Source organism: Ochotona curzoniae, unplaced genomic scaffold (assembly GCF_017591425.1).
Source record: "Ochotona curzoniae isolate NIBS_2020 unplaced genomic scaffold, NIBS_Ocur_1.0 contig_3190, whole genome shotgun sequence".
Classification (NCBI taxonomy): Eukaryota; Metazoa; Chordata; class Mammalia; order Lagomorpha; family Ochotonidae; genus Ochotona; species Ochotona curzoniae.
In genome coordinates this window covers 23342647-23486825 of record NW_024465751.1, presented here as the reverse complement: position 1 = coordinate 23486825, position 144179 = coordinate 23342647, and positions in this window count along the sequence as shown.

Below are 144179 nucleotides of genomic sequence, written 5' to 3'. Positions count from 1 at the left end.
CTGTAAAACCTTACCTCTGTGTTTGTAATACGGAGAAAAGTGAAAGCAGTTTTAAAACTGATTCCTAATGATTTATAATGGTTTGCTGTAATTTGAGCCAGAAATTCAATTAAAATGTATGTCTAGTTTTGTTTCAAGATCTTTAGTTAAAAATTCTATTAAAATTCTATTTCCTTCTTGCATTAAATGTATCTGTTATCTGCATATACAAGAAATATAAGAAAATTCTATCACTTATTCCCCAGTCTCCACAAATGCTTTAAAAAAGCATTCATTTTTATTTCATAATTCTGCTAAGATAGCATGTGGGATTTATATACAGTAGAGAAGACTTACTGTATATGCTATTTTCTTGGTAAGGAAAGAAATCTAATACTGAATACTTTAGGGACAAGCCAAATGCTATTTGCCAATTTATCAAAATAGGGGAAAACAAATAAAATGCAACAGACGTTTTTGTCTCCAAATTATTCACCTAATGGGATGTCTCTAACGGATTTTAAAGTATAGCAATGTAGAGCAAGGAGTAGCAGAAGTGGTGGGATGTGGGGAGTCAGACTGGCCAACCTGCCTGAAAGGAATATGAAGAGATGAAAAACTCTGAAAAATTGTTACAGATATGAGGGGGTTTTTTTGTTTTTTTTTTTTTTTAGAAAATTCTGCATTTTGTTTTCTGCCATTTTCTTAAACTACATTAACTCTTGCACTAAGTATCAGATAGACACATTAAAAGAGCTGATTGGTAACAAGCATCTCTGAATACAGATGATAATGAAGCTACAATTATTGAACATAGCTGCAAATATTTTGATCTCCTTAATACTACAGGTATTAGATACTGATATTATTATTATTTTTACTGATGTTGTTGCCCAGGAGGCAGAGTTTCACAGATCAGCAAGTGAACAGGAGCCTTTCCATTTGATTATCCAGCAGGGTGGCAGGGTGAGTTTGAGTGGAGCCAGCGTCAAGTCCCTGGACAGTTTTGACAAAGAATGAGATTTAGTTCATGTGTGCACTGGCAAGAAATAGAGAGGTTTCTTTGGTGTTTCTCCTGTACTTTGAGGGTAACAGTATTGGGATCCTGTTTGCCTTCCTTCTCATAATGAGTTGGAGACTCAAACAAGAGTGCAGGACTTGAGGCATGGAAAAACCAAGTGTTCTCAAAAAATTCCAGGCTGTCAACAAGGGTGACTATTGAAGACTTGGTCACTCAGATAAATTAGAGAAAAAGAACAGAGAGAGTAAGAAAGCTGAATTGTAAACAAAACCATGACTTTTTATTTACACAGTCATGTGCAATCTAATGATATCTTGTTTGATGACACACCACGTATGCAATGATAATCCCAATTGGAGGCAGGCGTCCTGATATCACAACACATTGCATTGTTCACTGCAAACAGAACTACTGTGTGCTTGTCATGTTGAAGTGTTGCATCAACAGTTATGTGCAGTATATAGTTCTTGCTCAGAACCAATTACTATGCTAGCTGCTTCTTAAAAAAATAATTACATAGAGAGAAGGAGAGACATAAGAGAGATCTACTGTTTGTTGTTTATTCCTGAAATTTCCACAATATCCAGGGCTCAGCCAAGCTGAAGCCATAAGCCAGAATCTTTTTCCAGGTCTTCATGTGGGTGACTGGGACCCAAGCCTTTGGACCACCTTCTGCTGCTTTCCCCAGGACATTAGTAGGAAGCTGAATGGGGAGTGGACCAGCTGAGACCCAACCCTGTGCCCATATGATAGGATATCGGTATCTCAGGTGGCAGCTTAAGCAACTATGCCACAATCATGGCCCGAGTACGTGCATTTCCAGTTTTTAAATTTGCTGTAGTACAAGTATTATTGTGCTCCAACTTATAAAAAATGTTTGCCACAAAAATGTACCTGGTTATATATCAGCAATAGCATGTTTTTACTACCTCATTTACTTGCCTCAAGAGAGGATGTGAAATGGTTGACTCCTACCACTGGGGTCTGGGTAAGGACATTCTATAATGTTTGCACAATGATGAAATCACATAATGACACATCTCTCAGATGTCTCTCTATGATTGACTGTACACATAGTCAACACACACATATGACATAAACTGTCTATTGGTTCACGCCACACATTTTTACAATGGCCTTAGGTCAAAGCCAGGAGCTCATGTTAGGGAGTGGAGACTCAATTATATGAGCCAGCACCACTGTTCCTAGTGCCTGCATTAGCAGGGAGCTGTAGTCAAGAGTGATACCTGGAATTGGAACCCAGGCACTTTGATGGGGGATGTGGTGTTCTGGAGGACCAGGGTAGATGTAGGATGGACTAGGCTAGGTCCCTGCCCCTACTGAGCCATTTGTGAGATGTGTCTGGGTGTGGACGCACCTTAGCTTGGCTGAAACATGCAACAGTAAGAACAGGAATGGGTTGAAGGCCAGTCAGGAAAGACCACTGTTCCTGCCAGGACAGGAGGTGGATTAAGTAGGGCTAGTCCATAGACCCACCGGTGTGTGTGAAATCTGGCATTGGGAGAGGCCCTGATGGAGGAGCTTGGGAAACTCTGACAGGACACAGTCCCTGCAGGTGAGCGCAAGAACCACAATAGTGAGCAGCCCAGACCAGGCCAGAGAAAAGTACCCATCGGCATACATTTGGCATAGTTCAGGGGCGGACCAGGTTGAACCAGTTCACATCACTTGCTGGTAAATCTGAGCACCAGAACAGAGTGTGGGTCAGGCCAGGTTCAGTCACAATATGTACCAGTGCACATTACAGCTGGGATTGGGTGCTTGCTGGGCTGGGCTAGGCTGTAACCCTCACTAGCATGAGCTGGAATTGGGGGAGGGCCGTGCAAGGCCAGGCTACAACACCCACTGGCAAACGCTGAGGTGAGGGAAGCCATGCCAGACTGGACCGCTGCACCCAACCAGAACATGAGAACTTGGGAGGGAGGAGGCAAAGCCAGGAGGGGGAATGTGGATGGCTCCCCTGCTGGACCACCACTCCAACTGGAGAGTTAGAATGGGGGGGAAGACCAGACCAGGCAGGGCTACAACACCATTTGCCCTCATGTGAGCTAGATCAAGGAAAAGCCAGGCTGGGCCAACTGTTCTGACTAGTGCAAGCATAAGTCAGAGTGGATGAGGGTTGGTTGGGCTTTGCCACAGCAACAGTTTGCAGATGCTGGCATTGGCGACTGATTCTGTCAAGTTACCCACTTGAAGAGTGCATAATCTGGAGTGAGAGTGGCCTCGTAGGGGACTAGTGGATTACCACTCCCACTGGTTTGCATGAGAAGCAGGACTGGGCAGCGGTGGCTAGAAAGAACAGCACCCACCAGCATGTGTGTGGGCTGGATAGTTGGGCTGGTTGGGTTGAAGTAGGCTTCAATGCCCATTCACAAGTATGAGAACTGAATTAGGATGTTTGACAGACTGGACCAGTCTTCCATACATTCTGGGAAGCATGGGAACCAGGGCAGGGGGTGGAACTGATGGGAGTTGTTGGGGGTCACTCCAACTAGGCTGCAGCTCCCACTGGTTTGTGTGTGGGCCGAGTGTGTGTTGGGCAGAATCAGACTGGATGGCAACAAACATTGGTTTGTGTAGAAGACAGGGCTGGAAACAGAACTGACCCAGCAATTGCAACCACCAGCATGTGCATAAGTTGATTGGGGCAACAGTCTGTGCTGGAACCTATATTGGCATGCACACACAAGAATCAGATCTGAGATCACCTCAGAAAAACTACTTTGGGGATCCCCTCAAAATGAACTGCTGAACTCAGAACCCCAACCATGAAGAGAAGAGCAGGTTTCATGGTCAGACCATGGAGAGCATGTGTCAAAGCTGAGCCTTCTCAGAGGCTCAGATGGAGCAGTGACAGCATATCCAGGTGCACTTGGAGGATATGGCAGTTCATAGGAACCTGTAAAGGACACCTAGTACCACAACAGAGGACGGAGAGCAGAACAAATTGATCACTTATCCTAGCTATGTATTGGCAGTGAAAATCTGGGAAAATGGACACTCTAAGGTGAACTATGTCAGCCAGTAGATTTTGGAGATATTTCATTGCTCTTGGAATGGTGAGATTGGCAGCAAAGCAGAACTGTTGAACTATTAAAACCACTTGAGCAGGACCCTTGGAGCATGCCCCACATTGGGCACCCTGGGTGGGTGGGAGGCTGGGTGGGGCTTTTCCCTTTATCTCCTTCTTACCCAAGATGCAGGAAAAAATAATAATGATAATGTGGAAACAATGGTCTTATCCACTTTCCTGTAGCCCTTGACCCTTTGTGCCCTAAAATCAACCATGTAAAGATTATCAAAATAAAATAATTACAAAAAAAATGTTTTTGCTGGGCCAAATTGGCCAACCAAATGGCATTGTAACCTAACCAGTGTCTACATGCAGTTATATTTATGTAGTTGAATTTTTTACTAGAAAAGGGTTTGAACCATTCTCTACCATATGGAACCAGGCCTGAGATACCCTAAATTATGGAAAATGTGAGTCATGTAATAGATTAATTGTTCAACTGTATTCCTAATGAGGCAGAAGCTTTTAGTTTCTTCTCAAAATATATCTTTTTTTTTTTCTTTCTAAAGAAGGTAGATTTTACAAAGAGATATGGGGAGACAGAGAAAGAGGTCTTTTCATATGCTGGTTCACTGCCTAAATGGCTGAATGGTCAGCGCTGAGCTGAGCTGAAGCCAGGATCCAGAGCCTTTTTCTGGGTCTCTTGTGTAGGTGCAGGGACTCAAGGAATTGAATCATCCCCCGCTGCTTTCTTGGGTCATAAAGTGGGAGGTGCATAGGAAGTGGAGCAGCTGGAACTCACTGTCATCCATTTTGGATAGAAGATTAGCTTGTTCTGCCAACATATCTTCCGTTACATAACAAACTTACCCTATCCTGAGCATGAGCACATTTGAAAAGGGGACTTTATGAGCCATCATTATTCATTATAGAATTTTGACGTGGTGTGAGTATCTTGGTTGTATGTTGTTTTCTCCTTTCTGCTGTAATGCATAGCACTTTGATGGATACTTCGATTAGTTAAATACTCATTCATGTCCTGCAACTGCCTTCAGAAAAGACTATGCAATCTCTTAGTTTAATGGGAGGTCACACTGTCTGTGACATCAGAACTTTCTCTCCTATTCTTAAGCCACTTTGTTTTTTTCTTGATGAAGTTGAAGTCTAGACATGATTTTATCTTAGCCTAATTTGTTCCTTCAAAGTATTTTGAAGTTTGGTATTATTGCTTTCTTCTGTTCTATTTGCATACATTTCACAGTCATAAATGGCTCAAAGATGGTCTGATCTATTCATGCAAACATCTACCATCCATACTGTCACAAATTGTTTTCTTTAACATTAGATCACTGTGGTTTGAAATGACAACCTAGTAGGCATATCCTCCAGAGCACTGAGCTTCATAATTGTGAGGCTTGGTGTTAGAGTACTAAGTGAAACAATAAATGTATTCTTTGGGTTCATAGTCTCAGAGAAATTTTGCCAGTAATTACTTCTTACTCTTCATTGTGTGATATGAGACTTGCTCCTGGTTTGTGGATGAGAGTATGCAATTTTGGCCTCCTTTGATATAATATATTTTCCTCTGTGCTTATTAGCAATTGATTTTATGTTCATAAACTGTCCATTCCTGTTTCCCCCATATAGGTTTGTGATATTTTCTTTATTGCTTTGTGAGTGTTTAGTAGATTAAAGAATTGATCATTTGGTGTATTTGTTGCCATTTTTTTACTTTAACTTTCTGTAAAGTTTTGAACTTAGCAATTTTAACATTTTTAAACATACTTCTGTCGTATTCTTTGTGAGTCCTTCCATCAAATATAAGCTATGCAAGTCTCATCAACATAAGCTATAAAAGTCTCCTTATCTTTAGAGACTTAATACATATTTGTTTATAATTTTTTTGATTTGGGGGCCCCCATTTTGGTCTGTATTTAATCCATTGGTCCAACTGAAGTTTGACAACGAAAAAAATATTTTTTCTTAAATACTTCTCAGTTCATCTAGTACCTTTAAAATATTTTTACATTATGCTCTGATCAATGTTACATTTCATCCTTTGAAATCATTTTGGCATTTGCTTAACTCTGTTTCTGAGCTGCTGATTTTCTTCATTACTTTTTCTATCTCCTCTCTGCACTTCTTTACTCATTGTAGCTTTATAAGATTCTTAGTTTACTAGGATACTATGGTTTGAATGCCCCCTCCAAAAACCATGCTGAAATACAGGTGGCATGTTGCAATGTGAAGATGTAGTATCAGTAAGACGTGATTAGACTGTAAGAGATCTGCCTGCAAGAATGGACCAATGCTGTCATCATTCTGTATGGCTTAGTTGCAAAGACATTGGAGTCTGGATGATGAGTTTGAGTTGAGATTGATTTCCTTGCTCTGTTGAAGTACCTCAGTATCAAAATCCCAACCATTTGCTCATGGCTCATTGCTACTAAGAAACTGTGTTGAGCTTGCAGGCCAAACAGCCTGTGTGACCTTTAGCGGACTGTTTTTATGAATCAAGGCCAACCTATGTCTGATTATCTCACAGGTGGCTCCAAGTAATAAATCGATGCTTACCTTAGTTGCCAGAGGCATGGGCTGTCCAGCCAAGAGAGGTAGGGAATGTGTAGTATTTCTTCTCACCTTACAGACTATTGTGAATTGCACTTTTTCAAGCTATTGTGCACTGCCCCTATAAAAACCCCATGGATGCTCTGTTCAGGGCCACATTCCCAGTAAGGGGTGTTGGTCAGATGCCTGCTCTCAACCAAGAACCCAGGCTCGGATGTTCTGGGCTTGAATAAACCATCCTTGTGCACCTGGATCGACTTCGGACTCCTGGTGATTTCTGGGGATCTCAAAATCTGGGCACAACACTGTCTTCTATGCTGCTTTTCCCATCCAACTTCTGCCATGTTGTGGGACAGCACCAAGTGCTTCACAGAAGCCAGCACCTTGCTCTCAAGTTTCTAGCCTGTTTCAGAGATGAATAAATTTCAAAGAAATAACTTCCAGGTGGGCTAGGAAAACTAGTGTCTCCTCTTCTACGAAACTTCTTTTTTCAAAATTCTTTAGTCACTGTGCTGTGTATTTTTATTTTGGCAAACATTGTAATTTGTGGTTTTCTAAGTGTCTCTCATGTTTCAGGCTTCTTCTCAGAAACTTTTATTGGGGATATTGGCAAGATTTTTGACTATGTGTAAGGTTTGGGGATGCAAGGGAAACGAACATACAAATAAAATGTGATTCCTTTATTCAAGTAACTTACACTGTTGTGTTTATCTCTGTTTTTAGACTGAACTTTGGAAGGCAAAGCTTGAGTCTTGCTTCCTGTGTGTGACAAATACCAAGTGCACAGAAAGACAATTTGTTGAATGAACACACACTGACTTCCATAAATTGAAAGAACATTTTAGTACCCTCTAAAGGCAACAGTTCCACATACCTCATGCTCAAGCTGTCATTGTCCTTACGCTCTTTCTGTTTTAATCAACCAGTTCAGTTTTCTCTTCTATCCTACACTTTTGGAACCAATTCTAGCAAGCTGCAATGTGAATCTAGATGTTTAGTGGGATAAGTTAATTTTAATACTGATTCATTGAGAATGGGAAGAAAGAGTTAACCCAATTTTAATCTAAGATTCCCTTTTTCTATTTCTAATCTTGCTTCATTTTAATCTCATCTCTGATTACTTGTGATTTTTTGAGGGATGTTCACAAAGTTTACAGAAAATGGGAAACATGAAAAATCATTCATATTTATAATGTATTTTTTTGTGTGTGTCAAAATAAATGCCTACTAACTCATCCAAACAGGTCTGAACAGGATTTATTTGAGAGGCGAAGAGGAAGAAGACATTCTCTTACAAGGACCCTGTACCAGAGCAATATGTATTCTATTAAAGCTCAGTTAAGAAAAAAAAAACAGTTTATGGTGGGGTATATGAAAATATTGACTGCTATTGGGAAGGTATTTTGGTGCAATGGGTTGGGCCATTCCGTGTCAGAGTGCTAGTTCAAGCCCTGGCAATGGTACTTCCAAACCAGCTTCTTGCTAGTGTGCCATGGAAGGCAGTGCATTACAGCCCAAATACCCCAATCCCTGATACCATCATGAAGACATTAAAGGAGTGCCTGGTTCCAGCTATGACCTTGTCCAGCCTTGGGTATTGTAGGCATGTGGGAAATCCTAGGATGAAAGATCTCTCTCTTTCTATTTCTAACTCTAGCTTCTTTCTCTCTCCATTGCCAACTCTGTTCCTTTCTCTCTGTCATTCTGCCTTTCAAACAAATACACATTATTTTAAAGAAATCATTGATGACTTATGACAAAAATTCTAGGAATAGTGACTCAAATAAATCATCAGCTTACAAATGAATAATTTTAAGAAAGGATAACGCAGTGTTGAAAATGAAGCCCACAGCAGCTGATCATCATGTCATTTTGTGAGAAAATAGAGACTTATTTGTGCCCTAATTGAAGAGGACCAATGATTAATAATGGAAACAATAGCCAATGTGTTACAAACAAGCCTTCTACTGAGTGAGTTTCAAAACTCTTGTGCCCAGAACAACTGCTCCATGTACAAAAGAGCTTTCTTTTTTTTAAGATTCATTTTTATTATTTTTTTATTGGAAAGGCAGATATACAGAGAGGAGAGACAGAGAGGAAGATCTTCCATCCGATGATTCACTCCCCAAGAGAGCCCAACAGCCGATGTTATGCCGGTCCCAGAAGCCAGGAGCCTCTTCCGGGTCTCCCACGCGGGTGCAGGGTCCCAAAGCTTTGGGCTGTCCTCGACTGCTTTCCTAGGCCACAGGCAGGGAGCTGGATGGGAAGCAAAGCCATCAAGATTAGAATCGGTGCCCATATGGGATCCCGGGCGTGCAAGGCGAGGACCTTAACCTTTGTGCCACTGCGCCGGGCCCGAAAAGAGCTTTCCATGGAAATTTACACAACGGGATCAAGATCCTAGAGCAATTCTATGGAGACTGTAATAAGATAAATCATGGCTTTAGCAGCATAATCCTGAAGACAAGGCATGATTAAAGCAGTGGGTACCAAGAGGTAGAAGCGACCCAGTCTAAGCAAAAACAGATCAGTCGGGCTGATTTAGCTTTTCTGACTTCTTTTCTTCTTATCTTAAAAATCTTTAAAAGTTGCATGAATATACTTCATTCCTCAGCACCTCAGGTCTTTATACTTAGATAATGCTGCCTTTGTAACTCGATGGAATTTATGTTGAGAAATTGTGTGTGTGTGTGTGTGTGTGTGTGTGTGTGTGTGTGTGCAGATATCATCTTTTAAACTCCATTTTCCATCAACTTAAAAAATTTCCTCATGTAAGCACAGAATTATGAAATATAAGAATGAGTTATACATTTTAAGAGGGAGTAACTTGCATTAAGGTCTTATTTTCCACTTCTTCAGAATTGCTTCATCAGGGGAATTGCAGTTTGCTGCAGAGATATGGGAAAATGCTAGGAGTGGCAGGGGTGGAAATGTGAACACCTGATTTTCTTGGACTACAGACAGTGTGGCTAAGGTCTCTGACATAGCAGCCCCAGATGGAGAATGGGTGTAGGACATGAAGTCAGTAATTGAGGAGAAAGATCTCCGAGTCCTGTCTGGACAGAGTGGGCTGAGACATAAACTGCTCAGCTGTCTGCAGTGAACCAAGCATGTGAAGATCAGAGCGACCATGGACGTACAAAGCTTCTTCCCAACCAGTTGTCTGTCACTGCATAAGTTCAGCTTTTTGTTTGTTTGTTTTTAAACAGATTACAAAATACAGGGCTGATCATGCTGCAGTCAAAATTGTTGTCAGCCAGGAGATTTGGAGCTTTAGAGAAGAAATGATTTGATTTGGAATAATTTTTTGCATGCTATTTGTTATCCCTGATAGTTAGTTAAATTCATTTGCGTTTGGGAAGCCAGTTCTGCACAACACCTGGCTCAGGGCATGGCTCAGGAAAGGCATTCGTTTATTCTTTCTAAAAATGCTCGCCAAGCTTCGTTTTGCCAGATCCTGTACTAGATGCGGGGTATAAAGACATGTGTGCAAGTCAAAATGCAGCTCCTGGGACCATGGAACCTTCCTCAGTGAGCTGGTCTGACTGAAAAAAGTTTTAGTCACGTAAGAAGTTCTCCTCAAGGATGAAGTTGACTCAGAAGTAAAGTCAACACCAAGGTGTGTGTGTGGGGGGGGTGATGTCCTATTTTCATAAATTTTATATATTTTATTATTAGTTCATACTTTAATTTTTCTTGTACTTTTCTTGCTTCTTCATATTACCTCCTGTACTTTGATTTTGAGGTTGGCATTCCTATTTGATACATCTTCTTTAAAGCAGATCACATTGTGCTCATCCACTTATCCTCTGATTGGCTCTTTGGCTGCTTCTGTGCCTCACCCACTTTGAATTATTTTTCCATCAAGCTGCACAAATATCTCTTCCAGAACCTGAATATGTATACCCAGAAGAGGAACTTCAGGAACATGTGGTAATTCTATTTTAAACTTTTTGAGAGACAGCGATACTAATGGGCTGCACTAGCTGTACCATATTACACATTCCAGTAGCTCCACATCCCTACCACCACACATTTCTGCTTTTGTTTCGTTTTTGCTTTGACAGCAGCCATCTTAAAGGGTGCAAAGCAGTAACTTGTTGTAGTTTTCATTTACATTTCTCCAATAATTAATGATTGCAAATCTTTTCATGTGCCTGTTGGTCATTTGTGCACTTTTGGAGAAACATTTATTCAGCTCTTTTGATCATAGGCACTTATGTTTTTATGTAATTTTTAGTTTGAAAGCCATATTGACAGAGAGAAGGAGGGAGAGTCAGAGAGAGAGGTCGATCGAGATATTCTGTCCACTGATTCTTGCCCCTAGATGTTCACAATGACCAGGGCCGGGGAGGGACAAAGCCAGGAGCCCCAAGCTTCACTGGGCCTCCTGCACAGCTGTTTGTGAACTGTTTACTTCACTCTCTACTGCTTTCCCAGGTGTGTTGGCAAGGAATGGTATCAAAGCAAAGCAACCAGGACTTGAACCGAACCTGCTGTGCCACAACACTGGCTCCAAAACCCTAAGATTTAAAAACTTGTGTCATATCGTTCCTCCAGGTTTTCCACAGATGAAATTTAATTTCAACGGTTAATGTTTGCCCCTTCTGTGAAGGCCTTCCTGTCTTTCCTAGATATAATTGGTGGCTTCCTTTTCTATGTTTCTGTTTTCCAACCATAGATTACATAATCTCTTAAAGCAATTATTTCAGAACATTGTAATCATCCTGTTAACGGATGTGGTTCCTTCCATTTGCACTTAAGGTCAAGGACTATGTTTTATTAGCCTTTATACACACATACTATATGCTATGTTACTTACGCCTTGTAGACATTTCTATATCTAGCATACAGCAGGCATTCAGTGAATTTTGTTAGGTGAATGAATATATATATATATGCCACTTTTAATGCCAGTTTTAATTTTTGTGCCTATTTGACTGCATTATGGCTATTTGGAAAACTACCCAATAATGTCTACTAAGGGTATTCTGCATTGTTGTTCAGACTACAATTCACTGCTCTGGTTGAATATGAAATTATTTGAATTCCTGAGTTTAATGTCAGGGATACCAGATAAGGTCTGAGCACTATGTCTTTTAATAGTAATTCTAATGTAGGGCCAGGTTCAAGAACCATGAAAAATCACTGAAAACTGTGATTACAGAGCCTATTGCTGAATTTCACCTTTGTGGCTCAAAATGAAGCTGGTGTCACATTTTAAGGAACAGCCAGTATGTACATGGAAAGTGGTTTGTAAATCCACTCTTTACCTAACTTCTTGATGTGATACAACCCTCTGCTCTGTATCTCTCCTTCCTCATCATTAATCATATTTCATTCCAGTTAATAGTGCAGAAATTTTGAGGGATGTTCCTTTTTAATTTAAATTTGAAGAACATAAGTTCAGGTGGTATTAAGCCTGATGGTTTGGATCCATGGCATCAGGTAGGATGCATGGCACATCTCCAAGTCTGAGCTGGTTCCCTGTGTACTGTTATCAAAGTTTGCCAAGAGATGTTGGTAACCTCTTTGCACTGTTAGATGGGAGTTGTATAATTACTTGTGGCTTTGCTTCTTTTATTGTCTCTGACTTTAGCCTCTGCATTCTTTTAATGTCAATTTCTGTACAAATTAGAAAAGCAAGAGTTAAGATGTAGAACTTATGTGTCTGGCCACAGCTGTTCAGAGCAATTCAGTGTGTCAAGCTAAGGTCAAATGAATAGGAAATGTCATTACTAAATGGTAACATTTTCTGAGGGCTTTAAAGAAATTCAAGTCCTTTTAAAATCTACATTTATTTTATCTTTTTTCAGGGTTATAGGTTGCACTTCTAGTTCTTGTCAGAGATTTGTACATTAAAATGACTTTAGATATTCTACAAATCAACTTTCCATGCAGTTTTTTTTTCTAGGAAGCTCCAGTAGAATGTATGCTGTTTTGAGACATAAACTTCTTTTATAACTTGATAGGATGCACATTTTTTTTTGTTTGTAAAGCTAGGGTGACATATGCGTGTTAATCTCTGATATATTAGTGAAAAAGATTGGGGATGAATTCATGTTTCCAGATTCTATGAGCTGACTTTAGATATCAATGTACTGTTTTCATGGCTCATAAAATTTAACATGCCATATCACAAGCTCAGGAGACATTTATACCTGTGTGGAAGGCAACAAAGAGATCAATATGCTGTACATCTGAGCTTTGCATTGTATATACAACTTTCACAAATAGTAGAGTTTTAAATAAAGCACATTATGTGTGGTTAAGTCAATGATGCAACACTTAAGGTATAGAGCTTATAAAAACAAATCGAAGGCCAACTTCCCCATATGGATTATTTTCAAGTACTTGGAGGAACATTCCCATTCCGTCTCTTATGTCATTGATTTATTAGCTTCTTTTCTTTCCTCTGTTACTTGCATACTCTCCTGCCAGGATTTGCTGCACCTCCCAGACTTACAAACACGTGCTTAGGCTTCACTGCTGGGGAAACTGCAGCTAAGATAGTTAACAATGGCATGCTTGTTGTTGTTGTTATTGTTGTTGTTGTTGTTTTAGGAATTCAACTAAGCCAATTAGAAAAGGAATATCCTAAGACACCCTGACTTTGGCTTTGAGCAACTCATACCATCTTCCTGAGCCACAGATTTGCTATTTATAAAGTTAGCACCTGGGATAAATATTCTCATTCTGCAATTCTGGTATTTTAAGACTTGAAATTAGGGATCCTTTTACTCTCATTAGATCCTTGTTTCAGCAACTTATTGCTGACTGTTACTTCTCTGCCTTGTTGAAAATAATTTTCTCTCCTGTAGAGTTATTTATTTATTATTAAAGAGGTGCTTAAAATTTACTAAAAATGTTTAAAAGTTTGAAAATCAGAGAGAGGGAGAGACAGGCAGAGATCTCCCAGCCCTGATTGCCTACATTAATCAAGGCTAAGCCAGCATAAGGCCAGGAGCTTGATTTCTGTTGGAGGGGGGCAGAAACTTAACTATTGGAGCTGTCACATCCTACTTCCCAGTGTGCACATTAGCAGGAAGTGCCAGTGAGTCAGGAGTAACTGGGTCCCAGCACTCCAATACATGTTACAGGTGCCCCAAGCAGCATCTTTAGCTCTGTGAAAAACATCTATGCCTCTTTCAGAATTTCCACAATATGTGCTGAATGAATTCAGTAGGTACCCTGTTACCACGTGTCATTACTCAGAATCAGGGTCTCATTTCTTCTCATGCCCACGCTCTCCTGGGTCGATAGTCATGGCTTCAGCTTCAAAGCAGCCAGGATTCCAGGCCCATTTTCCCAAAAAAAACCCTACCCACTATCTTCTACTCCCTCCTAGATCTGTTCTGTCTTAATGCAATCGAATTTGCCTCTCTGTGGGGTTCCTACAGTTACTCCCTACATGAGGCATAAGCACAGGCTCCTCTATCTGATTTCATTTGTACAGTTTAATAAAAAGGGATTTCATACTATACTGAATAGATATGTACAGCATGACAGGCTGATTCCACAGATGAAGCTGGTGCCTTTTCAGGTGGTTGAAATAATTGTGAGAACTGCCAGCATGGCTTGCCTTCAGGGAGATGGAAGTAGAGACAAAGGGGAACATAAAGTGAGGAGGGGGAAGGAGTATACTTTAGATGTTTATTTTTTTTTAATGCAAACATGGCTGTTATTTTCCATGGTGTGGCTGAACTGGAGAGGACTGACTTGGGTTTCCTGAGCACCTGCAGCTCTGCAGTCTGTCCTCCTGGCAGAGAGAAATGCATTTCCATTCTGGGTATTTGCTTTCCTTTGCTTGTAGCTATTTTTAGATTTGGAATAGACACACGGAATGATAGAAAACTATGGGTAAAGCCTCATGGGGTCAATACGACATCACTGTCACACAGAACGGGCTTCCTGGAGAAGTGTTGTCACTCATTGTGATTTTCAGATGGTTTATCTCAGTTGATCAAGGATCTGACATTCAGGATCTTGGGATTATGGCAATTGTATCAGGCCTCTTGCCATCCACGTGAATGAGAAGCAGATGTACAAATGTATGTGAATTTGATTGGACTCATGACTAGGCTTTGAAGCACTGAAATTGGAAGGATTTTGAATGAAGAACCCTGTGGAGGAGCCAGATTTCCAACAGTCAAATCAAGAGAGGTCCCATCCCCCACCATAGGAGTGGGATGAAGATGACAGTGATGTCCAAACCCAACAGAGCTACACATGTGGGAACGGTGTCCCTTTCTCAGGTTCACTGGCATCTGGAGTGACTTTATGATCATTCAAGTTACTTAGTTCACCTTGATGCTGAGCTAGATCCACTTTGGTTGTATTACTTTCTTGAACTGCAGTGGTCACACAGATTAGCAGATCATTTTTAAGCTATTAATCTTTCAGGTTCAAGTCTGATCATAGAATATTGAGGTGGATAAAGAAAAAAGGATTTAGAACACACACAACCCTCAGATTGCATCAAAGTCTGGGAGTCTAGATTCAGCCAATCCACGGAGAGTTCTTTGCAAATAGCCATAGTTCAATTTTGACACAGCTGCAGATGGAAGATTTAATATATACAAACATCGTGTTATCATATTGTTTTCCTTCATTACATTTAAATCCACTCATATCCAGTCTTCTCATCTTTTTGATTTTCATATTTTTATTTCATGTTAGTTTACTGGTGACAATAATTCTCTTCCAAAACACTTCCCAGATTTCCTGGATCTGTAATGTTAGTCGGGAAAGGGTATCTGGATAGTTTTGGTCAATAAAGTAGCCATCAGTCCTAAACCATTACTGTACTTTCTCCTCTGTTTTGGAGTATAGCAATGACACATGTGATGGCATATCTCTATAGTCCATGTTCATAAAAAAGTATGAAGCATGACTCTTTTCTGATGCACACTGGGCATATAATGCAGCGAGTATCTTGGTCTGTCTTGACTAAATTTATACCTGAAATAAGGTATTGCAGAGCAAAAACACAAAAATATGATACTTGGGTTTAATGGCCTGGTCATGGTGGGAGCTGAGTAAGTTGACACTGGGAACTAGAAAGCTGTCAGTTGTTGAGTGCTAGCTTCCCAATATATCAACAAAACTGTTCCTGAGCCAAGGCTGAATTTATTGCTTACTGCTTTAAAAGAGAATACAACCCTGAGAGAGTCCTTTGGGAAGCATTATGACCTAACAGGATAGAATTGGTGGACATAATGAAATGTGAATGAATAATGGTAGCAAGTGTGTAAGTAAACAGCCTTTGTTACCTGATCTCTACCCTAGCTTTGTTGCTGTCATGGCAGACTTTGAATAGGAAGGTGGTATTTTTAAATCAGATTCATTAAATAACACTTATAAAGTACAGATTTTATAATTTAGTTGTTCCACAATCCCTTGACAGCTATCTGTATTTGAACTACCTAAATTAAATCTTGTCTTTCTTAAGGAGACTTCTAGGGAGATCCTTTAGCAGCTAGAACCCGATCTCATGATTTTATCAGTTCTCAAGCTACAGAGACAGGGCTCTTGTAGTCTATATAATTATTGTTTTAGCCTGGGAACCCCGCTGAATGGCAAGATGGGATTTTGTTTGCTATACAACTTTCCTTGCTTCTCATCTTCATCAAGAGAGGGTCTTCTGGGCACAGATTTAACAACTCACAAGCATATCCTCCTGCAATTCTTCTCAGGTCCCCCAGGCAGAGCTACTCAAACATTACTTTGTGCTTACATTTTATTTTCATTTCTTAACTTACATTTACTTACATTTCAACTTCAGCATGTAGCATACCTTATTTAAAAGGAAATGTAGGGCCCGGCGCGGTGGCGCAAGTGGTTAAAGGTCCTCGCCTTGCACGCCCGGGATCCCATATGGGCGCCGGTTCTAATCCCGGCAGCCCCGCTTTCCTTCCAGCTCCCTGCCTGTGGCCTGGGAAAGCAGTCGAGGACGGCCCAAAGCTTTGGGACCCTGCACCCGCGTGGGAGACCCGGAAGAGGCTCCTGGCTTCGGATCGGCATAGGATCGGCCCGTTGCGCTCACTTGGGGAGTGAATCATCGGACGGAAGATCTTCCTCTCTGTCTCTCCTCTCTGTATATCCGCCTTTCCAATGAAAAAATAATAAAAATAAATCTTTAAAAAAAAAAAAAAAGGAAATGTACCTGCTTATTTTGTCTCCAACCAAATAGAAGCCATTCAGCAACAAGTGATTGTGAGGCAGGGATTCCAGCTTCTCCCACTGGGTGATGAGAGCAGCCTTCTGGACCATGCAAAGACTCTTCCAAGGTCTCCTTCAAACAGCACAAGGCAGACAAAAAACAAACAACGATAAAACCCAATGTTCATAACCAGTTATGCCTCCATATACTAGCTTGAAGAAAATACAGAAGACATTGTCATCTGGGCTACTTCAATAAGATTATGGGTTACTTCTCTTGAGGAAGGGATATTTCTTTTTTTAAAAAGAATTATTTATTTTTATTGAAAAGTCAGAGTTGCAGATAGGCAGAGAAACAGAGAGAAAGATCTTCCATCCACTGGTTCCTCCCTAAGGGGCTGCAATGGCTGGATCTGAGCTGCTCCTAAACCAGGAGCCAGGAGCTTCTTCTGGGTCTCTCACGCAGGTGCTGGGTCCCAAGGCTTTGGACCATCTTTGACTGTTTTTTCCAGGCTACAAGCAGGAAGCTAAATTGGAAGTGAAGCAGCTGGGGCATGAACCAGTGTCCATATGGGATCCTAGTGCGAGCCAGGCAAGGATTTTGTCACTGTGCCACCATGCTGGGCCTGAAAAGCAGATGTTAATTTTGTTAGGCAGGCATTATTTGCCTCTTTGTGTATGAGGGGTGAGAAAATGATGCCTTCTTGTAGAAGGTAGGAACTTTGTGTTACTGCATGAGGGAAGAAATGCAGAAATAAGCCATGGAAGCAGACCAGCATTTTCACACTATAATTTTTGTTCTTGTTCCATAGTTCTGGTGAGTGGGTATTTTGTGTGGAAAGAACATGAAAGGTCTTGAAATTTGCTTAAAGTCAGAATTAAAGAGAGGGAGGTGGGAGAGAGAGAGAGAGCTGGAAGCTGGATCAGAAGTGGAGGAACCAGGGCCTAAGTTGGTGTCCATAAGGGATGCTGGCACCATGCTGGTAGATTAGTGTGCTATATCACTATGCCAGCCCCACAAGACACTCTCCTAGGTTTAGCTTAATACTTCAACACTAGTCTCTTCAAGGTTCTATGGTTTCTCTTTTTCTCATACACACACTCACATACATTCATATATTACAAAATACTGTATTTACACAATGGGTCACTATGGACCTATGTACCACCAGTGACAAGGTCTCAGGATGACAGAGAACTTAACAACCAAATAATATCAGTAGCTGTCAGGGGATGAAAGTGTCTGAATTGTTTATGAGCTTTATATTGCCTTATCTCAAACAATTCATGTAGAGAGTTGGTAAGGTGTTCTAGGGCCACTCAAGTCTAAAATCCATATTTTAAAAATGTCTTCCAATGAGCAGTGCTTTAAGACTACACACACACACACACACACACACACACACACACACACACACACACACACACAGTTTCTATACAGCTTGGGGCCAAGGCAATGGCTCAATTGGCTAATCCTCCACTTGCAAGCACCAGCATCTCATATGGGTGCCAATTTATGCCCCAGTGGTTCCACTTGTGGCCTGGGAAAGCTGTGGAGGATGGCCCAAGTGCTTGGGATCGTGAGCACATCTGGGAAACCTGGAAGAAGCTCCTGGCTCCTGACTTGAGATAGGTTCAGCTCTGGTCATGCGGCCATTTGGAGAGTGAACCAGCAGATGGAAGATCTTTCTTTCTGTCTCCATCACTCTGTGAATCTGCCTTTTGAATAATTTTTTTTTTTCAAGTACTGACTGCTTCACTTCTGATGCTTTCCCTGCTTATGTACCTGGGAAAGCAGCAGTAGACAGCCCAGGTATTTTGGGTCCATGCATCCACGTGAGAGATCCAGAAGAAGCTCCTGGCTTAGGCTTGGTCCAGCCAATCACTACAGCCATTCAGGTGTTGAACTAGCAGATGGAAAATCTTTCTCTGACTTTTCCTGTAATTCTGTCTTCCAAACCAACATAAAAATCTTTTTCTTTTAAAGAAAAAGAGAAATTAATACATCTACTGAGTTAAGAAACTCTTCAATAACCAGCCATTCTCTGTCATTAAAAATGGCGTATCTTTTGAGGCCTGTTCAGCAGATGTGTCTCTGGTGCAAGATTTGGGTGCAATTTAGCCTTCCTCTTTTACATAACTGGAGTAGACTCCTAGATTGAGGATATTTCCTGTCTTCTAGAACTTAAGGCCATTCATGACCCTGCCATTTAGATGTGCAGTGAGCTGGAAATCTTTCTTCAAAAGGCTGCCCTAACATTAGCTACTGTCAGGCAGGTGCAACATGTCCAGATGCCCACATCTTTGCCACAAAACTGGAAGCTGTGCCCTGGAACAACCTGGATCCTTCCCTGTATATGGTTTCTCCACTTCAGTTCACCCAGGTAGTACAGGAAAGTTCACCTGCAGGGCAGAAAGTATTGCCATGATTTTAGAAATTACACACTGGTCTTTTTTATGTACATTATAAACAGTAGATGCTCAATGATAATTTGAAGCTGTATTAATCAATAGCCAATATTTTTAAATGTCTAGCTATAATTTACACAGCAAGGATCTTTTCACATGTCCATTGATAAAGTTTATCATTTGCTTATTCAATTAAGACATCTGAAATTTGGCACAGTATGAGGTCTCAATATTTACTCAATTATTACTAAGTGTTAGGCATTGTGGCAAGTTTTTTGTGTGCATAATGAATCCTTTAATCACCAAAGCCTCTTGAGTTGTGATAATGATGCTGTTTGTAGCCCCCCTTTCTTAACAGATGAGAAAGATGAGATTTAGGGAAATTAAAGTAACTTGTCTGGTATCACATATAGAATAATGACAATTTCTAGCTTTGGCAATGAATAAGCAGGCTTTTTATTTTAATTTTTTCCTATGGCTATACATTTTATTTGAAAAGTTTTAGTGGATTATAAGCATTTTTATTGTATTTCATTTTTAAAATATCATGACAATGATGCTATAATACACAGGGTTCTGTTTAAATTGGACCATCTAGGGTTGTTAGTGGTTGGCACTGTGGTCTATGAGTATCTGCCATCATACCTTTCAAATAGAGTTATCAAAGAAAAGAGTAAGAAATATGTTCATCATTTTACCCGTGGTGATCAATGCCATGTTTTCTCGTGACAAATGATGGTGCTCTTAACTCTGCACCTGCGATCTCGCAAATAAGAAAGGCACTTAACTACTTCTTTGCAGCCTGAAATAACGCAGTGGGAAAAGCACCATTTCATGTTTCTTCCTCTCTCGGGTTGTCCATCTATAAAGTGGGGACTATGAGTGAGTGACCTTAAAGAGAATGCTTTTTAAGTGTTCTGGAATGTACTCTTCAGATAGGAAATATGACTCTTTTTCCCCATCTGGCCCTCAGTGAGAAGGACTGGGCAACAAATTTCCCAAATTTTTGCCAGCACGAGCAACTCTGAACGTTCATAAAGTGCTTGCAGTGTATCACTTGCTAGGCACATACATTTGGTTTGCATCTTGATGAAGAAGGTTTTTTTTTTTTTTGAAAAAAATTCTCCCTGTTTTCCTGGCATAATATCCTGAACAGCAGCAAGTGCAATCTGTTGTTTGTTTGAAAAAGATGGCACAAAGGGTGTACATTATGTGTGTGTGTTTGTTGAGGAGCAGGGAGGCATTCTCTCGTAAGATCTGTTCTCAGGCCAGTAAAATAAAATTCTGAAACACAGAAAGCTGGGCTACTTATTATCATTTCGTAAAGGCTGAGGTTTAAAAAGATTTACTGAATGCGCTATTTCTTTGGTGAACACGTAACAAAAGAAAATCTACTCTGTTATTCTCCTCTCCCCTCTGTGGCCATGTATACACATGTATACACACATGGAGAACATCACAGCAGTATGGGATTTTCAGCTCATAGACTTTATTGCATAATTTTTCTTGCATTTTTATCTTTTCATCTCTCAGTATTCTTAGACCCTTCCCCTATCTCTGAAGTCAGGTTTTCTAGAGAGCAGAGAAAAACCTGTGAGCTGGTGGAAGAATTGCCATAGCAACGTGGCATTGAGTCTTCCACCAAAAGTCTCAGCCATGCTTGTCTTTTGGTTATAGCCCGCGTAAGGGACTATGCGCATTGTTCTAACCTCTGCTTTCCACTGCCCAGTGAGATGTGACTTTACCTGCTCTTCTATTCAGGTGGACCCACACTGCTGCCCACCATACATCATTGTGATTTGGAGTTTCCTTTTCTCCCCACCAAGCCAGAAGTACTCAATGTCAATGTACATGTATATTTCAGAAAACAGACCTTCCTCACCCATGGTTGGTACTTGGTCACCGAAGATGGAGAACTGGGGCTCCTTCTGAATGCATATGTCATTTGGAGGAGAAACAGAAGTTTAGATAAAAGCAATGGCAGTTTTAAGGTAATAAAACAAGTATTTGCCCTTCATTTGGGAGATTGGAGTTCACATCTATTTTCTTTTCTTTTTTTTTTTTTAATTCTTTTTCTAAATTTTGTTTTCTTTTCCAGTAGGGTAGGAATAGAAGTGAGTGTGTGTGGCGGGGGCACAAGGCAGTGAAGAGAGGCAGGGAACAAGAAGGGGAACATCTCCTGCCATGGTGGCAGGATGGGGGCTGCCAGGGCAGGGGAAGGGAGCAAGATGGAAGATGGCAGAGAGCCAGGGAAAAGGGGAAGACACGGGCACACACGGAGGCTCACTTTATACAACCGGGTGGGCCTGGAAGGTGTTGTGGGAGGGTGTGGGGAATTGGTTGGGAGGGACTGCGGGTGGCCACATCTATTTTCTGTAAATTTTATAGAGCTGGTTCTCTCTCTCTCTCTCTCTCTCTCTCTCTCTCTCTTTCACTCTCTCTCTCTTTTTCTCTCTTTGTGCCTGTACACACGTGCTTGTGTGTGTGTGTTTAACGGAAAATTGAGATTCAGGTATACTGAATAATACAGATTAATTCTAGTAACATGATACTGAAAGTATGCTTGGTGACACAAACCAGTCACAGAAAGGCAAACATCATGTTTTCCTGTATATGTGAACAGGTAAATTAGAATGCAAAAAAAAATTTAGGAATAAAATGGACTCCTATAATATGATTGTTGTGGTGGTCCTTTTTTTATACTCCTGTTGCTTCCTACTTCTAGCTTGTTAAAAAATTGTGATTAGTTGTGAATTAAGTCTGTGACTATAGAGTATATTAAAGTTATTGCTGTGGGGTCATTGCAATGGCTCAACAGACTAATCCTCTGCTTGCTTACAAGTGCTGGCATATCATATGGACACTAGTTCATGTCCCAGATGCTCCACTTTGATCCAGCTCCCTTTTTGGGACCTGAGAAAGCAGTGAAGGATGGTTCAAAGTCTTCGGACCCTCCATTCACATGAGAGATGCGGAACAGGTTCCTGGCTCCTGGTTTCGGATCAGCTCAGCTCCAGGTGTTGCAGTCATCTGGAGAGTGAATAAATGGATGGAAGATATTTGTCTTACTGTCTCTTCTTCTGTCTGTAAACCATCTGCCTTTCCAATAAAATTAAATAAATCTTTAAAACTTATTTTTTTTCTTTGCAAAAGTTAAAGAAAAGAGGAGGGAGCTTGAGGGAGAGTGGGTGGAAATATGATTATCTTAGAACTGTACCTATGAAAAATGAAATCTGTTCTCTTTATGTAATAAAATGTTTAAAAAGAAAAATAAGCTCCAAAAGATTATCTATTTCATGATAGAGTTCAAAACTAAACTAAAGCTAAATTATACTATTTAAGCACACTGTGATTATAGTATGCTTCTTAAAAAAGAATTTTATTTATTTTTATTGGAAAGTCAGATATACAGAGAGGAGGAGATATAGAAAAGATCTTCCATCCAAGGGCACCATGGTCAGAGCTGAGATGATCCAAAGCCAGAGCCTCTTCCGGGTCTCCCATGCGGGTGCAGGGTCCCAATGCTTTGGGCCATTCTTGACTACCTTCCCAGGCCACAAGGAGGAAGCTAAATGGGAAGCAGGACCACCGAGATTAGAACCAATCTATATGGGATCCAGACACATGCGAGGAGAGGACTTTAGCCACTAGGCTACCACTCAGGGCCCTATAATGCGCTTTTAAACAATGGGTGTGCATATGAATTGAATAGAGGAGGTAGGTATATAAGTTATTGTTAAATTTTGGATTGAGAGGTGAACATATGAATATTCAATATCCCATGTGAAATACCTTGTCAAGACAATGCCTGGATCAGAACTGATGGAAGACCCTGAAGCAATCATCATGGCTAGTCCAGTTTCAGATATCTCTTAGCTATAAAAAAGAAAGCATTCCTCAGCTATAGCTACTGGTGCAAGTTACCTAGGCTGGGTTACAGTTATCTTGCAAAATTAACAGTTTGAGTTAAATCTTGTTCTGGGCCTTGGTATTTTTCATGCAGCACAGGCATCTGGCTGAGAGAGCACCTTTCAGAGCTAGACTGCAGGCTGCAAGCTCGGTGCATCAACTCAGGGAGGACCACAAGCCATCCTGCAACCAGGGCTACCTGTGGTCTTCTCGTTAGTACTGTGGATGCTTTTATGTAACACTAATTTTCAGGTACCTTAAAACATCACATGCTTCACGGTTACAGTTAACAGACCTGCTTCTAGATCTTACAATGGAATACATTAACAAAGAAGCACATAAGTTGTTAGACCACACAGTTGGCATTTTGACAACTATATTTTAACACACTCAGTTCCCTCAGTAATCCTATTTTTCTGACACAAGTTTCATACGTTTCACATACAAACAAATGTGCATATATAGAGAAACAGGTAACCCTGTTTTTAGTGGATATAATAGTTTGGGTAGCCTCAGAAGTTTGAAAACATTAAAATCTATAGGTTTTTTTTCTCCTCATTTTTCCAATATGCTACAATTTTTATGTTTATTTTTCCACTGAAAGATGACCTACAGTTGTTAGAATATGATTACCAGTATGGTATTTTTATACATTAATTACCTGGACAAAAAGTATGTTCTTTACTTTTTCAGTTAAACTCTACAAAAGAAAGCAATCCTTTCAAAACAGATTTAATTGCATGAAACATTTAATTCAAATTCTAAAATTGGTCTTGAAAATTCTTTGTGAAACTTTCAGGGTCTGAATGTTTTTGGGATCTTTCATTCTCTCAATGTGGAGAATGGGATCATGGCTGGTGTAGAGGCATAGTGTCCTAATCCTTCATGTGCAGTGCTGGCATCCTACATGAGCACTGGTGTATGTCCCAGCTGCTCCATTTTGATCTGGATTCCTATTTATGGCTTGGGAAAGCAGTGCAGGCTGGCTCAGGTCCTTGAACCCCTGCAACAATGTGGGAGACCTGTAAGAAGCTCCTGGCTTGAGATTGGCTCTGCTTCAGCCATGGTGGCCTTTTGGGGAGTGAACCAGTGGATAGAAAATCTCTTTCTCTTATTCTGTCTCTCTACACCTCCCCCTCCCCAGCTCTGTGCCTTTGACTTGTAAGAATAAATAGATCTTTTTTTCAAAAATGAGGATCAAGGTGCAATTGACATCCCACATTGCCAACAACACATGGACCCTTAAAATATGGACCCTTGTGGCATAATGTGTTGGCATTCTTCTAGGCAAGAGTCTATAAGATCGCTAATCACTCATTCATTCATTTTCCTTGGTGATTTATTTGAAGAAATTATTTCTTTGAGAGGCAGAGAGAAAGGGATAGAAAGAGTGCTTTCCCACGTGTTTTTATTCTAGTATTCGTAATAGCCAAAGCTGGGCTAGAGTTGAAGCCGGCATTTGGTAATGCCTTCCGGAGTTCTCACATGGGTGGCAAGAACTCGAGTATTGGAACCTTCATAATTGGCTTCCAGCATCTACATTAGCAGGAAGCTGGAATGAGGCACTGGAACTAGGGATCAAATCCAGGTGTTTTGATGTAGGATGTGAGCTTAACTGCTGGGCTAGCAATCCACCCCTCCTGGGAGACTTGGAATTTAAAATTCCTATAAAATTACTATTTTTCTCACCAGGTTTTAGTGTAAATAAACAGCAGATGTGCTAGACACCAATTTAAATACTTTTCTAGCAGGTTACAGAAGGAGATTAATTGAGGGTCTGTTGATGTGAAGAACTGAGGAGTTTTACGAAAAAAAAAAAATTAATCCCCAGGAAGGAGGAAGTAGAGATAGTACATGAGCTGTGCCTTGAGTAGATCTCAATGAAGATAACTGTAACAGAGCTGATTATTTCTTTAATTCCCTGGAAGCTATATTCTAGCCTCTGACAGAGAGTAGCAAGTGCTACACATTTTGGCTGCCTCGGTATCCATCCCTTCCCTATAGTATAGCATCCTTATTGTAGATATGTCAGTCTCTACTGCCCAAATGAAGCAGCATTATTTCTTTCCCTACCATAAGGACTCATTTCCAAGAGGGGCAGAGGGCAAATCGTGGCCAGTACAAGTGAATCTCAGGCCCTGAATTTGATAATAGAGAAAGAAAAGTGCTCTTTTCTGGAAAAAGCTATGTATGGATAAAACATATGGACTTGATAAAATTGCTTGTCTTATGTGAAAGCTAGCCTGAGTCCAAGTCTGATCACAAAGAGACCATGCATTTATGGATAGACAGAGCCATGGTCAAATGGGGCTGGAAGCCAGTTGCACTTTGGGGTTGTTGTGATACATAAACGATACAATATCTTGACCATCTATATCGTGTTGTTGTTATTGTTTTTATCAGGAGCTCAAAATATTGCTTATTTTTACCACTCAAATTCAAGACTACAGCTTGCTAAATTACAGAAAAAGAGAAGAGAATAAGTGGCAAGAGAGCATTCCAAACCTGCAGGTCCTCTGGGGAAGTTTGTTCATAAGACCATACTATGAATATCTCAGTTTTACAGATTAGAACACTATGCATAAAAAAATCTGGTGATAAACCTCAAGGCCAAAATTCAGAATAGAAACCGGATCTTTGGATTCTGCGCTTAGCACACACGGAGAACACAAATATTGGTTCTTTTAAGTAATTGAAGTTTTACAATCTGGGGGCATTCTATTAAATTCTTTTAGATTTGGGACATGTATGACTTAAGTTCCCCCTGAAATACATTCACAAAGGCTCACTAGCTTATCTGGAGTTCACTGTCTTCTGTTGTCATTGGATGAAGATGAGGAGATGTAAGTTATTGAAATAACCTCAATTCCCAGCCGAAAAATTGTGCTCATATTTCAACCAAGGAAATTTTGCTGTTTAGGAAGAAGGCTAGTTTATGGAAGCTGCAATGATTCATTTAGCATTTGCTTCATACTGGGCATTATGTTAAAGATCTTATATGCATTATCTCATTTAATCTTTGCAAAAAGTTCAATTATTATTATGCTATTTTATATGCATTGTTATGTTAGAAATGCAGCAAGAAATGTGTTTAGACAATGTCACTGTGAGATTTAAGACTTTAAGAATTTTAGATTACTCTGGGGCAGTCGTGTATTATATTTGACATGGTTGAAACCATCATGGCCCCACCCTGGCTGCATGCGCATTTGCTTTAAAATGATTTCATACTTTTTATGAATTTGAAAGTTATTTGTGATGCTGCCACTGTTCTTATGAAATTTTCAATATTGGACCCTCTCAGTTTGAATAATACATCACAATTTTTGAAAATTTGCCTTCAGTAAAGGAAACGAAGTTAATTTTTTTCAGAACATGCTGCTATTTTATACTTAAAGTAATTTGATTGAATGCTTCATGCTTCATTGGTTGACACTGTATATTTAGGAGCCATAAAGAACAGAAGGACATTGCAATTCCGAATAAAAGTAATGAAGAATAACTTTGTGTAACTGTCTATCATTACATTTTTTTGCAAAGGTTGCAATAATGGCTTTGTAGTTCTTCCAGGATATTTTAGAGATGGTTAATTATTCAATCTCTTTTGCAGGAACAAATATGAACCTCCTATAATGTAGTTATCAGATGTTTAATAAAACAGTTGTATGTCTTAAATGGAGCTTTTATAATACTTTCTGGAAGAAAATGTCACTTTTGATTGAAATTATCCAATTAAAACTCCTTCTAGAGAAGAACTGAATAGAGGGGTTGAAGTAATTTGTGGTCAAAGTGGTACAATATTGCCAAATAAAGAGCCAATGGGTAAGGTATTGATTAGGGAGGGTTGGCATGATGGTGCAGCAGTAAGTCTGCCCCTTGTGATGCTGACATTCTAAATGGGTGCCAGTTCATGTTCCTACTGTGCCATTTCCAATCCGGCTCCATGCGCATAATCTCGGAAAACCAGTGTAAGATGCCCCAAGTCTTTCAGCACCTGCCATCCACCTGGGAGACATGGCTGAAATCCTCCTCATTATTTAACTGGTCTGACCCTACCCTCGCTGTTGCTGTTATCTAAGGGAGTAAACCAAGAGATGAAAAAATGTTTTTCTATCCCTCTGTCTCTCCCCCTCTCTGTATTGCTCTCTCTCTTTTTTCTCTCTGGAAATTACTCTAAATAAATAAATAAACAAACAAACACATACAAACATACATACATAATTTTGAAAAATATGTTTGTTGGGGAGAAGAATAAGCCAGATGTTTGCTTTTATCTTCAGATATTCCTGAGGTGCATCTTCTCTGTATTTAGTGTTACTCCCTTTCTTATTTTGTTCTTAGATCAGGTGGATCGTAAGTGTTTTCTTTTTCTTTCTCCTTTCTTGTTTTCCTTGACTTCACACATAAGCCCAGAAACAAAACAAAACAAATACAAACCATGCTGTGTCTTTTTCTTGGTTAACTATCTAAAACAACTGTGCTCATTTTTCACAATTACATATACTAGACTGTAGCATCACACCTTGCCAATGGTTCTTGTCATCTCTCACGATTCACAGATTTCCCACGTTCAAGGTTTCAGGTGGATATTAGCTTCTAATTAGGCTAGCCATTAGCCCACTAATTTGTTTAAAAGTTTTATAAACCAAATTTACTTACAACAGGAAACCTTTGTGTGGTGAGAGTTTCCTATTTACAAAAGCTGCATGATGAGCTGGAAAAAGTTGGCATTTTTTTCACAAATGGTATCAAATGCAAACACGTAATTAACTTATCTTAGCTGTCCTCTCAGAGTGAGGCAGCTTCTGCCAATCTACAGAGCTTCCGAGACAGATAAAATAGATGGTGCCACGCGCTGGCTTCGCTGCCTGTGGTATCTCTTTCTCTATCCTCGTGGAGATAGAATTGCTTCTCATCACCTTCAAATCCCCTTTAAGCTCCACTCGTTCCCATCTCTACGCTCCATCTTTGACGGCTGATCCAGACGCAGCTTCCAAAGGGGGGGACCCATCTTCACTGAGCACTGAACTTGGCTCGGCCTAGTTCTTGTCTAGAGTACAGCTCTCTCTGCAATCTGTCAGCAGGAGAAGCAAAAGTGTCAGCACTGTTTTCCCCAGATGTATGTTTTTACAGTGACATTTTCATGCAAGCACATAAAAATGATGCGGACTGAAGCTAATTCTTGAAATAAGCATGCGTGTGCCTTTCACCTGACCACTGTGCTGCTGAATAGACAGTGACCAGCCAGAGTTGAAGAGTGAGCTAGACAAGGTCCGGTCCAAGTCCTTACTGTCATGATCGTCTCTGAATCGGAAGACCAAGGGAAAATTACCCACGCCATGAAATCCTTCTGCCATAGCTGTGGCTTCCTCTTGTATTTTCAACACCTTAAATCCCATTCATCAGCAAACCCTGTTTTACATCTTAGGCTTTTTTTCCTTCTCTCAGTCTGTACTTTAGTCTGTGTTATCAGCAGCTCTTGCTTGCCTACAGGCGTTTACCCTAAATTTCTGCTTCCCCCCAGCTTCCTTCCAATCTGTTCTGCACACTGATAGAGTAATAAGAGTCAACTTCTAATTATGCTGCCCTCAACAGTGGCTTTCTGTTGATTTGGGGCCTTAAGACTCACCGTCTACAGTGTTTACCAGAGCCTGCTTTGGGTGTTCCTCCCTCCACCCCTTTTGCTAAGATTGGGAATGTAGATTCCCAGAGTCCCCATTTCTTTGTGTGGTCCAGGGCTAGAAATTGCTGATGACAGGATTGATGTGAGATTGACAAGGCAGAAGAAAAGGAGAGACTCTTACTCCCAGGCAGCCATAGAATCAGGCATTTGGCTTTATCACACACCCAGCATCTGCACAGATCTTTCTGGAAGATCTTTCCAGATCTTTCTGGAAGCTCCCATTCTGTGCTTGAGGTGGCATTTCAGACTTTGCTTCTAGGGTGTCTCTCCAGTGATACTCCTGTGCTTCGGGCTGGAGCCAGTGGTAATGTTTCTCAGATGTTCTAGCTGCAACTGTCTAGATTTTCAGGTGTCTGCCTTTTCTGATTTCTCTGTAAGCTCTAGTTTCTATATGAAGCTTGTACTTACTAAGTGTCCTGCCAACTCTCTGAAGCATAAACATTTTTAATGTCATTCTTTAGCATTATGGACTCTTCTCTAGCACTTTCCCCAAAGTGTTTACCTGATTTCCAGAAAGGCAATAAGTTAGCTACAAATGACCCATTCAGGCTTGAATGCAGCTCTCACTTTTCCACAGGATTTTTTTTTTGAACCCCAATTTTATGTTCTATGTTTATTTAGCATATGCTCCTCTTCAAGAGTGCCTTTTCCACGTCACATAAATTCCATCGGAGTAGAGACTAAGTCTATTTTCAGACACTCCAAGTTTGTTGAATGAATAAATGGGTTATTTTAACTCTGGCATTTGAATCTGCCTGAAGAGTTAGCAAGTCAGATGGATGTAATATGAATCCATGTGATTTGCTCAGTCTTCCTTGCTGAAACGTCCATTTTCCCTGTAGCTCAGTCTCAGTTTGAGAGATTGTGTGCTAGCTTTAACACCTTACTTTTAAACATCTTCATGGGGAAGAATAGCTTTTAATGAAAAACGGTGTTAAGTTTAATTTGTTTGAATTATGACCTTTACTTGAAAAGCCTAAGGGCACAAACTCAGTAAAATATACTCAGAAAGAAAACATCTGAAGTTCTCATCATTGAAAATTAATAAAATATCAAGCAGTACACAGGTGGGAGCCATGTCTTCCCTACATGGGAGGCAGACTCATTCTCTGCTCAGGGACACTTTTTTCTCTAAGCAATGCTTTCATGTATGTTACAACTCGGTGATTGGAGGGGGCAGTGCTTCATATTTGAATATTACATAGCACACGCTAGAGAACTGCACCTTCTCGTAATTAGCATTCTCTCCTCCACCGCTTCAAATACAAAATCAATTGCTAATATGGCCTACGGCTGATTCTCAGGATAATTTTGGCTGGAGATAATTACTTGAGCTATTATTGTCTCCTTCTATATCCTCTTTGCTTGGAAGCCAGGCCTTCACTGAGCACTGTGTTAAGACATGAGTGTCATGGTAAGTCCCCAGTGTGAGACCCATGACAAATCAGGGATTGAAGCCAGATAATATCATCTCCTCTTCAAAGTTAGGGATCAAGCGGGAAGATGCAAGATCGAGCTTAATGACAGCCTTAAGCCTCTCTCTCTTCGGGGGTTTTCCCTGTTTTCCTATCGGCCTTCTCTTCTTTTCCAAATTTATCAGCTTTCTTTTTATCTAAGGTAGACAATACAAGGCTGAATAAAAATATGCCCCTTCACTCAAGTCTCTTGGAGTGTATAGAATATTGTTCCAATAAACATACATGTCAAACAAATTTCTCTTTTTTTTCTGCTTTTTAAAAATTGTATATACTTGAATGGCAATGCCTTTGTAATTGATCCACTTTGTTCTATTGTTTTTGCTATTTTGTTCAACCTACAATTTCTTTTACTTTGATTATCATTAAAAAAATATTGCGTCAGAGACAGGTCTATGGTCTCTTTGTTAGGATACTGGTTAAGACACCTATGTGGTATACTGGAATGTCTGGATTATATTATTACTCTGGATGTTAACTCCAGCTTCCTGTTAATTCAGATGCTGGCAGTCATTTGGTTCCTATCACCTACAGGGAGACCTGGATTAAATTCCAAGTTCCCGGCATTAGCTGTAATAAGGATTTGATGAATAAACTAGCAAATATGAGCTCTGTTTCTTTTTCCCTTTCTATATGTCTCTCAAATAAATGAAATAATAAAACAAATTTATAAAAATAATGCATTAAAAACATTTATCTTGACTTCTGAGGTTTTAGTATCTCCTTAAAGTTTTCACCCAGAGTAACTGCCTCATTTCGCTAGCAGTCCCGCTAGCACAGCAGGCAAGAGTGTCTTTGATATGGACAGTTAGAAGCTCATTAATGACTATGTTGTCACAGTTACACATAGTGATTTTCTTTGCAGTTTACATGCTATTTGATGTCAAACCACATTATTGGAGCTTGTTGTGAGCTTTTTGTTTAGTCTAGTTCAAGATTCTCGTTTTAATATTTATTTGCAGAAATAGGAAGCTGCATTTATCAAATAAATTTCAGACTTAGGGAAAAATGGCATGGTGAAGGAATTGCTTTGTTTATGCTCATTTGTACATTGACAATGTATGATTCTCTCTCATATGCTTCAGGTAGTGCCTCAGGGATACATGCATGGCTGCTTAAATTTTAGCAAGTAAAGCTTTATTTTCTGAGGGTCATTTCTGTTGTGTTCAGAAAGTGGCCTTTTCCGATGGCCTTGGGACCACTGTATTTGGTTGTGGTAGTGGCACAAGGAAGTCAACAGCTTTGATTTCAAAGAAAGTTAGCTGTAGTCATGCACAGACACGAAATACAGCAAGGATTTAAACATACTAACTGCATGGTGAGTGAGGGAAAATGTTAGGGTATATTTAGAGGCCACAGACATTCACCATGGAGACAAGTGACCAGAAAAGATTTCTGAATTTGTTGTTAAAATAATCATGTTCTAGAAAACATTTTGCTCAGTTGATCAAGAATAGCTACTGTTGAAAAGCTTCACTATTTCAGAATTAACTGGGAAAATTCCAGCTGCCTTGGATGTGGAAAAGACACTGAAGCAGAGGATAGATGTTTTAGACAGTTTTTATTAAAATGGAAAAGAGTAATTCTTGTTAATGAGTAAGGTAAATGCCAACAGAAATTAAAGACCTGGAAATCAGAGGACCATCTACAAACCATATATACAAAACTACACAAATGGAAACAACTGAAATAAATGCCAATGCACAAGAAAATAAATGTAACTTATCAGAGGTTAATGCTTTTTCTGTGTTGCTCATGTGGCAGCTTACTCTATGGTTCAACAAGAAGTAAGGACTGGGGACCAGACACAGCATGTGGCTGTTATAATCCGCACTGAGTATTGAGTGCTGAGTACTGCGGTCTCTAATAGCTCTCTAGTGTGCTGACCTAACTCAGTCTTACACACACGTGGCAGCACATACTAGTGCATGGATGATAAAAGGGGAGGAGTTTGGAGCCTCTTGGGATCTGGCATTACTTTTGGAAATCAATATCATCTCTGAACATTGCAGAGAATAGGGGCTGAGGGAGACTGGAGCTCCAAGGAAGGAGACATTCTCTTGTGGCTTTTGGGGGCCATTCTCATGGAACAGAATGTTTACAGTGTGCATATTCCTGGCAAGGGTTTTGGAGGATTAACAAGCCCTGCTGATAGGAGAACAAACAGCTTAATCCTACCAGAGCACCTGCCATGGGGCGAGCTGTGCTCAGCATAGTAGTGAAGCCAGGCTCCTCTCCTCTAATTTGATGCAACACACCCTGGACTCCCTTGACTTGTAGATGTGTTGACTGTTTATTTTAGTGAGAGAGGACCTTTTGCAGTATCTATCAATCACAAACAGTCTGGATAACATGCTTAGTGTCAACTCTGCCAGAATATGCCTTGTAGGACACAAAGATCATGCTCCTTCAATCAGTTAAGTTCCCATCTTTGGTAAAGAACTTACAGTTTCTCATTATCGGCCCATGTTGCTTTCTGTACCTTGTGAATCTTACCAGCAACTTCTCAAGTTTGGGCAAGAAGCGCATTTGCCCTTCCTTTGCTCTCAGATCATCCTGTGCTCAGTTGTAATTCAGGAGCTTATTCCTTTGCATGACTTTAAGCATGAACTGTGAACTTCAGTTTTGCACTCCAAAACTAAACTACAGTAATTCTGCTTTATCATGTTATATATTCATTGCTCATGTACATTATCTTGGATATTCCTTGTGATAGATCAAATTATTGAGTCCATACTTTACTACCCTGGGCCCCTACCCATGTATCTCTACCTTTCGCCATATTCCTTTTCTTCATGAAGTTTCTTGCAACATAGGCAGTTACTCCTCTTCCCTTGGCTCCTTGATCTCAATTATGTGATTCGGTTTAGCCAGAAGTACATGGATGTAACTGCTAGTGAACTTACTCCATGGGTGGACTTTCTCCAAGTCCCACATATGTTGTTTGCCCTTTTGCACTTAAGCTACCATGGTCAAGAGGCAAGCTTATGCCATGTGAGGTCCACTTCTTCCACCTAGACCTTGGAATGAGCACAAAGATGACAAGCCTTCAGTAAGATGCTTGCAGTTACCACAACTGAAAGCAGGAAGACTCTCAGTGAGTTGCAGGTATTTGCTAACCATGTGCACTACTGCTTTCTGCTGTTCATCTGATGAACTCTTCCTCGTCCTTCAGGAGCCAACCAGAACTTCTTTTTGGAGGAGTCTATTGGCATGCTAAGTTTTGGCACTGCAGGACACACACTCCTGGAACTTGTAATGAATTTTAGAAACTCAGGGTTAGTGCCTGCAATCTTTTTAAATCCAGATGCCAGTGCCAAGGTTTCTCTTAACCCTTTCTTTTTGCCATCCTCAAACCCAGTCAGTTGGGTGTCATGTCCTTACGTCTCCAAGGCTATGGGCTTGTGTCACTAGTCTTTGTGGTCATTGCCTGATTTCTACAACATTCAGAACAAAACATTTTTTTCAAGAAGATTTGTTTACTTGCTTGAAAGGCAGAATTACAGTCACACAAAGTGAGATAGATGGATGGAATTAGATGGATAGATAAATGGATAGGTAGGTAGTAGGTAGGTAGATAGATAGATAGATAGATAGATAGATAGATAGATAGATCAATAGATCTTCCATCCACTGGTTCACTTTCCAAATGATTGCAATGGATGATGCTGGATCAGACCACATCCAAGAGTCTCCCATGTTGGTGACTTGAACCCAAATACTTGGGCCATTTTTCACTGCTTTTTCAGGTGCATTACCAAGAAGTTGCAGGAGAAAAAAAGCTGGGTTAAGCTAGTATAGTCAGAGGCTTAACTTGCTATACCATGCAGCAGATACTTCCTCATTACCATATTCTTTATACCATAACCAGAGTCAACATTCTGAAACAAAGCTTCATTAGTTTCTTGTGTATTTACCTCCACCTTCCTCAGTAGCTTGTATTTTATGCTCAAATACTCTGTTTAATATATTCATTAAAATTATTGAATTTCTAGTGAAGCACAAATTATAATCCCTATAATGAAAACTCTGTGTTTTTAAAAATTTTATGGTACAATTCAATAGGGTCTGGGATTTTCTCCTCTTCCCCCCCAAATTCCCACTCCCGATTGGTTTTCCCCATATTATTACAATACTATAGTCCTTCATAAGCAGCCATAAGCTCAGTTTGTTATTTAAGTGTACCCTGACACTGCTGGTACAAACAATGTTAGACAGTCCTACATTCCATTGTCTAGATATGTCCAGCAGTTTGTTTGGGAGTCCATCTTTGATTTGGAAGTAGGGATGCACACTGCATAGTATCTTCAAATCTGAATATGATAGTCTCTATTTTGCCATCACTATACATTCCCTTAAATGAGAAGCCATGAAACAAAGTCAACAACAGGTGTGAAGTTAAAACAAAAAATTTACAGCACCACGGAGTCAAAAAACACACCACTGAATAACCAAAGCATGGATGAAGAAAACACAAAAGCCTCTTAAATAAAATGAAGCCACCGTGTGATCCATGAGCCAATGATGAATTTGACAAAAAAAAAGAAATTATTTGGAAGAAATGAAAATGAAAACAAGAACATCAAAACACATGGGACTCAGCAAAAACAGTATGGAAAGGATTGTTGATCTTAAAATTTGCATGATGACTGCCTTATATCTCCCTAGCCATCAGAGAGATACAAATGAAAACCACACTGAGCTACCACCTAACTCCAGTGAGGTTGGCCTACATTTAGAACTCAACTAACAATACCTGCTGGCGTGGATTTGGGGAGAAAGGTACCCTCCTTCACTGCTGGAGGGAGTGTAGGCTAGAACAGCCACTATGAAATCAATATGAAGAGTGTGTAGAGAATTGCAAATATGATCCATCCATTCCACACCTAGGAATATATCCAAAGGAAATGAAAACTGCATGTGAGAAAGGGATCTGTAACCCTATATTTACAGCAGCAGAATCTACAATAGCAAAGACATGGAAACAACCCAGATGCCTATCCAAAAAGGAATGGTTAAAGAAACTGGAACATCTACTCATAGAATGTTACCGAGCCATTAAAAAGAATGAAATTATACCATTTGCAACTAGATGGTCCCAACTAGAGACCATTATACTTAGTGAAGTCAATCCCCAAAGGACAAATACCATTTGTTGTCTCTGCATTTTGTTTCTGCATGCTCATCTTATCCTACTACAATCCCCACTCTAATATATTGTACTTATCTTCTAGTCTCAGATTGCTCTGAGAAACTTTCTCTAATATGTATTATGTGTTTCATGGGTATTTTATTCACTGCTTATTTTCTAAAAACATTCGTTGCATATTTAACAACATGCTTTAAAATATTAATACCCTTGAGCTTTAAAGTATTTTCTAATTTAAAGAGCTATATAGATAGCCACTTATTCCAGTGTGTGTATATGCCCATGCTCTGGGTGTTGCTGTTTGCTTTCAGCCCAAGAGAACCAGAGGGGCAGACTGCACTGTGGATTTTCGCCTAATAAATGCATGCTGTGTGTGCTTCTATGCCAGCAATCTCTTGCCACTGTATCTTGAGTGTTCAGCAATATGGGTTGTGTATTTTGTTCTGGCTTCCCTTTACACCATTTACTCTCTGCCTGGGAAACACTCTTGACTTACAACAAATGACAAAAAGATGTGCTAGTGAAATGTAAGTTTTACAGCATTGGGAAGACTTCTCCCTTGACACTCTGCAGATCATAAATATCAGTTCAGCCCAGAAACATTGACTGATTACTGTATCAAAGAGACATGAAACCAACATGGCAAAAGCTGTGGCATGGTTTGAAATGATTTACAGAGTGATGCAGAAACTGTCCAAGCATCATGCCTGGAATGCATTTCCTAAGTGACTTTGTTAACATGACCCCATGCAAAACTGATCTACTTGATGCTCTCATTTTCAGTGTAACATCTTCCACTCCAAATAGGATTCCATACTGAATCATAATTTCCTGGTTAGGTCTCTCCCTCTCCAACAAGCACAAAAACCACATGAGATCTGATCTGATATCTTTACCATTCTCTGTCATGCTCCTGAACCTCTCTTGTGTTTCATGTAAATACATATTAGTGGACTTTAAGAAGTTAATGGAAAATGGGAACTAAAAGGTAAGTTTTTGTATAAAAACTTTTTGAAACTCATCAGTCGTTTTCTTAATGTAATTGGAGACCTCTCATTCTTATAAAGTGAAAGATGAATGAACAAAAGTCAGGAAATCATGTCCCTTAAATCAGTGGTGATCTTGATGGCTCTTTTCTACCTAGTACACATGTCTACTGAGCATATTGTACTGCTGACCATGGAAATAAGCTGTTGTCATTCTAGGAGTCTGCAATGTCTTAGCAGCAGACTATGAAGCAATCATGTGTGGTTGTGTAAATATACTAATGGTTTCAAGCATTAAACACACAAATAGCATTTTCAAAGTTATGTAAAATAGTGTGTTCTCAACTCTGGTTTTCCTTTTCTCTTCCAAAGGCAAAGTCCATGTGAGGTGGAAGTAAGATTCTGAGTACAGGAGCTGATATTGTCTACCAAAGGTTCAACCAAGGGGTTAAAAAAGTGTAAAGATTTTTTAGAGCAAGGGAAGAAACCTTTTCTCAGTAAATCTGATGATATGCCTGTAATTAAGTCAAATAGGTTAAAGGCTTGTTATGCTAGCATTAACACGTAATTCATCCATTGAATTACAATGAGATTCATGTAAGGATTACACGTAAAATTCCATGTAATGAGATGTATTCATCATCAAAAGCTTTTTGCCCTTTAAGAAAATGTTACAATAATTATCCCATGAACGTGAAAAGTCAATAGAGGTGAAAATGCATGTCTTTTTATACCATCATTGTGATTGTATTTATATTGGCAAGGCCTAACCCTGCTGACATTTAACTTTCCAGGGAGAGGACCCCAGCTGCTCTCTCTCCTCTGCTCTCACCCTTTCCTCGTGGGCAGTCCAAAAGATGCTCTTTGCCCTCATTCTCATCTCTACAGAGATACAGAAATCAGAATTTTGTTTTCCCAACTTGCAAAACAGATAAGTTGTTACGTGATTACTCACCCTGCTGAAAGAATCACTGGGGCCTTCCTTTAAAAATTATTTTCCTTTTTAAACTGCACTTTTATTCAAATAAAGACTAAGCAGGATTTGAGATAGGAGTTTTATAGATGATTTTACACTTGATGTTAAATAACCCCAAATTTGCGTAATGTGTCTTTTAGATTATTGGTGAGAAACAATCTAGTCCTTTGAGGATGCTTACATGGAGTTCACTGATTTCAGAGTACAGATGTGTTTGGGGAAAGCTACTACTAGATAACCGTTTCAAGTACTGGGCTGCACACATAAACACTAACCTGGGAACAGAAGTCCTTGCTCATGTGTCAGCTCTATTAAAAGTAAGCACTCAAATCATAGTAGTCTATGATTTTTCAATCAATGAAAAATGAGTTAACTGAGTTTGATTCATTTTAGTATCTATATGTGTAGCTATATGTGTTAAGTCTAAGCAATTTAAATTAGATGTTCTAGCCAAGAAATAAAGTAGTAACAGGTGAATCTGTGTGTGTGTAAATGCATTTAAAAGCTAAATTTAATAGCATATAAGTATGTTATTAGTATTTCAACAGTGTCCTTATAGCTCTAACTTTAGTTACCTCATGAATACAATTAGTTTGGCACTACCATTTCCCATGAATAAAGTAATACAAATAGCCAAAGGTATTGTATCTTTCTTGTACTCATGAATTATTTGAAGCAACATCTGTTCATTCAAGTGAAAAAAAATTCAGGTAATTTTGTTTAAATATGCAGAATAGTTCACAGCAAGATAATCTTACTTTTTTTTTTTCAAAACAAAAAATTTAGACATGCTTTGTTCAGAATCTTCAGTGAGATATTTATAAGTTGTTCCAGTATGAAATACCCTTTACTTTTGGTTTCTTAGTAAAATCCCTGTCACTCACTGGCTCTTGCTCTCATTCACGCTAATAAGGAAGAGTGTTATTTGGAGTATCAGTGTCTAATTCGATGTGAATCTTTCATGTATGAGCCATGTGATGTCTTATGGTATGTCTTATGATATGTTAACATTGTGTTAATGTCTCAGCTTATTTTCTTGGTTCAGTAAGGAGCACAAAGATGACCCAAAGTTTCTGTTATCATTTTTCTTGCAAACATAACAACAATAACAATAATAATAGCTATTAATACTAGATAACAATAGATTATTAATAATGATGTCATGGTAAAAATGTGATGTAGGAGAAGTTCACTCAAAAGACTTTTGAATAGGATGACAGTTTATAAAGCTTTATGAAGATCTTGGAATGTGAATTAAGGTGGTTAGATGTTTTTGCATAGATGAGAATAAACAAAAACCATTAAAAATATAGCAGTAGTAATATATGAAGTTTGTGAAGACTGATATTATCTTAGAAAGTAATGAGAGTTCAACTTGATTATGTTGGCAAGTGTTGGAGCCATAAAATGCCCTAACAAGGAATTTTAGGGCATAATTGTGCCATAACCAGAACAATGCATAAGGAAATCATATCTATCAGTTATTTTATAAGAGGTCAACAGATTAATCCTGTGATCATACTTACTAAAATTTGTGAGAACCTTAACTGTGGTGATAGAAATAAGCCAATGGGGAAAAGACAGAGAAATATAGCTATTGATTTGGTTGCTATATGTAATGTGGGAAGAAGTGATGAAAGGAAAACACAGAGTTTGTAGCCAGTGTTGAAGTTAAGGACACTTAGACCTGGACTAGCTGAAGCTCTTATTATTTAGGGAGTAAACCAACAGATGGAAGATCTCTCTCTCTCTTTCCCTGTCAAATAGAAGACAAATAAATTAGTAAATACAATTTTCATTAAAAATTATTGGAAAAAAGGAAGTATGTACTCAAAAACTAAGCTTTGGTCAGAGATGATAAAATCATCATTAACTAAAATTGTGAAATTATAAGTAAGACATAGAGCTAAGGGGAAAAGGATGAGCTGAATTTGAAAGAAATTTTAACTCATTTATTCATTCTTTTTTTTTCCCAAGCACCTCCTGGACAGGTAGCATTTAACTGATCATTTAAAATGTGCAAGAAAAAGAAATCTAAAAATGATAATTATGGAGATTGAATGAAGCTTAAAACAATTTGGGGTAAAATATGACATCTATCAAATTCTAGAAATACTACTTTGTTATGAGATTATATTCCTCCTTTCCTTTTAGTATTGAGCTATTGTTTGTTATACTAAATGGTAGTAATTTGATGAGGTCAGTTTTAAATTTTCAATACTCCAATCAGTTGCATGGCAGTATGAGGTGTTCTGCACTGTTGTTATCCAGTTTTAGCCAATGCTAATATGTTAAAAATTATCATTACCATGCCTAACTTCCATTTTAAGATCCTTTGGCAATCTAGTCAGGGTTTTAAAAATTTGCATAATGTAAAATTCATTCTTTGTGGCATTTATTTCTACAGTTCACTGCTCTGATTTCTATACCTTCTTTTTCAAGAATATGATCTTCATAGAATCATATAGTATTACAGCTTTATATTTTAGCTTCTTCCACTTTGAAAAATGCATGTAATATTCATTTGTATTGTTGTAGCCATAGATCAAGTGTTTATACCTTTTTATAGGACTTGTTATGATAAACTATTCAAGTGCATTTATTGCTCTGTAAAGGATGTTTGGATTATTTCTAGTTTCTGAAGATTATGAATGAAGTTTTTATAAATACTCACATTCAAGTTTGTGTGAATTTAAGCTTCTAACTCACTTAATAAAACACCTAGGAGTGATATTAATCTTCGTAGACTGTAATTTTAGTACTAGCCATACAATCTTTCCAAAAGGCGGGTAATGATACTACCTGGTGATTTAATTTTGACTATTCTAATAACTAATGATATTAAAGGTCTTTTCATATGCTATTTGCCTGCTACATTTCTTCTTTGCTGGAGTATATGTTCATATTTTTTGCCTATTTTTAAAAACTGAGCTATTTTCCTATGATTATCTTTGAGGGTTGTTTGTATACTCTAGATATAAATGCTTTATCAGTTATGTTTTATAACTATTTTATTCTACTTCGTGGCTTTAACAAATCATAATGATTTCTTTAAAAGAGAAGCAGATTTAAAATGCTTTAAAGTTCTATTTACTATTTTTTCCACATCTTGTAGGTTGTACATTTGGTGCTGTATCAATTTATCTTTTGTCAAGCTCAAGATCGCACAGATCTGTGTTATTTTAACTCTAAGTTTGACAAATGCATTATTCTTCAAGAAGATATACCAAGTTTTAATGTGTATGCTTAAGACAATAGAGATCCAAAGCACATGAAAAAACCCATATTCCTGATAGGCAAAATGAAAAAGTCCATGATTGTGGACTTGGAGACGGTATAACATTATCAAACTGATGAACAATAATATCAAACTGTCATGATACTTCTTTCTAGAACATTCTAGAACTAGCAGCAGAATGTACATTCTGCTTAAATGCACATTTAAAACAGTAGTGTATTCAGGGCTATGACACAGTTTCAAAACATGACATGGCATGAACATAGCGTAACAAGTCTTTAGATGGAACACTTCAAATGCATTTTATTTGTAATTTGTACTATATTTATGATTTCTATTAATTGAGAAAATTTAGTTGACTTTATCACACTAAAATGAGTAACTGAGTGAAGTGATAGCTTTGTTAATTTACTTCAGTATAGCAGCACTTAGCAATCTATGTCTTATAACCTCATGTTTCTTACCTTAAAGATAGCCAATAAAATCTATTAATGTAAACTAAGTAATCAAATGTACTTTTAATTGAAAAATGAAGAAACAAAGATATAGCAATTCACAGATACTCAATTCTGGATATTTTTCCCCATTTCCTCTGTGTGTCTCAGTTTTAGAGATTTCTATAGATATAATTAAGCTCTCTTCTTTCCCTGGCCGTCTAGAGTCTATCAGGTCAATGGAGACATTCTGTGACTTTGCTGTTGTTTAGACATTGATAGCACTTCCTGTTGAATGTTGTATTTATATTGCTCCGCTGAAACTACACCTCTGATCTAGTGTGTTGTTCACCTTTTCCATTAGGTTTCACAAAAGCTTGTATGACACATTTTTATGTGTTCTCTAAAGATCCTCAAACACATGGAAAGATGCTACACAATCGTGTGTTATTTCAGGCAAGTAAGATCATAACTTCCATAACTTCCATAAAATAATGCATGATTTTTTGAAATGATTAACCTGAGCTCTTACTTTTACAACATCTAAAAATACACTCTCCTTTAAAATTATCTAATATTATCAAAGCCCCAAAGCCCCAGACATAAACTACTTTTTTTTTTTTTTGGTAAACTCTAATAAAAGTGAGAAGAAAAGATGAATTCGCAGATAATTAGGCCTAAAGAACCCAGAGTATAAGTTTTAGGAAGAGCTACTTTATTATGTGTTAATTGCAAAAATAAGAAAATCCATAACCTCTATGTAGTGCAGGAACCACATGGGTCATAGTTACTTAGCACTTTCCTACCTGAAAGGTGGCTAGCTGAAACTGGCTGAAAAGCAGCAGATATGTGATGACTCATCCTAGGAATCTTTCAGATGATAATGTTAGTGGAGTCCCTGGTCCCCAGGAGATACATTTTTGCTTTAAAATGGAAAATGTGGTAATCTCTTTGGGTAATCTCTTTAAATTATTTACCATATTGTGTGGGATGGTTTTAAAGTACTTAATGGAGTGTAGGTGAAAATGTTTGCATTTTGTTAATTGTTAACCATGCTTTTGCTTGTTTTATTTTATTTTCTGTGGTAGCTTGCTGAATGATACATTTAGGAAATTACATCAGAAGGATAGAGTAGTCGGTAGCAACACAACGGAGTGTCACTTGCTGGCCATCAGAAGGCTGTGACTGTGGTATGGGCTGAACTGTATCCCCTCTCCCAATTACACACTAAGTCCCTAGCCCTATTATTTCATATTGGTATTGCATTTAAAGTTAGGGCCATTGGAGATATAATTAAGGTAAAGAGAAGTCATGTGACTGGGCCATAATCCAATATGACAGATGTCCTTATCAAAAGTAGAGTTTAGTATACAAGCATACAGACCGGAAAATGACCATGGCAGGATGCAAGGTGAAGGTGATTTTCTACAAGCCAAGGAAGGTAACTGCAGAAGAAATCAAGCCTTCTGACACTTTGATCTTGCACTTTTAGCATCCAGAGTTTTTGGAAAATAAGTTCTATTTCTGGAGCCACCCACTATGCAGTATTTTGTTACAGCAGCCCTAATAAACCAATATAAACTTTCTATATCATCCTGCCCCTAGTGCCCTGCTTCATTGATCCATGTAGCTGGAATATAATCTTAAGAAGATGCTGACAAAATTTCTAATAGAGAAGTCAGCAATAGTAATTAATGTTGCAAAATATAAGGAATTTTTTTGCATATATTTTCTTTATTATAACCTGCACTTGTCTCCAGTTACTCTTTTTTTCTGGAAGACCTCTAGAAAATGAAAAGATGTAATTAATGCCTTTAGTAAAAGCATCATATAGATGAAAAATATGCACAAACTGTTAAGCTATGAGAATAGAGTTGTACCTTAAACTGGTATTTTTGAAGCATAAAGTTTATATATTGTAAAACATGGTGCCATATTTGTGGTAATACTGTGAAATATTGAAGAAATATTATAGTTACTGTACACAAAGTACTATGAAATTTCCAGCATGCACATATTGCATATCCATAGACTATTATATAAGTGATATGTCATTGATTCATAAAATTCTATCAGCAGGGCCCAGAATGATAATCTAGTAGCTGGAGTCCTTGCCTTACATGCTCTGGAATCCCATATTTATGGTCTGGCTGCTCTACTTCCATTCTAGCTCCCTGCTTGTGGCCTGGCAAAGCCATAGAAGACAGCCCAAAGCTTTGAGACACTGTGCCCACATGGGAGACCTGGAAGATGCTCCTGACTCCTGGCTTCAGATTGGCTTCACCTACTGTGGCTGTTTGGGGAGTGAATCAGCGGATGGAAGATCTTTCTATCTGTCTCTCCTTCAGTTTGTAACTCTGACTTTCCAATCTAAAAAATCTGAAAAAAATTGTATCAGCAAGCCTGGAGATAACTAGGATGTAGAGTCCAATAACATGAACTTATATGATAGCAAGGATTGGTTTTGGTCATGATTTTGTCACATCTATGAATTGGGGTCATGATATTAACTATAAGGACATATTACTTCACTTAAGCTCTTGAACCAAATTTTTACATGAATTTTAGGAAAAATCAAGCCACAAAATATCTATTCGGTTTTGTGTTGTGTATGAAATTGTCTAGGGTGAGAATTTTAAGACACAAAATAGAAATAACAGTTATTAGTTTGCTTTATATATTATATTCTAAGCAAAGCAAATGATTCAGAGCAATATATGCCACATTTATAATTAAATTTGTGAATTAATTGGTGAGGAAGAGATATTACTGAAAAATGTTTTACTGCAAACCAGCCTAAAAGCAAATCTCAGGTTACTGAACTTTCTCTTACACAGGATATTGTGAGCCAGAGTCTACAACTGAGCTTCCAAGTCAGGTTATTTAAGTATATAGGGAATACTCACAAAAGTAAAATTTGTCCCAATATCTTTCTTTCCTCATTAAGAAGGGACATGTTGGGCATTTTAATTTAACTCCTCATTTGCCTCTTTGCTCAGAAATTCCTTGAATATCACAGTTTAAGTAACATCACTGACACGGTGTCTCAGTCTCACCTTCTCTTCAAGCTGGGTCAACAGGATTTATTGAGCTCTGTTTGAATCCAGCGGAGTGTTTGATGCTATGAAATACAATTGTCCTAAAGCTTATTTTCCTCTCTGTAGGAAAATGATCCAAGATCAGGGTGCCAAACTTCATATATTTGAACTGGTAATTCTGGCTGGGTCAGTGTATTAAGAGGCCTAGAATAACTTGCCTGTATTTACTGCTAGGGAGCAAGGGACTTGTGCTGAATTTTGCAGACAGACTTCATTACTCAGGAAGGCTTCCAGATGACTCCTCTGAACTAAATACCCAGAGGTCAAGGAGGCCTGAAAGAAACAATTTAATTGAAATTTGGCAGTAAAAACACTGCCACCCTACAGAAGGAATTAGACCAATTAAATATGAGAAGACATTCATCGTTCTGAAATGTATTAAGCAAATGTAACTCATAGTATATAATCTTTTCTATATGATATTTTTACTTTTGAAGACATTGTGAAAGTTGCCTTGCCTTTTGCAGTGGTCTTATTGTTCACAGTTTACTAACAGCTTTGAAAAATTGTCATTACATACTCCTGTATTACCTCATTTTGAGTAGAACTGGAATCTGTGACTTGTTTCTAACATAGGATGTGACCAAGGAGCTCAGTTGTCACTTGTCCTGATGACTCTGTCTTAGGCTGGAGTGAGAAAGGTTATTGGTGGCATTGCAGAACTAATTGCCAGGCCTGGCACTAAGGTGCAGTGGGTTGAGACCCCTTCTCTGTGCTAGCAACCCCTATGGACATCCGCTCAAGTCCTGGATACTTCACTTCAGACTCAGGTGCCTGCTAATGTGCCTAAGAAAGCAGTAGAGGATGGCTTAAGAATGTGGGCCCCTGCACTCATATGGAAGACCCAGATTAACCTCCTGGTTTTGGCCTGACCCCAGCCCTGCCTGGTACAATCATTTGTGGGGTGAACCAACAAATGAAAGATCTCCATTGCTCTTCCTCTACCTCACTTTTTGTAGCTCTGTCTTTCAAACAAATCTTTTATAAAAAATTAAAAGTCATTCTTTAAGCTGCTGAGAAGGCCATGTGCCAGAGTACTTTATGTAGGCCATCTCATGGTGGTGGCAAACATTAGGCTATGGGCTAAGAAAATCATTTGGTCTAGCTCTGTCAGGACAATCACAGGTGAAGTTCAAAACTCAACTATGTAATGGGCTAATTTTTAAGTCCATGATTTTGTCTGGCCCATGAATGACGCTTTAAATACCCTAATGACTCCTGGAAGAAGAAAATGTTCCCAAATGTTCCCAACCCTGCTAGGACCAGTTTGCAACTGCAGACAAACAGCCACTGATGCATTGGGACTCTGAGTAATTGGTCCACAGGGAATTAATTTTGCTCTCAACCTGGATGAGCGGCTCCAGTTAAGCCTTTGCAGATGAAAACACAGCTTGACAAAGGCTTTCATTTCAGCCTCATGGTATCCTAAGCAGAAAAATCAGTTAAGCCATGTCTAGAACCCTGACCCACAGAAACGATGAAATAATAGGTAAGTGTTACGGACATTAAACTAATGACAACTGGTATACAGCAATAAATACATGAAGGTAGATAGTAAGATAGTTTAATCCTAGCCATAATATAAAAAGGCAAAGCTATATGAAACTGTTTCTTTGGTTGGATAAAGTTTTTTGAGATATAATTTATGCATAGTAAAACATAATATATTTCAGGTGTGCAAAGAGGTGGCATCTACAATATGTGCTTCTGTGTCACCTCCATAGCATTCCAGAACGTTTCCTCAGTGCCTTTTGTAGTCAAACTTTTCCTAACACCCTAGAAAACACTGGTATTATTTTGTTTCTACTAGTTTTGACGTTCTAGAATTTGACATAAATGGGATTATCTCATATATTTTCTTTGCTAGTCATCTTAGAATTAGCGTTATGATTTCCAGTTAAAAGCTCTGTTTAATCAGTTTACAGTCTTGATTCCCCTGTAAAGTTCCATTGCTTTCCCTTCACTCATAATTATGTAAATAGTAAAATGAGTAATGTCCCTATTTTAAGGACTATCATGATAAAAAAAATGATATAGAAAATAAAGGCAACAACATCAAGTGCACAGGTAGACAGTCATATTGGGTTTGCAAATTTAAAAAGTCTGCTGGAAGGATGAGACTCAGTTATGAATATGACCAGTGTTCAATGTTCAGTGCATTGTAGGAAAGCGAGAAAGCAAAGCACAAGTCAGAAACAGACACCAAATCCTGGATATTCTGGGCAGCCTATTAGAAAAGGAAAGGAATGGCTAAGGAATGATCCTTAGGAGAAAGGTTCAGAAACACAGCTAAGAAAAGAAACCAACAAAGCAGACTCATGTGGAGGAGATCATAAAATGAGTGCTGACTCAGGTTTTCACACTACAGAAAACATTTTAGGATCAGGAGCTCTAATATTTACATCCACCTGAGAGACCTGGGATAACTTCCTGGCTTCCTCAGATCAGCTCAGCTCAAGTCATACAGCCTTCTGCGGAGTGCACTAATGAGTGGAAAATCTTTCTCTCCGTCTCTCCTTCTCTCTGTGAATCTGATTATCCAATTAAAAAATCATTAAAAAAATTACTCCATCCCCAGTTATTGCCAAGAAACTTTCCTCAATTGCCTTAACAGGATGATCCTAACCTAAAACTGTGCATTCGTGGAAAATACTATTTTAAAAATTCCCATAGATTCCATGACAAAGGTATGGAAATGATTAAATTAGGTGTGCATTTCTGACTCAGGTGTTTGAAATAGAGAACAAACCTTGCACTAGAGACTGTCAACAGAAGGACCAGAGATTGAAGATTCCTAATTCTTCACTTATTTCAGACAGCAGACAAGAAGCATTTGAAAGCAGGTAGCAATAATTGCCTTTGATCCTCAGCCTTCCCTCCTAAGTTCTCCTTCTCTCCAAAGTTCTCCACATCCCCCAAATTCTGAAAACTACACTTGCTATCAAGTGAAGGGAGCAATGGGCAGGAAGCTTATTTTTGTTCCTTTGTGGACTCACAGATGAATTTGAATATCACAGTAAGGAAAGGTCCTGTTGTTCCCACCTCGAACTCCAGCATAAGAATGTGTTGGGATGTGATGTAGAAGCATAATAAAAGAATCAGAAAGTAGCAAATCAAGCAATAAAATTTGATGGAATGTGTGCGCACCAGGAAATAGGCAGGAGGAACTCAGCACTGAGCGAGTGTGCTAGAGGAAGCTATGTAATATTGCTTTAGATATTGGTTATGTGTCAATGATTTGTCATACAGAAGAACATATTTGAGCCCGGCGCGATAGCGTAGTGGTTAAGGTCCTCGCCTGGCACACGCCAGGATCCCATGTGGGCACCGGTTCTAATCCTGGCAGCGCCGCTTCCCATCCAGCTTCCTGCCTGTGGCCTGGGAAAGCAGTTGAGGATGACCCAGGGCTTTGGGACCCTGCACCCATGTGGGAGACCCGGAAGAGCTCCTGTCTCCTGGCTTCGGATTGGCTCAGCTCCGGCTATTGTGGCCACTTGGGGAGTGGATGGAAGATCTTCCTCTCTCCTCCTCTCTGTGCATCTGCCTTTCCAATAAAAAAATGAATAAAAAATAAATTTTTTAGAAAAAGAAAAAAAGAACATATTTAAACATAATATTGGAGCCCAGCATATGATTGCGTTGGTAAATCAAATCTAGTGAAGTAGATCAAGACATTTACTGTGGTTTGTGCTCATACCGGACACAAAATATAGTCTTAATCCCAAGGGCAAGTGTGTGGGTTTGTGAGAACCCTGATCATGAATGAATGTTAAAGGCAAAATGACTAAAAGGACTCCAAATGTCATGAACCTGTTTGGAAGTGGCAAGATTGAGTTTCTTATATCAGGGAGAAGAAGGGTCCAAGCTCCAAAAAGATGAGGTTAACTCATATTTTGCAAATGACAGTGATTCTGTGACTAGTACATTAATACTGAGGATATCACACACCACACAGAATGTCCTATGTTACCTTTTATCTCTGATAGTTCTACACAATAATGTCAACAGTTTCTGACCCAATCATTCTTTGATCACCAGGGTTCATAGCCTTCATCTAGACAGAATGCAGGTTAGCACATTTCAGAATGGGCCAGACGATGAAGGCAAGTGCTCAGAGAAAGAGCAGAGTTTCTCAGGTGAGGGCCCTGGGAAATTTACTACAAAGAGCTTAGAGTCCCACAGATGGATTTCACCTTAGCTGAGGTTCCTGAGAAGCAGCAACAGGGAGAAATCCATTCAGCAAGTGAATTCATGAGACAAGCCGGTTCCAATGAGGCATTTCCACGGAAGTCTTGTATTGAGACCTAAACTCCCTTGGAAGAAGTTAGGATCTTAGGTGAAACCTTCAGAGATGGTAAGCACTAAGTGTACCAAAATGTACAGCACACTTAGGCCATTATCAATAGGCTGGGGTACGTCAGACAACAGCTGCACAAGAGTAGCAGGCAGATCTGATTTCATGTTGAGTTTTGAGGCCCCTGCTTCTTTTCTCCCCCCGATCTTGGAGAGATAAGCCTGTATCTCATAAATAAGGATCTGCATTGTGTGATGATCGATGAACTCTGTCCTATCCTGAGTCACCTTTGTCCTGTTCCAGCACTTCGGATGCATGAAACTTAGTCAATGTCTGTTTTCTTGTGATTCTTAATCTGCTGTACCCTGTCACATTCATATTCTGCCATCTCACCTTCCTCTTCTGATTTCATTCATGGTGGCCTCCCAGAGAAATTCATGGAACTCTATGGTTGCTGGAAGTAATATTTCTTGATGATATTTTGGACTAATCTCTATGCTGATATATTCAAATACTTGAGAAAAATATATGAGATGCTTACCTTAAATTGTCTTCAGAAGGAACTTCAGTGTCCATTAGGCATAGCTTCTGTTTTATCAAGTCTGTACTTGCCGTCAATGAATTCCAGAAAACCACACACCTGCTCTTTCTCAACTACTGAAGTTCCCTAAAGAAACATGGAGGAAGACCTTGATATTTGATTTCTAAGTAAAGAAAAAGGCCTTTCTACTCTAGGTTCATGTTACTAGCATCATAGAGGGGCCATAACTTTAACGCCCTCCCCCCCCCAAAAAAAGTTTTCTTGGCCTTCAATTTTAGTTTTAATTTCGTGAGAGCTTTTGTTTAAAAGTTGTACATTCCAATGTTAATATGACCCTTCTTGAAAAAGCAGCTGCCTCCTATGCGTTTTAAAAAGCAACTGAATTTTATCAATGCCTCCTCTTTCATGTTCTTTCATTGCTAAGCTATTTAAGTTAACCAAAAGATAACTGAGCATTAACCCAATGTTGCCTTTTGTTTTTTATCTTCTTCTGAAATCCCGTGAGTTTAGCTGAGTACATTAAATAGAGCATAAATCTTTATGTTGTTTTCATTAAGTCACATATTTGGAATATATCGCTGAGGCTGTGTGATCAATTGTAAAATATTAGCTGCTACACTGAAGGTCTGTGACACAGGTTTTAACAAGCGAGTAAACATCTCAGTAACACAGTGAAAGCCATTGGCTTCATAGAAACAATGAATTATGACACTGGAATTTTATGATGCTCTGTTTTTATTTCATAGTTTTTGCTGATATAGATTGTAATTGTAAGACTAAACATGAGAAAACCTGAAAATAATTTGAAGATTCAGAAATATTTTCTATGTTCTAGATGTTCTCTGTATTTAAAATGATTGCCACTCTAAGTAAGAATTCTCAGATGGCTATTAAAATTCCTACATTACATTTCTCTTCAAACCTATGTTTCCAGATCTATATGGTAATCATAAAAAGTTTATGAAGATGCATATTAAGCAGAACTATATGTAAATTTTTATGTTACAATGAAGTAAACATTTTTATATTTAAATATTTTATATTTTGTGAATTTTAGAAAGTACTCTGGTATATATAGTACTTCCTACCTATACTACAAACATGGTCTCTATTGTTTTCTGTGTCCTAGTTCCTTTGTCATTTTCTGTTTCTGATGCTTTGCTAACAATTCTCTCTACCAGAATGTCCCATCTCGATCTTTCTGCCTATCAAAATCTGTCATTCACTGATCTAATCATACCAGATTAATAAGCTCCTGTTATGTGCTGCGATCTATCTTTCAAGGTTGACATAGAATGTCATTTAATCTATGAATCTCACAATTTTAACAATCCTTTAAACTCTTCTGTTTCAACTGTAGTAACACTTCATTTATATCTCTATGTAGGTATATCAAATACAATTTCATATTATTATTATTGTTGTGGTTACTTATTTTCCCAATTCTTGCAGCTGTATTACTGAGGACAAAGACTTTAATTTCTAAATCACTCTAAATGAATTAGCCTTAAGTGCTAGGCTTGCATATTACAGCTAGCCAATGAGACTTTGTTAAATATGAACTACTCTAGTATCAAATAAGATATTAAAATATAGATGTCATTCATTTAATATATTTTGAACTTACATTTGTCTCATTATACCATGTTACTAAAATAGCTAATAATTCACTTTATGTTTAATATTCTGAATATTGAAGAATGAATATCCACCTTTTATTTATGTAAAACGCTATTGAAGAGAAAAGCATTTCTAACAGAGATATTCATTCACCTTTTCGAAAAAGAAGTTGTAAATGACAACTTCAAATCAAAATCCTTCAGCACAATTGAAAACATTATTCTTTAATATCTTTAAACTACAATTTAGTTTAAGAAAGTTGCTTCACAAGTGTCTTATCCTAAGAAAACTGTATCACTATTTTTCTATGCTAGACATTTAATATGCAGTCTTGCCTCCCTTATATATAGGACAAAGTTTGACAGAGCAACCCACCTATCAGTACAATTACTTTACAAGGGTATCAACTCAGCCTTGAATAGCTTAGAACTTCAAACGTTTAGATTAGGTTTCTTGACCCTAAGCCAACATGAACAATGTTTTTATGTTGAAACAGAGGGGCCAGCACCATGACAAGTTAAACCTCTGCCCGTGGCACTGATATTCCATAAAGGCACCAGTTCAAGTCTTGGCTGACCTACTTGTAATCCAACGTCATGCTGATGGCCTGGAAAAACAGCAGAGGATGGCCCAGGTGCTTGGGCCCCTGCATCCATGTGGGAGACCCAGAAGAAGCTCCTGGCTCCTGGCATTGGATTAGTACAGTTCTGGCCCTTGTGGACATTTCAGGAATAAAGCAGCAGATGGAAGGGTGTGTTCTCTCTCTCTTTCTTTACATATAAATATATTTCTCTCCTTCTCTCCTTCTCTCCTTCTCCCCTCTCCTTGTTTACCTCTTAATTTCAAATGAAAATGTAGAAAGATTTTTTTTAAAAATGAAAAAGTTGAAACCCAACAGAATGACTGTCAACCATATAAAAGAAAAATGTGAGAACTGACTGAGTTGTTTAATCAATAATCCCAAAGTATTTGTTATATACTCAATAGTATAGGTCAATGTTTCATTTTTTCCCTGGAACAACATCATTGATTTGGTAGAATATTTGCATTTAGGACTTTTTGAAAGATTTATATTTATTTTTATTGGAAAAGCAGATACATAGGGAGAAGGAGAGACATGGAGGAAAGTGGCTGCATCGGCTAGAGCTGAGCCAATCAGAAGCCAGGAGCCTCCTCTGGGTCTCCCATGTGGGTCCCATGGTTTTGGGCCATGCTCTACTGCTTTCCCAGGCTACACACAGGGAGCTGGATGGGAAGTGGAGCAGTCAAGATATGAACCGGAGCCTGTATGGGGTTCCAGTGCATGCAAGGTGAGGACTTTAGCTGCTAGGCTACTGTGCTGGGTCCTGCATTTAGGGTTTTAAGAAGGAAGCTTTGTTGATCATACATGAGGACACTTGGAAACTTGTTCTACAGTCAAAAGTTCTAAGGCTCTCTTGATTTAAGGAATGGTTAGGCTTCTTTAGTTTTTGTTTGAGAACTGTCTCTGTCACTGGTGACAGACAAGGTCTCTCCAAGCACTAAGCCAGCTCATCCATCGTCTGGGATCCCCACATTTGTCTGTGTGATGGCCATTGGATTGCACTACTTAATCCTGTCTGAGTGGCTTCCCAGGAGAAGGAAACCAATTTCTTTGTTCTAACAGCCCTGAAAATGGAATGTTCCCTTATTGATAGGAGAAAAGGCTAGAACCTCTGCAAAGTGAAAGGTGCCCGTGAAAGACCTACAGGCAATATCTATCCTAGATGAAGCCCATTTTTTCTCAAATAAAGAGGTAGCATCTAGAATTTCCTCATAAATACAGAAAGAGAAGCCTGCGTGAGGGCTCCTCAGAGTGATTTTCTATACAAGCGTTTTAGATTGAAGACAGCACAAGGTTCTTATTAGGAACAAAGGATTGGTGAGGCCAGATGTTCACTAGAGCAAGGTAAATGAGGAAGCTGGGTTTATCTTTCTCTCCCTCTTTCCCTGTCTCTTCCTCACTCTTGCTTCCTCATAGATTTCAAATCAATATTATTCAGCAAGTAAAAACAAATTTCTCTTTATTGACGTAGCACAGTTATCCTTAACAATGTACTGCCTAGATGGATATTAGGCATGTTGCTGATAATCAAGAAATATTTTTGATGGATAGTAACCAAGCTGTTCATTCATCTCTTCTTCCTTTCCAGTCATAGACATCGGTTTCTTTCTTATTCATAAAATACAGGCATGTTGTTAGCCCTAGATAGATAGTTGTTACAATTTATTTTTTTGTGTACCAAATCGTGTGGGATGTGGTTCCCAGTTATTTGACAAATGTTAGTCAGAGTATCTGTTTGAGGGTGCTTTGGGTGAGACTTATGCTTAAGTTGGTAAACTTGAGTAAATCAAATTACCATTCAGAATCTGTGTTGACTACATTCAATCATTGAAACTCAAAGAGAGCAAATGGCCAACCTTGTAGGAGCAGGAAGTTATTCAGCCAAGTGCCTTGCTTGTCATCTGTGCCATCAGCTATTCCTGGTTTCACAACAGGCTATCTTTGGATAGATAGCCTACGGATGCAAGTCTTTCTCAAGTCTTCATCTGGCTGGTCTCCTATAGTGTAGTGTGAGCCAATTCCTTAAAATAAAGCTCTCTATACACATCCTACTGATTTTTACTTCCCTAGAGAACTTGATTAATATGTAAGACAACAGTGAGATAAAATGGGGCAGGAAGCAACAAGACCCATCGTCGTCAAATACATTTTCTGTCCTCTGTCTTCCCACACAAACTCACCAACAGGCCCTTGGGTTTAGCAAGAGGGGAGAGAGCAAAGGTAGTGTGGAAATTCGAGTTTGTGTGGAAAGGCTTCTATCTTGCCTTCTGTCCCTTCAAGATTATTTTCCTTGTGCCATGTGGAAAGCATGACTGACTCCCCAGTTCCAAGTTTATGGGCATGAAGGAAGAGAGACACGCTGCATTTTACATGCTTTATGAAGCCAGAGAGAAGGAAACGATAGTATGTGTCATATAAACTAGCAGAATAACGAGTCTAGGGAGAGGGAAAGAGACAACCTTGAATTTTCAGAAGGTTATGGAGGGCATTCCAAAATTTCTTAGGAACTCAAGTAGACCATAGAGATTAGATGAAAGAAAGTGGGTGTATTAACAAAACTTTGTATCACCAGTTCTGGCCTCCCTAGAAAATAATCAGCAAGCAGAGTCTGTTGGAGGATTTGACTACATCTCCTCACCAGGTGAGCCTAGGACGTAGATGTGAGCTTCACTATTATCCAGCAGGGTTTTTTTTTAAAGATTTATTTATTTTTATTCAAAAGTCAGATATACATAGAGGAGGAGAGACAGAGAGGAAGATCTTCTGTATGATGGTTCACTCCCCAAGAGACCACAACAGCCAGAGCTGTGTTGATCTGGAGCCAGGAGCCAGGGAATTCCTCCAGGTCTCTCACACATGCGCAGGGTTCCAAAACTTTGGGCCGTCCTCCACTGCTTTCCCAGGCCACAGGCAGGGTGTTGGATGGGAAGCAGGGCTGCCGGGATTAGAACCGGCACCCACATGGGATCCCGGCATGTTCAAGGTGAGGACTTTTAGCTGCTAGGTCACCACACCGGGCCCTCTCCAACAGTTTTATAAGTCCATCTTAGGAAGACTATCCACCAACTGGGACAACGAATAATGTCATTCTCACATTGCAACAATAAAGAAAATCAAATTAGAGTGTCCTGTCAGCATCCTTGAAGTATTTCATCTATCCTGTTTCCTGTAGTTATGCATAGTTCCCTGTATGACTTGTTCTTGATGCACATCACATTTCATTCAGCTCAATTTGGAGAAGGAAAAAATCATACTCCTGGAAAAAAACGGGGAAAATAAGATATTGAAGAGTTGCTCCAATGAGCAAAGAGCATACAAGCACATCCTTTTCTACAAGCAGTAATATTCATAAAACCAAAGTTAGAATATTTTAAAATATCACAGATTGATTGAAGTAACAACCTGATTCTTCTAAGAGAACTTTCTCCTTTGATGTGGGTTAGATACTCTTCAAAAGTATAATTTGTTTTTCTAATTATCAGTTCTTACGGGTGGATAGATCCATTCATTCATTTTAGGGTTGGGAATAACTCATGTCAAAATCAAATAATATATTTTGGATACCTCATATTATTATTATGTACTTGAGAAGTAGAAAGAAAGAGAGAGAGAGGCAGGTGTGAGGTGAGGGAGGGAGAGAGAAGATATATCTCTTGATCTCTCCCTAAAGGCCCACAATAGTTGGGGCTGGAACAGACGGAAGTCAGCACCCCCACACGCAGTCTGTGTATCCTATATGGGTAGCCAGGAACCCAACAGGAAGCTGTTATTGCAAGTAGATCCAGGATTCAAACCACTCTAATAAGAGGTTCAAATGTCCCAAATGATATCCACTGTGCCAAACATCTGATCTGGCCCATACTTTAAAAATATATTTGGATCTTTATTGTCTTATTCAATTCTGAGGGGAAAGAGGTCAGAATTTTGAAGCTATTTATCCATTTCGTTATCATATGCTATTCTAAAATGTTTTTGAAAATAGGATGAAAAGAAAATTGAAGAATTATTTTTAAATTATTTTTCACTGTATTTTTCATATGTGTAGAGATGGAACTACCTTCTGAGATATCTTTAACCTCATATATTTAATTACAAGGAAGTCTCTCAAAATCAAAGTGCTGCAATCATGTGGAGAAGTGAAATTTCAGAGATGTATTGATGAGTGAATAATGGCAGTCGATACAAAGGCAAAAGCAAACAGGTCTTGTTTTCTAATCATGTCTCCAGGGGCACGGGGAAACTGGACCATATATTAACTCTGACGTGTTGGGTCTATCAGTTGTTTTACTTACAAAGCTATAATTCAAACTTTTTGACAGGAATATTCTTGCAAAACAACGTAACACCTGCAACTACATGACACAAAAGTTGAGGCCTCTTACTTGAAGAGTAGTGAGAAGCCAGGTGTAATTCTGTGTGAGCTTTCCACTATCTTGTGGGTGCTCCTTGAGGTCTATGAGGACACCCGTGGCTCTAACACTTGCAACAATGGAAGAGGTCCTTGGCAAGCAAGACTCATTAGGAACCTGCATTAGGAATAATATGCCTGCTGACTTTCTCTGTTTTTGGTGCCACTGGAACCAGGATCCTGAATTGTGTGACTGGAACCTACATAGAACACCCTAGTCTCCAGAGGACAATTTTTTTCACAATCATTTATTTTTGCTTGAAAATAGTTTGCTCTTACCATCTATTGAATAGAGCATAAACCGAATGGATTGTATTCTTTCAGAATGAGTGGGATCTAAGAATTTTTCATGAGATGCTGTACCTTACTCTGCCCTCTTATATTTTCTCTAGAAAGCACACTTGAGTGCTACATTGGGGCACTTAAGTTGTCTTGACACATCAAAGTTCCATATGGAGACACACTATGATATTTACTTTGTATCAGGCTGGGAGAAATTTCAGTGTTTGCTTTGTACCGTTCAATCATACTAGGAAAAAGGATGTTCTGTTAATGTGCATTGCTTTAAGCACTCTAACAGAATGATTACAATCAGATTGTTTTATAATCAGTAGCATGTCATTTGGGAGTAAGCAACCTACTATTAATAAATTGTGAACAACCATTCTGCTCCGGAGATGCAATAACCCTTTGGAGTCAATACACTCTACGGTTTTTCTTGTTTTAACTTAGTCATACATTAAGGAGATAGCGTAGGTTAGTGCTTAGTGATAAATTATGTGTGTTGATTAATAATCTGAAATCTGCATGAGTCTCCAAATACAGTTTGCATAAAAACTATGTCTAAAGTGTAGTCTATAGATAAAATTCAAAAGAGCTGAAAGAAAGTGAAGACCATGGGGGAAAACCTTATTAGAAAAGAAGGGGTCATTGGTATTTACATCACTTAGTGCATAATAAATACTTGATTTGTTGTTTGGTTATTATTAACTTAAAGCATGACACTGAAAAACTGACAGGTAAGGTAGAATCTGTATTGTTAACACTACTACACAAGTTCTGTGTAATCACATTATACAGATATTCAGACACACTTAATGTTATGGGGGGGTCAGTAATTACCAAATTTTTTAAAAATAAATGATAGCTTGGGCCTGGCGTGGTGGCCTAGTGGCTAAAGTCCTCGCCTTGAATGTGCCGGGATCCCATATGGGCACCAGTTTTAATTCAGCAGCCCTGCTTCCCATCCAGCTCCATGCTTGTGGCCTGGGAAAGCAGTCGAGGACGGCCCAAAGCCTTGGGACCCTGCACCCGCGTGGGATACCCGGAAGAAGTTCCTGGATCCTGGCTTCGGATCAGCATAGCATTGGCCGTTGCACTCACTTGGGGAGTGAATCATCGGACGGAAGATCTTCCTCTCTGTCTCTCCTCTCTGTATATCCGCCTTTCCAATAAATAAATAAATCTTAGAAAAAAAATTATAGCTCAAGGAATCTTTGGGACATTAACAAATCACAAATAAAGCTATAAAGGCGAGCCCCAGCTAGAGATATTATAAAAATCCTTTCTAACCCTGGTTTTGTCACATCCCATGGGATCTGATAGTTTTGATTTTGATTTCATTTCTTCAAAAAGTTTTTTTTTTCCTACTAATTTCTTCAGCAACTCATAGGTCATATAGTAGCATTGCTTTCCTCACGAAGGTTTCTGATTTTCTTTTTCATTTCTTCAGTGACATATCTTTCATTCAATTGCATGTTGTTTAACTTAATGCTGTAAAAAAATATTATTACTGTTCCTGTTGTTGATTTTGATTCATGGCTCTTCATTTAAAGTGAAAGTATAGTAACTGTAGTAGAAACTATCATAAAACCAGTTGTGAAAATGCAATGCAGGATGCAGCTCTGCTGTCAAATCAAAAATGAACTCTGAAAGAAACTATTCACTATGCCTTAACAATAGGATGCGATACTCTCTGCCATTGTCCATGCAAACAATGTAAGGATACACTTAAATAGCAGAATGATGAACATGTGACTGTTTATGAAAGACTGTACTACTGCAATAATATGGGGGAAAATCAATGAGAAGAGGGGACTTAGGGAAGGAGGAGGGGAAACCCCAGAGCTATGTAACCAACTTGTAAAATACTACTACTACTTTATAATTATAATTATAAAATACAGTGGAAAAATAATTCAGAAGTGAAAAAAAAGTGGAAATGCGAGGAAAGCAGGAATAATGTTCTTGAGTTGAAAACAAAATCAGCAGTGAGAGAAACATCAGTACAACCTCTACTTTATGTAACATCTTCTTATACATGAGGTTGCTTCAAAAAGTTCATGGAAAATATAAATTTAATAAAATGTAAGCTTAATAAACAAGTGAATAAACATGGAAATGATCTGGTAATTGAAAGTAAAAGGAAAATATTAAAATGTAACAGTATGCTTTTAAAATTCCTAGTAAATTTAAAATTGTTTCTATTTTTTAATTCATTCTTGACACTTGAGTGTCTTCAAAACACTTCTTAAACTTCAGCAGGCTGGAAATGTGGTCTCTAACAAGATCCTAATAAAATAGCTTTGAAGCATAAGATGGAAAGTGAACCCCAACTATTTTTTGGCTGACTACAGACTATTGCGGACTGTAAGTCAACCCCTATACTTTTCTACATCAGACAAGTAAGGAAGTGGTGAATAAACCAAATGACGGTTCTGTGAAATTTGTGAAAGGGATGAACCTAAACCTCATGGTTCCTAAAAGAAGATACAGAAAGGTGGAGTCAAGAAATGCTAGGAAAATTTTGGTGTATGAGTGGCCCTATTTGTGCTGCTGATCAGGATAGTTTTTTTGAGATTATCTTGTTTCTTGGTGCTGGGGCACTTGGGACAGAACCTGGAAAATAAGACAGGGTTCTCGGCTTCACTATTCAGGAGAAATTAGCCAATGAGTCACCTCCAAACTCCAACTAGATTTAAATCAATTATATACAACATGCACATGTCTGTATCCATCATGTAGGCACATACGGCATAAATCTGTAAGTTGGTTGGAAATAAAAATGTGTGGAATGAGGAAGAAAATCTATACCTCACTTGTGAGTGGACTTGAAGGGGATTTAGGGTAAGTGGGTGAAAACACGGATGGAAGGTCTTCAGGCAGTTTCAGCATGGATTTCAGTGGCTATATCCGACTTGGGTGACTTTTGGTAGCTTTTTTTTTCTGTGCCTTGCATTAGTTCAGGTGTCCTCTGTCCCTGAGGAGTTTCTCATATTTCAGTAAAGTAGCTTTATGAACTGGAGCCAACTGACCTTGAGAAAAACACTAGTCACTTCCCCTGTTAGTAACGGAAAATCTTGGAGATTAAAACCCAACTGGGAACACTGTTATCCTAGAGATTATGAAAGTGCCAAAAAAGTTAGAAAGCCAAAATTTTGTCATAGTGACTACAAAAAAAAAGCAATTAATTTCATGCTTGCAGTTCCCAAGGTTTTTCACATATAAGATTTCATTTCAATCTTGCCCTGAATGTGATGCTGACATTATTGTACTTATAGGAAAAAGTGCAAGAGCACATTGAGGCTCAGAATTAGAGATTCATTTGAGTGTAGAGGTGAGCCATATGGGCGTCCTCCATGTCCTGCGTAGAGCCTAATTCATGGAAGATACTTACAGGGGCTTCTGAAAGAATGGAGTACAGTTGAAGGTCATACACTGCACTTGCAATTGGTTATTTAGGTAACAGACTAGGTTGCAAACAACAGAAATGGAAGTTAAAGCAAATGTTATAAATATACATAAATATACATTACCTGAACTGATAAAAGTTGTGTTGGTCTGAAGAAAAAAAAGTGAAAATGAATACTGGAAGGTAGTAGATAATGAAGGAAATATATTTCCTCCATTGCTTTATAAAAATGTATGCCCACTTCATTTTCTTTTAATAGGCTCTTTCTGTGAAACAAACTTTTTTGCTCTTCTGGTCTATGATAGAAAACATAGATGTCTTACAACCCATGGGTTTGTATGTTAAAAATTACAATTGATTCTAAATTTCAAATTCTTAAGGAAAATGTTTCAATTGGCTGAATCAATGAGAGATTTTGATTCCAAAACATCAATGTATCCAAGAGTAATATCAGATCCTAGAAACCTGGCTATTGGAATCCTACTCCTATAGTGACGTGACCGGGGATAGTTGATGGGGAGGAGAAAAAGAGAGGGAGAGGAAGAGAGAGAGAGGAGACGAGAGATTCACTTATGGATCATGCTGAGATTTCTCAAATGTCCACTACAATTTCTTTCATAAAATACCATATTATTCACTCAGTTCTCCTACTTATCTTAGTGTCCCATGAAGGATAGTTTTTTGAGACACAACGTTTTTGTAAAGTTTTCTCCTTCATGATTTAAAGCAGGGCCAAAGCCAAAATCTCCTAGAATTCCTTGCCTTGTTATTTTGCCAAGTACGAAATAGAAACTATTTGGAATGAACAGTTTTTTTTTCTGTCTTGTAAAAACTCAACTTTCTTGTTAAGGGTATGTTATCTATGCTAGAATTGGAGTGAACTGAATAGCTTTAAAAGAAGCCAAGGAGGAAATAGCAACTTTTTTAAAGATTTATTTATTTTTATTGTAAATTCAGATATATGGAGAGAAGGAGAGACAGAGAGGAAGATCCTCTGAGTCACGATTCACTCCCCAAGTGGCCACAATGACCAGAGTTGCATTGATCCAAAGCCAGGAGCCTGGAACCCAGAGACTCCTCCAGGTCTCCCACGCAGGTGAAGGATCCCAAGGCTTTGGGCCATCCTGTACTGCTTTCCCAGGCCACAAGCAGGGAGCTGCATGGGAAGCGGGGCTGTAGGGATTAGAACTGGCGCCCATAAGGGATTGCAGTCATGCAAGGCGAAGGCTTAAGCCAATAGACTACCATGCCAGGCCCTAAATCTGTAGTTATTAATCTTCTTTATGAGTTGTCACATCAGCTGTAAGGCAATCTTGAATGACAAACATTCCTGGTAAGGAACATCATGAAATGTGTTCCATTGAAAGAAACAAATGTTTGAGGCTCGGTATTCCCAGCCTATTTTTTATTTTAGAATAAGAGTCTATATCATAAGGTAGATATATTGCAGACATGTTTAGACAAGTGCAATGGAAAAGGTCGAGGGAAATTAGCTTTTGAGTGATGTCAAAAGGATGCAAAGGGTTTCTTGGCAAGGGGAATCGCTGGGAAAATTATAACATGGGTTTTTAGTGTAAAGTCTCACTTTGATGAGCAAAAACTAGAAAAAGACTAGGAAAAGCATGAGGATCAGTTAGTGGATTTTTGCAGTTATATTATTGTAAATGCTGAAAATAATGGATCAGATCAAAGTTGCTGTAATGACAATAATAATAATACTTGGTAAAATAAAATCACAAATAAGATATGTAAATATAATTGAAAACATGGGAAATAAAGAAAGACCCTGAACTTGGCACATGTATTGCTGTATAGAGAAATAGAAAACATTGTAGGATGCCCAGGTTTTGACCCAAACATAATGTCATCATCATAATTATTAATGAACTTCAGCTATTTATGGATAAATAAAATGGGAATAGGGAATATAAAAAAGCCAGCAAAGCTGACAAATCTGAGAGAGTGCTGGGGGTGATAAATTTGATATTTATAGCAGTGGAAATACAAAAATCACATATATCCCATCTAAAATTATAATGCAAATACTATGAAAACTCCATTGAAGTATAAATTTATAGACCTGTCACTAGATTCTTTCCTTCCATAGACCATCTTTGCTGAAACAAATTTATCTCTTTTCTCAGATATGTTAAAATGAGCCTTATAAAACCTCCATCTTTAAAACACAATTTCTAAGGGAGAGTTTCAAAGATGGATACCACTTTAATCTAAGATATCATTTAAAAAATGTGACCTGCATTTATGATTATCTTTTGTGAATGGTATAAAATACTACTTGCTTGATAGTCACAAGTAAACGTCTTATTTTTAGCACCTAGAAACAATGTTCAATTGTATAGATGATTTTTCAAGTTACTTTTGTATGAAAATTTTGAACCAAAAATGGTTTTGAGATGTAAAAATTGGGTATAAAGAATAAGAAACACTTACTTTCATAAGTAGTGTTCCTGAGCAGACTTCCCAATACATTTCCCATATATCAATCAATACTCCAAAACCTGTTTCCTGGGAACCCTATTTGAATGATTAGCGAATTCATCTTCATCAGCTGGTTTTACAAGATTGTGATTTAGTTCATATCACACCAAGCCTTATTCATGCTTTTATTTCAAGAGAGTGGTCTTCCCATAAATGCTTCCATGTCTTACTTCTGTATGAATTGTGAAATGAAGCTTAATCAATTCTTTCCCCCTCCCCAAGTAGAAAAGGCAGCTGCATAAAACGTCCTTGTGCCTCTTCCCTATCACCCTCTCCTCCATGCTCTCCCACATAGCCTCTGGCTGAGGAACATGGAAGTCTAAACCCAAGGATGTCTTCTTGAAACAAAATGGCATCTCCTTTTATGTTGCACATTCTCAACTACTAAGTTTTAAACAGCTAATCAGCAACTCTTGATCACATCAATCTCATGTTGGCAGTATACTTTAGGGATTGAAAACAAGGAGTTCAGTGTTGGACCTGTGTGGAAGCCTTACTCTTAGCATGTGGCCAACCTAAGTTTCATTTTGTATAGGGATAGACAGTGTTACCCTTATTGGTCCACCAGGAGAGTTAAAAGACAAAATATACATAAAATACCAAGCATACAGTAAACATGCAAGCCATGCCCATTATTGTTTATGATGCCACATTACTAACATTTCAGTATTTCACTTTATTATTTATCCTCTGTAAATGTAACTTCAGATAGATAAAAATAGTTTCTAATTTTCAATGGAAATTTTCTTTGACTCATGGGTTGTTTAAAAATCTCACTTAATTTGCAAATATTTGTGGAGTATCAAATTTTCTTCTGTTTTTTTATTTCTATTTCATCACCACTGTGGTTAGAGAACACATTTTGTATGATTCACATCAGTTTAAATGTATCAATACTTTTTGTATAGTCCACTTCATTTATTGTAAATTCAATACATATACCTGAGGTTTAAATATTGATCCAAATGATTTTTTTGCTGTTCTCTAGAAAATGAGTGTGTAATCTCTCTAGTATTATTACATTTCCATTTACACATTGATGGCTTGCATAGGAACAATTTTAGACTGCAATCAGTGAATTTTTCTCCTTCTTCCCTTCTCATCAGAGCCATCGTAGTCAGCTCAACTAGTCTGCTGCCAGAATTATCCTTCCTGTCTACATAGGAGGTACTGAATTCACTGCCAGGAGCTCATTGTTCTTGCTAGGAGCTGTGGTCTGAGAACAGATTCTGAACTCTAGCACTGTCTGCATGTCCAGCTGGTCCTTTTGTTTCCTTTCCAAAGCCATGACCTTAAATAGGGACTGGCGATAAACACACCACCTGTGACACCAAGTCACAGTTTTTCTATCCAGGGCTGCAGAAGTCCCTGGGAGAGAGAACAGAGGCACTTCCTGGAAGTGGGCTCACTTCTGCATGATCTAGCAGATGCTGGTCATGCCTTTTGAAAGCTATATTAAGAATGATGAACTAATTTGTCATAGATGGTTACCTGCTTTAAAAAAACTGTTTATATTATAAAATCAAACTTTCACTTTTATTTAATATGGCATAATATAATTGCCACCAACAAATTCAAAAACAGAAATCAAAATCTATTGAAGCCATGATGATAAAATATTCATGAATGCCTCTTTCTAGATATTTTCCTGGAAGGTTGCATGTTAATGTATTTACATATTGTGCTTTCCTTAAATGTTTTTCAATGTCATTGCTTTTACAAAATGGAGCTGATTAGAAAGCAAATCAAATTGCAAAATAAATCAAAAAATAAAGAAAGAAATGAAAATGGATAAATAAGTGAATAAGTGAGACATATACTCAATATCAGGAGTCCTTAATTTCAGTGGAACTGCATACTATTTTACCTCTATGAACTTTAATTGTTCAAATGCATATTTTATAATAAAAGCTGTACTTTCTTATTAGTCAAGAGTTTTCTTTTTTAAATGTTTATTTACTTTTTATTTCATATATCTGTTAGCCATTCGGATCTGTTCTTTTAAAAATGTCTGTTCATTTCCGTTGCCCATTTTTTCACAGGTGTTTGGTTATTTGTTTGTTTTACTTTCCCTGGGTTTCTGAAGCTCTTTGTAAAGTTTAGTCCCCTATCACTTTTGTAGTGTGCAAATTTTTCTCTCATTCTGTTGGTTGCTTCTTCACTTTGTTAATTGCTTCCTTTGCTGTACAGAAGCTTTTTAGTTTGACATAGTCCCATTCGTTCATTTCGGCTTTGCCCGCCTGTGTTTTTGGTGTCTTTTCTAAGAAGTCTTTGCCTGTTCATATTTCTTGGAGAATGCTTCCTATGCTTTCCTTTAATAGTTTGATGGTTTCTGGGTGTAAATTTAGGACCTTACGCCATTTAGAGCTGATTTTTGTATACTGTGACAGGTGCAGGTCTTGCTTCTTTATTCTGTAAGTTGCTATCCAGTTGTCCCAACAGCATTTGTTGAATAGACTAGGTCATTTCCCTTGATTGTTTTCAGTTTTCTTGTCAAAGATTAGTTTTCTATACATGTATGGGTTCCCTTCTGGTGTTTCTATTCTGTTCCATTGATCTTCTTGTCTGTTTCTGTACCTGTACAGATGTTCAGGCTCCCTAGCTGTCAGGGAGATGCAAATGAAAACCACACTGAGCTACCACCTAACTCCAGTGAGGTTGGCCTACATTCAGAACTCAACTAACAATGCCTGCTGGCGTGGATGTGGGGAGAATGGTACCCTCCTTCACTGCTGGTGGGAGTGTAGGCTACAACCACTATGAATTCAGTATGAACAGTGTGCAGAGAATTGCAACTATAAGCCAGCCATCCTACACCTAGTTCTAATAATTCTTCTTATTCTTATCCTTGTTCCTTTATCAACTAGACATTACGTTTTCTTCCTTCTTCTTTGTCTTTGGCTTTATGCAACTTCTGCATGCCATGCCTAGGTGTGTAGGTTTGTGAGTACAGCATGTGTGTGTCTGTGTGGTATGTACCCTGCGTGATATTCTTTCAGATTTCTAAACCGGTTTGGTGTGGGTCATTAGTTTTGGAATATTCTTCACTATTACACTTCAAATGCTTCTTCTGTTACCTCTGATACCCTAGACATATTTATATTACAGTGTATATTATGATTTTTAAAACTGCTTTATAGCTGTTGACTCCTCTTGCATTTTATTTTTTACTCTTTCTTCATATTTTAGCATTTCAAATTCCAATTGGCTTATTTTCAAGTTCACTAATTCTTTTCTCAGCTGGGTACAAGTAACTAATGAGTAATTATTATACATAGCAGGGATAATCTACACAAAGCGATCAGACTTGGGTGAGGAGAGAGCAAGACAAAGTTCTAATGTGAGATTTTGTCAAAAGACCCAGAACAGCATGGAATTTAACACATGAATTATTTATATAAGAAAGTTTTTATTTAACATTTTTGTATTATAATTGACTCTAGGTAATTGAAACTGAAGTGAATGAAATCCTATACTGTTTTTAGCTAAATTTCAAAAAAACATTTTGTTGATTAAAGCCTACTATGTCTTCCTAGTCCACAGGTGCAATGGATTTTATGGTGTTTACAATATTTATCCTACTATGAAATGTCATTTGTCTGGGAAATAGACTCTCAAAGATGTGTGTGGCGGGGGCAGTGGGCGGTGTGTAGCATTAACATGGAACATTCTCAGAGCTACATCAGTGAGGGAGTGAGGGAAGCCACAGAGGAGACGGGCAAGTCAGGCCTTGCTGCAGTTGTAATAAAGGCTGATGTCCACATTAAATAGGAGCCCTGAAGTGTCGTTCTGGAATGAGGCAAAAGCAGCAGCTTCCTTTCCCCTTGTGGAGCAGTCATCCTAAAAAAGAGGCATGTCTATGAATGGTTCTCTGTAGCTGAAAACAAATTTCAGAAAGAGGTTATTACACCAACACTGCCAGCAGCTGGAGCAATGAACAGCTCAGTCCTGGAGAGCGGATATGGCTGCATCTTGCTGTCTGCTGTTCCTTCTGTTTCTTGCCATTACCTTGTACATGTAGGTACTCCTTCTTTTGGAATGCTCTTCCTTTGATTCCTGAATTGTCACACATTGCATCTTTCTCATATATTTGAAGTCCTGCAATCTCTTAGGTACTTGTGTATCATGTACTTGTTTATCATGATCTAAAAGAACCTTTGAAAACACACTAGATTTGTGTTTATTTTTATTTTCCCAAAGATTGATTTTATTTACTTGAGAGGCAGAGTGACAGAGAGGAGAAATAAAAAGACACCTTTCATCTATTAGTCCCCTCCCCAAAGGGCCCCAACGGTCCAGGCAGGAACTTGGAACTCCATCTTGGAGTTGCTACCCACAAGTACCTACGTAGGTAGCAAGGCTCCAAGGATTTTACAGTGTCAATGCAGGTACAAAGGCAGAGAGCCGGTCAGAGGCAGAGCATCCAGGACTCAAACTGTGCTGTCATATGGGATCTTTGCATGGTAGTTCGTAGTTTGATTTGCTGGCCCCAATTTTATGAGTATCTTTTAAAAATATTTTTCATAAGCTGTTCCAACTGTTCAGAATATGTCCCTTCCCCTCAAGCTCTTTACCAACTGAAAGTTCTCTAGATTTCAGGCCAGAATAGCATTGGAGTCTTTTCTACTCTTCTAAATGTTCAGTGTTCACTCCTCTGTCAGATGTCTTAACAGAGGTTTAAGTCCAGTATAAATTACCTGTCTCCATGGTAGACTGTGAATTCTTGAAAACTAACTACAATTTTTACTCCATGATAGGATCTAGAAAATGTCTCTAGCATAGCGGTGCCTTGATGAATTGCAGTTGACTCTTTTGCTAAATTCACACAGTCATGTATTTTGCATACACATACATATAGAAAACAGTAAACAAGTCTGAAAAATCTGACAGAGAAATCCTCACTTGTTTATGAGTACCCTGAAACTATATTAGAAAACTGACTGACTACTAGGTGATCCATATATTACAAATAGGGGACGGTTGTTACAGAGCAAAGATACCCAATCAGGTCTGCCATAGGCATATGGTCTCCTTTCAAATTCCGCAACCTCCATGGTGGTGGAGAGCAGCAAGGTGCAATGAAGAAGCAAAATGGCCCGAGTTATGAGCACCACTGATCTCTGAGATTTTAACTCTACTGTATAGAAACAGATAACTTGAAGCTTGAATTAACAGGTATTAAAATTGGACTTATCTGAATTCACAAGTTTTTTTTTAAAATACATATGAGTTACGCTTTTTTCTGATAACTTGAAATCTTATTAGTTAATCAGAAAGATTCTGTGAGGAAGAGCAGGCTGTCTGAAATCTCTGTCTCTCTCTCTTTGGAGGAGTGCTAGTCCCTGGAAAACTTTATTTGTAGTGCCTAGGAAGTTGACCTGAAAGGGTGCAGACATCTTAAAATGTGTCCATTTCTGGAAGCAGCTTCTCCATCCACATTTTATTTGCAAGTGCTATATGAACTTGTGGTGGGCCTTAAATTGAAAAGTGAAGTGAATTTTCACTGAATTAAGCTGCTACTTGTTCACACTTCCTTTTCGTGAGGGTCAAGATGCACAGATCAACAGCAGAGGTTACCCTTCCCTGTGCAGTACTTGGTCTGTGGTCCTCAGACTGAGTGTGGATACATGCACAAGTTGAAATGGTGAAGCAATAGAATGACTCTGACGGATATAGAGGGGCATGAAATGTTTAAGCAGTTGTTCAAAAATGTGTGATCCAAGAAGCACCATCACCAGCTCATGAACTGCTCGTTTGTGTTTTTTTCCCCAACTAGTTAAATTTCTCTTCCTTCTACTTCAGTGACGATGATGAAACATACACTGGGTACATCTTATTTGACAGGTTACTGAAAAGTTTTCTTTTAGCATTGCTACCAAGGTTTGTTTTTTTCTTTGAAACCTTTGGAGAGATTCAATATCTGTGTGATGCCAAATCTACTTGTTCTCTAATCTTTCTCAGAGTAAATAAATACATATTATATTTCAGACTCATTGGTTTTACGCCTTGTCTGGAATCAGGGAAAGTGGCAATTCTGTGGTGGGTATTCAGCACATGCTTGTTGTTCTAGGAAGTGAAAGATTGAAGAGAGCTGCAAAGCACTTCTGTTTTGAATTTGAATATATTGAGTTCCTGACACATGACACAATATTGGATGTCCTTTAATTTCTTCTCTTTACTAAATTATTTTCCAAAGTGCTTTATAAATTTTCTGTAGGCTTGATAATTGATGCATCACAACTTTTCTTTATTTCAGTGGAATTTGGTGAAGTGGATGAGTTAAATGATGAAAACATGTGAATGAATCGTACAGCCCATCATGCCACATACATGATTTCAAAAATGACAAAGGAATGAGCATTTGTCACAGCAGGTAACAGGTTTGCTGCTCTTGTGCACTCTTGCAGGCAGCAGTGTTAGCTCAGGTAATTGGATCCCTGGAACCCGCAGAGAGGACCTGGATTGCATTCCTGATTCCAGCTTTGACTTTTCCTAGCCAGTGATGCAGAGGTTTTTGTTTTTGTTTTTGTCTCTTTCATTCTTATTCTCGTTCTCCTTCTTTGCTTCACAGAAATACATGTTTTTGGATAGTTATTTTCCATATCTAGAACTTACAAGAATTTTAGTTCTGGGATCCTATATAAGTGTTCACAGTCCCCATTTGACTGTGAGCCAGAGATAATCTAGTGATAATCTAGTGATCTATTTTATACTCACTGCAATCGAATCTGTCAGCAAAAGCACTGGGTAGCTGACAGGAGACTTTCCTGGGGAACTGGGCAAAACCTCTGAGATAATGAACTGTACTCCCAGTGTGGGTACCATAAACTTAGTAAGAATAACATTCTTTGAACGTCTGGACAAGAAAGATGTCTCACTCTAGGAGGCCTGTTTTCCTTTCTGTAACCAAACTGTGCTTAGCTGATATTTGAAGCCTGACTTCAGACTCCTCAGAGTTCTTCTTTGATCCAATATAGTTTAGTTAAATTGACTCTGATATGTTTGCAGATTGGAGCGAGGGTTAGAAAAATGTGGTTCTTGGTGTGTGAACCCATATGTTTCTTTTCAGCTGGGAATTTGCCAATATATGCCCTGTAAGGAAATAAGATTCTCCTTCCTGCTTTGATTGATGGAGGGTAAGAGGAGAGCCCAATATAGCTTTTGGCTCTAAACACTTTGAGTGAAGTTCTAGAGAGTGGCAACAATGTTGGATCTGGTTTGACAAGTGGAATATAGAAAGAGAGATGAAAGAAATGTCTAGCTGGAGGAACACGCATAGGAATGATTGCCTAATGGCCTTCAAATGTGGTTAAAGAAGATTGATTATGTCTCCAGGCATATAGAGGAAAACACCTGACAAACTGGATTTTTGTGTGAGTGCTGAAGCCATCATGAAATTTCTCGTCAGTTTATTGGGTTGAAAAAAAAAAAATCATCAATGGAAATCGTGAAATGTTTGCTGGAATCTTGATTATGAGGCAATTCTTCATCTTCCTTGTCTTTTTGGGCTGCTTTAAATGTCTCACATTTAAGGAAGGATAATTGACAACACCTATAGGAACACGAATATTTGGCATTTTGATGGATTGTGTTATTGCTTAGCCAACATCTACTACCCTTCCAGTCTCTACTCCTTACCACCTCAAAGGGAGGAATACCTCTGCCTCTCCCATGGCCCAAAACACTTGCTTTACTTTGAACAATAGAGTGAATGTCAAGATAAAAGATGTTGATTCTAAGCATAGGCTGCGCAAAAGATATCAGATATTTTTGACAGCTTCTGACCACTAACAAGAGAAATATGCTCAAGGAAGATGTGCCCCTCCAGCCTGTATCCAAATCAAGTGCTGTTGACTGATTGATCTACATCCTAACACACAGATGCCCTAGTGGCCCTGTAGACTCATGAGTGATAAATAATGCCCATGGTCCGAATGAACTTTCATTGTTTTAATGAGTATACTGCTTATTCATTCGGTTAGACTTAATTGGATATGTACTATGCTTGAATATTCTGTACTAGACGCAGGAAATACAAAGACCAAACCTCCAACAAACTTAAGTTTCCTGAAAGAAAAAAATATATGAACACAGTGAGCCAGGTCTTAGAAGCACCATGAGTTTTATAAAACATTTCATAGGAAACAAAATTATATTACCATAGATCGGGTGAATTATAACATACAGAAGCTTGTTCGACTCACAGTTCTGGAGGGTGAGAAGTCCAAGTTGGAAGACTCACACATTACACTTCACTGTGTCACAACACAACAGACAAGCAAACAAACATGTCAAACACAGAGACAAGGAAACTGACCAAACTCATTGCGTTTCTTTGTTGTATTGGGAGGGGCGGGTGTCCAGTCGTATGATAGTTAACCCACTCCTGTGGTAATAGTATTGCATTCATGAATGTTCTGGCCTCACGATCTAATCAACTTTGGAACCTCTTGATATTGTTGCTATTGTAATTAAATCTTAACACGGGTTTTAAGGGAGTACAGGTATACCCCCTTGATTGCATAAGAGAGATGATTAAATGTATTAATTGGGAATATTGCTTGAATCAATTTCATCTCCTTGTATATGTTTGTGTCTGTTCATTTCAGGTACTTTACTCTCAAAATGAAGCTATGGAACTGTGTGTGTGTATAAAGCAGCTGCCCCAAAAGAGGATTGAACATCAGCATATACAATGTGAAGTCAGTTTCAAAGCCAGCTTTTAGATGGTATAAAATGCACATTCATCAGTTTCATCTGAATTCCTTTAAAACAAAAAGAGCTATAGCACATAAACTGGGATTTTAAAAGACACAAGTTAAATTTATTAAATCTTAATTTTCTAACTAAAAATTCTTAGGTGGTAATACATTTTGTTAAAAAAGTCAAATTTTTTCATCAAGTGTTTGTACTCCTGGAATCACAATCAGGGAAACTCTGTATCAGTAGCAGATAAACAGAACAAAATGTCAAGGAGAACAACTTGGGGGAAAAAAAATTGGTTGTTGACATTCTCTGGAGAGGATGGTTTGGTTTTTACTTTAGTTGACAATTAAAGGAGGAAGTTAAGACTTTAAAATATTATTTATTTACATTGAAATATGAAATTATGTCATCTTAAAAAATACATCCTGGATTCAGTTACACAATTTTAATTCCATGTTCAGTTTTCACCAGAATTATGACCCTGGGCAATTTATTATTTTTTTAAGATTTATTTATTTTTATTGCAGAGTCAGACGTACAGAGAGGAGAAGAGAAAGAAAGGAAGATCTTCCGTCCAATGATTCACTCCCCAAGTGAGTCCAACGGCCGATGCTATGCAGATCCAAAGCCAGGAGCCAGGAGCTTCCTCTAGGTCTCCCACGTGGGTGCAGGATCCCAAGGCCTTGGGCTGTCCTCGACTGCTTTCCCAGGTCACAAGCAGGGAGCTGGATGGGAAGTGGAGCTGCCAGGATTAGAACTGGCACCCATATGGGATGCTGGCACGTTCAAGGTGAGGACTTTAGCTGCTAGGCCACCGCACTTGGCCCGACCCTAGGCAATTTCTAAGTCTCAGCATTTCTTTCTGTAAAATGGAGATAATCATAATAATGTTTCAAAAACACTGAGAAAGAGAATGAATGTAGTGTACTTGATGCAACGTCTGGGATTGGAAAGATCTCGATAAATGCTAGCTAATGTGATTATTGGTCATAAGAGAAAACTTTAAATCAGCAAAGAAAGATCAACACTTAAACTATAAGTATCATTTATGAGGCTATTCTAGGTGTGAACATGTGAGCAAAAAACCCTGCAAACTTAGGAAATGCATTAAGATTTTAAATTATTTTGATGTCTCCTTGGACGGGAGTAGGACAAGAGGTCACGTGAATTCTCTAGACTTTAGAAAATGCTGCTGGAAGACATCCTGAAGGACGAAAAGACAGCAGAGAGAACTGTGTTCCCTGCCTGTAACCTCTGAGTCATAGTTCGTATAAACCGTGAATCACACGAACCGTCTTGGACAGGCAGTGTATAGTGCTTGTCTCTCCTCCTCACTATTTCGGATAAATAGGCTTTTTTCCCTTTTCATGCTACTTTCCACATGTCAAAAATAGAGTATGGCCCAACTATTTTCCACGTAACTCATTTTAACCAGGAGCACTTAGAAAAGTTTGGGAATAACTTTCAGAGGAACATTTTTAATTGTTTTTAATTTATCTAAAAACAGGCTAAAAAGTTTAATTAACAGGCTGAAAGTAATAGTTATACCATTTTTCCTCCACTATCAGCTTTCACTTTTATTTACGATGTGTGTCCCCTTTGTGTCTCCTTTACGCCATGGTCTGCTATCACTAATATTTCTGTGATATGTGAGTAAACCTAAATGTAAAGTTAGCACTTGCAATCAATGCAAATTAATGATTTTTTTTAAGAAAAAAAAAAAAACAATTTCAATCAGGAAAAGCAGCTTTGTAGTTGAAAATCCCATGCTGGCCCTCGAGTGGGAGTTTTTCCAGCCTCTGCTTAAATCCAAAAAAATACTGCAATCTTCTGGCACAGGCTCACTGTAATGCTTTAAAAACAATTTAGCAACTGTCATTGCTGTAATTACAGTAACTAATTACCATCCTTAGCAAACAAATAGCTTAACATAATACGCAAGCCGAATCAATTTTGAAGAAATGCAAATTCCAAAAGCGAAAAAGGGCATTTTGGCAAACCTGAAAGAGAAGCAGGAAAATAATACACTTTGTTTTATCTGCACATAATTCCCAGGGAATATCATATCATAAATATTTGCATTCAGTTCTTATCAGGACATTTGCATTTGCTTCTTATCAGTGTGCAGACCGGACTCTGCCAGATAGAGAGGGGAGTGCCACACCATGCACATATTTCTAATGAATCACGTCTCGGGCCCAGAGAATATTTTGGCTGGAACTTTATCACCCAGATGAAGAGGTCATTTACTCTCTGAGTTGGTTCATCTTGGAATTGTCTTGAGATTTTGATGTGATTCACCCGACGCAGCACTTAGTTATTTATTTATTTTTTTAAATTTCAGACAAACAGTGGAGGCAGTTTATTTTTTATTTATTTATTTTTTTGCTGGAGCATTTCTTCCCAAGGCAGCTGTTCAAAAGACTCATCTCCTCCCGCCTGCTACTCCCTCGCTGTCCATACCCCAACTTCAGCAAAAATGAAATCATATGTAACTAACATTGATTCCAATTATTTCCAATTCTGTAACAGGCACGGCCACCTTTATTTCATAGGAATCAATAAAGAGAATAAAGCAAGACATAAAATAAATCAAGTCCTCCTCCACCATGATTATCTTGAAATTTAGTGCCAAATTCTGTTGTAAGGAGAGGCAGTGTTGCTGGCCAGGGAGCCATCTTCTTAATGAGATCATCAGATTCCTTGAGCAGTTTGTCCAGATGAATCTGTTTCTCCTCTTATTATAAGTAGCGGTGCATCTTTCCAATGAGCACACCTGAGGTCAGTAAGGCAGCTGATAGCAGCTCTTCTCATATATGAATGATAAGTTAGTGCTTTTTAACCTTTGAATCATCTGCCAGAGTGCCCGGCACCCATTGGCTTGCTGTGCCTGAATATAAAAAACCCAAGCAGTCTATTTTGTTTTGAAGAGAGAAGCAGGATTATTATTCATATTGATTGGAACCTTCCTGTTTGGTCTTGCCGTTTAATTAAACCAGATCTGTATTTTACTGCTTTGGTAACATGAGGTTCAAATAGATAGGGGTATTATTTCCTCATGTGAAGCAAGTCCAGGTTAGTATACAAGGATCATGGCTGTGGAAGAGAAGATTTCTATAGCAGGGCTTTTATTGCATAATTTCCCCTGTAATTTTATCATCTACTTGATGTTATTGAACACATTTTAAGGTCAAACTTCAAAGGAAAAAACTGTATGGGCTCAATCAAAGTACCTGGATTTTAATTTCCAATTATAAATTAAAAAACACTTGTAATGAGAAAATATGCCATTTCAAGTTACAGAAAAATGCACTTAATTGCACTTCATAGTGGTTTTATTCACGAATATGATCACTTAAACTTAATTTCACCTTTTTCCCAAGTAGAGTTTTACTTTGGTTTATTTGTTTAACACAAAAGGGAACTTCTGGCTTATTATGGTTCAAATGACTGACACATTTATATTTAGATCCAGAAGACATTATTTAAAATTTCATAAGCATGTAAGCTTATACTCATAGCAATGGAAGAAAGTTCTCTCCAGTTATTTAATTATAATTTAATTTTTTGCATGGCTCTTTATTTTTCCCTGAATATGCCTTTAACCTAGGTCTTTTAAATATTCTCTTTTGACATAACTTATTAAAAAATATCTAGGTGTTTATAGTTCATATTGACTTTAAGAATTTAAAGACTTTGGTTAAGTTTTAAATGAATACTTCATAGCATTGTCTTCTAGAATTTTCCTTATTCTCAAAAAAGTTTCAAATAGTAAAACTGAGATCAAAATATATGTGAAAGTGAATGATTACATTTATGTAGCATTATTGAAGGAAATTCATATGAAGGTGTGCACAAAGCTTTTTTGTTTTCCCCAATTTCAACGCCTGCGTACTTCATTATGGCTGTATCATGGCTTAAACATAAAATCATTTTCAAATCCTGTATTATGAGTAAGAGTCTGCAGAAGGAATAACACTGAAAAAACTGTTTATGGGATTCAATAATGCATCTGGAAAAGACTTCATATCTATCTTTCATGCGTTATCATGGTGTTCAGCTTTTTCTTTGAGGTGGGAAGAGCTTGTAGTTAAGAGCCCATTATCAGGGTGAAGGATGCAGGAAGTCCAAAATATTTATGTTTGTTCATGGCACACGGACAAAAGACAGTTCTCAGGAAAAGGGCTTTCTGATTAAGTGATTGAAAACATTCTGGTGTATTTTAATAGCTTCTTCTATCCAAGAGATAACATCATCTTCATCCTTATCGCTGTTCTGAAACTTATTTTAAACATTCTCCCGTGCTCTTCCAATTAGATCCTCTGCTCTTTTGGCTTCCTGTGTCCTCACTGCAACTCAGCTCATTTGTTTGCTTTCTCATTTTTGTCAGCAGGTTGGGTGTAAAAGAGGCATTTAACAGATAATTGAAGGGACATGCTTTCCAGAGTCAAATTCATCTACAAGGCATTCAGCCAGAGTCTCTCAGTGACAAAACAGGGATGAGAAAAACATCAACTTCTACTTTGCAAAAGCTTAAAAAGTTGATCCTTGGTTGAGTGATGTCACTGGGAGTGACCAAGAGAACTCTGTTCAATTTTAAACGGAAACCTAAAATCCCCAAATAATTCAACAACAGATGAAACACTTGGCCAAAACGTGATTCAAGGAAAACAAATGGACCGAGAAGTAGTTTATTTAATCTACCTATGTCTAAAGCACTTTTCTCCCTAAAGTCTTTCATTCCTGCTGCGTTATCTTTCTGATCCTACAGAAAGACTCACTCTTTTTTTAAATATATATTTTTAAATTTTGATAATTTTATATAGTTGATTAGGGCACAAAGGGTCAAGAGTTACAGGAAAGTAGTTAGAGAAGCCTTCCCTGACCATTCTGAAGTAGCTGTCTCCCCCAGATTTCATAAGTTATACATGTTTAATGTATGGATGACTTAATAATTTGTACCTGACTCCCTTCTGAAACAGTAAGGATTTTAAAAAAAATTCATTTATTTTTAATGGAAAAGCAGTTTGACAGAGAGAAGGAGACACAGATAGGAAGATCTCCATCTACTGATTCAATCCCCAAAGGGCGCCAATGGTAGGAGGCTGAGCTGATTCAAAATCAGGAAGCTGGAGCATCTTCTGGGTCTCCCACATGGGTGCAAGGTCTGAAGGTTTTGGGCTATCCTCTACTGCTTTCCCAGGCCTTTAGCAGGGAGCTGGATGGGAAGTGGAGCAGCTGGAACACGAACCGGTGTCTATATAGCATCCCAACGTTTGCACAGCAAGGATTTAGCCACTGAGCCATCATATCAGGCCCAGGATATTTTACATAGTTCCTCTGTGCTGTAATTGAAAACTGTCTAAACTATCTCTTGGTTATAGGAAACAAATATTCAACTATTACATTTATAAATAAATGGGCTTATTTAAATAAAAGTGGTGCAATTTCACTTTTAAAAATAACCTTTTTTATTCTTTTGCAAAACCCTATGACATAGGTACTAGCAAGAACCCATAGTGCGGATGTGAATATCCAAAACTTAGGTTTTTCAAGGCGTATGGCCAATATGCCCCAGAGGTGAGTGAGCTATAACACCAAATCTGCTTGTGTTTCATAGTGCTTGCTGTTAATCACATTCTGCTTCCTTGTAATTCTTTAAATAATTGTGCTCATCAGATAATTGTAGATTTTAATACAACCAGAATCAAAGAGGTAATATCACTGCGTATGGTGAACTTCCATGAAAAAATGACAAAAATGATGTTTTTTTGCTGCTTCTTTGAAATATGCTTAATGAGCCTTTGAGTTCCCTCTCTTTCAAGCATGCGGAAACCCAGGTGACAGTTGTGACTCAGATCTTTCCCCTTCAGCTCAAAGAATGAACAGTGTAAATTTTCCTCTCAGGGAGGATAAGATAAAAGAGAAGTAGAAATGATATTATTCTTGAAGTATTCTGCAGACCAACAGAGCAGACAGAGGATATGGATAAAGGTTTCCGAAGGCAGATTACAAAACTGGCCTTGAAGAGAAGGCAAAATACACCCGTCTCAATGTCTGCAGAAGTCTTATTCTACAAAAAGCGGGGCGTCTGATAAGTCCTAGACTTGCTGACAACTCAGAAAGAGGAATACTCAAGGAAACAAAACAATATTCTGGCATAAATTATGAAAACTGTTTTGTGATAGAGGCATGATAGAAACTCTAGTAGGAAATAGTCATATCATTTGAGATATTATGTTTAAAAATGCAGTGATTCTAGGAGGCACCTCATATTATATCTTAGCTTAAGGAAATATATTCTTTTTAGTTTATAACAAGGTCAGGTCACATTCCATGGTCAGTGAAGTCAAAAGTTTATGTGATCTATACTTGAAAAGTATAACTTCCAAGAATTCCATCACAAATGAGTATAATTAAGAAGGAGATATATGGTGCATAAAGTCAACAATGCAGTCACATAGAATCTCTGGGATAAAGTCATCTATAAGAAAGCATCTACAGACAGAGAAGCCAGTAAAGCATTGGCTGGCTTGCAGTTAGGGGAGGGAAATGACCCCCATCGGAGAACATTAGGACATCCAAAGTTCAGAGGGAAACATGCTTCAAGAAGGATTGAATGAAACTAGCAACATTATTTATGTCTTAACTTGATTACATGTTTACCAGCAAACAGGATCATCTTCAAGATGGACAAGATGGAAAAGGGTCATCAGAGGAAAGAAGAGGCACAAGTTAGAGATAAAGCGAATTACAAACAAGCAAATCAACAAAGCAATTAGCTTTGCACAAGTAATGCTCAAATGGTAAGGTGCTAGAAGATCATGCAGAGGATATCAGAGTGTTATTTTGAATACTCTTTTAGAAATCATAGTGATTGTGACACTTACCAAAGGACTGCACCACCTGGTTTAAAAAAAAAAGAAAAACAACAACAACAACAACACTTTACTGTTGATACCAAGCATTGCTAGTGTTTTGGAAAAAAAGTGACTACTCTTTAAGTAGAAAAAAAAAAGTTATCACAAGAGCAAATATTGAACAATTGACACTCCCCTGTTAATTTCCTTCCACAATGAGACCACTGAAGTGATCTAGGGGAATGGCATAGCAATGACATATTTTTTTTTATATCAGAGGCATTTATTGATAAAATAATTGTATGAATGTTTAAAACAGGGGAACGTAAGTTGGATGGATTTATCCTAGTGGTGTTTTGTTCTATACAAATGATCCTGAAATTTTGGTTAAATCAGAACTGATGTGTTATGTTTTAATTTAATCACCAAGCAGTTTCCTTCAGCCGGAGCTCTTCGAACAGTAATGTCAAAGTTAGAAATGCTCAAGAATACACAAGCACACGCATACAGTGTACCACCGGAAGTGGACGAGAGGGTTTTTAACGCTGACGGCGTTGTTGGATAGGACAGCAGAAACTCCTTTGGTGTGGATCGCCATGCGCAGTAACTGTTTATTTGTGACTCTTTTTATTTTTTTAATTTTATTTTTTAAAATTTTATTTTTTTAATTTTTTTAAGTTTATGATACAATTCCATAGGCTTTTGGGATTTTCCTTCCTTTTACTCTTTAGGGAGACACAATAGGTCTCCCACCAGTATCTCTCTTGAGTGTCCTTCTTCCCCCATGTGACTTTTTGCTAAGTTTACTGATGTTTCTTCCTCCAAACAATGGTTCTCTGCTGAAGAAGAGCATCCTAGAGCAGCCTGCGGATTGCCCCCAGCCCATTACGTGTCCACGTGATAGCACATGAAGCTGACCTAGTAGCCTTAGGTGGGACCAGTTCTATAGTGCGATTCATGCTGTTGAGTTGATTCTCCTTTGAATCGGGATGAAAGTACACTCCTGTGGAGACCCCTTCTCTAAGTGAAAACTTCCTCTTTCCTATCACACTCCTCCCTACCGAATGACTGGCTGAGCCTCTGCACCTAATCCAGTGAACACAAACCTTCCTTTTTTTTTCCCTGTTCATTTTCCTTTTCTTATTCTTCACTTGGAACATGGCAAGTAAGATTAACCCATCACAACAATACTGTGTAGCTCTGTCCATAACTAAAAGGAATGTTAGTGTGTTTAAATTTGCATTTGGCCCAATTAACACAATGCATGAGTTTAGTTTCAAAACTATTGTATCAGAATAACCTGGGAGGATTACTAAAATGAAGATTCTTGAGCCCAATTCTGATTTTCTGGATCTCTGGTGTGAGACCATGAAATCTATATTTTGTCAAATTTTCCAGATGCTTCTTTGTTCACAAGAATTTGCAAACTCCCAAGATAGAATATGATTATTCTTCTGCCAGGATTATGGGTTTTGTGCCTTGTCTGCCACTTAGCTGGGCACAAAATACCCTGAGATAAATGAAACATTTCTGTCTTGTCACCTTGTTAAGCATCTTCCAAATTTGTATTACTAACTTTTGCTCCTATATGAACACGATATTATCTAAGCTCAAAGTCACCCAAATTTCAGGAGGATGGATGGAGAATCACATCAAAAGACCTATTTAGATCATCTTTAAATAGCAAGGCTCCTAAATTTGACATAATTACTCTTTGTTCTGATTCAAAGAGTTTATTGGTACCGTATAAGTAGGGTGGTTTGATTTTTCCTTTTTCTGTTGAGGTTGCTTCTGTAACAGACAAGATACAAGGACGACGACAAAATTATGGTTGGCAGCATCTTAACAATGCAAAAGTAATGTAATTCCTGCTTTCTGGCAATAAATGTCTAATTACCTGAGAAATCATATGAACCTACAGGGTTGGTCTTTGCTACTGTTTCTGTTACTTGAAGGTAAAGGTCAGATGTGAAGTTTCATCTTTCCATGATGGTGTCTATAAATAGTTTTTGGTAACCGTTCCCCTGTGGCTCCTATGAGAAACGGAAACTCACAAGCAATGTACTCAATCAAAAAATAAACATTATATCTAACTAAACTACCATTCCTGACCACTCTTCACCTGCCAGGCCTCCACCAAGCCAGGAGGAAAGCATTGACTATAACATCAGGCTGGACACCACACAAGGCATTGTATGGGTTGCCTTGGTGTTGGTTGTCCCATGGTTTTCAACAAGTTCCAGGTAGGCTGGACTGAGGCTGTACATCAACATATCAACCAGGTAAGGGAATTAGACTGAGTGAGACATTCCTGCAAGAAAATAGCATACATCACAGTAAAACAAGCATCTCCCAATAATATGGAACACAAGCACATTTCTTTTTCAGGGGGTAAAAAAAAATGCATCTAGGCTCTCCAACTCCAGAAACTTTCAGATCAGAGGGTGTGGAGAACCTGAAGCAAGCCAGGAATGATTTCCAGAGCTCTGCTTCCAGCTCCCTGAAACTGCTCCACCTGGGTGAACCATCTGAGCTCGGCACCGTGATCCTGCCATCTGTCACAGCCCTCTGGGCAGCAGCCGGCCTTTTGCACAAGTTTCTTAGGGGAGGAGGAGTGTTGGCAACTTTGTAGACCTTGTGATCCACCTGAGGAGGTTTTGTGGAAATGCTTGGAGGAAAGGGTTTTTAGAACAGAAAGAAAAGCAAAGAAAAATAATGAAAAAGAGGCACTTTCTGTCTTCCCTGGTCTTGTCCTCTTCCATTCCTGAGACAAAGAAGAAACAGAAAAACCAAGATGATGATAATAGAGTATTAAGTCATGTTCTGTATGTTTCTTAGTTATTAACACAAAAGACAGATTGACAGAAGGAGAGAAACAGAGTAAGATCTTCTGTCTGCCACAGCTAAATCTGGGCCAGGTTAGAGACAGGAACCAGAAAATCTGTCCAGACCTACTACATAGGTTGCTGGGACTCGGGCATTTGAACAATCTTACCCTGCTTTCCAGGGTAATTATCAGAAAGCTAGAACTGAAGCTCAGGTGGAACTTTATACTGTACATGCCAGTATGGGATGTGGACATTCCAAGCAGCAACTTATTATGCTAGGGCACAAAGCCCTCCACATTCGTAAAAATGTTTAAACCAGGTATCCAAGCAGATAGAATTTTAAAAAGAAGAAATGGCTACAGAAAATGAATACATGGAAACTTGTATACACTCACCTGCATGTCTGTATATGTGCTTGTTGGTGTTCTCTGTGTGTACACATGTGCCTATATGTGTGCCTCTCAGTGCTTTGTGCTATGCCTTCGTGTGTGAGTGTGTATGTTAGCTGCATCTGTGTGTAAATATATGTGATTGTGGATGTTTGCATCGATGGATAGTACCAGATGCCAAGTAATGGTTAAGTGAACACAGGCTCTGATAAGGTAGGCTGGGTTTGATGAATTCTGGCTCCATCATTGTCTGATGGATCTCTGAATGAACTGTCTAACCTGTCAAAGGCTCTGGATTGTTTTTGCATTAGGGAGATGACAGTGCACACCCCTTACAATCATTGTAAACATCAAAATGTTAGCCTTTTAAAATATTTAATAAAATGATTGGTGCCTTGTAAGGAATCATTAGACAGGGGATAGCTGTCAGCCAAGTCTCCCTAGTAAATATTAAATGTATTCAAAGTTTGAGAAGTTTGCCCAATTTCCATCACTAAGGACCATGCCTAACACATGAAAAGAATCCAATCATACTGAACAAGTTTTTTTTTAAGATTTATTTTGTTTTTATTGGAAAGTCAGATATGCAGAGAGGAGGAGAGACAGAGAGAGAGCTTCTATCCAGTGTTTCCCCCAAATGACCGCAACTACCCGAGCTCAGCCAATCCAAGCCAAGAGCCAGGAGTTTCTTCCAGGTCTCCCACGTGGGTTCAGGGTGCCTTGGATTTGGGCTGTCCTCAACTGCTTTCCCAGGCTACAACAGGGAGCTGAAAGGGAGATGGAACAGCTGAGATAGGAACTGTCACCCATATGGGATTCCAGCACGTGTAAGGCGAGGACTTTAGCCACAAGGTTATCACTATGGGCCCCTGAAATCAGGTTTCTAAAAGTTAGTATGGGTGTAACAATAATGTTTAAATAGGGGCAGAACAAATTCATTGCCTCTGCTGTGTTTGCACTAAGCAGTTCTAGTGGCCAACTGTTCTAATCGGTCTGGCTCTTCTCTGAAGCCGAAAAACACTGAGGAAAGTGCCTCCATCACGAAGATGTTGATACCTAAGCAATAGCTCATGTGAAATAAAACTCTAAACTTCCTCTCCTACCCACTCCCATTCCTTTTCCCCGGTGCTAGAAGCTTCTTTCTAAGGTAAGAGCCAGTTTCTCCTTCTATCACCTAAGGCTGTTTCCTAATGACTGTTGAAAGCAGAAAGTAACCCATACTTTGATTTATTCTGTCTAGGTGAAAACACTTTGTATGACATACATTCATATTTTTTTTCTTTTTTATGTTATTTAGCCTTTTTAATTTTACATTTGGTAATTTTTAAAAAAATTATTCTTCATGATAAATTTTATCGCTCAAAATTTCCCTTTTCCACCCTCCCCATTCCTTTTGCAGTTTAAAATGTTTGCCTCTACAAAATTTACTTTATTTTTCAGAAAGTACACCCCAAACTGAACATACACATACTATCATTAATGTCATATTCTCCACAAAAGTAATCTCTTATGATCATTGACCATCACACTGCTTTGTAATGAAGACCCACTCTAATTCAGATGCCAGAGTTGCTCCAATCTAGAATCAGAGACACAGGCCAGCTGATTGTTATTCCATCTGTATGTTATGGCATGAAATGCTGCATTTTATTTATTTTTCGTTATTTGCTGTGAAGCCAAGAACAAAGCAAAAGCTTTGGCATATGACATATAGCATATGAGGAGACGTCAAGATTATATAAAAGCTATGATTAAAATATTATTTTGGTGCAGATATTTTTGAAGTATTATGTGCAGGAAGACTTATCCAAAAGGTTCATGGAAAATATGCTTTCTGAAAAAAAACTATGCATTGTTTCAAGGGTTATTTATGCCCTAAAACAAGTTTATCTCTTAGTGACACTGTTCTGTGAAAGTTCTGAAGTATCTATGAGTACTTTGAACAAATAAAGTACACGATGAGTGGGAATGTGCAATAGTACAACTACTATGGCACACAGTACTTCTCAGAGACCTGAAAATAGACCTACCTTCTGACCCAGCTGTGTGTACCTATGTCGTCAATAGCTAAGATATGTAATCAACCAAGATATCCATCAGCTGATGACTGATTAAAGAAATTGTAATATAGATACAAGAAAGAATAATGTTGAGCTATAAAAAAATGATTAAAATGGATGAAGTTGGAGACCATTAAGCTTAGTGAAACAATCCAGTCCCACAAAGACAAATATCATGTTTCCCCTGATTTGCAGTAACATAAAGCATTTTTGTTTTTTTTTTAATGCAACCATCCAACACGTTGAGATTTGCTGATCATGTATACCCCTGGTCTGTACTCCTGAAGAGGAGTGATTTTTTTTTTTTACTATTTGTTGGATTCTTTATTTAATGTAGAGTTTGGCTTATGATTATAAAGTAAATTGAAGGTATGTTGTTCTATAAATTGAAAAAAAAATAAGAAAGGAAGGAGGGGGAATGTGGAAGAGAGGGAGAAAAGATAGAGTGAGAAAAGACGTTAAGCTCTTAAAACTGTATATATAAAATACATGAGATTTGTTCCCTTTATGTACGTAGAATTTAATTTAAAATCCAAATAGCTGAAATAGAGGTAATAACAATTTAGTAACACGGCATCACCTTTTCCTAAGTACAGTCTAAGTACTGTTGCTTTTGTCACTAGATATGGTGCTACCTGAGGACAGAAATAGAAGAGTTTTCAATTTAGTATTGCCAGTGGTTGATGTAAGTTTAGTTCCTTCCTAACAGGGAATAATGGTGATGATGATCATTAACAGGCAGTACGGTTGTTGAAGCATCTCTACAAATATTTCTACCTTTGTGCCTTCAGCATCGAGATGAAGGTAGTTGTCATTAAAAGCAGTGTGAATTAGATGTACAGAAACAATTTTTTTGACTACAGCTGAACTCACATTCACAATACTGCTTCACTGTGGGGAATATTATCACTTGACCTTTTGCAGTTACTGCATTATTAGAGGGCACACTTGTTTAAAAGCCATTACATATTTCCTGTGCAAAATGGCTGATGAACCATGTGTGTTTATTTCTCGTTTCTCTATATACTCATTAAAGGACAGAAACGGCATAAAAACTCAGGACAAACACACTACTAAAGAAAATAACAGTAGAGGAATCATGTAAAAAAACTTACAAGTTGGACAGCAAAAGACAGGAACAAACTATGTTGAATAGGAGGAGCAGAGATAACCAAGTGTTTAGTGGGGTGATTTCAGTATCAGTGCGTTACCCAGAAGAAAGTCTACTGTCAGCATTGCAGCAAAGCTGAAGGAGACACAGCCTGCAACAAACAGCAACTTGTAGAGAGATTGCGAACAGCCAAACTGTACTAAAAGCCCATTTGTATTGCCTTTAAAGGCAAGAAGTAGAAAGCATGATATATCTCCATTTCCTGCACCTCTTTTCTTCAGATAGTCCTGTTTTGCTTTTCATTGAGAGAACATATGGAGTGATAACCAGATGATTTAGAAAAGCTGTGTCTTATCTCTGGTATTGAATGATTGTGAGTGAATGCTTACAATATTTCCAAAATGCCACCATCATCATCATCTTCCAAAAAGATTAAAAAGGCCTGTGGCACCCATTGCCTTTCAGTCAAAACTCATGTCAGATGTTGTGCTCAGATAATGACTGTTAATGCAACTCCAAGCATTATAACTCGGCTGTAATTGATACCCTTGTCATTTGAAGAGGATCTTGTACCTTTGTTGTATAAACAATTTTCTGAAGATTCAGAACTAGTGCTCTGTGTTTGGCCCTGACTGAGTTAGTTTGTAGCATGTTTATCCTGAACAAAACTCACCACATTGCTTCACCCAGATCTTCCCTGATGGATTATTCAACAAAACGGCTACTCCAAACAATAGCCTTTAAATGTTTACTTGCATCTTTCCAATGTCAGTGAGATTCAATCCCTAATGCACCCTACAAATCTCAATTATCACTCTTCTTTCCCCAGCTGCAGCTCTGTAGAGTTTGGGGCACCAAATGTTTGAATTCTTTTCAGAGATGTTGTGACACAAGTTAAGCCACAGTTTCAGGAGGCCTGCATCACACAACTAGAGTAAGTTCCAATTTCAGCTATTCTACCCTTCTGACCCAGGATCCTGCCCACATGAATGGTGGCCCAAGTACTAGGCCAGGCTAGTGGGAGACCTGAATGGGGTTATCGTTTCCTGGTTTCAGCCCTGCCTTCGTTCTGACTATTGTAGACAGTTGGGGAAGCCAATCAAAAGATGGAAGTCTTCTCTTTCAGTTTCTTTCTCATTTTCTGCCCCTCTGCCTTCCAATGAAATAAACTTATAAAGTAGTACAATAAGAGCCAATGTGTTGCACAGTGATTATAGCTACTGTCAACAGTGCAGGCAGCCCATATGGGCCCTGTTGCTCTAATTCTCATCCAGCTCCCTTCTAATGTGCCTAGAAATGTAGTTGGGAAAGGCACAAAGACTTGAATCCCACCATGTGGAAGACCTGGAAGAAGCTCCTGGCTTTTTGGAAGACCTGGGAGAAGCTCCAGCTTTTTACATTGGCCCAGCTCCAGCCATTGTGGCCATCTGGGGAGTGAATCAGCAGATGAAAGATCTATCTCTCTGTCTGTCTTTCCCTCTCTCTTTATCTATGTACCTCTGCGTTTCATAAACAAATAGGTCTTAAAATAAAAATAAGAAAAGAAAATTCTCCCCAGAACCCAGCTCATTTGGCTTGAGGTTTCTTGTGTTAATTCCTGGCTACTCTTATTCTGAAAGTTTAACATAAATAATAATAAGTGTTAGTTATATACACAGAAAGAATTTTCATATATCAGATACACACAATTTTTAGCACACAATAATATGCCTCACCCTTCCTCTCTCCTTATCTTTCATTATTTGCTACATCTAATTTGAGAAACATAGGAGAGAGTGCTTTCCCTTGCCTCATTCACACTTCAAATACCTGCAATTTCCAGTGCTAGACTGTGGCTGAAACTCGGAGCAGGAAACCCAGCTCAGGTCTCCCGCTGGGTGCCAGGGACCCATGTACCTAAGCCAGCACCCTCTGCCTCCTAGGGTTTACACTGGCAGGGAACTGAAGTCTGGAGTTAGAATGAGGAGTTGAAACAAAGCACTCTGATATAAAATGTGGGTGTCCATGTCTAAGCTAAATGCCCATTCTAAAAGCTTTGTTATCTACATCAACTAAATTCTTTTGCTTTAATTCCCTGCCTGGGTATCCCAAGACAAAGAGAAGCTCAGCAACTGAGTCAGTAGAATTTGTCTTCTATTTTTCTCTCCTTTAGAATGCCACACCTATTTATTCATTTATGTATAATGCCTCATAACAAGGTACCCAAGGCAGACTATTTCTTGGAACACAAGGGGAATACACAGATGAAGCTAAATCAAAATTTCGCTGACAAAGTTACTTATGGTGAAAGAAAGGCTTACATAGGTGGACTGAGAGCATGCACACATTATGAAGTCTTATTGTTGGGATTTAGGGAGATTTTTTAAGGGAGGTTCTCCAAGTGCTTTAATTTCTATATCATTTTGTATACTTAGATTCATTGGGTAGAATGTGTGTGCTCCAGCAGCACCTCAGTGCTACCCTTACACATTATTCTTTTTTCTACAGTGTGAAACATTGGAAGAAAGCACTTTACAACCAGATAATAAACTGATTGAAATATCATCTTTGGGAAGTCTGTTCTGGGGACACTAATTGATATTGTTTGAGGAAGTGTAAGTGTCTGTTGTGAGAGCCATTTTAAAAGTCAACTTGTTTTCCTGTTTCATTTGCTTAACTTGGCAGAGTGTTAACGTCCCCCTTAGAAAACCTCTTATTTTGATTTATGAATGTTTTCAAATTTTTAAGATTCTCCAAACCGTTGTTTCACCTGTAAGTAGAGAGATAGCTTGTTTGGCTAACTGCCTTGCATGACTCTGTGCCAGGCAATGAATAATGCCATGTTCAATATTCTAAATTTGTGTTCCAAATTCTGAATTTCCAATGAGCTGCATGCAACTCTACTGATAAGTGACTGATTTTCCTTGCAAGGATTGTCTTATTTTAAACTTCGAATTTAGTTGCCTTTATGTAAGGCAACTTTGAATGGATTTTCAAGGGAGGCTGAAAACTATTTGCACCTTTCTAAACCGGCAAGGCTGAAGAAGTGAGCTACCAAAGGGGGCTCTCTTATCTGAGAGGACTACTGGTCTTAACAGCAGCACACAGGGAACTCTCTTTTGAAAGTGTGCTAACCAACCTTTAATAGAAACCTCAGATACAAAGTATTACTGAGGTTGCTCGGATTCAACCCAGTGGATTTCTGCCTCTTTAAAAATATAAACATACTGGTATACACAGAGCTTGGCTAAAGGAAACAACGATGAATCCTAAGAGTGGCCAGATAGCTCTTCAGCACCAAAGGAGGCTCATTTGAAATGCTAACATCTGGGTGACACAGTCTTTATTCATTTTCGTCTTCCTCTGCACTTTTTTTCTAGGTCATTTATAAGGACCCAGAAGTCTTCTCAGCATAGGAGGAAAGATAGATTCGCAATTCTATCTAACTCTCAGAGGCTGTGAGTGTTCCAAACTAACTATGCAAATTTGAGCATCATTCTTTGGTCTCTTCAGCTTTATTTCATTTACTTTTATTTTTTATTTTACACACGCATGTTAGCCAAGACTGTACCTACCAAAAGTGGGGTTTGAATAAATTATTCCACACACCTGGAGCATATAGGTGGTTTTAACTTTCACTAGCCAGCTTGTTTTATTTACTACATTTTTTGACTTAAAAATACGAGATGGATTTTTTAAAAGTTTTGCATCTGTAACTACATGGAAAATAATATTTATTTGCTTCTTGGAATGTAAAGTTTCAGTTTTTTGTAGCAAGACTTACGAGGGAGGATGTGGGATTCTTCTTTTTTCTGTGCCATATCAAAGTGGTAAGTGATATTGGTCTATGATTAAAGTGATAAAACAGGGTGAGTGATAACTTCCAGCAGTGACTAGGAGAAATATAGAACATAGGACAGCCAAGCTATGGTCAAAGTACTGCCTTATGGAGTTAGATGGAAGACGTGTTAGTGTTGGCAGATATTTTGCAAGAAGACATCATGTGACAAGCCTTCATCCTAAGCTTATTTGGGTGGATATGCTTAATTCCACAGTCTTCAGGAAGAACAAGGAAAATAACAAGGACAAATAAGAAGACAAAAGACCACTAACTTGCTAAAGGGAGGGGCCAGAGTGTGGCCAAGTTCTCATTTGTTGCCCATGAATTAAAGATTATTGGCTTTCATAATGAGGACATTTTGTTAACATCTCCTTTTCCCATATCACCCTGGGAGTGGTTCATTCAGACGTATCACAGTGTTCCAGAACCATGTATGAGAATACTATGAGATGAAATGCTGACTTCTGGAGGGAGAGTTTATGTCTCGTTAGCTTACAAATGCTGTGGGACACAGAGCCCAAATGGAGAGTGTGTGTGAGAGCTGGAGTGAGCAGGCTAAGGGGCAGATCTCCAAAAGTCCACCTGCCATAGAGGTGACTGAGACAGGCAATACTGCTGATTGTTCCAGTGACTAAGATTGAAATTCTCATCAGCCACAATGTTGAGAGCTTGGAAAAGTGGTGGTTTTCTTGGAATAAATCTTTTCAAGATAACACCTTATACACTTTATTTCCAGTCTTAATTGCACTTGTGCTTTGGAGGAAAGATCTATAAAACTCCTTGTTCAAGGCATGCCTCCTGATAGAAATCCACTTATTCCTCCAGAAAATGTTTATAAAGCACTTAACCTATATCAGACTCTCTTTTTGATGTTGGATGTAGTAAGATACAAGATGGTTGGATGGAAACAGGTCACAACACCTGTTGGCAAGTATACGAACAGAAGGGTATTTGGAACAGACTGGGCTAGCATGTCATATATACTGGCAAGCCAGGGTAGGGGGTGGGCCTGGTTGAGGTTACTGTGGGCCGCCCTGACTGGGCTGCAACTCCTACTGGTACGTGCGAGGGACAAGTGCGTCCAGGGCAGAACCAGGCGGGACTGCAAGAGGACACGGGTGTAGAGAGAGCCGACCCAGCAACTGCAACCACCAGCTGATTGGGGCAATGGACTGTGCCGGGCCCTATGCTACTAGAACATGCAGGAATCTGGACTGGGAATACCTCAAAATTTCTTCGAGGATCTCCCCATTCGAGACACTGGACCCAGAGTCCTAACCAAGGAAAGACAGGACAAGTCAAGCAACAACCTCAGCTATCTGTTGGCAGCAAAAAACTGGGCAAATGGAGACTCTGGAAGGGACTGTGTCAATCAATGGACTCTTCAATGACCACATTGTGCTTGGAGTAGCGAGACTGGCAGCGACCCATGAATGGTGAACTATTGGAACCACTTGATCGAGTATCCCAGAGCATGCCCCACATCCGGGACTTGGGGCGGGCGGGAAACTGGGTGGGGCTTCTTCCTCTATATCCCCCTTTAGACCTTGAACCTTTTTTTTACCCCAATTAAATTTGTATAAAAAAAATTTAAAGACAAAAGTTTAAATAATATATAAATAAATCTAATGTACTTAGTGCCACAGAAAAAAAAAAAAAAGCAAGATGCATCTCCCATGGAGTTTATCTCAATGAATGGGTCTCATTTTGGTTACATGAAGAAAGACAGCTTCAGGTTGACTAAAGAGGTAAAGAAAAGGCCAATGAAGTGCAGGTGGATGGAAGCAGAGGCCTAATGTCACTGTGGAAATGTGACTTATGTCCTTTATGGAAGTCCTACCTCTTAACTTTCAACTGCTGGGAAAAAAGAAGCTAATTATATACACACACACACACACACACACACACACACACATGCACACACACTTCATAGCAACACATCTCACCTATGCTTTTTCATTAAACCATTTCAAGATTTCTAAACCTGAGACCAAACTATTCTTCACTAGATTGCCAAGAAAATGTGAGAATTCAAGATATTGCTTTACATTTAAGAATTTTAAAAATAAGAAATGAAAAAGAACTAAATGGAACTGAACAGAACTAAATAGAAAATGAGTGAAAAATGTTTTTCCATCCATAAAGAGTTCTGATGACACAATAAAGAGAAACCTTAAGAAAAAATCTATAAGTGAAAGAGGTACCAATAACCCACTAGGAAAACAAAGAAGAATCCTGTTAGAGTCACCTTGTATCATAGAACAAATCTCTAAGATACACTGCTTTGTGAAAACCATGAAGATTAGAAAAGGATTATGTTTTTGCATTTATGAAATGAACTCTCTTGCTAGAACTCTGCTTAGTGACATGCCAGACTGACATTGTTCATTCTGTTGTTAGAATGTCCTACCGAAATATTCTACCTGAAGATTTACAGTTCCTAGGGTCTCTCTAGCCACCTATGCATGCCAGAAACACCTGCCACTCCTGCTGCATACATCCCAAGACTTCATGGGTGTCTTCCCCATTTGTGCCTGTCTAGTCTAGTGTAATGTTAAATACTATGAACATTCAATGGGTTTGAAAAGAGCCTTTACTATATTAGTTCGTAATTAAGTATTTTCAAAAAAACCATTGAGATGAATTGCTCACAGAAGAAAATAAATTAAAATAAAAATAATAAAGGAAATCACCTTATATGATGACAAAGAAAATCTGGAAAAAATATTAAGAAAAAATAGTATCAGCACTTATATTATCTTAAAAAGTTTTGTTGCACTTAAAAAGACAAAAGTGTAAGGTTGTAAGCTCTATCTTAGAGATACAGCATATATAGAAAGTAACACATAAATTCACACAAGGGCTTAGTACTCTAAGAATATTACCTTTCACCAAAGGAATGATTATATTTGAATATTAAAGAGTAAAATACACACAGGTACACTTAACCCACCAGTGACTACAATGGATTATGTTGTGGAATTTCTTTGATCTTCCTAGTGGAAAAAAATGGGATGAAGCATGGCTTCTGGATAGGACAGTTTGTGTCATGCTAAACAATGATCTGGGCAAAGGAATCTGCATAATCAGATTTTCCATCTCATCTGCTGCTACAGAGAATGTTTTAAAAGTTCATGTGTCTTTGTTTTCATGCATTCATTCTGAATTTCAAAAGGAATATGTCTGAACTCTAAAGAATGATTAACATTTGAGAAGCAATAAGGGACATGCTCTATTCCTCCAAAAGGGACAATTTTGAAAGATATCTATATCTATATCTATATAACATGTATATGATATAATGCTATATACACTAAAGGGTAGAATATGGGTTCAGTGTGTTAGATTCAGTGTCTAAGGAAGCACTGAAATGAACTGTTAAATATATTCACAAGCATTTAAAAACAAAATCACTGATCACTTAGAAATCATATAATAATCTTGCCTTTTTCCTACTATGTTCACAAAATCATAATCAGAGAAACTCTTAAGATATAGGGCTTTCCAATATCTCATATGTTAGTCTAGTGTTCAAAATGAAGCACGAGAAAAATAGGGCTTAAAGAAGCTGACAATGATTGCAGAATAGAGTGGCCTGAGATGAAGGCCTAGGCTAAAGGCCTCTCCTCTTTGTCTTATCTTGGTTAACTTTTTCATCAAATAATTCTGATTCAATTTCAGGTAACAAGATACTTGAATGAAGCTTTAATACAAAAGGACACAAAATCAGGATCAAAGTGAACATGACCAAAAAGAATGATAGACTGAAATTTAACAAGTTAAATCTAAAATTAATCTGTTCAGGCTGATTCATTAGGAAGTGTTACAGGAGTCATGAAAGCATCGTTAGGAAATCTTATTGAGGTAGCCATTGCAGTGTAAGGATGAAAGAAGTCACTTTGGGTGTCCACCTGCCATACCTGGTTCAAGTCCTGGCTACTCTTGTTCTGCTGATCCAACTTCTTGCTGAAGTGCTTGGGAAGCAGCACAGAATGGCTCAAGTTCTTGGGCTTCTGCCAACCACAGGGGGGCACTTGAAGAGAATTGGTGACTCTTCACTTTGACCTGATCCACCCCTGTCTGTTGTGGCCATTTGGGGAGTGAACTAGAAGATGTCTCTTTCCCAACTTCTTTCTCTGTCACTTTTCCGTTTAAATTAAAAAAAAAAAAAAAAGTCCTTTGAAAAAATCCTGCTGTTCATGTATTTGGCACTGTCTACTTTATAAAGTGTTAAAGTTATAATTCATTGGCGACCAGGCACATTGACTCAGGAAAGTGGGGTATATCTAAGAAATATTCATATTTCTTATTCTCATCAGTGCCAGGGTATCCTACAGAGAATAGAACAACTACTAGGGAAAATTGGAATGCTCAGAATCCTGGAGAGCTTCAAGTAGCAGTGCTGAAAAGTCTATCCACGTGAAAGGGCCTGTTGAGGTAAGTTGATAATAAGAAGACACAGTGAAAACTAGACAGTACACAGGGCACATGGATGGATCTGGTATCCCAGAAAGTGCTGTCATGCTCAAAATTCTAACAGGACCTTGCTTTGTGGTGTAGCTGATCAAGACACAGCCTGCAAATATGTGCTGATTCAAGTCCTCGTTGCTCTACTTCTGATCCAGTTCCCCACTACTGCTCCTGGAAAAGCAGTGGGAGATTGCCCAAGTGCTTGGATCCTTGTCCTCCTCCATGAAACCCAGAAGAAGCTTCTGGCTCCTGGCTTCACCTGGCCTGCCCCCTGGCTATTGTGACCATTTGGTGAGAACACCAGTGAATGGAAGACCTCCTTGTCTTTCTTACTAACATAACTTTTCAAATTAAAAACAAAATAAAATATTTCTTAAGAAAATTCAAAATGGAAGCCTAAGCCTCTCCTTCAATGGCTGATTGATAAAAAGCAAAGGGAATGGAGTTATGGGTTTGCCAAAGAGACCAGGAAACGAGTAAAATGGTACTATGTTTGCATCGTTCCTCTAGAACAGTAGCTTTTAAATTTGAATCAGACCAAAGCTTGTATTTTATAGTGAATCTTTATTCCTGAATCTTTCTTTTGGCAACCACAATGTGATTTCCATTTGGAATTTCCTCTTGCCTATTGTATATTCTCGGTGGAACTAAAAAATCTAAGGCCACCTGCTTTTGTCTAATCAGTAAGGGCAATTGGCCTAAGAGAAGCCACTGGACTCAGATCTTCACATTTTAAGCAAAGTAGTATCCAAGAATACATAAAAGTAAGGTAAAGCACAAAAAAATTCTTTTCACTTTGTTTTTTAAAGCAGTATTGAAATTCTTTTTTCATAAATTAGTTTTCCTGTCTCTATTGATTGTCCAATTACTTTTTTTTTAAGATTTATTTATTTTTATTGGAAAGGCGGATATGCAGAGAGGAGGAGAGAAAGAGAGAAAGATCTTCTGTCTGATGATTCACTCCCCAAGTGACCACAGTGGTCAGTACTTGCTGATCCAGAGCCAGAAGCCAGGAGCCAGGAGCTCTTCCTGGTCTCCCATGCGGGTGTAGGGTCCCAAGGCTTTGGACTGTCCTCGACTGCTTTCCTAGGCCACAAGCAAGGAGCTGCATGGGAAGCAGGGCTGCCGGGATTAGAACTGGTGCCCACATGGGATCATGGCACATGCAAGGCGAGGACTTTAACCACTACGCTATCACGTCAGGTCTCCAATTTGTTAAAGTAGTTATTTTCTGCTATCAGGAAAGATATTTAAGTAACAGTGTCATATCATCTGTTAGGAATATGCTTGGGTATTTGTTTATATATGTGTGTGTGCATATTTATCTTTTCTGTTTTATAAAGTCTGGGTCTTTCCCACCACCTCAAAGTAACCTTCCCCCTTTACATTGTTTTGACATACTTGAGCATATCAATTGTTTTGTGTGGTATCAATGATTTATTTCTGTGGAGAAGCCATGTTTTCTTACAAATTAACTCAGATTCAAAGTAACTTACTTGCAAATAGGTTTTCTTAAATGGAGGAGAAGTCTGGAATGACTGATAATTAATGGAATTCTTCACAGTCGGCTGTAGGCAGGGGATTTGTCAGGATGGGATCTCTCATGTGTATCACCTTGGGCTGACTGCTTTTGGGGGCAGAGCATAGTCATCAGTTTTTATTAAAGGACTGGTTAGTGGAGAGTAATATTACTTTTAGGAATCTAAATGCTATGAGATAAAAAAAGAAAATAATAATAAAACTTCCCAGCCTGAGCTGTAGGCGCCAGTAACTGGGGCCATAGTAATGTAGCTTATTAAAGAATCAGCTCTACTGAAATATACTTTAACACAATGCTCTCTGCACTTTTTTCTTAAACACCATGTAAGGAAAAATACTGAATTCTTATTGTGTACACTATACAAATGTTTTTGAGGCCAGTGCCTGTCATGTTGTTGCAGGTCTATCACACTTTTTGTTGGATGCCTGGGTATCATTTTTGTCCATTTACCTTTCTTTGATTCCTACATCCAATTTGGATTCTGCAAAGGCTGCATTCTTTACTTTGGGAAATCTTTCTGTCACAGAAAAGGGTCTTATCTTCATTATTCTTTGAAAAATGGAATAGTGTACTTTATTTTTTCTAGGAACATTCTCTTTGTGGCTTGAATTGAAACTTTTAATTGATCTGTTTTGTAAATTTCTGTTACTATGACAATAAATTGATTCATTTCAAAAGCTATTAAGAGTAGATTCTATTTTATTCATTAAGAATATTATAACAGGTAAAATGTCGGCAATAGCCAAGAAAATTCTGAGGACAGAAAAATGATATAGGAGTTTGGAATGATGATATACTTTCTGATTCATTAAACATTATGGAATGTAATTTCTAGTGAATAACTGAAAGGTGTTAATTCATTTAATATGAAAAAGCAGGAGACTAAGTTTAAGAATGATAACCTTTATTTAGTTATCACCTAATTTCGTTCATGATTGTATACCTGTATTTATTGAGTTTTTATTAGGAGCCAAGAACTGTACTGATTGCCTGAAAATAAAAATATGATAAAGTCTTTATCCAGTGATAAAACTGTAGGGCTGATTTTCATGGGTATGGTACAGAAATATTAAAGGCAGAAAACTTGTGGATGTTAATGCTAAACACATCCCTTTTCTTATATGCAGCATCTCATAAAAGCACAATTAAACAATGACATTTGTTATGAATTTATTTCTGTCTTCTGAAAAAGCAGATGAGAGGTAAGTATTATGCAAATATATGAACTGACAAGTGAATGCACCCTCATCACAAATCCTCACTACGAAGTGAGATGCTCTGTGGATAAAATGCATATCAGTAAGTGACCGTTCAATGGTTTTTTGTCTTACTTAAGAGTTAATACAACTTTGGAACCAAAGTGCACCCATTCAGTATAAACACTGCCAGTAAATGATGTTGTAGTATTGGTTAAGTCTGTTGTAAATGAATATCAGTTTCATCATTTATGCGATTAGTAACAATACCCACTGTAGGAGCGGTATTGTGAATATATCCCTGTAATACTTTTAGAATAGTCCAATACAAAGTGTGTGTTTGAGCAATACAGAATGGAAATGGCATACCTAAGATGCAATAGCCCCTTCATTAGCTTAGGGGAGGAATGAATAACTGAAATCCACAGGATTCAGAAGTCACATTAGACCTGACCATTACTTTTCCTCTACATTACAATTGTTTTCAAATTCTATGTAAGAATATTCACTGGTTTTCAATGTTTGTTCTTCCAATAGTTTATGGCTTAGGAAGTTTACCAATAATCCATTAAATATAAAAAAAACAGTATGAAACACAAAGGTCTCTTAGAGACATGAGTAATCCAAAATTGGAAAATATTTTCTATGTAACTGAAAGATGGTGAAGTCAATCCATTTTCTCCCCCTTATAAAAAAGAAGTGGAAATTGAGAACATGTCAGGATCTTGTTACCGTGGAGAGAAGAAGGAACTCTCAGGTGTTAGAAACCTGACTTCAGTGCTAGATTTGCCAATCACGAGTCAAATGTGATTTGGCTTGCAGCATTCTTGTCTATTAAATGTGCATAAAAATGGAGTTAAGTCCTTATAATGAGGTTATAGCGTATATATTTACCGAAAAAGTAACTATTCATCTTTATTGTCATGAGTTTCTAACCCAGATAGATGTATAAATTGGAGGAAGTTTTTGAGGGAGAACATGTTAAACAGTTTTAAACCTTTAATATTAGAATAGATATAACAGCATGGGTGGAGCATCAAACTGAATATCGCAATGCTCTTTGTCCCCACTTCCTCTCTATCCTCGTCAGTGTTAAAGATGTCAAAACAAGGACATTGCAGATCCTCTTGTCTGAAGGTCTGGATTTCCCTGCCTCTTCTGGTAGGAGCTGTGACCAGCTCTGGGTCAGAGCCTGAAAACATGTACCTTATCTCTGTGGGGGTAATCAAGGGATGGCTGAATAAACTTCCTGTTGCTAGTATGGGTGAAGTGGTGATGGCGAAAGTCGAAAAAGGCAACCCAGAGTTCAGAACGGAGGCATGTTCAGCATAACTGATACAATGAGTTATGTCAGAGAAAAAAATGACAGTGTATCTCCTATTTTGAGGAAAGCAAGGGGTGATAGTACAGCACATGACCATTTACAAAGCAGCCTGAAGACTTATAATTCCTCCGGAATTTGTAAAAAAAAAAAAAAAATACTGCCCCTCTACTCCAAATATGATGTTTATTTAAATTCTTCAAATCCCATATGTAGTATCAAAGGAAAAATATATTTTAAAAGCTACAACTTTGAGATAAAATAAGCATTGTACTATATTAGTCTGTTAAGTTAAAAATTAAGCATATGAAACTTAAAGGAAAAAGGGAAATGATACATAAAACTAAAAAAAATAAGCAGATATATATTTTAAATATACCTATCAGATGGAGTGGTTGGCACAGCCACCATGCTACTGCTAAGGATGCCTACATCTCATACTGAATTGCCCGTTTTCAAGTTTCAACTATTTCTGATTCAAGCTGCCTGCTGGTGGCACATCTTGGGAGGTAGAAACTGATGGCTCAAGGTTTCTTCCATTGATATAGCAGACCAAATTCTATGCTCTTGGCTTCAAGCTAGCCCAGTCAAGGCCCTTGAAAACAGTTGAAAAACAAAATAGCAGATGAGAGATATGTCTCTTCCAAACAAAGAAAAATAAAAATCCACACAAGTTTGCTTTCACGTTTTTTTTAAGTTTTAATTATTTATTTTGTTGGACAGGCAGATACACAGAGAGGAGGAGGAGAGACAGAGGGGAATATCTCCCGTCCAATGATTCACTCGCCAATCGGCAGTAATGGCTGGAGCTGAGCTGATCCAAAGCCAGAAGCTAGCAGTTTCTTTTGGGTCTCCCATGCGGGTGTAGGGTCCCAAGGCTTTGGACTGTCCTCGACTGCTTTCCCAGGCCACAGGCAGGGAGCTGGATGGAAAGCAGGGCCACCGAGATTAGAATCGGTGCCCATATGGTATCCCAGCGCATTCAAGGCAAGGACTTTAGCTGCTACAGTCTTGTGCTGGGCCCTCAAATTTATAATTATTTTTTTAATTCACCAATGCTATGGAAGGTTTGGAAGGAATCTAGGAACCTTTTTCAAAAAATGAATTATTGAGCACTGATTTGTTGAGGGTTAGAACATTCCAATTGTCCTGAGAAGTTGTTTTAGAAAATGAATTGGGTAACAGATTATCTTTCGTTTTGTTCATGTTGCAGCTAAAGCGAAATGCAGTGGCTTCTGAAAGTGTAGGGTTTGGGGCAGGACACAGTAGCCTAGTGGATAAAGTCCTCACTTTGCATGCACCTGGATCCCATATGAGCCTAGTTCATATTCTGGCAGCAACACTTTCCTTCCAGCTCCCTGCTTGTGGCCTGGGAAAGCAGTAGAGGATGGCCCAAGGCCTTGGAACCCTGCACGGACACGGGAGACCTGGAAGAAGTTCCTGGTTGCTGACTTTGGATTGACTCAACTCTGACCATTACAGCCACTTGGGGAGTGAACCAGTGAATCTAAGATCTTTCTCTGTGTCCCTCCTTCTCTTTGTAAAGCTTCCTTTCCAATAAAAATAAATAAATCCTTTAAAAAGTTGTAGTGTTTGTTTCCATATGCAGTAAAGCCAAAAATTCATAGAAGTGTCTTATGGGCTCCCCAGCTGTTAGAAAGTTTGAGTTTTTATGTTTCTCTTTGTGCAAATGTGTGCATGTACACATAAGTGTTCACACATGTATCATAACATGTGATGTTGTGTTTGTTTAAATGCAGTATTGTAACTTTTTTTTTTTTATTTAATGGCCAAACAACTTCTGTTATAGCTGCTCTTAAGTCAGCAACTAAGATCAGCTTTTTCTGTATCTGACATAATGCAGGCATAATACATACATATTATGTCCATAATACATTCAAGCTAACAGAGTCTAAACTCCTGGAAGGCACACTGTGTCTTGTACAGTACACCTTGGTAGTTCTGTCACAGTGTTCATTTTGCTGCTTTCAATTATCTACCCTTTCTGAAGTTTCTTAAGTACATTTAGATGCCTTCTCTTTTTGATAAGTTTCCACATCCACCGTCGTCCAATTTTTTTCTTCATTTCTATAACCGAGTTGTTTTTAATCAATAATACTGAATAGTAACATGTAGTTTAACCAAGGACATAATGTCATGAATTCTATCTTAGGGAAAGCCAACTTAAGAAGATTGTACCACATTTTCTTCCTGTCTTATTTTTCTCCTGTTGCTAGATTTCTTAGTTTTGTTTTTGTTTAGTATTTTGCTTCTGTTACAAAGAAAAATTATTTAACACATGACCTTGCCAAGTGAGAGAAATACCACCATAAGTAAAGACTATGTCTGTAAACAATAACGGATCCTATTGATCTTAACTTTACTGAAAGCTTCCTTGTGTTCCTTGGCATGAAGAAAAGTAATACTTTAAATCTTTCAAATGTAATAATAAGAAGCTGTAGTGCTTTAGGAAATTGGAATCTGAAAGTCATAGAATGGGTCAAGAGACCAGTTCCTCCTAGAAGGAGCCTGGGTAGAAAGAAAAATAGCAGCATTGTGCTGGAGGTCTGATGTGACACTACCACCACAGGCTTTCCTGCTGAACTCCCACATAACTCACTGAATGCTTTGAAAAAGCCTACACTTTTAGGTAATTCTACAGCTGTGAATTGGCAAATTGGCAGGAATCCTGAATAGCCTTGAATGTAAGGCTGAAAAGGGAGCAAAAAGATATTTTATCATGCCTTGTCAATGTATTTGGATTTTCCTCAGAAACTACGCCATCACAAAACATCCATTTTGATTTTGAATATGTGTCTTACACAACTTTGTGGAGGTCATGGAATTCTTATCTATGCAGGCAAATGCCTGATATGTGTCTGGTGGTGCCAAGTGGGAGGAGGGCAGATCTTTTGTAAGTGCAGAAGTTGGATGTGTGAGCTTATTATGGGCCCTAGAAAAATATCCGTAAAAAGCTGTAAAACTGACATGAACTTATTTGTTTGCATTTTCAAAATGATGTGTCTTTTTCCCCAAATAAGAAAACTTTTTAAAAATGTTGCCTGTGGGTTGGTGTATCCCACTCCTCCAGCTTTGGCATTGCCTTTTTTGTTTGTGTATTTGGGGGTTGAGGGTTATCTGTGCCTCATTGGAAAGCTCCAGTTTAATCAATTCACAGAGAACTTTTAGGGCTGAATTATTTTTAAATGCCTGAAAATGAGGGAGCTCTAAATGGAAATCTAATCACAGCTTAACCTGTAGTCATGCAAACAGTCAACTATGAAATCAAATGAGTTTCCAACCATCTTAACCCATTAGTGGCTACTGACTAGCTATGTTACCCAAACATCATTTTTCAAAGAACAGGAAAAGGGAAAGGCACATATCTGGATGGGGGTGCAGTGGATAGGAAGGGAGTGGTGCTGCAGATATGAAGAAGGAAATCTCTAGGATACAACAATTTCCTCATAGACACAAGCATGCAAGCTTACATAAGCATATAGCTTCCTGTGTTACACATTGTTCATGGTCTTTTATGACGCCTTTCCCTGGTAACTATCAAACAAAAATTGCCATCCTCATTCAGCTGCATCTGATTTTGAATACTGGATGTTTCAAATATTCAAGTTCTGCCATCCTTATCATTGAACTAGCTGAAAAGCGCAGTCCAGGACTTCTTTGGGATTTTATATCTATTTGAAAAATGAACCATGTTAGACACTTCTCTCCCTCCCATAAGCAACTTCCTCACTATACTTTTCAATCTTTTCTCCATCTCCTTTCTTATTTTTCCTTTCAATTCAACTTCTGTATCTCTTTCAGGTTCACTGGATCCTCTTTGTATGTCCTGCTGAACGTTGATTCCATTATCAACCTAAGAGAAATACCCACAAATAACCCGATAGTTCTACTCAGGCTGCTTTGAAGAAAAAAATTGCTAAGTAAACATGTAAGAATTCCAAATGGTGAATGAACACAGAGCCATGTGTGCTTCAAAAAGGAGCTGTATGCATGCATGCACATGTGTGTCACACGTGTAAATGCCAATAGTGGTTATTTATTAAACTGATGTAGATTAGATTTCTTACTTTTAGTTTTCTTTCTTTTATACTTAGTCCTGTTCGGAGAAGGCAGGCATTCATGTGTTATGGAATAATATGTCAACTATCGCAGAAAAACAGTTGAATTAATGTTCTCTACTTTGTTAAATTATCAAGGCTCCTTTCTTACCTCCCAGATGCCAGCGCTTCTGATCTGAATCTAGACCAATGGATAAACCTGCATGAATGACGAAAGTCCAGTTTGGCATTAAATGAAAACTGCACTTGACTATTTCATCTCAGTAGAAAAAGGCAAGCTTGTTAACTGTCACTTTAGAGCCAAGTAGTAATTACTCCCAAATGATTTCCTGGGGTTGAATTAAATCTTTTTTATAAAGATTTATCTCCCATTTCAGAATATAATGAAAAGCAAAAGAGCCTCTTTTCCTCATACACACACATGCCTAAATATTAACAATAAAATATGAAGTAGACATGTAGTTTTGCTTTGCTTTTGTTGGGTGCAGGATCCTAAGTCATTTATCTTACCCTGGGAAATCTATAAACATGGCACTTTGATGAGCGTCACACAATTTGTGCATATTTAGCACATTAAATAGTCTGTTTTTAATCTATTTCTCCTGTTTTCAGAGATCTACTCCAAACTTCTAGAAGGAATATTGTCTTGTTTTTGAGAAGGTTGACATGGAAGAAAAAAGAAAAAAAAATAATCCTTTTTAATAATTTTCATTGTTTCTGTACTTCAGTTCATCTTTCCTGTTGCACACAGAACTATATTATTTTGCCATATCCATGTCAAAAGGGTGCACATTAGAATAGGATAAAATTACTGGCTAATGCACACCACACACACACACACAAACACACACACACATACACAAAGTTTTCATTCCAAATGTGTCCATAGAAGAAAAGCTTAGGGATTGTGTGGCTGTCTTTTGAGTTACATTAAATCAATATTTAAAGAATTGATAGTTGCCTTATACTCCAAACTGTGTCCTAAAGAATCTCGAAGTACTTCCAAAATATTGTGAACATGCAACAAAGTATTTAGGCCTAAGTTTTTAACTTTCGTCATGTTTATAAACTGCCTTGTCATTAATATCCATCAAACAACAGGACATTTCCCTGAAAATAGAAAAAAGATTTATTAAATTTAGCTTCAATTTTATTCATGAGCCTGAAATGTATGTAGGAATATGAAAAAGACTAATGCCTCTGTGTTAAAGAAATCGATTTCCGGGGTGCCAAGTGGGAAAGTGTAATTGAAATTGACCCATTAAATGATTACATTATTTGTGTACCAAATCTAATATATTTCATAAAACTATAGAGCTGCTTCAGTAACTGCCTGCCAAACTGTATATACTGTTCCTAATTAACTTTTATAAATGTTCTTATTGAAATGTGTGGTTGCAGAATTATCCAGGTAATATGTTTCTACATTTATGAAACCCGTTTCAGTGAAGTAACATAAGACATTGCATCTCTACTCATGACTATTTCATGGCTAGTCAGTGCTAAAGCAAACAAAGTAATAAAATGAATATTCAAGGCAAGGTTTTTTATATTTTCCCTGATAAGTCACAATGTAGTAAGTGTTCAGCCTTTACAAAGACATTTGAAATTTACTTTTTGAGTAGCTACTAAGCTACGTTAAAATGCCAGGCACATGTATTTTCATTTTCAAATATTCAATTTTTTTCCATCTTGGCAGCCGCTCAGTAGAACAATCCTCATTATTGCTCTTTGGCTGGTGAGAGATGATGGGCAACTCAATTAAGTACAAAATATTTATTTTTGTGGTTGCTTTTAATCTTCACCTCCCTCCACACCACATACACACTTCATTATTAGACTGTGAGTCACTGAAGGGCAAGAGTAATGTCCTATTTATCTTTGTCTTGAAAGAATGAAAGAAAACTATTGTTTTGCAAGTGACTTAAAGATTCACTTCTCTGATCTTGTGTGACTTAAAGTTCCACTGAAAGTAAGTAAGCAAAAGATACTATTTTATTTGATGATGGTATGTCTGACTAATAAAAGCATTAAGTTACAACAGTGATGTTTTGACATATGCACACATGGCGAAATGATTAAATGAACCAACACCCGTGTTACCTCACATACTGTTTTATTAAGAACATTTAAGATTTGCTTTCTCGGCAATGTCATTACACAATGCGTTTTTTTTTTTTTGATGTAGTCATACTGATGTATAAGAGATTTTCAACTTGTTACTTCTGTCTGACAGAACTCTTATATCCGTTGACCAATATCTCCCCCTGACCTTTATTTTCTCACATAATCTACCCAGCCACCATTCTACTTTCTGCTTCTAGTTTTCTACATGCCATATCTTAGCAAAATCATGAACTATTTAAAGAATTCTAAGATACTTTAGATTTTTCCAACTTACCAAGTAGATTTTTTTTCACAAATTGGACAAACATGCAGCTGGCAAAAATTTCTGAGTTTATGGGCCCGGTGTGAAAGTGTAGTGGTTTAAGTTCTCGCCTTGCATGCACAAGCTCCCTGCTTGTGGAAAGCAGTTGAGAACAGCCCAAAGCCTTGGGACCCTGCACTCATGTGGGAGACCCAGAAGAGCTCCTGGCTCAGCTCCAGCCGCTGTGGTCACTTGGGGTCACTCATTGGATGGAAGATATTCCTCTCTGTCTTTCCTCCTATCTGTATATCTGGCTTTCCAATAAAAATAATTAAATTTTTCAAAACCAATTTCTGAGTATAAAAGGAGATATTGCGCCCAGTACATAAAAACTACAATAACGTTGTCAGTGAACTGTGAGACATTGTGAGGTAGGCTTTTTGTCACCCTCATGTTTCCAATCTATTTGGTTCTAAGAGCTTATGTTGTACCTAGGAACTTTGGCTTATCTTTCCTGGGGAGAATTAAATACTTCTTTCTGAATGGTCAGCACTGAGAATGGTCCTAGTGGGGTGGTGATTCAGCAAGGGACTGCCTGGCGAGCATAACTCTCTTCCTCCACAGTAGTGGTGGTAGGTCAAAGACTTACAGAACAGAAGTGAAGACAAAAAGTTAGCGAAGCAATTGGCTGCCGTAGGTCAAATAGCTGGGTGATTTGGGGAAAATGTATAGCCTAGAATTCCAGAACAGGGAATATATATTACAATCTAACAGGGCAAATGCATCATTCATCGAGATTCATTTGGCTCCAGTTAGCAAATCCATAGATACGGGAACTGGGTCAGACTCTAGTCCTGAGCTGCAAAAATGACAAGTTTGTTTTCCAGACCTAGAGCAACCATTTTGCTAAGAACTTCACCAAGAAAGGAATTAATCACAAAGAAAAGTCCAGATACAACAGAAACTGTGATTGGTGCAAAACCATTAGATGGCAGTTCTTCCCAAAACACAGTTGGCAGCTCCTGATATTCATGTATCCAGGTAAGGATTGATTCCAGAGGGCTGGCAACAGGGTTGAACCTATAAGTTTCTGTATCAGTTTTCTATTGCTCTTCCAATGTTCTAGAACAAACCACACTAAATCCAAAAGACACAAAAATAGATGCGTTGCTTATAAATTTATAATTAGGTTTACTGCAGCTGAACTACCTATGAGTCTGCACTCAGCTTAATGAGGCTGGCTGGGGAATGCTGTGCAAACATGACCTTAAACATGGAGGGAGTTGTTGCTTAGGGTGGTGGTGGTATGTGGAACACATGTCTGTCACCATGCAGAATGCTTAACCCAACCACAGTCTCATAGCACTGGACTTGATTCCAAGAGACCCACAGCTCAGAACGCACATGCTGTCTCTTCTCCCTCATTCTGTTGAGTAAAGTCATAACAGGAGTACAGATTTAAGGAGTGGGAAAATGTGCTCTTTCTCTTGATGACAGGAAGGGCAAGTTGTAAAAGACACGGATATAACAGAGAGTGAAACATTGTTGCCATTTTGCCAACTATCACATTGGGGGCCCTAAACTGCAGCTGCTAAAATCAAAAGACATTAAGTCTAGGAGCTAGGTGGGGCCGAACTCCTGTCCAATCACCAATGACGAATATGTTTTTCCTGCTGGAATGTAGGTCTCAATTTATTGACAAGTAAAAGCATATGGCTGTGGTCAGTATCCTGAGGAAATGAACAACCAGTAGTTTGCTTAACGATCTAATGTTTGTAAACCTATTTTGATTGTACTACTTTATATTTCGTTTGTACATCTATAAAACGTGGATAATTATAATAGTTATCTCATATTACTCTTATGAGAATTAAATGCATTAAGAAAAAACAGCACAGGATTTTTCACACATCATAAGAGGTCAGCAGTTGTTAGTTGTGGCTGCTATTATTGTTTCATTATTATTAGTTTCATTATCAATATTATTTTCACTCGTTAACCTAAATGTAATGTGAAGATGCTAGCAACGCAGAATGTTGAAGGGTGTAGGGCTTTCCCAATTGAAACAATCTTATTTCCTTTCATATAAGATTGGAAATCATTGAGCAAGATAATGTTATTTTAAGATTTATTTATTTTTATTGGAAAAGTAGAATGACAGAGAGAAGGAGAAGCACAAAGAAAGATCTTACATTCACTGGTTCACTCTCCAAGTGACCAGGATGGCAAGAGCTGAGCAAATCCAAAGCCAGGAGCCATGGGTTTCATCTGGGTCTCTCAGACATGCGCAGGTTCCCAAGGCTTTGGGCCATCCTCTTCTGCTTTCCCATTCCACAAGCAGGGAGCTGGATGAGAAGTGGAGCAGTGGGGACATATGGGATCTATATGGCATACAGTGTATGCAATGCATAATAACGCATTCTCAAGCTTGAAAGCTTGGCTTTGTCTAGGGTGTGTCACTTTCCTATTGGCACACTCGTAAGTACTAATGGTTATGTGGCTCTGTCATATGATACTGCCTCCCAGCAGCAATTAACTGATTTCACTGACAAACCTCAGCCACATCCATTCCCTGACTGATAGATTTCTTTGAACTCTGTTAATGACTTTCCTTGGTACTCTTCACTTTGCCATTAGGTAACGCCATGAAATTCATCTTATTCTTTCTTCATTAAATGGAACTGGGTTCCAGGTAATGTGCATGAGAATGTTTACTTTTAGCCACAGAGGATTGTTTTCCCTCTCCAAATGCTAATTCCATCAGCAAAGGTACTTAATGTTTCACTTTATTTCCTTCCATTTCTGTTTCTGTAATCCATGACCAGGATGCTAGGTGTCAGTGCTATAGCTAAGTTCCAACTCAATGTGTTGAGTTGATCGAGAACAAGAATTGGAGAGGGACTTTATAGGAGTGTGTTCTTTGAAATGGACCAATCAACAAAAAGAGAGGGCCATGTTTGGCCTACTAAGGGGAAGGTCAGTGCTTTCTTCTGATCTGGAATCCAGGGAGAGGGAAATCTCTAAAATCTCTCACAAGTATGCAGCTGAATAGCTATCACCCATCACAGCCTCAGCTAAAGTTCTTCTTCAGAAAACAGGCCTTGAAGGAAGCAATTGCAGCGGCTCAGCAAACACTGAACTGTGTTCCAGACTGAACAGTACTGTATCACAGGACTGACATCCTCTGACTCAATTTCTTCAGAGTGATGAGTTCCATGGGCAGTTACAGGTGACTTCCAGAACTCTTACTCCACCCAGTGTGGGATGCAGGGAAACACAGGAGGCTCTTAACTAATACTAATTATTGTGAACCTATGTGGTCCAGAATGGACTACTTTCACCAAACACAATGTTAAGCAAATCCAACAGGCATTTCTCTTCTAAACCTTCCTATCACAGGCTATGCTTTTCCACAGTTTTTACTCTAATAAAGAAAGTATATTAACATAAATGAGAATTCTGATTAGGTGTACAAGAGGCTTCAGAAGGTGTGGAAAAATAAAATGTTTTCAAAAATCACATTTTTGTGAACTTTATGTAGCCCTTGGATATGCATATCCAACCTAAAGTATTGGGTATTCTCCACACAGACTTCTGGCACCAGAGTTATGTGCAGAGGATAGAAAATGAAGATAAAGATGAGTTAGTGTTAGATAAACTAAAGTTTTAAATAAATCATGATAAGAAAGTCTGATGCATCCATTTCAGAATAGGCATTAAACTGCTAATGGCACCAGAAACCTGCCAAATCCTTCGATTTTTAACTCCATGCATTCATCTGCATGCAAGAGATGGCCTCGTATTCCATCTGGAGAGGATGGACTGACATCCAAAAGCTCTTCCTTTTGGACACTGCATAAGTTGGCACTGCCAACGTTTGCCTCTGCAACTCTCCTTTTGTGTGCTTTCTTTGCAGACTGGCTTGCTGTTAGTTGATATTTTCTTTTTCAGATATATTTGTTTGCTCAAACAAGGCACAGTTCAGCCTTGTGACTGGGGAATCACTTTTTCTTCTTTGGCTGACTTTGTGCATCTTGCTCTGTTGTAGATGGTATGACTCTTGATTTCTCAATGGGGAATCCTATTTCCCTATTCTCAGACACGGAAAGTGAAAGACTCACTAAATTCCAAATAGTAACAAGGAACACAAATACTTTCATTTTTATTCTTGACATAACTTGTGCACAGTCTCACATGAAGAAATTAGGATGCATTGCAAAGTTATGTCCTAGTTCCAGAAAGGGTTGAGACTTTATCAGAATCACATTCTATGAGGTTATTACGGCAACATTTTAAAAATTAATGATCAACTTTTTATCTCCAGCATTATTTATCCAATTTTGCTGACTGTGTGCTCCATGACAGCATATGTTTTATTTATTTTATCCCCAAATTTGTGGGGCCTCAAATGCTGTGTATTAATACATAATAATGTATATATAATTTATATCATGTTGTATTATATTATAATACATCATATTATACATTGGGATTATATATATTGGGATTCAAGCATTCCCTATCAGAGTGCCTGGGTTCAAGGACCCAATCCACCCTAAATTCCTGCTTTTTGCTACTGTATCCTCTAGGGGGTAGTCGTGTTGGCTTGAGTAGTCGCTCTCCTACCACTCTTGTGGGTTACCTTTGTTGCTCCTGGGCATTTGGGGAATAAATCAGACAATGGGAGGTCTCCCAACTCCCCTCTCTCCAGGAACCAGAGACCCTGACTGCCTATCATACTATCTAACTCCTCACATTTCCAAACAGGAGTGAACAGGGATAACGGGATGACGACCGCTCTAGCTTCTTCGAGCTGAAAGCGGGCGTTGAGCAACTGTAGCAGTAAGCTACCCTGTCTACATTGACCATTCAGGAGTAATGAAGAATCCAGTATAAGAAGGCCTGCCTAAGAGAAAATGAACTCGAGCCAGCTTTTCAAAGGGGCTCTTAATAACCCTTCCCTCCATTCCCATCCACTGAAATGTAAAAATTCTTTTCTAATCAAACCAGTAACCAGTTTCTTTTGCAGGACTAGAAGCGTTCGTCCATCTCCCATTCCTCCCACCAGGCTGCAACCACTGCCAAGAGAAAACGGCTCCTAGAAGCCATAGAGAACAATGCCCCTCTTCCTTTATATATAACAAAAGGGAGGAATGTAAGGACTTATTCCAATATCCCACCCTGGACCCTGCGTCATTCCTTCTTCCTCACAGCTCACAGAATTCGCGCCAGTCCAGCCATCCACCAATCAGATGTAACCTGGCATTCCACCTGAGAACCCCACCCCCAATCTCCCAGCCCCTTTCCCAACCCTGCCCACTCACCAATCATCCCCAGGCATTCACCTGCAGGCACCAATCCCCTGGGGCCTTGACCTCAATCCCTCCGAATCCCCGCCCCCCACACCTGGCAGACAAAAAAGGCCCCCAGGTGCAGTGCTCTCTCTTGCTCTCTCTCCTTGGTTCCTCTCCCCTGCTCTTCCTCTCTCTCTCCTCCTTCTTACCCCCCTTCCCCTCCTTCCCCTTTTCCTGCCCCACTCGGTTCTCTCTCTCTCTCTCTCTCTCTCTCTCTCTCTCTCTCTCTCTTCTTCCTTGCTCCCCCTCCTCCCCCTTTCCCTTTCCCCTTCCCCTATTCCTGCCCCGCTGGAATAAACCTCCTAAGATATGTAAAAAAAAAAAAAAAAAAAAAAACCTCCCCTCTCTCTGCCTCTCACATAGTTTTAACATCATCTCAATGCTCTTCCTGCTAAGACTTTCCTCCTAACTGTCAGAGTATCTTTGAGTAAAACGGCATTCAGCTACCTATTAAGTCTGTGTGCCATTTCAGAGCCTTATTAAAAATTATTAGCATGCTTGAAAATGCATCATTTTAGTCATGTACTTATGATTTTTTTCATGCCTTCTTCAAATTTGAGATTACCCTTATTGAGATCTCTGTTCCTGTACAGTGTTGACTTGCCATCAGCAAAACAAAGCTTCACATAGCCAGAAGTCACAAGATTCCCGGAATTTAGCCAGGTGATGGCTTACTATTTTTGTTGGAGAACACTGCGATTTTTTCCAAGAATCTTCTGTCTACAAGAACTAGCTGCCAGTGCTGATTTCCTGGCCTGAAAATAGGGTAACAGCTGCTCCTACCATACCAGGGTTGGAGACAAGGTGGCCAAAGAGACCTTGTTCTAGAAACTGATTCCTGTGACAAATTGTTCAGCCACTAAGGTCATCTTGTGTCATCATCTGTTGGAAGAACAGAAATATTGGCATAAAAATAAAGATCATTTTTTATTAAGCTTGTCAATCCTCTGCAATTTATTAGTTTGGGTTCTACTCAGTGTAAGGGACAAAAAAGATGTTCTATATGGAAACCAACTCCAAATCACAAGTAAAGATGGGTCTGATTCTGCAACACAGCAAGTTAAGCTGCCAGCATTCTGTATGAGTGCTGACTCCAGTCCCAGGTGCTCCACTTCCAATCAAGCTCTCTACCAGTGCACCTGGGACGGCAGTGGAAGATGGCTAAACTGCTTGGTGTACAGGAGACCTGGATGGGGTTCGAGGCTCCTGGCTAAATGCCTGGCTGCAACTATTACAGCCCGCTGGGGAGTAGTGAAGCAGCTGTTAGAAGATCTTTTTGTCCCACTCTCCACCTCCCGCATCTTTCTGCTCTGTTTTTATCTATACTTTGCTTTTCAAATATATAAATAATTGAAAATGAGGAGATCTGGAGATTGGTCTTTACATTGTCGTGTGTGTGTGTGTGTGTGTGTGTGTGTGTGTGTGTGTGTGTGTGTGTGTTTTAAAGCAAAGCAAGATCTATTTGTCGGAAACCTCCTGCCGTGGCAGTCAGGAGTGGGTTCCAGAAGAGGAAGACCCTGGAAATTGGCAGACATTTATTCAAGCACAAAGCAAAGATCTATCAGTCTAAGGCAAGAGACAAAAGCCGTGGAGAGCCAGAATTCCAATCCTGTCATCTAGTGTCTTCTTTGTAGTTTTTGTTTTATCATTATAACATGGGGCTATGGGACAAATGATTTTTAATGTGTTTTGGTTTTTAAATTATCTGTGAGTCTGCACCTCTAATCTTAGAAAAAGGCAACCTTGTGCATTTGTTTTCTGTGGGCTGTGGAATTTTCAGTGTTTACCAAACCAATAGATCTGTCTTCTAAATTTCCAGGTCTAATTCATTAGATGAAACAATCAAATATTACTTAAAGGGTTTCTAATCGTATCTAAATTGTCATTCATGTTGCCCCAACTCTCTTTTTAAGGCAGTATCTGAAAGTTCAGAGCGCAGAATCGTCTTCCAACTGAGGCATCCGTCTCCCAACACTTGTGCCTCTATGCGGTCTCTGTCGTTTTCTCCCATCTTCTCTCTCCTCTCTAAGAGTATGGAAACAGATGTTTTCAGAACCCTAATAAATACTGCTTTTATACAATTTCAGTGCTCGGGAGATCACTGGAGGATTTTGCTTAGTAGTTTACAAAGCATTTATAAATTCCAAATGGAAACTCAAAATAAGTGTATTTGTTCCAAAAAACAGTGAATCTCTCATACTCTTTGGCTCAATAAATATGTTAAATATAGTTCCTTGATTTGCTCACTGTGTATGCCTGAGTAAACATTGCACCTTTCCCAAGCCACTCATACACAGTCAAGCTTAAGCAGAAAGATTATGGTCTCTCTCCAGGGCCAATAATTGTTCTTTTTACTTATGTGAATATTTTTTAGCATAAATCATTTTTCCTGCATCAGAAAAGAGAGAAGAACGTGTAGAGTTAAAAAATTCTTTCAAAAACCCACAAGATACAGGTTTTCATTAGATTACTTAAGATTTTGCTTACTCAAGCCAAAGCAATATGGCAAATAATAATTAATCTATAGTAAAGCTACTTCAGGGCATTTTGAAGAGTTAAACTGTAGTATTATTTATAGACAAAAAAGGTAATATTTTCTGTGTTTTCTCGCCACAATTTGTCTTGTTGCTTTAACACATTACATGTTATAATGTAATCTATGAGATAGAAACAATACCAGGAGTCCTAATTAAATTAAAAGTAATTACCAGTTGTACAGATAGGGCTTTCAATTGAGCAGCAGGAAGTTGATATTTTGTCATCCCCAGTTTATCTCCTCGCACCGAGCACGATTCTTTGTACCAGTTATTAATGGCATTTTCTCAACGGTCATGAAGACTGTGGGAAATAGGGAACAAGAAAGAACAAAAGGAAGAGAGGAATTAGAGATGGCTCAGAGCAAGACAGAGACAGAGAGGTACCCTCCTGTCGTTCCTCAACGAGGATCCACGCAGATTTTTGATATGTTAGGGCACCTATTGCTGCCCTTCACTCACCTAGCAAAGAACTACTTGCCCACCCCACGTGCATAGCATACCCTAACTTTCCTGACCACAAACAGGGTGGCAAAAAGAGAATCACGCACATTCTGTGCTCAAGGTTTGTTTCACAATGTGACAGATTTTCCATTTTCCAAAAGGGAAGAAAATGGTTTTAGCTCCCAACAGGAATTTAATTTCAGAAAGAAAAAGAAGTGGCAATATATAATGATTTCCTACTGTCTGATTTCTTATTCTGGTTTTCGACTGGGCATCTTTTTACAATTGGAAGCAATGCCATTCTGCCATCAGGAAGCACAGTGCAGGCTTTTTAAGAGCATTTACAGGGTGATGTCCGTTTGATTGACCGTTATCTTGCTGGCATGCTGCTGCTACAAATATGAGCAATTATTGGGAAAGCAGTCAAATTAAATTTTCATAACTATAAAACTGCATTTTACCTTAGGGGCATAGTTTCCTGCCTATTTCTACAATCTATTTTCTGTGCTTTATATTAAATCTAAACAAATGAATGTTTACCAACATTAATATTTTAACATACTATGCCAGTCTGTGCCCTCTCCCAACAACTTCTTCATCTTCCTAGAAATATTCTACAAGAGAGCTTAAGTCTTCTAGTATAATATGGAACACTTTGGATAGGTTCTTCTTAATGGATTCTTTCCCTCTCCACTGTGGTATATGTTTGACTAATTTTCCCTTGTAATAATCAAACAAAACCAAAAAAATGGAGTACATAAAATCAAGTTTAATTTTCTAGATAACACTTATTAATATTTTAAGTTAATAACCTCGACTATTCATGCCACCTATAAGTGCAAGTCAGGAGGAAGGCAATGTCCCCTCTCACTATTGATGACTAATACTGCTAACTGATCACCAATCAAGGACCAATCAAGGCTCTCAGGAGCCATTTAAATTGATTGAGTTGACACCTAAGGTGAAACCAGTTTTGCCATCCCTGGTGGGAATGGTTTTATCTTTGCATGCTTAATGTCCTGTCTGAAATCTTGCCTGGTCTCTCTATTGCTACTAACAGTGGGAAGCTCTGTCTCACCAAGTCTTATTTTTACCTGAATCGTTTGATCTTGCGACTCCCAGTTCTGCCTTGCCTTCAAGTCTAGCTCAAACCCTGTTTCTTTCATGGAGCAGGAATTTTTCCCAGAGTTCTGTCTTTCTTCTCTTAATGATTTTCTTGCTGTAGTGAAGTGACAGCGTGTCTCTATTGTCTTGGCCTTCTGTCTGGCTAATACCAACTTTCTTTGAAAATTGTCACAGGATGAGTAGTACCTTACAGGATTTTCTTATTTATAGGTCTGTCATTTATATTTTATTTCTAACCATCTGCCGTCTTCTATATTGTTTTACAAGTTACCATCTACCATTGATTGAGCTACTGAGAGACTTCTTTTCTCTCTCCAACGAGGCTGGAGACATGGAAAATATCCCACTTATTACTGGTGTTTGACTCCTGGTAGACTCCCCGTAGCAGGATCACAAGATGTGTTTAATATACTTGGAAGTGGTTGGAGAGCCCTAATTGTGAAATGTCTTTTGGGGACTCTGCTCTAATGAATGATTAATTTCTGGTACTCTTTGTATTTTGTTTCTCTAATTCTCAGGCTTTCCCAACCCTGAGCTGATGTCCTCTGCAGTAACTTGCCCCATCAAGCAGTGGAAGTTTCTGAAGAACACCAAAGCCGTTCATATTGGCCTATCTAGGTTCTCACATGGATATAAAATTGGACAGATGCAATTAAAATATTTCCCAGTTTTTTTTTTTCAATTTAAAATTTGCATGAGATTCAGAGGGACAGAGATAGGAAGGCAGAGAGAACCACCCCCTGGCCCCCCAACAGTTCATTCCCCTGATGCCTGTGACAGTCAGGGATGAGGAGGGAGCTGGGAACTCTGTCCAGACTTCCCGCAAAGACAGCGGAGGCCTAACTCCTCAGGCCACGTCCTGCTGTCTTTCTTGGTGCATATTAGCAAGAGGCTGACCTTGGGAGGACAGACAAAGCTTCAATTCAGGCACTGTGCTATAGGACACAGGTGTCTCACGTCCTACTCCTAACACCTGTCCCTCAAAGTTCTTCTGTAGTTTGCTTGAAAGGTAAAATTCAGATTTGAGGAAAGGAAAATCCTTCCAGGAAACAGTCATGGGAAACGAAGAAGGCGCAGAGAAACAACCTAGAATAAAGGAAAGGGGTATTTTGGAGTTTGTCTGCAGTGTTATGGTGGGGTAAGAAGGGAATTTTATAGGCCAGTTCCTTGATTTCATCCACCTTCAATAAATATTAGTAGTAAATATCCTACATTGAAGATGTAATTGTAACTGTTGCCTTGACCTTACTACAATATTACTTTGCTTGGCAGGAATATTGCTATCACCCTATTATTGCTTCTTCAGCCCTGTTTTTATTTTTTTATTTATTTTTTTAAGATTTATTTATTTTATTACAAAGTCAGATATACAGAGAGGAAGATCTTCCGTCCGATGATTCACTCCCCAAGTGAGTAAAACGGCCGGTGCTGTGCTGATCTGAAGCCAGGAACCAGGAACCTCTTCCGGGTATCCCACGTGGGTGCAGGGTCCCAAAGCTTTGGGTCATCCTCGACTGCCTTCCCAGGCCACAAGCAGGGAGCTGGATGGGAAGTGGAGCTGCCGGGATTAGAACCTGCGCCTGTATGGGATCCTGGCACGTTCAAGATGAGGACTTGGGCCGCTAGGCCACACAGCCAGGCCCAGCCCTGTTTTTAAAAGGAAGTAAAATAAGAGGATACTTAAAATCTTTGCTGTCCAGTGGAAGGTACATGAAATGTTATTTTGAACATAGAATGGACAGAAATTAGGGAAGGGTCATTTACTGCTGTCAGGCATCATGCTCCAAGCCACGCATATACTATTTTCAAAAAGTTGGAAAACAATAGAAGATAAAATATTGTTCAAGTGTAATGGTTTATTAAATTAGAGGCCATCTGTGCTAAAAATGATGCAAACATGTTTTGTTTTCTTCATAATTGTAAATTCGTTGTTTTTCATCCACTTGATTCTAAAAGCTCTGTGATATTTGTTACATTTATTTTTTCCATTTTAAAGCTTTGATGTCAAAGTTGTATGCAAAGTAAATGCCAACCAGAAAAGAATGATGTGGTTTGAACAGGATTTGGCTCTGGAAATACATGTGGACACTTAATCCCTGCCCTCGCCCCTAAAGTTTTCAGTTAATAGTTAGTGCATTAATGGAAATGGTTGATGGATAAGAATGGAGAGTTCATGTAATTATGACAATCTGGGAGGCAGAACTAGCAGGGCATCTTTTTAAACACTGGAGACTTGCTCTCCAAAGCAAGTTCTTGAGCAAGGATTGGTTATGTATAAGACAAGTGTTGTTGTTGTTGTTGTTGTTTTGTTTTGTTTTTTTCTGTCTTGGCTTCCTGGTTTACCCCATTATTGTCCCTGTTTGTACTTTGCAGCCCTCCTCACATACCAAATTGATGTTGTCTCCTGAGCTTGGACTGTGAGTCTACAAAACTGTAAGTCAAAATAGGCTTACCTGGTGCATACTTTAAGGGAAAGAGAAGTGGCCGCACGCAAAGGATTTTTTAAGCGTCTTTTAATTTTCTGAATCTTCAATAGTTATGCAGACTGAAATGGTTTCAGTGAAAAGAAACAAAAGAAAGAAATGTAAGAAGAGATTCATCCCTTCCCCACCGTGAAATGTGGGGAGTTGTAGACTGAACGCCTGTGTCTCTCAAGGGAATGAGTGCTACAGTTTCAGACAGTGAAAGACACTTTTGAATCCTTTCCAATGGCTGCCCACCTTTCTTGGCCACATGGAATGAGGCTAGGCAAATAATCAACAGCATTTTTTTTTATCTCTCACTGTCTGAGCTGTACACTAGGTGTTTTGGGGAAGGATGCCAGAAGGTGTATATATGGGTGCATTGATATGGCTGCATCCTCCATTCTTGCTACCGACTTATTCTCAAAGGTCTTCTTTCTCAGGAGAACAGCTGCGTGAGCTTCCTCTTCCTTCAGCAAAGAGATGCCAAATATTGGTTTCTGAAACTGGCCCCTTGATACATGCCTTTGTTTCTTGAGACCCAGATTTCAACCACCTAGGAAAGATCACAATACATCTGTTTGCTTCATTTGTGCAATTGCCCATAGACGTTTAGGATTTTCTAAGGAAATTACCAGTAAATAAAGTTTTAAAACAACCATTTTGAGCACTCCTTTAACATCACTTTCTTAATTAGACTGTTTGGAGAATTGCTAAATCTTGAGACCAAGAGTTACACAAAATTGGGAAATTAGGACATTTCGTGTTTATTTTATTCTGCATATAAGCTTAATTTGTCATTTTATTCAGTTTTTTATGTATTTATTAATTGAGTCAGGCATTTACTTAGCAAATATTTGAAGGTCAGTTATTTGGGAAGTTCTGTTTGTTTATTTCTAGTCATACAAGTAATGCAGAAAATAAACAGGTTAGCTGCTAAAATACGATTTAAATGTGAAATGAAGGAGCTATATTACAAATAATAGAAAATTATCTCAATTCATTATATATTTGTCTACTCTCTGGAATCATCGGCTTTACCAAACAATACTGAATGTAAGGTATAATATGGGTGTTGCCTTCCAAATACATATAACACGGTTGTTAAAATGAGGTTGGAAGGCAATAATTAAGTAGTATGAGAAGAAAAAAAATGATTGTGGGAGAGAGTATAAGAGGAAAATGGAGAGAGTAGAGAAAGAGGCAGAGAGACAGGAATTATAATGGGAAGAATTTGGGGAATCTTTTTGAAAAAGAAAACAACTGGATTTGAAGCTAAGCTAGGCTAGGTAGAGAGATGGTATCATTCTGAGAATGGCAATAAACATTAGTATAGACCTGAGCATAGTCTGACTTGCAGATGTAAATGAAAGCCATGTTATTAGCAACTTCAATACAAGATTGAGGAGGAGGGGCATTATACAGTGTGAAGGAGACCAGTGGGCAGCAGAGTGACACTGGTTGAGTGTTTCATAAACAATTTTGTTGGCAGAGATCCGAGATTAGTTAGCAAACTAACAGTTTCCTGACCAACTCAAGGTTTGTAGAAACGGAGGGATTACTACATGTCAGTGTGTCTACCTTTTCTGACCTACATAGAGCATCTTGCAAGGAAGCAGCTTTGGATTCCTTCAGCAGAGCTGTTGTGGTAAGTGCTAGAGGCAGTACCATAACGGTAAGAGATTGAGGAGCGCAGAAAAGAGGAACTCACATAAATAATTAAAGTCAATTCAGTTTGCCAGTTATTTGTCACTAAAAATAGTCCCCACTTAGAAGAAGCAGACTTTTTCTGTATTGTTCATTCAGATATTTCTTTGTTGCAGGGAAATATCAGAACAGTTTTTGTTGTTGTTGATATTGTTGTTTTAGCAACAAAAAGAGCAACTAACATTGATTAAGCATTGATTTGTGCCCGAGTCTACTCCAAGTGTGTTTATATATACATAAAATTGTACATTGTACAAATCCTGTATGAAATGGCAGTTGTCAACTACCACTAGTAGTTTAATTTATTGTAAAAAAAATTGTAATTATGAGAAAGACCGCATCCTGATATCTATTTGATATGATGTTGTTTGTCCTGTGCTGGGGCACTCACTGTGCAGAAGTTCTGATGCTGAAACAGAAAATGAAATGCAATATTCTGCAGTTTCTATCTGGCTACATGGCTCTTCTGAGCCCTTAGCTTCAAGGATTTTTCAAAATATATATATTTTTTTCTGCACCACAGCTCAGGGTTGCTAAATCCAGAAATTGAAACATTCTGAGAACCAAATCATTTCAGGGTGAATCAAAGCTCTTGGAACATTGCCCTAGGATTTGTAAGATAGTTTTTAATGGTGAAAAATGTTCCATATTTTTAAGAAAATCCCAATTATGGAAGGCTCCCCCTTTCCCATTGCAGGACGGGCAAGGTATTGGACACACGGTCTCTTGGTCCTGTGTCCACTCCTGGAATGAATCAGGAGGGTGTGGGTGCTGACCCCCAACACCTCCATTAGCATTTCTGCTCTTCCAGCTATCCTTTGTGAGGAAATAGGAGCCTGTTGAACTGTTTTTAACTCCACCTTAACACCTGGAAACACTCCCTCCCAAGCATCTCCCGTATTCCATCCTAACGAGCCTCTCTTCTGGATGGCATTTTAATGTTAGCAATTGCAGCACTGTTTTGAGGAGGAGATTCACTCTCTGATTGGACCCATTGCACTAAACTATGTTTTTGTTGGTGTGTGCTTGCAAAGCTGGGTAATGCAATCAGAAGATAGAAAGAGAAAGAAAATATTAAGAGCTCTTAAGAAGGGTGCCAGTGTGATGGCTCAACTGGCTAATCCTCTTCCTGTAAGCACCAGCATCCCATATGCCCACTGGGTCATATCCTGGCTGCTGTATTTCCAGTGCAGCTTGCTGCTTATGGCGTGGGAAAGTAACGGAGGATGACCCAAAGCCTTGGAACCCCACATCATGTGAGAGACCTGGAAGAAGCTCCTTGTTTCTCGTTCCGGATTAGCTCGGCTCTAGCTGTTTCAGCCATTTGAGATTGCACCAGTGGATGGAAGATCTTTGTCTCTTTGTTTCTTGTTCTCTTCTGTAAATCTTCCTTTCCAATAAAATAAGTATACAAATCTTTTAAAGCAGAAGAGCTCAACCAACTATTGTCATGGGATAAGGAGAGGAATGCCCTTGATTTCTTATGCTACACAGAACGCATGAAAGGAAGAAGGGGTACTTTTGTCCTCAAGAAATGGTGAATTTCAGAGGTGGTAGGCACATCTGTGTTGGTTTGTCGTTGTTGTTGTTATAGCTCCACATTGTGACTCACCTTTCCCTTGTTTCAGACTCATGGATCCTGGACTTGGATGAATTATCTAGATCTTGTTGCCTCACTTCTGCATTAGAACCATGGGGACACTGGTATCCACAGGCTGCAGTGATAATAACCTTCAAATGGGTCTGATTCACAAAATGGAGTTCTGGGGCAGGGTTCTCATCACTTTTATCCTTCATCATGACCACGATGGACTGGCAGCTGACCAGCTACATATACTGCAGTTAGTTACTTTCTCTTATTTTTTTTTCTATACCCAAATGATTCAAGAAATGCACACTTCTTAGAGGTGCAATATATGTCTGAGCAAAGATTTGTGGAGGTACTTTCAGTAAGGCTCTGTGTTGCGTTGTGAAATCAGTTTTATTTTACACTCCTACATCTTAGAAGGGCTATATGTCTGTGTGTCTGCATAAGCCTGCACATGTGTGTACCCACATATATGCAAAGCGACACACACATTTGTCACACCTATCTTCACTGTGATAAACAATACTCCCACCATTATTCCTTAGGGTGGTGAGTTCAAATGTAAACAATGATTGTGTCAGAATGCAATCAGTATGAACATTCCCTTTATGTCCATTTATATAATCCATGAAACCCAGAGTGACAAACATAAAAATAAAGAGGCCAGTCTAACAACCTCCACTCCAAATACACCTCTCGTGGTATCCTCTCCCTTTCCTGTTTTAGTAACCTATTACATGAGAAATTATTCCAGAACGTAAGACATCAAACTTTGATTGTCTCCCATAGTGCCTAAGGACTGGAAGAGGTTTAGCTAGGTGGTACTGGCTCAGGGTGTGTCATGGTATTACAGTGAAGCTTTTTGTTTGAGATGCGATTGTCTGAAGGCTTGACTGGAGCTCTGCAGCATCTACTTTGCAGTCCACTGATGAGGCTGTGGGTACCAAGCCTCAGCTTTTTGCCATGTGTTCCTTACGACAGGGCTATTCACCATGTGGATTAGCTCACATCAAGTGATAAGACAAGCAAAGGAGAGTTCAGAAAGACAAAAACCGAGTTTTCTTTTATAACCCATCCTCAGAATTGACAAAGCATAAGTTACGCTGCATTCTGGAAATCACACAGATCAACCTTGGACACGGGGGGGGGGGGGGGAAGACTTGCCAATGATACACGCACTAGTCAGCAGGAGGTTGACGCCTCTATTTCCTCTACCTCTGAACTGGGCTCCTCTCTACGTTAAGACTTCTCCTTTTAGCATAGGTTTTAGGTTGCCAACTAGCAAAATTTTTGCTTCTTTTCTATTTGAAACACATGGAAAAACACTCTGAAATATGCACCCTCAAATTTAGCTGGTTGCCAAAAATTGTAATTTGGAAAATGTAAATAATTTGTGATTTTAAAAACACGTGACCTGGCATCTCCTCATACTGCTCTTAGTAGACAGTAGAGGGCGCTGTTGGTGTGCGTGGACCCAAGATGAACTCTGCAGATGAAGACCTGCGATCCAGTTGGTCATGTTCTTATTTGGCAAATCAGTTTCATGATTAGTTTTCAAATTCGATTGATTTCTCAAAGCCTGTATCTAACTTTTAAAAAATTCTGTTGACAGTAATGAGACATCCGACATTCTGTAAGATATCCCTAATTCCAAATGGTCTTTACTCAGGTCTGTGTCTTCTGGTTATAACAGCTTAAAGAGCAGGAGGAAGAGCTAAGTGTGAGTTTAAGAGTGTGTGAGACCATGAGGAGGAAACATGCCTTCTACGAGGTTTGACTTCTTTATGAGCACTGGACTTGGAAGTTCCCGTTCTGCATGCTTGAATCCCACTGGTTATTTCTGTGACTTACTGAACTGGAAAAGGATGACGTGTTTTCTCTTGCTATAGAAGCATGAATGTTTGATGAGGACACGTGAGTGGGCTGCTGTTACTATCCTTGATTTTTCACTTTCTTTCAAGAAGTTTTCTCATCAATGGTATAGGCAATTTAGCATATTCAAATACTTTTGAAAACAAGCATTTTTTAAAGGAATTTTTTCATAATATCCTAATAAGACTATTTTGTACTTGGCAAGACGATACATTCTGCAATATCTTTCATAGCTCTGGCTTGAAAAATACTGTTTTCTTTCAAAGTTCACTCCTTTTGTTACCATTAACTCTATGGCTGTATAATGCAAATAGTGTCAGTTTTATGTAGTAATAAAAACCCACTCTCAAATATCCTTTATCTACTTCCTGGTTAGGTAGAATTTTGTACTCAGTTTTCTCTTTGAGAAATGAAAAGTACTCAGAGTAAACATTGGGCAGTAGGATAAGAAATGAATTTTTCGTTGAGTGCTTATGGATTTTTGTCTATTTGTGGGGAGGGAGAGAGACAGATCCTGCACACTGGTTAACTCCCCTGGGAGTTAGTGGCTGCAAGACCCTGGGACCAGCAGCATCAGGAGCTGGGATCTCAACCCAGAGTCTCCTCTGTGGGTGCCAGGAAGGCATCTCCTGGATCTGCCACCTGCTGCTTCACAGGATCTGCATTAGCAAGAGGCTGCAATACTCAGACCAAGTATTCTGTTATGTGGTCTTGAGTGTCCTAATTGGCATTGAATTGCTATACCAAATGCCTGCTTTCATTTTTGGGTTTTTTTTTCATATTTACAGTCAGTTTTTTTTAACCATGTGTGCTATAATTTTCAATATTTTTGGATAAGTAGGTTGAGATACAAAGAACTTAAGTAACGTGTTCAAGATCACCAGCTGATACGTGGGAAAATTGTAATGCAAATGTGTATGGCATTAAAGCCACCCTTTAACAATGCTACATAGCTCCCTGTGTTATTGTGAACAATATTAGTTTGTGAATTGCCTATCAGAATGAACTTTTTTCTACCAGGGGAGAGTCTTGTGCTGTTACCACTTTAAACAAATATTAGTCTTCCTGCTCCTTCTCTTATTTTAAATGATTTCGTCAACAGATGAAAGCAAGAACATCTGTTTAGAATGATGACCTCTGCTTAAGGAGCCTTCTATCTTAGTTTTACATAATGATACCCTGGTGGATTTTTTGTTTTGTTATCTTTTTTTTTTTTTAAGAAACAAATTACAGATGTCCATTAAATCAACAAAGGAATAAATTGGGTCCCCTGGATTCCATCCGAAGCTTGCAAACCTGCTTGAACAAAATGTACATTAAAGGAAGTTTTTCCTCTCTTAAGTAGTGCCCATTTTAATCATAACCTTTGGAAGAAAATTTAAATGTAAAAGGGGGAAAATTAAAGAACTATAAATAACAACAAATGGCTACCTGGTAAATACAAAGCCACATTCACTCCTCAGGCTGTTACGTCTACAAACTATTTGAACAACAGTTAATAAGCACATTCCCAATGCAAGCGAAAGCTAACTGATGTTTCATCTGAGTGCACCCTTTGTTGAACGTGTTCGGAAATGTAGAGCCGGGAGATAGGGAGTTCTGTGCTTTTCACATGAAGATGCGTATGTGTGCCCACCAAAGGAAATGAAGGGTTTTTCAGGTTCCCAAATATTCCTTTGCTAATATTCATCTCTGTTAAAAAGTAATATATTTTGCCTGGATTAGCTAAAAACTCAACTACCTCTCTGGATAGCGTTTCTTTTCACTTTGTTCCCATGCTGAGATAACCCATTCAGTGTCCCTGGCTGGTATTAACTTGATTTGTATTTTGTTTATTAGGATTGTCTTTTGGATGTGTTGGACCATAGACAACAAAGGATCTAAAGATCTACTTCCAGCAAAGGCAGAGCAGTGAGTGGCTGACCTCACTGAATTTCACCTCATCCTCTACATGTTTAACTTTGTAGTTAAAAATGGGATGTTACAGAAACAGTATTTAAGGTTGTTTTTGAGAAATTTGACTCCACATCATCAAAGCCCTGGGCATAAGGATAATGTCATATAGTAAGACTTTTTCATCTTTGGTTTCCTATTAGTACCTGAAATATCTGTGTCTGTATTTTGCTATTTTTGTAGGGCATATGTAACAATTCCTGATCGTATTATTTTAGATGAAAATGAATTTGTGTTGTTGAGTGGTCTGGCATATGAACAAGCTATTGAAGTGATTAAAGATGGCATGAAAATAATAGAATCCATTTTTGTAATTGTTTGGTTTTTGGATTACTTGGTTTCAAGTTCCTGCTCCATTAGTTACTGTGATCATAGATAAATTATCTAGCTTTGCAAAATCCTATTTTCTTCATCTAAAAATAAGGAAAATAATGAGTATTTGATCAAATTATTTTGAATATTCAATGAGATGGTCTATAATGTGCTTAGCACTGAGCTCCGAGGCATTGAACTTCACCTCATATGCTCCTTGACTATTTGAGTTCATAAGAACAAGGGAAATCATCAGCTAGATTTAAGTGTAGAATATATTTCAATTTAAAATTAGCTAAACAAAGTGCTTCCTTCAGCCTTTTTGTGGAGACTTCAAAAAGCTCTCAGGAAAATAAGTTTATTTGGATATAGAAGTTCCCAAGTTTCTCCATAACATGTATCTTTCATTCATTTTCTGAAGGTCCCTTGCATAGATCTCTAGAAAGATCTCCACTGGCTGGCTCGGTAACTGTTGTTTACTAAGTACTTGTTATACTTGCAGGAGCAATTTCAGTGTTTTATTTGAAGACATACATTACTTAAATGAATCCTTGTTGTCACTTCTTTTAACTTTACAAATGAGGAAACCAAAGCTCTCAGAAAGTAAAGATTTTGCCTACGTTCTAGCAGAGGTAGTAGCAGAACAAGAATTAAAGCACCTGCGTCATGTTAAGGCATCACCTTGCATGGCCAATCCATCCAAAAAAAAAAAAAATGGGGTCTGAGTCTTCAAAAAAGGAGACACAGAATACGGCATTGTAGTCCTCATTTCCAAAGTACATTTTATATAAATATTTCAAAGCATCCCTACCATTTCCTACAATTTTTAGCCAGTTCATATGTCCCAAACAAGAACTTTGGAAACCTTTGAGTTTATGAAGACTTGCATGTTATTTTGAACCATTGCTTTAAAAAAAAAAAAATCTTTGGTCAGAATATGGCTAAGCTTTTTCTTTAAAATCTTTTCTTACATTTTTATGTTTGTACTAATTACACCATGTATAAAGGAGTTTCATATATGTTTACAAAACAAACCCTTACTATACCTCGGTAATTACAAAGTCTGACACTAAATTACTATTTCATGTGTTTGTGTTTCAATTATTAACTGTGGCGGTATATAACTAAAGCTGAAAAACATGTCATTTCTATGATAATAAGTGAACGCAATTAGCAGCCTATCTATTCCTCACACAAAATATATTCATTTGCATTCTGTCTTCTTGTATTATTTTAACTGTGTTTAGGCCAAGTCATGTCATTCTTCTGTTACCTTTTTTTTCAATCTAGAAGAACTCTGTCTTATTTCAGAAGTGCTTTTCTGATGTCTACATAAGCAGAATTGGTTGAGGGGATGCTGAGGACGGATACCCCGCTCTCTTACTGTGTTATTTTTCTGAACCTCTGGTTCGGCTCCCAATTCTTCAGAGTTGTGATGATTATTTTGAGGCTGGTACAGTGTAATCCAGCTTTGCCAAAGAATCAGACGGTTCTATTGACTTTTTTTTTTTTTTTTGGCCAAGTCTCTTTCTCAGAAAGATTTATTTTGTTTATTTGAAAGCAGTGTTCAGAGAGAGGGAGAAATAGAGAGAGATCTTGCGTCTGTTCGTTGACTCTGCAAATGGCTACAACACGTGGGGCTACGTCAAGCCAAAACCAGCAGCCAAGAGCTCCTTCCAGGTCTCCCACACGGGTGTAGGGACCCAGACCTGGGCCATCTTCAGCTGCTTCCCAGGCATTGTAGCATCTGGACTGGAAGTGGTGCAGCCTGTTCCAGGACTCAAATGCCCATCTAGGTTGCCGGTATTGCTGGTGGCAGTTTAACCCATTATACCACAATTCCAGTGCTTGCCAAGTCTGTGTGATATTCCTAGCCATGAATAGAAAGGAAAGTATTCATATTTGTCTATGTTGAATTTACAATGCACGTGGATTATCCAGTACCCTTTGGTGGTTGTGGAACAGAAATCCAACACAAAATAATGCAATCAAAAGCATGAGCTAATTAATATAGGAAGTCAGGAATCTTACAGAGAACTCAAACATATGAATACAGTTGAGCATAAGCAATGAATTGAGAATAGGGACTCAAAACCCATACAATCTCTCTCTGTTTTCTCTGTATGTTCGTTTCATTCTTGGCTTCTTTCCACGCTCTGCCTTACTCTTCTTTGATCAGCCTTTAGCTCTGGCCACAGAGTTGCCTCTCTCCTGCCTCACAGCCCCATGTCCTCTTGCACATGGACTGTGCACTTGGTATTCCGAGGAGAAATCCCCAGGAATAGTAGTGTTGGTCAGCTGATGGAATCTACTACTTCCACACAAGTGAGCGACACAGATCCACAGAATATTTAAAGCAGCAAAAACTTCCAATCACCTAGCATGCTTAATGTTGATCATGCTTTTAGATTATACAGAAATCAAATTACCATAATGTATGACAGGACAATGATTTCAATCAGTGAAATAAAAAATATTGTGTCTTTGAGCAAGACACTGGGCTAGCAGTTGTATAAGCATAATCATTTAATTTTTGAAACGGTGATTAGGTAGAAATGTTTTCCTCATATAATAATATCAGTATTATAATGATCTATCGAATGAGCTTTATTACATATGAAACAAAGGGCAAAGGACATCTCAAAACTGCTCAGCCACCAAGTGGAAGAACAGTATTCAGTCTGCGTGCTCCCCAGCCACAAAGCCCATGCTGTTAACCACTGAATATTTGGTTTTCGTAGTTGTCATCTCTTCATTAACACTAAGATTCTGGAGCATTTTTTGTGCCATGTTTTGATGGTTTCAAATATTTTGGTGGTGACAAAGTTACACAAATTATAAAGATATTGTAATTGCAGCAGAAGGGACTTAAATTGATAATTGGATATTTCAATCTTAGTTCAATTCCATGTTGATTTTTATTCTTCTATCTAGATCTCTGTTCTCTTATTCAGTTCTTTGTCTTGCACATAGTTTTTCTTCACTCTTATTCCCATTACTTTACATTTTGAATGCCAAAACCCAAAGAAAAACAAAAGGAAAAACCTAAATTTGACTATACCTAGCCAAATAACCAAGTATGCGCAGTTACTTTGCAACATGTATCCATGCCACCTCAAAGTGAGTAAATGTGGCATTTGGTTATATTTGATTGAGAACAAATTTAAGGATGAAATAGAAGATACAATAGATTAAACGACATTAAGGTTCTTTATGCTGTTTATTCAGTTCATTTATCTCTTACCACAGAGATACTTATCAAGCATATTAGAGCAATTTATACACATATTTTAAATCTACGTAGTTGGTATCAAAAGAGGCATATTATATGTGATATTTGTTTTTAAAAATTCAGTATTATGTGTTTCATTTTGTTCTGATTGCCATTTATTCTAGCATTGTGTAAAATTCTAACACATGAAAACTGAAGGATTTATTTATTAGGTAACTCATGAATGGATAACTGAGATATTATCTAGTCATTTTAATTGTTTAATCAGTTCTAGCTCAATTCCTACAGGTAAAATACTGTCACCACCACTTGAGGAAAAAGAGTATCATTTTCTTACGAACTCCTATATATATTTATTTCTCTTTTTTGATGAGATTGACTAAAAGAAATTCTAGTAGTATGGTAAGAAAAGTGAGTGAACATAGTTTTCTTAACTTTAATGAGATTATATTTAAATATTTAAATAGTCTTTATTAAAAATCCTTTGTGAATTTGAGAACATTCTTTCCCATCCTCTCATTATTAAGTGCATTATTTAAAATAGGCAATAAGAATAAATTTTTCTGCAAGATTTTTAATTAAAAAAAAACAGTAGTCACCTCTAACACTCCTCTTAACTTTAATGCCATTTCAAGATGCACTAGTTTTGGTTTTTTTATGTCTTCCGTTTAGAATTTTCTGTATGTTTGTGTGTGATACGGTTCAGTTCTTTGTTTTTTATGCCAAAGACATTATCTTAAGTTGGTTTCTTTATCCTCAGTTTATTTTAAAGGCTACAAATATAAAAGAGAAAGAAACGGACACAAAGAGATCTTCTGTGCTAGCTTGCTGCCCGAATGTCTACGACTGATGGGCTGGACTGAAGCCAGGAGCCTGGAGTCTGATCGGGGTCTTCCATGTTGCTGGTGCTGGAGCCATAATTGCTTCCTGGAGTGTGTTTTAATAGGAACCTGATTTGGAAGCAGAGCTGGGGTTTGAACCCAGGTATTCTAGTATGGAATGTGGACATTTCCCAATGGTGTCTCAAAGGAATTTTATAAATACTTTTGTAACCACAGGTTTTTTTTTAAACAGTTTTTTAATTTAAAAAATTATAAATATGTACAGAGATAGACATTCTGGCATGTAGAGACAGAGAAGGCAATTAGATGACACTGTGTCCTATTTACTCTTTCTTAGGATAAGTCCAGGTTATAAGCTCCTGGGTTCTAGAGCATTTTGATTTGTTGTTTCGTTTTGGTTTTTTGTTGTTGTTGTTGTTGTTTTGTTGTTTTGAGAAGCCTCACTATGCTCAGTAATTAACCAAATCCTAAAGTAAGCATTTTGATTCTTTGAATAACTGTAAGCATCAAATGATGAGAAATTAGGCATCTTATTAACTATCTTAGCAAAACAGAAAGCAAACGCCTTTCTCATGTCTTTGGTATACATTATACAACCTTGTACAAAAAAATGTATTCATTCAAATAATGTTTATTATATTATACTCAATGTCATGAAGTAGAAAATTGAATCTGATTTTTTACCTTTATTTTTATTTTGAACTAAGTTGTTCTTAATTGAGGAAGTCTCCAGTTTTTCTGTATCGGATATTTCTGCTTTATCATCTAAGGAAACGAGTGAGGAAGCATCCAGGAAAGTCCTTATAGTAACTGGAGAGAGCTATGCTTATCAAGGTAGAATATGCAACATCATGAGTCTAAGAGCCTTGATATTTGGTGATCCCTTCAAATTTGAGATTGTGTGGTCTGTTAATTGTACAGTAGCTATTAATAAAAGAATGGATGCAACGTTGTAGATATCTGCTCCATAAATTTATCTAGATATGTAAATTTTTGCTGAAGCATTTCTGTCAAATAGCAAATTGCCAACTACCTGAATGCTACTACTGGTATTATTGATTCTCTTTGATTTCCTGTTTACTTACAGTGTTTCCTGCCAGTTTTTATCAATCCTTTGGATAATAGGAGCAAACCTAAAGTACCTCACCTAGAATGATTTATTCTCACCTTTGCAAGACATAATTAAGCTGGTATTTTAAAAATATAATCAAATTTTATGTTTCTGATAACTGTCTCAATGTTATTTGCAATAATCTGGGAAATTCCTTCTTTAGGAAAAATTCATTGTGCTCTCCCTTATAATGTTAACACTGTCCTAATATTACTAAGAGAGTTATCAAGTTAGACTTAGTTAATGGCAAATGTTCTTATTTTTCTGTTAAATTTTAAGTGACTTAAGGCTCATTTATATTCACCTTTCATTTCTTGACATATTATCTTGAATAACTAGTAGTGTACACAAAGTATTTCAAACTTAATTTATGTGAAACATTCCCAGTTCCATTACAGTTTTTGTGGTAATGGGCTTTTCAGAGAAGAGTAGCATTAAACACAAAATAAGATAAATAAGATTTCACATTCTTGTTGTAAAGGAGTCTGCATTATTTTTTTTAAAAAATTATATATAATTATCTGTCAATTGTGTCGGGGTATCATTTATTAAGGGGAAAAATCAAGCTGTAAATCACCACTGCTTTCAAGCAGTTACAAACCAGCTCATCAGCTGCACTTGCCCTAATGGCAAAGAAGCTGTCTGAGATGTCTGCATCCCATATCAAAGTGCATAAGTTCAAGTCCTTGCTCTCGACCTGAGTCCAGCTTTATAATCATGTACATTTGAGGGCTAGCAGATGATGCTCCAGGAGTTGGATCTCTGCCACCTGCTTGGGAGATCTCATGCAGAATTCTCTTATCCCAATTTCAGCCTGACCCAGTCCCACTTGGAAAGTTTACCAGCAGCTGAAAATTTCTGTATCTCTGCCATACATGCATATAATTCAGTCATTAAGTTTAAAAATAAGCATCATGGGCCCAGCGCGGTGGCGCAGTGGTTAAGGTCCTCGCCTTGCAAGCCCAGGATCCCATATGGGCGCCAGTTCTATCCCGGCAGCCCCACTTCCCTTCCAGCTCCCTGCCTGTGGCCCGGGAAAGCAGTCGAGGACAGCCCAAAGCTTTGGGACCCTGCACCCGCGTGGGAGACCCGGAAGAGTCTCCTGGCCTCGGACCGGCATAATATCGGCCGTTGCGCTCACTTGGGGAGTGAATCATCGGACGGAAGATCTTCCTCTCTGTCTCTCCTTTCTATATATCCGCCTTTCCAATAAAAATAAAATAAAAATAAATCTTAAAAAAAATAAACATCATAAGCAGTTAATGTCAATAAACATCAGATGGATACTAAACAAATTTGAGGAGTACGTGGTGACCAGGAGTAAAATCTCTCTTTGCCCTTTTATTCTCCTTCTGTTTGTCAGAATATTGGCTCTAGTGAGAAAATAAGTCTTTAAAAAATAACCCTAAATTTCTCCTTGCACATGTGTCCCGCTTTGTATGCTGTTTACTTTAGATTGCAAGGACCTTTAGGCCAGACACTGAATTTAACCTAGTGTTTAAAATGGGAATATATTTATTCAGTCTTAAAACTTCACTCTTGAATAAGCTGCCTTGGAGCTAAGGAGATCAGGCAACCCATTTTTAAGGGATTATTTTATTTATTTATTTTTTTAGTGCATTTGATGGGTGGCCTGTGAAATCCTAAGAGTTTGGCTTTCTCTCCTGCCACTTTTTTTTTCCCATATTGCAAATATGCTTACTGATGCAGCAGGATTGTCGCGCTTGCATTCAGGCGGGACTCCACAGTCAGTAGTTCCTTTATATAACACAACTCTGTCAGGACTCCCTCCTAACTCCAGGTCCTGGGATTAGTGAATGAACGAATATTACTCATTGACTTTAGACCAGACCTGAAGTTAGATATTCTAAAATGTATTATTTTGGTTAATTGTCAAGCATTGTAAAGCTGCATGTTATAACATCCGTTTTACAGATGAGGAAACATTCTCAGAGAGGTGAAGTGATTTACCTAAGGATATGCCAGGTAGACAAGGCCAGAAGGTGAGGAGTAACTTTGCAACTCCTGGAGCAGAGGGTGGTGTAAAAAAAAACGGGATGGAAGACATTTGGTAAACTAGATATGGAAAGAAAAGCAAAGACTGCAACAGAAAGCACCCTGATACCTTGCTACAAGATTTGGCTTTTATCATGGAAACAAGTTTTTCTCAAATCTAAGATTCATTGATATCATTTGGTCTAGCTTTTCAAGATGTAAATTGTCACTCCTCCTTGCGACCCTGGCATCTCCTATCAGAGTATGTCGGTTGAATTCCACTCTTTGTCTTTAACCCCAGCTTTCTGCTAATGCACATCCTGGAAACAGAGCAGGTGGTTGCTCAAACATTTGGATCTGTGCTACCCACATGGTAACCAAGATAGACTTTGCGGCTCCTGGCCTCAGCCAGAACAAGCTCAGAAAGTTAATCACCAGACAAAAGACCTCTGTCCCCCTATTCAAATAAGCAAATAAATAAATAAAATGGAAATATTGCTCTCATCCTCAAAGTAATTCAGTATGAATTGAGGGCTACTGTCTGTGTGTAAGTATGCAGCCCCAGTTGTTCTGTTGTTCTGCTTTTGTTGTTATCATGTGTTGATAACAGTGTTGTAGATAGTATGGGACTTTCGAAGGACATTTTGTAAGTGATTTTCATTATTTTTGGATAATGTGCAGGACAAATCATAGAGATACGAAATTAGAGCCAAAGAACCTCTTCAAACACTAGATTTCAAATTTATTGATACACAAAAAAAAATCTGTAAATTCAGAAAATTTATTCACACTTGATTCATCTTCCAGCCATTTGAATTTAATAAGTAATGTAGCCTGAGTATTGGAATGCTTTTAAGATTCTAAGATAATTTTCATAGATAGTAACACTCTTTAAAAATATTTATGTATTTATTTAAAATTCAGAATGGCATAAAGCAACAGAGACAAAAAGAGTGAGAGAAGAATATATTGTCCATTTGCTGACTTACTTCCCAAATGACCCTAACAGTCATTTCTAAGCCAGGTCAAATTTTGGAGCCAGGGATTCCATTTTGGTCTCCTCCATGCATATAAGAGTCATTTGCTGTCTTCCCAGAAGCATTAAAAGAAAGCTAGGCATGAATCAGAGAAGTCAGGACTCGAACCAGCACTCATAAATGGGATGCTACCATCATAAATGGCAGCTTAACCACTGTGTTAATTAGCTTGACAAAGCTCCCTGAAACTGAATACTTGGAATTTGTATTGATAAATAGTTTTAGGTAAGGCCAGGAGTTAGTAGGAAAAATAATTCAGTGAAGTGAAACTTTCTTCCAGGTGGTGTGAAGGAGGTGATGGCAGAACTCTTAATTCAGTGACCCTGAGCAAAACATTAATTGCAAAGGTCCTAGACTTGATGGATCCATACCTGTAAAATGTCCAATTCTAATGGCAATGAAGATGCTTCCGATCTTGATCAGCCAGAGACCATGAAAATGTATTTAAAATATAATATTCTTTAGTTTCAGGTTTCTAAATAGTCTTCTACTTAATGTTTCACCAATCCTCCCCCCATTGGGATGATTAAATAAATTTAAATAAGCTTAATTTGTTTAAATTGGGGAAGGGCTATTCTCTATGGCTTCATTTGAATGTTCTTCCTGGGAAATGCATCCTGTTGTCATGGAGGGCTTGTATAGAGTTTCATTCTCTTAAGAAAGAAAATAATCATCCTCTGATATGAGTGAAGCCGGGCAGACTCTTCCTCATTGTTCTTTTTGATTGCAACTGTTTTTTTTTCCTTGTAAGCAATTTTTTTGGAATTTTCTACCCTCACAACTACCTAAGCTTAGTTTCTGCTAGTGCTGGGCTACATGAGACATTTGGCAAAAATTATAGGAAAAACAAAGGGCAACAATTTTGTTTAAAACCTTGTGTTGCAATAAGTCTTGAAAAGACAGTATAGAAAGTTTTTTGTTGTCATTGAATATTAGCATCTTTTTCTATTTTATACACGATGACATGGAGGCTGAGAAAAGAGAAAAAAATGGAATTTATATTTCAGGATTAGTGGTTCTGGCATTCTACTAATAATGTTTGTGTATTATTTCATTTAGTTACAAACGTATTCATCATGTGCTATGATTATGTTAACTTAATCCTCGTGGTGATGGTTTTAAGGAGAAGGATCACTTGGGAGCTGGGGAGTTTGGGGACCTCGGCCCTCAGGGGTAGATTAGTGCCTTAGCAAAGGACTAGAAGAAACTGGCCTGTGCCCTTTGGTCCTTCCTTCCCTTCCACACTATGAAGACAGCGCGCCCCCTTCCAGAGGATGCCACCGTAAACACACAGACTGGGTGAGTCCTCACCAGACACCAAATTTGCCAGCACCTTGTTGTTGGACTTCTGTTTCCAGAACTGTGACGAAATTAACTTCTCTTCTTTCCCAGTTTGTGGTATTTTTGTTAAGTAGCACAATTGAACTGGCACCTTTTCTTTTACATGGATGTGGAAATCAAGAATCAGAAAGTTACTTCTTTGTCCGAGGTCAAACAGCTAGAAAAGGTGAAAATGCCACAAAATGTTGTGTCAATTAGCTCCAATTTGTGTGTGTGTGTGTGTGTGTGTGTGTGTTTACAACAGTAAAGAACAGGAGCTGCAAGAATCTCTGGCTTTCTGGTCTAGGAATGTTATTTTATCGCCTTCAACAGTTGCCACTACTATCTTTTAAGTATCTTAACAAATGTAGCCTAAATCTAGGCAGATCACATTTGCTCCAAAGGTTGACAAAATGTTGTCTTTATTTAGGTGCCCTGTTTCAAGCTAACAGTTCCAGAAGTTACTGGACTAGCGGATTCTACTGAGACATAATCGTAGTGTGCATGTCCAGATCACTCACAATGTACCTGACACTGCTCTGAAATCTGTCCCATGCATTAGCTCACTTTCCTTTCATCCCACGGGCAGAGCCCGGTCTGTGACCCTACCTGCCTCACCATGCTGCTGTTTCCAGGCGCCTCTTTGCTCACTCCTTCCCCCAAACCTGTCCTCTCATCCTAACACATGTGGCCCAGCCAACTGACCTTCAGATTACAGCTACTCACTGCTCACTCTGTTTTCTGACTGTACTTATCTTACATAAAATCCCTCCTGGGGATTTGTAAAAGAATTCTTTTCTTTCCCTTTAAATGTAGGGATCTTGGGGGTCAGGCTGGCAGGAGTCTTCCATTTTCTCTCTCTGTCCGAATTGCATGTTACCCTGTATCTGCTTCAGACTTATCTATTTTTCTTCCTTTGCTTTGAGTTGGGGTTTTTCTACAGGCATGGAATCTATAATCTCCCAAGAACAATTTTCTTCACATTATTTTATGTCTCGGAGAATATTTTTAATGGTAGATATTTTAATGTTCTATTTTAAAGAAGTGACAAGCCCTTTACTAATCCTCTTGCAGTTAGATTTATTTGTTATCTGAATTTTGAAAGATCAAGCATTTTTTTAATATAGACAATGGAAAGTATATTAATGTTTCTGGTAATATAGGTGCTATAAAATTTCAAGAGGTTATAGAGATTATTTTATGAAATTGAAATTGATTATTCCTTATGAAGGTTGATTATAGCTATTGAGAACTATAAAAATAAAATGCCAACTCTTTTATTATTTTAGTGAATAGAATTACTTTCCTTTTCATGGTAAAATAGTTTCATGTTACAACCTTAAAAATGTATTTGACTTTTTTTTTTTTCTCTTCCTAAATAGCCATTTTCAGGGGGATGATCTATGGCTTGTCAACTTAGAGTATAGCTGATGTAAAAAAGTTTGTGATGGCAACCCTAAATGTTTTATCACCTGTCAGAAATTTCAATGATAATAAAAAGTAACATGCTTTAAATTAATTAGACATGATTAGGACTTCAAGCCCAGAGGCCACATCATTATGCAAAAATTTTAACAGTTATCTATTTAAATTACCATTAAATTGATTCTTATGTTAATTGATATCTCACTTATAACCCTAGATTTAATTTATAGGGGATTTTTTCAGAACTAATAAGATGTAATGAAATATTATTTTGGGAAAATCCTTTTGAGAAAATAACTGAGAAAAATACACTGAAAAACAGACAAGTGTCTGGGACTTTCAGTACACTTTGTATGCTGGGAGGAAGCTAATTCCTTATGAACAGATGTCGCTTTGACTTGGGTTTGTGCAGCCCCCACAAGCACCAGTTGAAGTTGCACATGTGCAGTGAACACCCAGTTATTTTCTCATGTCTGACATGGGACACTATTTACCTGAATCACCTGATGCATGATGCACTATGGCACTTTTTAGAAAAAAAAAAAAAAGATGTAGTGACGGTGGACAAAGGCATTTTTGAAAATAAAATGTGATATGTATTTCAGAGAAGAGCTGAAAATCAAGTAGTAGAATTAACTTGAATATCGTTCCATCTGGTTTTAACATACACTTGCCTCCAGGTCTCCCACACGGGTGCAGGAACCCAAGGCTTTGGGCCGTCCTCGACTGCTTTCCCAGGCCACAAGCAGGGTGCTGGATGGAAAATGGAGCTGTTGGGATTAGAATCGGCGCCCATATGGAGAACTGGCGCACATATGGGAACCTGGTGCATTCAAGGCGAGGACCTTAACCTTTACTTCAGTGTCATTGACTCAAGTTCCTAACCTTCTTAAGGTGTAAGAAAAGTTAGAGAGAATGAAAACTGTTGGATTTCTGCTCCTTCAAATTCTGATTCATGTTTTTCTTCTTATGTTCACTTCCAGAGTATTAATCACCTGCAAAATGGTTTTTACAGTTGAGGAATAAGATTTTATATTATGAATATCCTTCTCAATAAAGTGGAATCTCTGATATGTAGAGTATGTCTGTCTAGAAAGAATGTCTCAGAGAGGCCATGCACTGAGATCCAAACAGCCAAGGGGAATAAGCGTTCTAGTTCCCAACAGATGCAAAAAGTGGTAGGAAGTTTCAGGGATGCTGTATTTGTAATTTTACCTGTGATATTTTCTTTGTGGCACCATGTGTATAAATAAGGGCATGCATATCAACCATTTCCCTCCCATGTTGCACAAGCATCTTTTATGTCTGAAATAGAAAATCAATTAACAGAAGTGAAAAACACATGCCATTTAGTCAAATAAAGGACAATGTTGAGATCCCAGAAGTCGTCCTCACTAGTTGGAGAGCTGTGAGTAGTTGTGGCTGGGAGTGCTGTGAGGTTTGCATTTGAAAAACTGGTTAACTGTAAGGAGACTAACAGAATCTAAGCAATTGTCCTTTTCACCTGAACAGATGCCTGAACTAAGAAGGGAATTGGGGAAGAAGCAGAAGAGGTTCCTACCTAGACCATGTTTCTTCTCAGAACAAATCCAAGAAAGAACCAACCATATTGGAAAGGGTATTTTTGATTAAGATAAGTCATGTAAATACTGTATAGGTATCTACTGAACTTGTTTCCTCCTGGTGGGAAAGCAATCTGCTTCACCAATATATTACTGGTCAAGTACACAATTCCAGGATGGACAGCTGGCTGCCAAACCTCACCACAGGTTGTTGAGGTGGAAATACGGAGAACGTGAGCATCTTACAGACCTGCACTGATGGGGATCATGAGTGTATGCCAAGCAGTATTGAGCTGTTATGTTATATCTCAATCTGGCTCCTTAAATCCACTGCAAATAAATAGTAATGAGTGACTTTCTAAAGATAAAATTGAAGGTTCAAGCATTGCTTTGCTGTATTTACTTATAAGAATAAACAACCTGTGATTATACTGGGTCAACATATACAACTCAAAGCTTTCATTATGGAGAATTTTGTTTCTATATTTATTTTTCTATGTTACTTTTATTTAAGTTACGTATACTATCTTATATCAAAATTACTCATTGTAATATTTGAGGAAATGGACTTAGCAGTCTCTGAAGATATTTTTCCCCCAAAATGGCAACTACTTTGAAAAATGGTCTAATCTATTTGGATGTAACATGTATTTTGCATACATAATACAACTATGTATTATGCATGTAAGCATATATGTTTAAACTGTTTACTATCCTAAAGGTAAAATATTTCTGGCACCCATATCCTCAAATCAATGGATACAGTAAGCGAGCCACATCTTAAAAAGAATTTGGAACAATTAGTGTGCCCTTGCAAATGTGTATTTCTTTATTATGCTTAAATATCATCTACACTTATACTTACCTTTTGGCACAGGATAGCAATGAAACATTGGAGAGGCTGAATCAAAATGAGGGTAGAGCTTGTATCTAAGCCAGGTTTGCAAGCTTTTTTTCTTTTTGTAAGGGAGAGCTGATTTTTTTCTTATTATAAGGCTAAGGAAAAAGGGTTAAAATGTTTTTGTTGGCTTTTCTTGTTTGTGTTTTTCTTATTAAACAGATCCCCATTGTCTGGGTTATTTTCAATCTCAGCATTATCCAAAGAAATGTGGTTTATAAGCTAAAATAAGAGCATCAGCAGCGTCCCCCAAGAGAGACATGCTTCCCTCCTGCCAGAGGCAAGATCACGAAGAGTTAGAGACGCTTTCCCTGGGTAGTCACCGTGTTTGTGTGCGTAAGAGCACTAGTTCACAGAGACCTATCCTTGTAGATGCTAATGCAAACTAATGTGACACGTGAATCATGGATTTCTTCTGGGGAAATAACAATATCACCACAATGCCTCCTAAAAGCAAAACACCACAAACAATAATAAAGAAGTCTTTTTAATCCCTTCAAATGTCTGCTTCATTAAGTGATTCTTCCAAATGTCTGTCCTTCCCGGACCTGATCTTACAATCCTTACTCCTGTCAAAGTGAGAAACGCTGGCCAAGTAAGACCACAGAAGCACAGTCTAAGCATACAAACCACTTGTATTTTTATTTCATTCTGTTCGGTATTTTTGGCTACATGTTTTCACTTAATTGAGTGCAAAGTCTTGAGATATGTAATGCATGTTTCACAACCAATCTAATGCCATTTGAGAACACTTAACTATGACAGAGGGAAGAGGAGTACAAAAAAGTATGTGTGTGTGTGTGTGTGTGTTTGCATGAAACAGCGTAACAAACCATCAGTATTCTGAAACGGCTCATCACTGTATATGCACAATATTATTTGCAATTACATAGCTATCTTTGTTGCTATCTTCTATTATTTATAAAATAAACACTGGTATAGACATATGCCGGTTGTGTAATGATACTTGCATAGAAAATAGAAATGCGCCTCTGCTATAAAGTGAGAACAGAGAACTATAGGAATGTGGAACTTAAAAAGTAATTTTGTGCCATCCTTGACTGCTTTGCCAGGTCACAAGCAGGGAGCTCAATGGGAAGCACAGCCACCGGCATTAGAACTGGCACAAGTATGGGATCCTGGCGCATTCAGAATAAAGACTTGAGCTGCTACCTTTAGGACCCTGCACCCATGTGGGAGATCAGGAAGAGGTTCCGGGCTTCTGGTTTCGGGTTGGCTCAGCTCCAGTCATTGCAGCCGCTTGGAGAGTGAATCAGCAGATGAAAGATCTTCTCTGTCTTTCCTCCTCTCTGTATATCGGGCTTTGCAACAAAAATAAATAAATCTTTTTAGAAATTAATTTTGTTTAGTGGGATGGGTCCTTATGAGAGGTTAGAGTCAAGTCAGGTAGACATGCTAATGACAGGTTGAAAAAATATTTTTGGGAGAATGTGAAGTAGACATTTCCTGTCCACATGGGGCCAGTTTCAGAATATGATTATACTTCTGAAGGCCAAAAATGTGCGTTGTATCACTTGGGTGACAAATCAGAAGGAAGGAGCAAACAATCAGCTCTGTGGCTTTTTTGCTCTAATTTCAGCATTACTTGAGGGTTTCGGGGTCCCCCGAAATGGTAATACAAGACATTTTTGGTGTTTTCCTATATTGAATCGATAACGAATGTGGACCAGCTAAAACACGCGTGTTTTCCTGTCCAGAATGTTTATGCAGTAAGGAAGGGCTGGCGCTGATAAGACAAGCCAACAGCCGAGAATGGGTGATAATTACATGTATCTGAGGAACTACATAAATCTTGGTACAAAATCTGAAGTGACTTCTCTTTAGGAACAATGTGTTGTCCAGCATGATCACAAATAACCAGAATATTAGAAGACCAAGATGTCAGAAACTGCTTTGAAGACATTAGACAATTTTTAGGCTGTTGGTTTACATATTACTCAGTTTCCTCTGTTGACTTGTTTTGAAATCTAGATAGCCTGAGTGGTAGCTGAAACCAGTCATAGCTTCTAAGCTGAAAGTCAAACTGAGAGAAGTATATTCCCATACTTGCAATACAAGGATGGACTCACAGTGAGACAACAGGTAAGTGCCTGCACTGTTGGGAGACACCTCAGTGGCATATGATGGACTTCTGAGGGTACTTGGAACTGGAGAGAACAGTGAGGAGGGGAGAAGGGGCAAGGGAAACCCCAGTGCCTATAAACTGTCATAAGATAAAGAAGAAAAAGTCAGACTGAACTCTGGGACAGTACAAGTTAGTTGGAGTTGCAAACAATAGAGTTTTTACACGCCATTGTTATTTTAATCACGTACATTTCACAATATGAACGTAAAAATCTAGGTCATCAGTATCCAGAGATGATTATTGTTGAAACAATTTTAAATTTAAGATTCATATATATTCAATGATAATTACCATCCATAAAGTTACTCTTCCACATGATATTGCTAAGGATATTTCTAACTTGCTAAGGATATATATGAAACAATCACTTTTAATGGCTCATAGACTTTCGTTGCATGATCTGACACTTATTTAACCGAAGTGTGGTAAAACACGAGTAATATTTCATTGTTGAGTAACAGTGTCATTGAAGCATGTGAAAAATCACTTTTCTGTTACCTATTACTACAGGTAGTAGTATAATTCAAAAGTCATATCCATCTGTTTTTAAAATAAATACTAAATTTACATGTAAAAGCTACAGGTTGGTTATTAGGCAATAGCTTTTGTTAATGTATTTGCTTTCTAAATATTATTAGTACGTGATAACACATTGCTTTTAAACTTTTTACTTAGTTGAAAATCAGAGATAATAGAAAACATTCCATCTACTGGTCCATCTCCCAAATGCCTATAAGAACCAGGTCTGGGCCAGGAGCCCGAAACTCACCCAGCTTCTCACCATGAGCGGCAGGGACCCAAGTACTTCAGGATGCGAACTACCAAAAACTGGAATTACAAGTGAACCAAAGACTCAGGCTCAAGCTCTCTGATATAACATGCCAGTGTCCCAACAAGCCTTTTAATCATTATGTCAAATGCCTATTTTTAAAGATTCTTTATGTTAAACCAAAAATTATTAAGAAGGCAATATCACTCAATATCCTCTCCTATAGAGATAATATGCAAAAATCGTGCTGCTTGGCGTTCTGAGTGCAATTCAGTGCATATGTGCATATGGTTTTTTAAATGAATGAAATGCCACAGTACTTGCTATTTTTACTTAATGTTTTCTAAATATAGGAATCTTCAAAATGGAAAATATACATTAATAAAAATAAGGCATGGATTATGAAATTTTTCACACCAAAATAAACTTATGTTTTATATCCATTTTCTGCAAGGTATTTGAAGTACCTCATATGTATTTTTTGTTAAAGTATTTAAAAATTAATTTTAATAGTAAGAAGGGCATGTCACAATAATACCTATTTTCATGTAAAATTTAGAGTATTGTTGTTCCATTCTGTGTTTATTCCTTAACAGTTTCAGAGTTTTAATAAACTTATAAATATAATGATGGTTTCCAAGTTGCAGAATGTTAAGCCTTCTATTCCAAAAAAAAAAAAAAACCCTCCAATTAGTCTAGAGTTCTTCTACAATTTACATCTTTTATGACTCCAGTTTGCAATTTATTGTTAATGCTTATATTTTATGTGTGGTTTTATATGTACACACACCTATATATATGTTTATTTGTAATGAAACATAAAGTGTGCATTTAAAACACAGAAACAAATGTGAGTGTTGTGTTGCAGTGGTTACATTGCCACTTGAATTACATGATTCGTGTATCAGAGTGTCTACTTTGTATCCTGGATATTCTGCTTCCTTCCAGTGTGCAGTTAATGCTCAATTCAAGAGGCAACAAATTAATGCTTAAGCTCTAAGCTTCTGTCTTCAGCCTGAACTATCAGACAAGGTACAAGCATTTGGGGAGCCAATCAGAGGGTGTAAGATCATTCTCTCTCTTTCTCTGTCTCTCTACTTGTCCCTCTCCCTCTCTGCTTTTCAAGTAGAGTAAGAGGTGGAGGACTAGCTTGCTACTCCACAGCACTCCATATGGGTGTCAGTTCAAGTTCCTGCTGCTCCACTTTCAAATCAGCTCCTTGCTTCTAGCCTGGGAGGGCAATGGAGAAAATGATCCAGGAGCTTGGGCCACTGTGCCCACATGGGAGGTTCAGAAGAAGCTCCTGGCTCTCAGCTTCAGACTGGCCTAATTCTGGAAATTTTGAAATGTGTATGTTTTTATTTGAAAGGTAGATTTTAGAGAGAAGGAACTGCAGAGAGAGAGAGAGAGAGAGAGAGAAACTCTTCAAGAAATTCAGACAAGTGCCTTCAATGGCTCAGTGGCTGGGGATGTGCTAAAGTCAAAGGCAGGAGTTAGGATTTACCATTTGGATGGCAGCAGCACAATGATTTGAGCCATCATTTGCTCTAATAGCAGGACACTGGATTGAAAATAGAGTGGCTAGGACTGAAACTGGCAATCTAATACTAGATGCAGGGGTTGCAAGCTTAGCCTGAACTGCTGTGCTACACATCTGCCCCCCCTCTCATTGTACTCCTTTTTAATTTGGAAATGCAGTGCACCTGGAATAGCTAAAATAAATATGAAAAAATACAAATCAAAAAGCTGTACTTCACTTCCTGATCTCAAAGCCTTTTGTAAAGCTACGATAATTAAGACAATGTATTCCACATACAGATAATAGAAGAAAATTTTTCATCCAGAAAAAAAAATACACGATGAACTGATTTTTGACATAAATGCATGCCTATTTCAATGGGGGAAGGTTAGTCTTTTCAATAAATCATGCAGAAGCAGTTGAACATTCATTCACATACAAAGCATTTAACTTCAACTTCTGTCTCGTATGGAACACAAGGATTAACTCAGAATAAATGGGAGCTCTCTATTTGTTACTTTCTGCCTCTCAAATAACTAATAAATATTTTGTCCTTCAAAAAACATGAGTTAAATGAGTTAAATGTCTAATAATAGACTAGAATAAACTTTACCAAAACATTAGGATTGCTTATACTGACAATATACGAAGAACCTTTTCAACTAGAAGAAAACGAGAAAAGTGAACAAAAGTTGAGGAAGAGACTTTAACATGGCAGATATGTGAATATCAAATACAATCCTAAGATGCTCAACAGCACTACTCTCTCAGGAAATGCAATTTAGAACTAACATGGAATACCTGTACATTTCCTCTTAAATTGTTAAAGCTGAAAGTTTTCTGTTCTGCCAAAGAGATAGCAACTGCTTAAAGAAACAAAAACCGCCATGGCCACTATTGAGAGTGTGCCACTACCTGTGACCACTGATCTTATCCTTAGGTATTTACTTAAGGGGAAAGGACACACATGTTTACACTGTGCCTGGCAAATAGATTTTTAGTCGTTTCCCCAGAATACCTGGTCAAAATTTGGAAGCAAAACCAAATATCCATCAACAAGTCTGTGGATGAAGCAATTGTGATGTCTCTTTTAATCAACTACTATACAGCAATGGGTGTGACTAGCTAGCAATGAATTCAACACAGCCGAGCATCTGCTATGCTATAGGAAAGAGGTCAAATGGAAAATATGGTATCCTATGGGATTACTTTGATACAAAAGGAGAGAAAATGCAAGCTACCATGGCAGAATATGGGTCAGTTGTTGCCACAGGCAGAGGATGGGAGCAAACGACTGATTTCAAAAGCACACAGGGAAATTTACCCATTGATGGCTCGAATCCTGATTATAGTCATGACATAATAGTATACACTTTCCAAATGTCATTGAATTATACATCAAACATTGGTGGGACTTATTTTATGTACATACCAATATAGCTGGTGGATATAAATTTGTCATTTTAGAGTCATAGCTTTTTTGATAGGATACCATTGACTAGCACATCTAGATCAAATACCTTTAGACTTTTTTCTTGATTCTAATTTTTATGCAGCATTTGTTTCAATTTTAGATAATGTTTTGAAACTAAATGCCCTCACTGTTACAGAGATCACACAAGAAACAAATGCAAGATGTAAGGAGGAGTCTTTATTAGCCAAGCCTGGTCCTGCTCTACTCCACGAAGTACCACAGCACACAACTGGAGTCAGGGGGGTTTAGGCTCCCATTGGCTTGCAATAGCCAGGAATTTTTTTTTTAAACCATCCAAAGCACAGACCACGTTCAAGTTGGCACACAACGCAAATCATCCAATCAATTTAAGAATCCAATTCACCTTAAGTTCAGATAATTCATCAGTTGATAAACATGTCTACACAGACAAATGGTTGTGTTTGCTATACTCGAAACCTAGTCATGAAACAAAAATGCAGTCCCATCTGCCCACGGCTATGGGGTGCTATTACCCAGCTGCACCCCATCAAACTCACCATGTTTACTAAGTTTTCTCTATTCTTGTTTTGCTAATTGTTTTCAGAGGCAACTATATACCTGATGAAATTGGTGTTTTTTTATTGTGGTCTGTGAATATGACAGATTTTTATTAATATATTGTCTGCTGATATTGAGTTATCTTTATAATACTGGTATACAATGTTTTGTTAATTTTTAGTAAGAGTTTTAAATCAATTTTTGAAAATGAGATTTATTGCCTGGTTTTCTTTTTTGTCCTACATTAAATTCTGTTATTGGAGTTACAGTTAGCTTATAAATGATTTAGCAATTCTCCTGGTGGGCTTTGATTCATTTTAATGAAATTACATAAATTTCTTACATGGTTTGATGCTACTAATTTTTTTTAAGATTTATTTATTTTTATTAGAAAGTCAGCTATACAGAGAGGAGGAGGGACAGAGAGAGGAAGATCTTCCGTCCGATGATTCACTCCCCAAGTGACAGCAATGGCTACAATGATTAGAGATGAGCCAAACCAAAGCCAGATGCGAACTGGCACCCATTTGGGAACCCAGCACGTACAAGGTGAGGACTTCAGCCACTAGGATACCACAGTAGGCCTGATGTTACTAGGTAGCAAATATTTTCTTTGCTCTTTTATGGAGAATCTAGATTTCCCATTTTGGAAAGGTGGATTTATTTAGACTTAAACGTGTTACTTTGTTATAATTTCAAATATGCTGGGAGTGATTTTTTATGTAATCTGTGCTTTCTCCTTTCTATTGAATAGATATGACAGCTTCTACCTACCTTCTCTCCCCCTTCTTCTAGGCAGCAATCAGATACATTTACCAAAAGCACATTTTTAGTTTCCTTTTTTCTATTTTGTGTTGTTATTATTCTTTCTCTAGCTTTTGGTTTTTCATTCTCAGTCCACCTGTACTGATTTTTAATTTCATAGTAAGGTGTTTAAAATTATGACTTATTTTTTTTCTGAAGCCAGCTTTGGCCAGACTCCTTGTTTTGGTATTTTGTGTTTTTCTGAAAATATCTAATCACCAAAGTTTTTGTTATCTCAAGTACTGATTATGCATTATTCATTAGACAGTGAGGATCAAGAACAGCTTTGACACGGGAAGTCATGTGATCCAATATAGACAGAAATGCCTGACAGCGTGTGGAGAACGCCTGGTATTAAAATGACATGAATAAATTGAAGGAGCTATTGCCGTAGTCAACATACATTGTGATGACTCCGATTTGAACCATTTGACAGTTGATGGGTTACAGGAAGGGAAGATGGAGAAACAGTGAGAGTAAAATCATAAACTTAAGAGACAGGCAGGGGCAGCTTTATCTGAGGGCACTGTTTCAGACAAAAGGGTACATGAGAGTGGAGTGGGAGCTTTGAAGCAGAGCGTGAGAAACATGCCTTCAGTATGTCTTGACACTGTGAGACCACAGCCACAGATGCTGTGCAGGAGTTACTTCACACACGAGTGGACAGCAGTTGGCGAAAATGCCAGCTCAGCCAGGATGGTGGTCCTCCATCCCAGGGAAAATTTCCCAGGAAGAAGATATTTCTTCTAGGTGAGATTATTCTAAGAATGGTCAACATAGGCACATTCCTCTTAGGAGCAGAGAGTCAGCAATGAGGGAAATTGTGTTTGACTCAGATAGAGACATCATGCTTTGCATTCCTGAACTCTGCACCACCATCCACCCACAAGGCTGTCTTCACTGGACCTTTCTCAGTTCATACCCACAGACTACATTTTCTGTGTTGAGCTGTTTCCCATCATTCCTCCCCTTTCCTGAAGCTATCAATTAAGCCTTCTGTAATCCCTGTTCTACAGTTAGCTAACTAACCCATTTAGTACCCTGGCTCTCCTCTACAATAGATCTTTTCTTGAGAGTCTCTCAGTTAAAGGTTTCTTGTATTTTTTAACGTTATGTGTTGATTCTATTATAATGTTACAAATATTTAACACGATTGATGATGATTATAATCTGAAAAGAATAGCAGCACTTTGTTGCTGCAATTACATCCAGGTAGAGTGTTGGTGATTTTAAATTGTAATTTAAATCAAAGTTGATAAAGCACTGCATCTTATAAGTTTTACAATTTTACTATAGACCATTTTTTAGGATTTATTTTTTTTTTATTGGAAAGTCAGATATACAGAGTAAGACAGACAGAGATAGGAAAATCTTCCACCAGCTGATTCACGCCCCAAGTGGCCACAACAGCCAAAGCTACACTGATTCAAAGCCAGGAGCCTAGTGCTTCTTCCAGGTCTCCCATTCGGGTACTGGGTCCCAAAATTTTTTGCTGTCCTCAACTGCTTTCCCAGGCCACAAGCAGGAAACTGTTTGGGAAGCAAGACTGCTGGGACATGAACCAGTGCCCATTTGAAATCCAATGCAAAGCAAGGACCTTCCTGTTAGGCTATCACACTTGGCCCTAGACCATTAATTCTTAAATGTACTTCTTAAATGTTAAGCTGCAGA